At 47.6% G+C, this 142,367-nt stretch overlaps 2 protein-coding genes and 1 long non-coding RNA gene across 5 annotated transcripts; 2 read left to right on the top strand and 1 right to left on the bottom strand.

Moving 5' to 3' along the window:
• The first annotated feature begins 55,231 nt into the window (after positions 1 to 55,231).
• On the top strand, positions 55,232 to 61,180 carry LOC112980707 (uncharacterized). 3 transcript variants are annotated; one of them, XR_010387525.1, is made up of 3 exons: positions 55,232 to 56,843; positions 57,456 to 59,868; positions 59,962 to 61,180. It is a non-coding gene; the product is annotated as an uncharacterized LOC112980707 (long non-coding RNA). The 3 variants fall into 3 exon arrangements; XR_003258480.2 differs by having other exon boundaries at positions 57,545 to 61,180; XR_003258479.2 differs by having other exon boundaries at positions 57,456 to 61,180.
• A 13,074-nt stretch (positions 61,181 to 74,254) lies between these two features.
• GARS1 (glycyl-tRNA synthetase 1) lies at positions 74,255 to 103,875 on the top strand. Its single transcript, XM_064505691.1, has 17 exons — positions 74,255 to 74,630; positions 78,626 to 78,727; positions 81,839 to 81,941; positions 83,061 to 83,202; positions 84,481 to 84,569; positions 86,048 to 86,124; positions 88,141 to 88,286; positions 88,927 to 89,076; positions 90,692 to 90,854; positions 91,663 to 91,827; positions 94,518 to 94,626; positions 95,148 to 95,292; positions 97,361 to 97,446; positions 99,694 to 99,803; positions 101,165 to 101,258; positions 102,004 to 102,194; positions 103,530 to 103,875. The coding sequence occupies exons 1-17, from the start codon at positions 74,448 to 74,450 to the stop codon at positions 103,653 to 103,655; spliced, it is 2,181 nt and encodes a 726-aa protein (XP_064361761.1). The 5' UTR covers positions 74,255 to 74,447; the 3' UTR covers positions 103,656 to 103,875.
• Positions 103,876 to 112,454: 8,579 nt separating this feature from the next.
• LOC112981542 (zinc finger protein 268-like) lies at positions 112,455 to 137,914 on the bottom strand. The gene is made up of 4 exons (XM_064508061.1): positions 137,562 to 137,914; positions 136,095 to 136,209; positions 133,471 to 135,672; positions 112,455 to 116,894 (listed from the first exon to the last, which is right to left on the bottom strand). Exons 3-4 carry the CDS (start codon positions 135,350 to 135,352, stop codon positions 114,355 to 114,357), a joined length of 4,422 nt encoding a protein of 1,473 aa, XP_064364131.1. The 5' UTR covers positions 135,353 to 135,672; positions 136,095 to 136,209; positions 137,562 to 137,914; the 3' UTR covers positions 112,455 to 114,354.
• Positions 137,915 to 142,367: the final 4,453 nt, after the last annotated feature.

Here is a 142,367-nt window from a genome sequence, read left to right as displayed (position 1 = left end):
ATTTGTCCGTGCCACAGAAGCTCTCCAAATGCTTACAAATTGTAGAGCACACACCATGTGTGCTCTAAACAGACTGAGCAGAGGATCATATAAAGTAGCTATGCATATAAATTGAGAGTTTTAAGAGGGGAAGAAGGAAGGTTTTGTTTGTGTATTTTTATTACAGGATATAAACAGGCAAATAAATAATTTTCCATGTGGTCCATGCTTTAAGGCAGCCTAACTCCTTTCCCACCATGCCTTTCAGATCCCTATTCAAAGTCAGAGACAGTCAAGGGAGCAGTTATACATATATTATATTGCTCTGCAAAGAGCAAACAAGCTCATATTATTTGAAAATGAAGATGAGTAACAACATGGACATTCTAATCTCCCTAGTGCTACAGTGGTGTAGTGTCCTTGTATTTCTTGAACTAGGGTTTTTCTCACCAGCCTTTAGATGTCCATAGCATGGTTATCTTCAAAAGGAGATCATGCTAGTCTCCCTTTATGGAGAGGATGGGTCATTTCTACAGAATGAGTCATCTGATCTTGTCTGAACTATTTTAGACCATTAGTCAGATGAGCATCATTCTGTGTCTTCTGGGAGAAGCAATAGGGAAATGGACTAGCAGCATACTCAGACTCATGGGCTGAGACTAAGAGGCTTAGAGGAGAAGACACAAAAGTGACTCGGGACTGTAAATCTAAAGGCAGCAAGGTTCTTCACTCCTGGGTTCAGCACACCTAGATGGTGATAGATTTGTGCAAGAAGCCAGCTAGAACAGCAAGAGCTTTAAAGATGCTTTAAAGGCTGATGGGAATAGATACAAGATCTGAAAATGTGGTTGAGCAGACTTTTGTTAGACCGCTTGGTCTCCTCCTCCTGGGACTAGACCTCAGATTCAGTTTGCTAAATGCTGAAATCTCCATCTAAGGAAGTCTGTCTGGGATCCCCTTACAGACAGTAGAGATCCAGGCGTGGGTTGAATCTGTCACCACTGCAGGCTGGATTTGGACCATTTCAGCCCCAAACCAAACGTAAGATGTGATCACATCCGAGAACTATCTCCCATCCCGAACCAACTCAAGAAGAAAGAGATGCTTGGACATGTAGTGTTAAAGCTGTGAATGCAGAGTTTGGCTCAAGCTCAATGTTACTGTAAACTTGCCAATCACCTCCCTAGGGTGTCTCAGCAGTCAAGGAGCAACAATGTTCATGAAACCTAAACTTTCCTTATCAGAATTAAAGAAAACAAAGCCCTTTCCCTTCTGCCCCTGATCTGGGCTCTTTGCAGCTCAGAGATGCAAAATCAAAGACACGAAATAGATAGCAGTTTCCTCTGGAAAATCCAGGCTCATCAGGAGCAAACTTCTGGGCCTGGAGACAACTATTGTGTCGAAAGGAAACTTCTCTGAAATATAGAGAAGGGAAAAGTCTTGTTCACTCTTCAGTAGGTCACAAGGTACAATAAATGACCATATTATTGAATGCAAATATGTACTCTGGATCAGTTAAATGGCTGTTTGAGCTTGGTTAATCAGTTACAGGATGATATTGCTTGCTATTGTCTTTCCGTAGAATCACAGAATAGTTGGGGCTGGAAGGGACCTCTGAAGAGCAGCTAGTTCAACCCCCTGCTCAAGCAGGGTCAGCCAGAGCCCGTTGCCCAGGACCATGTCCAGCTGGGTTTTGAATATCTCCAAGGATGGTGACTCCACAACCTCTCCAGGCAACCTGTTCCAGTTCTCAACCGCCACCACAGTAAAAAAAGTGCTTTCTTGTGTTCAAGCGGAATTTCCTGTGTTTCAGTTTGTGCCCATTGCCTCTCGTCCTGTCACTGGGCACCACCGAGAAGAGTCTGGCCCCATCCTCTTTACGCCCTCCCCTTCAGATATCTATAAACACTGATAAGACCTCCCCCGAGCCTTCCCTTCTCCAGGCTAAGCAGTCACAGACTTCAAGAAAATAATGTTTTGGGGTTTTTTCACCCAGACCTGACTCATCTCTTTTTAGGAAAAGCACATAGTGTCTATGAAACATGGCATTGCCAAGCCTATTTTGTATGGATTCCCACTTTCATCACGTCCTTCGAAGAGAAGGGACAAGAGCCTGGCAGTATGGTGGATTGATCAGATATCTCATGAGATCTCTGAACAAAAGGTCAGAACTCTGTAGCCTCCTGCGTTTTAGCAGCTCCACAATTCAGCTTCCATCTAGATTCGGTAAATGATGTAATGGGACCCCAGAATCATAAAAATATGTAGGTTGGAAGGGACTGCTGGAGACCATCCAGTCCACTGTACTGCTCGAAGCAGGGCCAAATTCAACAGTTGCCCACATCCTTACACTTTTTCAGCCTGTTTTCAGAAATCAGGCCTGTGAGCGTGTTTGCTCTCATTTAGCAGGAACTGTGTAGAGGATGTTGTGTTGTCCAAGCCCTCTGCTATGAAGATCTTCACAGTAGGGTTTGTTGGGTGACTTTTCACTGCGAATTTCCTTATTGGTGGTCTAGATATCATCTGAAGCCCATGACTGTCTTTGACTTTAGTGGGAGCTATTACCTTTTTCTGTGTTAAGGTAGCTGATCTCCGTGCAGAATCAGCCCAAAGCTCTCATTCTCTGACTTGAAGTTGCTGGGATATACAAAAGAAGGCTAAACTACCTGGTGCACTGCAAGAAGATAATAAAAATCCAAATAATATTTTTAAAAAACATAAGCCAACACTCAAAGGACCTGTCTGGGTCCTGCTGGGTGCTTGTCACAGAGGCCAGAAGACGTTTTCTGCCAACAGACACTTTGGACATGTCCAGGCCTGTATTCATTCTCCATTTCCAGACAGAGCTGAGGGTGCGTGCTGTGGCAGGAATTATTTAGCTAGTGACAGGTCGACACCCTCAGCACCTGATTTTTGCTCAGAAAGAGAAAAACAACATTAGAGATTGAAAAATGTGGTTTATACTTAGAAGAACAGTAGCATGTAGTCCAGCAGACTTGCTTTCTTTTATGTTCCCAGTAAAAGTAGCAGGCAGGCTTCCAAAGCATTTCCTTTCTTTCCATATTCACCATGATTTGAGCTGGTGATCATCACTGCACGGATATTACCGAGAAGTGTGGCACTCACGGTCCATTTTCTCCTGCTGCCCAGCTGCCAAGAGAAGATCACATGCAGGTCGGCATGTGAGAAAACAGCTGGCCAACAGGATGCGGCACGAAAGATTTGCAACAGGTAGCTCATTTTTTCCAGGTAGCTAATGATGTGGTGGGTGACAATATTTGTGTTACTTGGAGGAAATAAACTGGAGGGGCTTATGGTATTAATCATACATTTTCTTGGAGCAACTGGAAGCGAAACCCTGAAAAGTTTGGGTCAGTCCTGAAGCTTTGCTAACTCTGTCTTCCCGACCCCAGGTGCCCATCAGGAAAGCTGGTGTCTCAGATCAGACTCTAGCCCCTACTTGGCACGGTGTATTCAAGGTCATACGGTGAGCTAGACCCATCTGGAAGAAATCTCGTTGCTGGTTCTCCTCTGCTGTAATTTGTCGATCTAGCAATCTCCTTGAGGAGAGAAACTGATCTCAGGTGTAATAAGCAACTGATTGGCTCTGAATGTACCAGTGCTACCCGGTGTTGCTGGATATATCCCAGTGCGCCATGGGTTTCGAAGAAATCCTTGGTACAGGCAACAACACAGTGGTTGGAACAAAGGATCGACAGCAAAACTGGTAACACGCCATAAATGTCCTTCTTCAACTTCTGAATTAAACACCCACTCAGCTGAAACATCTGAATGATGAATATCATCATCTGGGGAAGGGGTGGGGGTGGGGGGGAATCTAGGCAGCTTTATTTTTTCCAGTATTACAGAAAGTATTTCCTTCCTCCTGCAGATGTGCAGCTAGGCGCTGGAAACAGTTACCCATCAAGTTCAAGCAGCTGTACTCCTGTGTCACCAGGCAATGAAACTCCAGGCCCGAGCTGTCAGCTCCACTATTGAAATTAATGGGCCAGACTGTTTACGTTAGTGGAAATCATCCCACTTAAATATATATGTTATGCTGAATATACAGTGCAACTGTAAATTGGCAGCGTGGCGGGAAGGGGAATGGGTCTGGAGAAGGCAGGATGGAGAGAGAAAGGACAGGGTGTAAAAGGAGAAAATCTTGGAGAGGGAGAAAACATCCTTGGGGAAAATGTATTAATTCAATGAAAGAAGTGGAAGAAAAGCCAAGAACCAATCGGATAGCACTGGAATGAGAGAGATAAAGAGGAAGATAGTTATATAGAGAGATATACGGATGGATAGCTATGCAAGATGTGTGTAAGAGTAAACTTGGTGAGGGATCATATCAGCGTCCCAAACACCAGAGGTCACTTGGATCAAATATCTCCAAGGGTCACAGAAGTTTTCAGCGGTAACAGCGAACTTCAAGTCAGAGGGAAAAAAAACACAGTCTATGAAGGGAATGTGCTTTTTTTTTCTTTTCTTCCTTATTTGGTATTCAGGAAAAGCAGCATTTTTCTGCAGCATTTTAGGAGAGTAAATAATCAGGAACATGCTGCAGAAAGAGCTGGGAAAGGGCCAGAAAACATGGGTGTGAGGCAGGGGAATGGCCATATGCTGGCAAGGTTTCCTTCGCGCAGATGAGGGTTGATGAGGACTTCTCAGTCTGAGCTGGAGGAGATGAGGGGGCAACGGAGGGGTGGATCTGCAGTCTGGCTGAGCGGGGATGGCGCGGCTCCCAGGGAGCGTAGGAGATCCTGTCTCGGGACGAGGCGATGGACCAGATCCCCTCCCAGTCTTTCCTGACAGTGCTCCGAGTGTATCCGAGCTCAGGCAGCCAGAATGGGAATCACTCGCCACCATCAGAGGACCCCTGTCAAACTCTCCTTGCACGCTCTTGGTTTGTGCAGGTTCCCTGGCAGGGTGCCCGGGTGGGCTGTGGAGGAGCCTGTTGTAGTGGTTTTCTGAGACCTCCAAGGCCACGCTGGGCTGGGGGACAGCTCAAGTCTTGTCAGAAACACATGTCACTCCACCAGGAGTGAGAGGGGAGCTGGCAATTTCTTGCCGGCTTTGATGCATCAACTAGAGCCTTTTTTTCCCCCAAATATTGATAAAAACTCTCATTTTGAGGAAAAAGAAACAAGGAGAGAGGCAGAGACCTTACCCTGAGATCAGAAGCGCTGACTCTCAAAAGCAAGGTTAAAACCAGAGATAATCCAGAATTTGGTGGTGACTACATTGACAAGTGAAATGTCTTCTCTGCCAAGGAAAACAATGGTTTCATTCACCCCTCCCCCTTTTTTATTTTGCAATTGGAAATATGAAACTTCTGATCTGAAAAAAGAATGTGCAATAAATTACATTTTTGAACAGCTCTGTTTAAATTGTGCTCCTGTAGCAAAGCGACCCACTGAACCCTTCACTGGTCACTTCTCTGCAGCGAGCAGAGAGCAAGGGGCTGGGAGATGTCAGGTTTCTTTGCATGGTCCCACAATGCAGCCATACAGAGGAAACGAGAAATAATTCAGAACTTAAATGCTGCTGTGAAGAGAACATCAGTCTCATCTGAACGTGTAAACCTACAACTCCAGGAGTGTGTAAATGCAGTTCTTCGAGGGAGTTTGTGTTGTGACAGTTGTCCCTGCTTTGGCATGCTGCGAGCCATGAGAGGCGGACTTGGGAGAGAGAAGGGTGTGATCTGAACAGATCCCAGTATTCAACTGTCAAATATTAATGGGCCAAGAATGCTGCAGCTGTAAAATGTGGAAACAAAATAATTCTGTTTTGCAGAAGGACCTCATCAGAGATGACTCCACCAGCACACAATCCACCAATCCATCACTGCGCAGAATCCCACATGAGAAGGTGGGATAATGACTATAATTTTAATGTACTCCAAGATGTTTTAAATAAACTTGGTAAACTAAAAATACCCTGCTTTTCCATGAAGGCTCTGACTTTCTGAGGTAATGCTGCCCCAGAGCTGCTGACAGTTCGTGTGCCAGCTCCTTCTACTGCACCTCAGGGCTCCATAAACCATGTCACACTCTTCCGCCTCGCCTTGTGGAAAGCCTTTGCCTCTGCATTTTGCAGACCTTTCCTTCAGAAAAATCTCTGCTGTTTCTCTTGCAGTCCGGAGATCAGGCATGGAGCTACATATCCCGTGGCTGAGTAAGAGTTTCAGAAGGACCAGAGGAAGGAGACCAGGAAGTTAACAGACAGGGTGGAAAGCAAGGAGTCTGGGGCAGCTGAATGCTTCGGTGTGGTCGGAAGTGTCAGTGAAGCAAATAGTGTGTTTGTAGCACAGTACTGAACATTGAAAATAATGCTTTAAATTGCTTCCACGGACATGAAATCTGAAGATTTGGAAATATCTCCTGAGATTGATTGACTGGTTGATTGATTTGATTACATGTATTTGGTATTTGTGCATTAGGGCTTGATTCAGTTGTCTAAACATAGTTTCTTAGTACCAATTTAGATGCTATAGAGTATCTGGGCCCAGACTTCAGCTCTTGTTTCTGAAGAGTACACGCCTTCCCTAGGCTCTGTGTCGCTTTGCCAGCACCGTGGGATGTCTCAGATATACAAGGGCATCTCAGATGGCACAAGGCTCCTGTGCGTAGGCAACTGAATCCCACCCTCTGAGTCATGAAGGCTCGCAGAGATCATGTTTTCAAGGTTTTCTCTGCAGTCACTGGGACCAGAACTTCACCTTAAAAATAAATAACATCCAAAGCCAATATTCTTGGATAGACAATTAATTTTGTGGGGCTGGTTTGGAAATTATCTGAAAGCTGAGCTGCACCATAAGGTTGCAAATCTTGGCAGCTGTGACAAGAAGCAAACTGTACGTTTGGCCTAGAATTGCCTCTTCTACATGAACAGTGAAAAAGAACCTCATCTCCTTTCATTTATTTGCAGAGGTCTCCACAGGTCTCTTGCTGGTGTCCTCTCCTGCTGGAAGGGAGGAAACCTAAGATGAAACTGGCTGTTGCATTTGCACAAAAGCAAAATTCTTAGTTAGCCTATCATGACTACAGATAATAATCAGTGTGCCTGCAACAACACAGAAGTTCACTGGACCATTCCTATGGCTAACTCATTTAATATAACAAGGTGAAACCTGCTTCTTTCCTGAATTAGGATCTGGGTTGAGTTTTGACCAGCGCTAGGGAGGTTTCTGATTCTGGACTGCACTATTCTTTGCTCTTGAGCAAAGAATGGGAGCAAATGGATCAGACTGGACTGCCAGATTTTTGCATTCATTTGTAGGGTCTTCTGCATCAAACATGCAGGGCAAACTCACACAAAAGGAAACAAAGGATTGCACAAACTCCAGCTGATATGAAACTGATGACCTTAGATCTGCTCCTTGGTTGACCGCTGTGAAATTATTGTTGCAGACATAAGCATCATAAATTTTTGTGTCTGGATTTTTTCCTACGTCCTGTTTAATAATGTTTCTTGGCAATTTCTTAGTAGATACTTTTTAGCCCTGGCACAGTTCCTAGATTACTTGCAATTAACCACATTAATATTCATCTTTAAAAATAGCAAGGAGTAGGTATCCAGCCTCCCCAGCTGAACACCTTTGAATGTGGGGAGAGCCTGCAATCAAACAGAGCCTGGATCTGAACCACACAGGTGGGAGAGAAACTACCTGGTCTCTCAATGTCCTTTTTAGTCTGCGTTTCTGGGACCTCCTCACCTTTTTTTCTCCTTCCTGGTAAATTCATGCTCATCATTTCTAGTCTTTGCAGTGTTGGCTCATTTATATAGACACTTCTGCATTGAGATAAGGCATTTATCTTTAAATGAGTGCCACAACTTAGGCCACTTCAGTCCCAGGTAGAGTGACCTACATCTGACACATTTTACAGGGTGCTGCAATGTCAGTGTGCCTGTTGAGCTGGGTAGAAAAACCCAACAAGCAGTCCTTCTCCTTCCTCTGCTTGAGCTCTGTCAGCTTGAAGTGGAAATGACCTGGCTGTTAATTTAGTTTTGAGCTTCCCTGCCTGAGCCTCTCTCAGCCTCTCTGAAATGTGAAGGGAACATGCTGTTATCTTAAGACACAGAGGGCTGCTCAAGAAGAATAGACCCCTCTGGGAGGCACATTTTCATCTCTGCTGCTCTTCTTATTTCTCCCTCGGTGAAGAGAGCTAGCAAGAAGTGGTATAGGAAGAGACCTAGCAGTTAACGGAGCACAGACAGAGGAGAGGGCTGTATTCCCATACTTACACATCACCTTCCACGCTGAGTCCTCGATGTAATACTGAGCGATGCTTTTCCTCACGCTTGTTCCAGGGCAGTTTCCGGCACTGGGGAGATGGCTCTGGGCCATCACTCCACAGGATTTCTCACCCTGCGGCACTGCGGTGACTCCTGCTCCATTGAGAACGATATTGCTCAAATCGCTTCCTCCCAGAAGATTTGCACAGGTCTGAGCAGGGCCAGAAACCCAGGCCAGGACATGGCAAATGGAGGGCAACAAAATGGCTGTGTGCTGTGACCCCAAAGGCAGCTAGTGGGGCTGAACCACTGCAGGAGGAGCACTGAGCTCCACACCCTGCAAAGAGGTCCAAGGCCAGTGAAAAGGGGAGCTTGAGCACGTGACTAGAGGAACTGGGGCCTGGAGCAGAGATTCACGTATAATCAGCAAAGGAAAGCAACAGCCAGGGATAACGCTTCCCTCCAGGAGCCTTTAAGAGCCAGATCCCAAGGGGAGCCCTGCAGAACCAGGACTGGCCTTTGAGGAAAGCAGATCTTTTGACTTTAGGTCCATGGCAGCCAAGGTGCAACTGAGCTGAATATGAATGTAATCTACTGGCCCAGGCTTCAAGAACGAGCTTGTATAATACTAGGGGACAAGGTTGTGGGGGAAGGGGACACCTGATGTATATGTCTTGAAAGGTAAGACTAGTCCTGCTACCTCCTACCAAGCCGTCACACAGAAACAGCGGTCCCTCACACTCCTCCAGCTTGCAGAGAGTCCCTGGCTACCTGGATATCAGTGACTGCTTCTGGGGAAGACCAAAAGCAGCAACTGGGACTGGTACAGATGGAGCAAATTGCTCATGCAGGACAGGGCTTGGTGTGGGGCACAGCAGAGCCACTTCCAACACGGGGATGGCTTGTGCTCCCTTTCCTCTCCCCCAGGCAGACTATGACGGGGATATAAAGCAAAGCATGGAGGAAGGACCCCAAGGAGGTGGTGTAACAGCTGCTGCGATGACCTCTGACTGCAGTCCAGCTCTCCTTCACATGCTGACGTGGAGAGCTTCCCATCTCTTGCCTCGGCTTGTTTGATGTTTCCCTGCAGAAGCCTCATGGTGTGGTCGTCTTCTCTCTTTCAGGTGTTGTTCTCGTGGAGAGCAACTTGAGCCCTAGAGTTTCTGTGAGCTCTACCATAGGGGCTTACTCAGACAGCCACAGAGGAGGGATAGATGGGCTGTGCATTTGGGATCCCGTGGCGTGGACCTCCCTGGATGAGGCACTACAGCACTTTCGCAGCCTGAGAAACATGTCATGAAGCAAGACCTCATGGTCCACTGAGGCGACTTGGTAAGTCTGGCATCCTTTCTGCCATTTGATGCAATCTGGTGTGGTAGGGAGGTAGAGATGGGACGGCCCCTGTGGCATGAATAAATGGGCCCTGAACCTGGACATTCTCCATGTTATAGACAGGATGTAGTTCAACTCCTTTGTGAGAATAAATCAACAGAGCTCAGTGGCCCCATCAAAATAATAATGAGGGATGAATTTGGTGTCTAACATGAGATTAGAAAGCAGGAGTAGTGTGCAAATACTGAGGAGCTGGGTAAGCATAAAGGAATCGCAGCATCTCTCTGTGGCCTGGTTTTTGTGCCTATAAGACTGGGATTCTTGTACTCACTTGTTTCACTGGTATATGAAGTGACAGACATCTATCTCAGACCCTTGGATAAATGGATTATGTAGCAGTGCTACACACCGCAGAGTCTGTAAGTGAAATATTCCAATAATTCTAACAGCCCCAAGGATGGGAAGTGCTACCTGCTCTCACCATCCTCCCAATTAAACTTGATTCTGTGCAGGGCAGGCACCTTGTAGGAAACTGAAAGTCTAACCCAAGTCCTTAAGACTCAGCGAAGAGTGTCTGCCTGAATTTGATGGGCTTTGGTCATTCATTTTCCTGCAATAACAAGCAAAGTGCTGGCTACTGTTCAGGTGGTGTAGAGGATGCAATCTGCATGTGACTGTGGCCACCACATCATATCACCTGGGTCACCAGCTGGGAATCAGTGTAGGCCACTTCTGCCCTGCTCTGCATCCCAGCCACAGGTTTGTTTCACCTTTGGCCTGCAGAAACTGCCCAGTCAGGCTTTTACAATTGTGTCTTCTCCATCTGACTTCTTCAGCAGATGCTGGTTTCCTTCCTCCCTTCTAGTATTTTGTCTCATCCTTTTAACGTATTCAGGCATGACCATGGATCAGCTGGGAAAAGGAGGTGGTTGAACTCACGCTGTCTTGGGGAAATGGGTGGGTTCCCAGGCCCTGGGGGTGTCCTTACCCCCACCTATGACAAAGGGTGATGACAGCTGTCCCAGCATTTAAAAAAATGAATTATTTAGTCTTGAAAGCTTGACCCTTTTAGTCCTTGATCTTTTAAAATCAGCAGGAAGACTATGGTAGTATCTTACAATAGCGAGTGCTTGAGGCAATGCCTTCCACCAGACATTTGGAGGTTTTAATAATTTTTGGTGTTTCTCATAATTTCAGTTCATAAATCCAGGGCGGTTACAGTGATGATTCATGCAGGATGCATCCTGTTTCTTCTCTCCCACATCTCTTTGGCAAAAAGCTGCTACGGATTAGGAACTTTACCCTTCATTTTTTGAAATTGCTCTCCCACTATAGGCTTCAAATGAGAGTTGCTGTGCTATTTCACTGTGTGCTATTTCAGAGTGCTGGCTTATTTGATGTAGTCATCATCTGTATGAGAAGAGGTGTGTACATGAATCAATGGTATAGTTCAGCTTCATCTGCATTAGAAAAGCATAAAAATGAGTGAAATGCAATAGCTGAAACATGCTTTCTTAAGATGATATGCCAAATCAGCACTTCAGATGTATGCCAAGACACTTTTTAAGCAAGGGCTGCAGAATAAACAGGGTCCTACAATTTCACATTATGACTTCTACATTTTCATTTTCACCTCTGGTGAAAGGAGTGTGTCAAGGCCTGGGTGAGTTTTCTGAAAGTTGTACGCTATCATCTCTTTCATCTGCCTTTAAAAGAAAAAAGAAAAAGAATGTTTGGTTTTCTACATCCTTGGGTTTTTTTATTGCCCAACTCTAGGAAATGCAGATGCTTTTCAGCATAGACCCTGGAGGAAGGTTGCTCTTCTCTGTAAAAGAGGTGACAGAGCAAGCCATGAGCAACCATGTTAACAGAAAGCAGCTGGTCTAAAAGGCTTTAAGAAGTCCAGGGGTTCCTTCTCAGGGACCTGTTGTCTGCTCAGGATCTATCTGCTCACTGTGCATCTCACCAGGTGGGAGAGTAGAGCCACCCAACCCAAGTCCTCTTCTGCTGCAGTAGCTCTATTTGATCAATTAATAAAAAAAAGGATTAAAAAAAAATCCTCGAAGGAACAGATAGTCTTAGCTGTCAGACTTGCTTTCTTTGTTCTTCAGTAACAGTGAGGGAAAAAGAAAATATCCTTACATTTACATAGACTAATCCCATCACCTCTTGAGCCTCAGATGCCAGAAGCCTGACTGTGAACATAGCCTACATTTCACTGGGAGAAGGAACCGCAACATGCAAACACCTTGCTTACAGGAAAGGAGAGCACTAGGAACTGTTGGAACATGACTTACTTCATCCTAAAATCAATGTTTAAAATAGGTCAGATGAATCTCACTCTAGGGCTGCTGTTTTCTCACCATTGGCTGTAAAAGAAGCTTGGGGTGCAGCTGTAGGGAGCTACTGTGAAAATACTTAATGTTAGGTGAAACAAATCTCACTTGTCTGTCGGAGGGGTCTGAATACAGACGTTACTTCCCTCTATTGACTGTGCAGGGGGGCAATGTCCGACAGTCCTAAAGACAGGCCGCCGGGCTTAATCATTACTCTCTTGCTCTCCTAATCACCCAAGAAATATTGGAGATAGCAGAGACTCAATTCTGCATCTCTTTGCTCTCCAGACCATACTTTAATGGCTGGGCTTGTCTTTGTTCCTGGTGCTTTTAAGTTATGAGTCAATAGAAACATCCTTATTCCAGTTTTAGAAGTATTAGCTTCTATTTGGTATTAAAATCTTTAGTATTAGCATGTATTTCTGCTTATCATCACAAGCACAAAAGATAGTAGGTAGAAGAGGAAATGAGCAACCAGCTCTATTCAATATTAACAGTTTTGCAGCTCTGGAGGCACGCTCAAGCAAGTTTATCTCCCCCCAAAACTGGGAAGCTGAGTAAAAGCACTTGGTAGAAGAGTGACCCCAGGGAGGATGAGATACCTTCTACATAATTATCTCCAGTCAGGGTTTGGCTCTGCTGTAGTAGATATTAATCTTCCACTCCCACTGCCAAATGGCCACGTAACAGCCCTTGTGGTAAAATATGTGAATAGAAGGTAAAGGAATGCAATGTTCATCTTGTTTTGCGTGGTTCAGGATCAAATGCACCAAGTACCGGTAGCATATTTCACATCTCATAGAGCTATGCCTTATCGCAAGGCTATATCCTGTTGGCATCACAACATACCCAGCCTCACAGCCAAAACTCCTATCAAGCAATCTCTGCCCTGAGGATCTTGTAACTAAAAGGTGAATGGAAAAAAAAGCAAGGCATGCTGGGAGAGCTTTAGGCTTTGATTCAGTAAGGGCTGTGAGCATGCGTTTCATTTAAATGAGCCCTGAAATTCACTCCCATCAATAAATCTTAAGAATATTCTTATGAAAATAAGCCATGATTATTTCTTTCCCCCCCAAAAAAAGGACAATAAAATAGAACCAGCTCCAAAATTATGGAAATAATCACCATTAATTTATGGCCTCATCGACTGTGGGAGATACTATTGTTTTTTAAAGGCTGTTCATAATGCTGTTACCTACTGTGATCAATAACCACCTTGTAGTAAAGTCCCAAGGTGCTGGCAGAGGCAACCACAATATTCCCTGCAATTGCTACTCATGTTATATTTATGAGGGTGAGGTCACAAAAGCCAGCTGCAGGAGCAAATTCAGCCCTGGCCTAACCTGACACAGTATCTTTGGGAGATGCACATGCTTCCACCGAACCTGAAATTTTAAGTAATAAAAACCCACTTAGGAGAACGCATCCCCCTATCCCCCCTCCCACAGACTGCCAACTTACAGGGCACTTGGATGACCCTGGTTTTAGCATAGGTTTGCAATTTAGTATCAATGCCATCATTACAACTTTTATTTCAAGAGACTAATGACATCATATATTAGGCTGAGCTATTCCCTTTCAGAAGACCCTTAACCTTGGTCTTTGTATATGGGCTTATATAGGCCTTAGAGCCATAAAGTATGGGCAACTGTAGCTTCAATGAAATAAATTTAAGTGAATATGTTACTCTGCATTTGTGAGGTACAAGTAGCACTAAAAAAGATAGTAACCATGGTTTAGCTATCACTCTAACTCTTTATACTGTGATAATTGTATCCTTGAACCTGAGACAGCATGGTAATATGGAAGGGAAAGTGGCGTTAATCCAAGCCCCAATTCTGCATGGAAGTTAAAAAAGCACTACCTGTTTGGAGTCTTGTAAATCCAGTAGGGAATCAGAGTTCTAAAAGGAAAGAAGATGTGCAATAAATAATCACAGCTCATGGATGGATTACCATCACTTGCAGGGTGTAAATCAAAGCCTGATGCCCTTCCAAACGATGGGATCTGGTTCAATCCCACGTCGGTGGCTCAGCAGAGGAGCTTGCAGATGCAGCTCTAGGACTTGCGGTAAGAGTTCACCCAAGTGAGCTCCCGTCTGGTCTTCGAGCTGGTGGCTTCACAGGGCGGCTGTGGGAGGCACCTCCGTTTTGGGTACCAGGAGCAATACTGCCAATGCAAACAGTGCATTTCCCGTCTACCTGCCAGATCTTCCTCTTTTCGGGCTACCTGCTGGCAGCAGCCGGGTTGCAATGAAACGAGGAGGCAGAGAGCTTTCCCTCTCTCTCCCTTCCCCTGAAACATTAGGCTGTCACACAAAGGAGCTGGGAATCTCATGGGACTCATCCCTCTCCGGCAGAGGAAGATAAGGGCTTGTGCTGTCCTCGTGCCCTTTGGTGCCGTTCTGCTTTATGCCTGCACGAAATCTGTCCCCAGGGTTCGGAGCGAGAGTGGCCGTCGCCGCTATCCTGCTTGGCATGGGGTGTGTTTAAAGGTTGCCACGGTGACTGTGATGGCAGCGTTTAAAAATGGCACAGGCTGTCATTTAACGCCGGCTGGATAGGGATCGCAGGGAAGGTCACTCAGTGACCTGGCATGACCCGCTACGGATTCGCGGCCCTTTCGAGCAGAAATGTTTGGGGGTGATCAGGGAGGGGGGCTCCCACGTGTGCGTGTGAGCCGTGCATCCACGGGGAGTCACACCTTTGGGCTGAGGTTAGGAGGAATACCAGCCTAACCGAAACAACGCTCTTGAGGAACAAGGCACTTCATATTACAGCAGATAAACCTGCTTTAATTACACGTGTGTAGTAAGCAGGGGAGCAAGAACTGACGATAAAAAAGACGCAACAGCCCCAACAGAATTAGCTTAATTTCTCCTGTGCCCTTAATTATCTTGGAGGAGAAAGGGCTTGAGGGATATGAGATGCCTCTGGAGCGGAGGGGGAGGGAAGGCTTCGTTATCTGCTCGCAAGGCTCTCCCACCCTGCCCACATTCCCTGCCTCCCACACCCACGATCCCAGCGTTCCCCGAGCATGACGCCGGCACTGCCGTCGCTGCCATCCTCCGTGACGAGGGCCAGCTACAAACCACGTGTGAGGTTACCCGGGAGCACCGTGCTCAGAGAGATTTTGTTAATACAGCATGCCTCAAAAGCAGTTGGAGGTGATCAGTGTTGGAGGACGTTTTGGTAGCACCACAGCGAGCAGGGGGGCAGCCCTCTGCCCAGTGTCCACCCAAATAATAATAATAAATCTGCACTTTGATAGCTGTGCGTGCTTTGCACATCCATGTGCGCCTGCAAATCGCTCATTATTAGGGCATATTAATAAGCACGATGACCAGGTTGTGGCTACAAACAGATGAGAGAGGAACTCATTCGCGTGCCCCATCTGCGTGCATGGAGCAGGACGCAGCTGCCCTGGGGATGATGGGTTTTGTTACTGCTTTCTTCTTGTGTCAGCCAGACTATGCACATCGTGGGTCATGCTAGTGGCCTCTCAGCCTTCTGATAAAACTGCCCTGAATCTGGGAACCAGGAATCCACCTGCACTTCTCTATTTAATGTAGAGTTTGACCCTACCCACCTGTCCTCTTACCACTCCCCCTCTCCTCTGCTGCTAGGACCGTCTCCTCCTCCAGCTTCTCTGCAGTCCCTGGGAGCCTTTCTTTGCTCTGAGTCTGTGGAGACATCCCCAATCCTGCTGCAATTGCACCGAGTGAGGGCAGGCAGCCTCTGGATGCAAGACTTGGGGTGGCACAAAGCTGGGTTTGCCCCCAACTTGGGGCCTTCTCTGGCTCTTCCAGGCAGGAGGAAGACCTCATCACAAGACTGGTCTCTTAGGTATCTCTTCTAAGATCAATCTTCCACTGACTAGAAGGAAGGTGAAGTGTGCTAATAATGAAGTGGTGCCAGGGAGTGTTCCTGGCTGAATTCAATCAACTGTCATGTTAATTGTTAGGCCAGCAGGGCCAGGGACCATCCCCAGCAGGCGGTTTGGGAGGATCTGCTTAGCTGGGTGTAAGGACAAGAGCCATGTCATCAAAGAAAACCCAAAAGGTCAGAAAATGGTCCTAAGCACATGTAGCACTCATACAGATGTGTCCTAAATGACCTGCTAGGATGTTTTTTAGACAGCTCAAATTAGTTGAGGTGAATCCTGCTGTTAGCACTAATTGGTGATCATCCTGGAGTCTTTGCAGTTACATTGTACGGTACTGTCTACCCTACCTCTACTGTACCCACAGGCCACTCTACAATAGTTACCCCCCACCCCTCCTAGCTACAAGAGTGATGAACAAGCCACCTTGCCATCTCTTTAAAAGGTGTCTTTATTGGCATCCCCCAGCCCCTGGTTAGTTTATAGTAAAGGCTTCTTGAGTGGGAGATGCCAATTTTACCATCCCGATTAACCTGCGCAGTGCAACAACGTGATTTTGTAACAATTCCCATTCCAGACAAGTTACAAAAACCTGAAAAAGCCCCCCAGCATGGGTGGGAAGGTCGGCGGCGGGAGGAGTATCATTATCCGATTGCCAAGGCAGGGATTTCGAGATCGTTTTCTCCAAGACCACCCAGGAAATAAGTGGCAATACAAGATTAGAGTTTGGGCTCCCAGCTCCAGCTCCCAGCCCCAGGCTTAAACCACGAAACCAAAAACACTTCTGCAAACCTCATAGTCTTCTGTTAAAATAATTTGAAAAGATTAAGTGATGTTAAACTCTTAATCCTGCAGCCTTTTCTCAGGCCAAACTCCAGTTAAAATCAAATAAGCAAAGACTTTAACATTGGGCCATAAGGCAAACAAACTGCTGCAATCATTTTTTTTTTAGCCTACAATACTGCAAGAACAAGCAATTATCTTAAAGCTACAGCATTCTCAGGAAGAGAACTGTATATAAAACATGTTCGCTATGACTTCTTGGGCCAGCTTTGTGATTTTCCTTTTCGAATTTATGAGATACTAACGGAAGAGGAGATTTTTAACTATATCTGCTAGAAGACGGAATGACTTTCAATTTCCAAAGTAGATGTTTAAAAATAAGAAAATTTCATGTGAGATGATAAAGCTTTAACTTGGAGTGTCTATCCTGATTCTTTCTATGAGCATATCCCTCTAAAAGACTTACAGCTGGGCAAAGATAGATCTTTAACTAAAAATGTTGAAAAAAATTCTTACTAAAGGAAAGAATACAGCTTCTTTAATCACTGAATATTGTTTATTGCAAAATATTTGGGAATTGAGAGGAAAAGTTTTAAAGAAATACGCTTTTAGACTATAATAGAACAGCCATTATGAAATACATAAAATTTTGCTATTCAGAAGTGAAATTGTCTTAAAATGACTATCCGCAGGTTTTCAGCCAAAGCAGAAATGGGTAATTCAGTCCTGTGAAATATCACTGTCTTTCACTGGGTAGTTTATTGCAGAAGGAGATGCAGCCACTTCCAGCAAAGAGGAATATGTGAAATGCGATGGGACAGTTTGTTATAGCATATTTATGGAGCGAATCTTTTTTAGGACCTTCGCCGAGGCAAGAGTCCAAGTCAGTGTCCCGCAGAAGCCTGGATTCTCGTGCTGAAGCAACAAAACCTGCAGGCTCTCCAGCTGATGAACCATAAAGGGCTGGGCATGGTTCTTTACTTGTTTGCACCAGCGTAAATCAGGAGCGAGTCTGCTGACATCCGAGATATTACGCCTTTCTCCAGTCAGTGCTTAGAAGCAAAAAATAAGACCTCGCTACAGACCATAGCTGTGCTTTAGGCTTTGTGGGAATGTTTTAAAATATGTGCTTTAATGTACTGCAGCAGAACATCCTCTAAAAGGCCTTGACTGAAAAGAATTATTTTAATAATGGGGAAGAAAGATCGGAGTTTGAGTCAACAAAAAGACAGTCTGTATTGGGATTGTCAAGGGAAAATGGTTCTATTCAGCCTTATTCTTTGCTCACATAAATGACACAAAGGAGGAGTTGCTCAGGTGGAGTGGATAAGGTTATAGTGGTACTAAATCATTGGAAGAAAGTATCAGGCTTGAAATTTCATTCCTTCCAGCCTCAAAAAAAACCACAGCTTCCCATGGGCTAGGTTGTGCCTATATAAGACTTTCCTTCCTGCCTCCTCGTAATGATTTATGTTTGCTTGCAGGGTGTTATTTAGCCATAAGGTATCCCTTTGCGCTATGTGATCTCCAGACAGGGTGTGGTCCTGGTAAACAATGAGACAAATGAGAACTCGAGTGATGTAGGACCCTATTTTTGTCTATAGCCATTGGAATAAGGGTTGTGTCCATATGTCTGGGCATTTCTTGGGGGCTGGTAGCATGCAGGTTTCCAACTTCTCATGGCCAGCTGGGAACAGAGCCAGAAACTGCTGGTCCTGGGCGTCAGGACCGCTCCGTATGCGGAGGTTACTCTCCAGGCACTAGGCATATGCTACCTACATTGTCTGGGGTGAATAATAACAATAAAAAAAGGAAATATTCAAGTGTTTTTACTGATGAATTGAAACCATGCTTACTCACACATGATTGTTGCACATCATTGAAGTTTCTAAAGCAAATCCTTACCCCTCACTTGTAGGACCCATAGTCAGGCTCACAATACAGGGAGTAACATAGCTGAATCACAGATTCAAAAAGTGATTGGAAGAGATCTCTGGAGATCACTTGCTCCAGCCCCTGCTCAAAGCAGCACTAAAACAGGGGACAATTTTAAAGGTTACTCAGCGCCTTAACTGTGAAACTGTTCAGCTATTGAGGAAGGATACTGTCATTCCTGTACTTTATTATTCTTTTCTTTAAATCACCAGAGGATTAAAAAATCTCTTATCTTTTAATTAAGGATCAGTTTAGCTTCAGATTGCAGCATAATTTAATTTATTCAGAACATTCCTAGAGTTAATTGACATCAGCCCATATACAATGGCGTTTTCTGTCTTGGTGCGCTTCCAGCTCTCCATCACACAGTGGTTCGTGCAGTCCAGGCTGCACGGATGCATGAAAGAGAAGGCTGGTCGTGCCTTAAGGCTGCTTCTTGCACCCTGAAGCCACATTGACTTCAAAGGAATTCAGTGGTCTGGTGCAAGCTGAGACCCTTCACAAAATGACTTCCGCAGACCTGAGCGGAGAATGAAGACCGTCCACACACATCAGTCCCATGGCCCATCTAGCTCAGGTCCTGTGTCTGACAAGGGATCAAGGGTGGATGCCTCAAGAAGAGTATGAGAACAGCACAAACAGGGGTATTCCCTTGAATATGAGTCCTCAGTCTTATTTTGTGGTTCTCAGATTTCTATAAGTGCTGTTTCTGTATTTAATAACTCTTCATTTTTCTCTCCCATTAATTAGTCCAGTGCTATCTTGAACACATGTAAATTTTTTGCATCCATACTGTCAAGCAGCAAGGAGTTCCTCAATTTAATTTTGCTTTACAGTCAATGAGAGTGAAATTAGCCCCACAGGGAATGCGGGATGAGCCATGATAAAAAAACGAGGTCATCTGATAAAGGCAGTACAAGTTGCAGGTACAAAGACATTAAGGCATTTTACTGCATGTTCAGATGTGTGAGCTGAGCCCTGCATGGAGGTCACTTGTCAAAGGTTACACGATCACAGAGGTGGAAGAGTTAAATCTGTTAGCACAGGCTAGCAAGCAGGTCACTGCTTTCTATACCTCTGTCTTTAAAAAAGCTGCTGTTCTTCAGCTGTGTCTGCCTGGTAGGCCACCATGGCTTGGCACGGCATTTTCTGCAATACTGAACAGAAATCAACACTCAACAGCAGCTGGAAGCCTGGGACCCAGGACACAGCACAGGTGCTCAGTGCACAGATGGTGTGATCCCTGGATTTATGGTGGGAGCGTGGAAATCCAGTGCTGAAGAGGTACAAAGGGGGGTCATGAAGTCAGCTCTCACTCTTCAGCAGGTGCCAGATAATTGTCTTTTGTCCTAAGTGAATCCAAGTTCCTGTGCGATGTGCGGAGTGGTAGAAGAATACGGTGATATTATAGCCTGATTAATTCCCACCTGCTCCTAATATGTTTCGCATATAAATTATAGCATCTTTCGCATATAGCAAATTATAGAAAACCCTAAGTTTCAGCTCCAGATCTGAACATCAAGAGTGGGACACAGTTATCCCCTGCTATTGCCCCCCCCCCCCCCATTTCTCATATTGCTGAGTTGCCCTGGGGTATCTCTCTTGATCTCCATCTGTCCCTCCAGGATGTTGCAGATCTCCTGCAGGTCCTGCATCACATTGACATGGATGTTGCAGATCCCCAGTGGCATCTCAACAACGCAGCTATGCTTAAGCAGCAGATCTGAGCCTCTAAATCCTGGGAGAGGGTTAGCATGGGAGCAGCAGATGAAGTCAGCAGGACATAGCTGTCCTCTCTCCACTGAGACAACTGCTGGGTGCTTTGGCTCCACTGCCTAATTTGCTCATGTGGCATGCCCTGACTTGCCCAGGTGTGAGGCAAAAACATGCATTGTTACAGGCCCCTCTGTCAGTTTGACGGGGGAGTGAATTCCCTTTCCAACCTTGACCCTCTGAAAGCTCGTCCAGCCCGTGGAGGAACCTGAGCGTGCACCGTTCCCCACCTGATGCCGTGCAGGCTGTGGAGGCTGTTGTGGTAGCTCTAGCTGTGCATCGAGAACAAAACCATCCCATGACACTGTTGGCAATCTTGTCTTTTTTTCAGTTTGCATGACTTTGCACATCAAAGACAGGCTGTAAGGAGAGCACTGATCCAAGTCGGAGGGCTCAGTGATGGCTAATGATGGGACGATGTCATGGCAAGCCCAAGCAGACTGGCTTTACCACAAATCATTTCTCCAGTTCTGTTCCTGGCGTGGCTGCATAAGCTACTGGGCTGGCACAAGGAAAGGGGCAAGATCAGGCCAGGAGCAAATGGGCAGACTTTGGTGGGGATGTAGGCTAGTGCTGGTAATGGTTTATACCAGCTCTAAGTGCTTGCAAAGCTATGGCCCAATTTAAACCATTATATCATTAAGTATTTAATTAATGAAAATGAATAATTAATCATATATGTTCCTACAGTCCTAATGATAATATTGTTGCTAACAAACAATAATTAACAATGGATTGTATTTTGAGAGATAGTAATAGTGCTGATACTATTATGATTCTGAATACACTCTGGAGACAGTCGTGTGGGTTGATCTAACCTGAATATCTCCGAGGTGGGTTTGTTAGCCCAGCTCTGGTGGTAGAGCCCAGCAGGCAAACCTTTCCTACAGCACATCTGGGCTTTCTTTGCCTTCCTTGCCCCAGCATCACCAAGATCCTTCAAGGAACGTGGACTTGAGAGTGCTTCTGATTTGGGCAGAGCTCATGTTGGGAGCATGAGGTATTACCACAGCTTAGGAGTGAGAGAGTCGGAGCAATAGTGGAGATTTATCTCTGAGGGCTCCTGCAATTTATTCTGACACTGCCTGTTGTCTGGGCTCTGCCTGGAAATCCAGCCTCAGCAACTGGTTCCCTTTGCCCCCACCCTCGCTATGTCCACACGTGCTCCTCCAGTAGAGGTAAGGGAAACTTGCCAGCAGAAGCTGGAAAACCACCATTTCTTCCTTATCCACTGCTGGGCACCTCATGTCGGGCACTGCAGGAACACAGAAGATGTTGGTTTCTTCCCCAAGTGCCAGAGTATGGGAGTGGTGGGAGTGGGTGGGTTGTGACTTTTGACTTGTTTGCTACCTGCCATTTATACTTGCTTTGTGTGTTTGCTAATGCCAAGAGCTTCTGTCTGAGTTGAGACCTATGAGAACTGCTATAATGCAGGTAGGGATTAAATAATAATAATTGCAGTAGTGATGATGATGACAATGTTACCATGATATATATCAGGCACCCAGACTCTTGGTGAACTGCAGGATGAAGTGTGAGCTTTCTACACAGTCAGGAACAACTCAGAGAGTGTTTGGAAGATTCAGGAGGAAAAGCTGGTTTGACTTTTGGCGTTCTAAGGGAGGAAACTCTCAGGAAATATTTTCCTGGCTGTGGGAGTAGCTGGTGCGATGGGTAACACGTTTGCTGTACACACGTTCTCATCTCACTTTGCATCCTCAGGAATGCAAGGTTAGCAGGAAAATGCAGCTGGGAATCCACAATGAAAAATTCTGCCGACTCTTCAAAGAGCATCTCTGATCGCTTTCACAGGCACGTTCAGTTTTAGAGGCGATATTGCTGATGTGAGGAGCTATGGGTCTAAAAGCTGCAGGGCCACCCTCTGAATGGAGGGGCAATATGGGGCTCTAGAGAAGAAATGCTGAGCCTGCTGGGAGGGAAGAAGTATGTAGGTGTGGGGGTGCCAATGGTAAAGTGTATCACTGCTTCTGGGGGGCTGTCCCAACATCTTGGGGTGTTGCACAAGAACCTGAGTCGGTTCTTCTCTGATCAGCCCTGCTGTGGCAGCCATCCTGCCGAATCCATCCCTGCAATCCCTCGGAGATTGTAGAAACCCTCACAGGGGATGTTGAGACTCTCAGTGACTTGCGGTCTCCTATTTAATCTCTTTTTTCTGCTTCCTTTAATTCCTCTGGGGTTTCCTCCCTCTTCCACCGTTCAGTGGCCAAGGCCATTGCTGAGTACAGGAAGCAACGCAAGGACAGGAGAGGAGAAGACCCAGCCAACTGGCAAGATAAGCTGCTGGCAAGAGTATCTCCTCGATCCTGCTTCCACGTACACTGAAGCATTCGGTGCTCAGTTGTCTACAGAAATGAGTCTGTTCCCTGGGGCTACCCAGAGGAGATGGCTTCCTCTGCAAGGGCCCGGGGTGACCTAGCGAGTGGGACAGTGATGCAGACCCATGTCGCTGTGTTTAACTTACCAGCCTTCAGAGGAGCCGGCAATGGTCGAACAGAAGAGCGTGGAACTGGAAGGGACTTGCAGAGTCATTCAGGCTCCATGCTGGATTAGTAAGGGTTTTTTGGCCCCTTCTCCCTTCCCGGGAGGCTGTGCCATAACATCACTGCTCTGATAGTCGGAAACCTTCATGTAACTACTAGATCTCATTGACTCACTTTCAGTTCATTTGCTCTTAATTTTGCAGTGCTTAATCTCTCCTGTTTACCCCTGCGATGAATCTGCAGATGGCAGCTGTATCCCGTCTCAGCTCCCATTTCAGTAGACTAAGCAAGCTTGGGGTAGCTATCCTTATGGGGCAGAAGGTTCATGGATCAAAGACTTCGCCTCTACTTGCATCAAGCGATTTGCCCCAAGAACAGATTTGTCTTGATGTTATTAAACATAGATCATTAGAAGAAAAAACGATAGAATGGTCTTAGTCTTGGTGATGCCAAACACATGCACAGAAATATATGGGTTTTTTTTTTCTGAATTAATTGAAAAACAAGATCCATCATGATATCAAGGCTTATGGGAAAAAAGTGTGTTCTTTTTTTGCATGAGCAATCCTAATTGTGGACTGGTGCTAAAAGAGCTGCTGGAGGATGAGAGCTTTCAAAAGTTAATTGATTAGAGGAAAATCCCACCTTCTTAATAGTTTTTCAGCCTCATTTCATACTTTACAGCTATTACATAGTTATAAAGTAGCTGCTAGAAGTGCCCCTGCTTTACAGATGGGAAAACTATTTCTCATGAAAAGATCAAAGTCCCAGTTTCCATATCTGAGCACCTCTACTGATAAATCACATGCCAAGATACTGAAGTTCAGTGTCAGCTCTCTGCTCTCAGACCAAGAAGACCGTACAACAACTACTCAAAAGCGGAGAGCTTAATTTTAATTAACTATCGATTTTTTTTTAATTAGGGACATATTAAAAAATATTGGTCATTGATATGCTGTTCAGCTCTATTATTTAACCAACTTTTTGAAAAGAGATTACCCGTGGCTGTGGATCAGCTGGAGATCCTCACTCACAGAAACACTTCTTTACAAAAAGAAATCTGATGAAGTTACGCTCTCGTGCTGACCATGTATCACTGCTCGTGGGGCTGGTAATGCTAGTATAACCCTATTTACTGCTCCGTTGACAAACTAAAAGCTTTCCAAATGGGCAAGGATACATATATCTCTAAAGAAAATGAGAGACCTTCACTTTTGGGGAGACCCCCCAAAGATCTGACAACATTTTTTACACGTCTGTGCTACCGCATGGAGTAAATCCAACCCGGAGACCTCCAAGCTGAGCTGCTGACAAAACCAACAAAGCAGCAATGAAGTCAGTGAAAAGCAAGCAAGGATGACTGTCTCTGGAAGGAGAAAAAAGGCTTTTTTGAACTCCAAGGCTCCAAAAGACAGCTTTTGTGGCTTGGCTGTGGGGCAAGTCTAGGTTAGTCGTTGTAACTTGGCCCTATCATTTGTCATGATTTTATTCTGAGCCTCATACTTCTTGTGGTGCGGGGGAGTCAACGATGGCCCCTTGAAGTCAATGGAAATTTTGCCTTTAGCTTCCACGAAGGCCACAATTTAATTCTCAAATATTTTTTTATAAATCTCTAGCCTTAAGAGTCCTATAAGGATGTGAGAAACGCCTTTTTCCATTTTCAGCTAACAGGCTGCAAATGTGACCTCTGGATAGTCCAAGCACAGATGCTAATAAGAAGTTGCATTTATTTATTTAATATTTCAGTCTCTTTTGCACAAGGAGGTGGAGCAGACTGAGGACTGGCCCTTATTTTTGACTGTTCAAGGTCAGAAAAGCTACTGAGGAAAGTTTTTTTAACCTCTCTGCAGAGTGCTCTAATTTTCAGGGGATGTGAGATGGGATTCAGCTGGCTGGTTTAAGTCATTTAGATGTAGGTGTCTACAGTAGCAAGTGTCTATATGGGAGCTAGGGTCATGCATATCCCACACCTCGGTGTCTGGTGCCATTTGAGATGGTCAGGATGTTCCATCTGGCTTCCAGCTGGGTCCAGAAGGGCACAGGTCTCCTGTACGTCCCATGTAAGATCTGCCAGCCCCCTGTCTTGAACACTCTGGAGCTTCTCAAAGGCATTATCTGCTTGTGTTTAGGAACTGAATCACCCTCCTATGTCAAGGTCAACCTGTTCTTGAAACGCTCGCCGTGGCTGGTGGGGGCAATCCTCTGTCATGTGCCTGGCTGTGCCCATCCAGCCCATCTCGAGGTTGAATGTGAGCAACTAAGGAAACTCTGGGCCTTCCCTTTTCTATAAATGATTCACCAGGAGCGAGCAATGAAGGACACCCCTGGCTTCCCTCAGCTGAAGGGAAACCGAGAGCTGAGCAGTGGCCCTGACAGGGCTCCATGAGCCAGATGAGGACCACCTGCCATGGACAACAGGCGTTTCATCCCAAGTGATCTCAACCCACAGCTCAAGAGCTGCACCCTCTCTCCCCTGTGCTCCCCAGAAGGGGCTTGGGGAGCTCTTCAGTGCTCGTGTGGCCTCGGAGGGGCAGCAACAGGGTGACTGGAGAGGGGAAGGCGCGCACAGCAGTCCGGCCAGTCCTGGAAATCAGACGGGGCTAAGCACTGAGACAAAATAGCTGGGTCTAACCCAAAATAGACAGGGGATCTTTAACATGACCTGTCTGCCCCAGCTGCTGTCCTCCTAAAGCTTGGAGCACTTTGGTGGGACATGCCGCCAATTTGAGCACAAGAGATGTGGGGCCAAAGCCACTTGCAGCACTCAGGCCGTGAGAGAGGTGTCAAGTGCTGAAGAAAAGGGAGATAAAATCTCCATCCTCTTCAGGATGATCTGCTCAGCCCTTTCATTTGCCTGCCAGCTGTATAGCCTTCTCTTCCCTTCTTCGTCACATTCTCTCGCTCATAATTATTTCATCAAATCAGCTTCTTCTTCTCCTCCTTTTTTCTCCTGCAAGTCTCAAGCTGCTCAACTCCAGTCTGAGATAAATCTTTCTAAAATAACAGCTGCTTCTGCATCCCCCATGCCTGGATGGCTGTTTTTATCATGTTTGCTATTAAACATAGCTACGTATATAAAATATATATTATATATATTTAATGTGCCTTTCTTTTCCTCTCGTTGCTATTTCCTTTCCACTGTCTTGCTTTTTCTCCCTGTCTCACTCTTAATTTCCTATTTTTCTGGCTCCATTCAGCCATTTGTCACTGCTTGGGCGTTTTTTTTTTTTTCTTTTGTCGAGAGATGTTTTCTCCAGGAATGTTTCCCACCAACGCAAGCTGCCTGGCCCATTAACTTCCAGAGTTCAGCTGACAGCCTGAACTCCAAGTCCCACTGCCTTGTGATCCTGAGTGCTTTTGAGATGCTGGAACTGGTTGGTAAAACAACCCAGTCACATGCATGAGAGGAAAAAGAAATACTGTTTCATGGTAAAAAAAGATAATAAATTTTAAAGCTGTGCTTTGGTCTCTCTCTGTCTCTCTCTTTTCCTGCCTCTTGCATGATAATCTGATAAATGGTTGTTAAAGCTTGACTGTTTTTTAACTGGAGCTTTATTGAAAGATTTGCTGCTGCAGATTAATTTGTGTTAAATTCCTCGCAAACATGCAGAAGAGTCCAATCCATTGTAATTCGTGAAGACTGATCAGGTTCGTATCCATATTATTGGCACAGAGAAAGGCCATTGAAATCTTTGTTTAAGCACTAAACTGGTAATGTGAATTATCTGTATTTAAATTAGCAAGCTTGAATTTGAGAATTCATTAGGCTTTCCTGCTAATTGGGTCTTGCTAATGATGAGACAGCATCATTAAACTGACGTTGTCCCCGCCATCTTGTTAGCTGACAATTTAAGGGATTGTAAAAGGCAGCCAGCAGGGAGGCTGCATCACTCCAGAGGTTGTTAATGGGCTTTGGAGCTCGCTCTGCTCAGAGTCAGTGGTTTGATGCCAGCTCAACATGTGTCTACGTAGCAAAAATAATTGCCATGGTAGATGCCATGCAAAAGTGCTGCTAGAGGAAGACACACACGGGGCACGAGATGACGTTTTATTGGCCCTAAGTAACCTAGGAACACGGCTGCGGATGCATGGACGTCATCTCTGTGTTAATGATTTACACACAGACAAACCTGAGACCCTCCTGGAGCAAGAAGATGAAGGCTGAATGGGCTGGGTTAAGGGAATCTGTTGTTGTCCACGGCCTGGCTCACCACAGGAGTTAATTATTTAGCTCCACTGTCTTAGCCCCAAGGTAGGGGACATCGCGATTAATGTGCACAGTAGAGGCTTGTCGGAGTCGCAGGTTCAAGCCCCACAAATAGCCCAGATGGGCACAGCCTCATGCGCATGATGGATAACCCTGTCTCCTGTGGGGAAGCACTCTTTCGCGGCTAACACGGCCTCGGGGAGATCTGACCTCCCATTGTCCGTGCTCCAACGCCTGGGGACGGCTGACCGCTGCTCAGCCTGTTCTTAAGATGAAATGCTGCATTCCTGCTTTGTTAGCAGGGAGGATTGAGGCCGGAGCATGCTCTGGCTCTGTTTCCTATTGCTTTTGTAAGGGAAAAATAGGCTGTTTTTTTCAGCAGGAGTATTTTTTATGTTCGTACACTTGCTTGCATTTGACTATGGTTATCTCCTTTGACTGCTAGTTCTTCACAGACCTGGAGCACTCAAAACGCGGTTGCGGCTTGCATACAGCCTCCTCCGTACGCTCAGATTCCAACAGCTGAGGTAGTGGGAACACCAGTGGGCAAAGAAAGTAAATGGATTAGGTAGTTAAACCTCCACCTTGATGATTTAGCGATAATTACATATTGAAAAGCAAAACGAGCGGGTGTTTGCATAGCAACTGACATATAACTACACCCTAATTACAGTCCTGTCACAGGAGGAGACAGCCATTCAAAAAGCTTGCGTCCTACCTCTGTGTCTTCCCCTCCGTGCTCCATTCCCACGTTGTGGACCAGGGGACATGTGGCACCAGTGAACTGACAGGCGAGCCTGCCTCAGGGTGTAGGATGTGTGATGGGTTTTCAGAAGCACCTGGGCTGCCAGAGGACCTCCACAGGTGGGACAGGACACTCGAGGGGTGTCCCGTGAACTCACAGCTGGGGGAGGAGACCTGACTCCTGGCAGATCCCTCAGGAGATGGTTTGAAAAATGAGTAGATGAAGGTGCTCCTGGTGTAGGGCAGACCACATGCAAAGCTGTCCCTGCCAGCAGTGAGAGATCCAGGGAGAGCAGAGGTGCAGGCACCCCACATTTTAGTGCAGAAGGGCTCGGAGGGAGAGTGTGTGGTTGCCTGGGGTTTCTCTTTTTTGTTTGCGTTTCAGTGTGTCTGGGAAGCCAAAGAACCAGGGACAGGAAGGTGCAGGAGGAGGTGACTGAAAATCCGTAAGAGATGGACCAGAGCATGCTCCAGATTCACTAGGGAGTATGTACTGAAACCTGAAAAAAAGGGGAAGCTGGTGCTCTAGCAAAATCCATACAATAGAGTACAGCCTGGGGTGGCTTTATAAAAATTAATTACCACAGATTTTTACATGCATGCGTATGGCCCATTTAGAGCCAAACAATCATGTTACTGATATTTTTTTCTTCCACAAAATGATGCATCTTCTTCTCCTTTGAATTTTGCCAAATGATATGATTTGAAGCAGGAACACAGAAAGAAGCACCAAAGCATTTAAGCAACAGCCTTACATTGGCCTAAAAAGGATTAAGACCCAGTGGGGATAGGCAGGCAAATACCTCTCTCTATCAGCTCTGAACATAATCTTGACCATCCTGGAGAACTCATGACCAACATCAGGTGATAATCAAACCTCAGAGATTTTAGGGCCACAACCTTAGTAAGGCCAAAACAAGACACCATGAAGGGTCCTTGTTTTTCAGGGCAGATTCACAGCCCTTTGGAAATTCGGTCTCCTTAGGGACACATGGCCAAAATCTGCAGTCATATGTGAAAGTTTAGGCTCTGAGAGTGAGACTTGTCAGACTATAGATAGACGTAGACAGAGCAGACATCTAGTTTTCCAGAGTCCTTCGCAGTCTCTAGAGATTTAGGACGGGATTCAGCTGTGTGAGTCCCTCACAGGTGTCCAGCACCCTCTCAGACTACCCAGGTACCGGAGATGTCCACGTAGCGGGGTGATGCCACATCTGGGGAGGATCCACACAGGAACAGCAGCTGGAGGCAGGGGTACCTGAGACATTTCAGAGGGCAGCAGACAGTATTTGGGGGCAACTGGATGGGGCCCTAGTTGTGCAGGTATTGGAGTCCTGGGTGCAATTCATCCCATCCCAGCACAGATGTCTAAAATAGGGCAGATGAATCATGCCCTGAAAGTGGCTGTTTCTCTCTGCTGACTATAAAAGGAACCTGGGGTGACCGGCTCTGCTGGTAATGTCTGCATTGTGGATCTATGAAGTCGGGTGAGAGAAATCTCACATCTCCCACCACTTTGTCTCTTTTTCTTACCTGGAAGAGTCACCTTTCAAGATAACAGGATGTCCCAGGCTCCAGGGCCACTTAATCCTGTACTGAGCTGCTCAAATAAATGCCAGCAGTCTGCTGGGTAGAAATTCCCGCAGACTTGCTTGAAAAGTGAAAGTCAATTCTGAAGCAAGGCTATTTCACTTTAGTGCAGTGGACAAGAATTCAGCAGAAATTTCAGAGCTAAATTAAAGGGTTTTAGTGCAGCCAACAGGAAAATGAGTGATGCAATCAACCCACTCTTCCTGGTCTTGCTTATTTTGAGATTAAATTAAAACTATTGTATTCCATCCCGTCAGTTTACACTTCCCACAAATTCTTGTGCTGACTACATGGAGTTCCCTTGTAAGAATTATTGTGGGGGGAATGTGAGGAATTAGGGGTCTTATCTCTTCCCCACCCGAACTAATCCACTTCTGTGCCTTGCCAGGAGCAAGCAGCTCATCTGAAGGTCTTCCATCAAGTTGAAGCCCATGCAAATTGTTGATAAAAATGATGTGCTTAAATGTCATCATTAGGTTTCATTGTTATCAGCCTGCTAAGATTAGCAGCATCACTCATATTAAGATTTGCAAATGGAAGGAGACATCACTGAATTGGTTTCTCAAGTTTTCTATGCAACCATAAGGGTCAGAGTTTATACTGAGACAGTTTAAATTAAAGGTGGATAGTGGATTTCTTTTTTCTTTTCCCCTGTAGGAGGAAGGGGGTTGAAAGAAAAAGGAGAAGAAACTGCAGAAATAGCAACAGCCAAGGCCCGTTTGACCACGCAGGCTTGACGGCAGCATGGGTTGTGATGTATACACTTGTGCAGTAGGAAATGGACTGCAGCCATAACAGAGCAGCTGTCAGATGATAACTTGCAGTCATTTGCAATCTGTGCTGGAGGCAGACCAAAGGCCCGAGCCAATGCTTCAAGTTATCCAGGCCTTCCCTCTGGGTCTTAACTCCATTTTCTTTACATCCCATAGAATAAGTCTCTTCTGCTGCTCTACTGTAGCACAGCAGTGACATCCAGGGGCCATTTCATTTGCTGTTGAGATCAGCCTACCGATATCCAAGAGTGTATGTACCTGTGCCAAAACCCCACTGAAGTTGCTTGGAAAGATCCCCATTGATGTCAACAAGCTTTTGATCCATCTGTTTTACTCTATGTTTTTTAACAGTTAGCAAAAAAAGAGCTTTCGTGCCCAATTACCTTGGTTGCTACCTTTTTGGCTGAGTAATCTAAGAGAAGCCCCCCTCAGTCAGCCTTCTGCTCAATGCGCAAAATGACTGTGTGTGCTATGATTCACCCAGTCCCACCACGTCTCCCAAGAGCAATGACCTACAACACTGGTGCTTGCATTCACCTGGGACGGTGGTGATGGACTGGTTCCTGCATCTCCTGATGGCACCAGCACAGCCTCAAGCTTTGCACCAGACTCACACCAAAACCCAGCTCCACCGACTCCTCTAAGCAAGCAGCCAGCAAGCTGCTGAGTCAAAGGCAGTCAGACATGGTCTTAGTCACCTTGCTCCACGGTGAGCAGTTGATGCCCAATCCTGGCAAGCTCTAGTTGTGTTGGATGAGGGGTCATCTGGGCTTGGTGGGGGAAACCTGACCTCAGTACGACTGATTCTGCTGTGTGGCCTGACACTGAGCGCAGATCCTTCCCCACTCCTTGGACGGGTCTTTGGATGGGTGGAAAGCACCAAATAGTGACTAAGGACTGGACGCAAGTCATTTAACATGCTCTATGTGGAATGCAAATGTTTTTTACTGTAAATTAGTGCTTTGTCTAGCTCTCACCAAGAACCACCATTCTGGGAATGACTAGCAGTGATCATTACAGCCATTTATATGAATCCTGAGAACCTTCATTGCCATCTCTTAACCGCTGCTTCAAGTCTGTAACTTTTGTTTGAATAGAGAAAACAGTTTTAAAAGATGTCCAGTCTTGTTTTAAAGGCTACAGCCTATCAGAGAATCTACCATCTCTCTCAATATATTTGTTCAGTGATTAAATATTCTCAGTGGCACAGATCTCTCACCTGAATTTAATCTGGGTTTCTTGTGACTGCATCTCATTACACCTTTCCTTGATGTAGTTTCCAGCATTTGTACCTAGGTAGATGTTGGTAATCTAGAATTAAGTCACTTTGTTTTTTCTTGGAGGTATTTTTTCATTCTAAAGTAGGTTTTCAAAGCTTGAAATCATTCTGGCAGGATTTCTCCCGATCTCTTCTGTTTTTTTAACATCTTTTTTTGGACATGTGGACATCGGAACTAGACATAACTTTTCAGAAATGGTCTCACTAATGCTGTTTACAGAGATAATATCACTTCAGCACTCCCACTTCATCTTTGCCGGTCATGCAGCCAAGGATTACTCTAACCCTCTTGGCTAAGGCGTCACTGGGAGTTCATACTCAAGTGATTATCTACCAGGACCATTCAATTCTGTTTTGAGTCACTGGTTTCCAGGATGCATCCCCCCATTTTGTGGTGTGACCTACATTCCTTGTTCCAAAATGTCTGACTTTTCATTTGGCTGCATTAAAATAAGCTATTCATACATATCCTCTTCAGCAATCAGCACCTGCCTGCACAACTAGGCTGTATCCATTGTTACTTATCATGAATCTCGTTTTTATACTGCTTGCAAATTTTACCAGCTCTCTATTTTCTTGCCATTCATAAATAAGGGGCTGCTGCCTTGTGGTTATCTTAGCATTCACTAGCTATTTGCTCTTCACATTTTTCTTACTCCCACTTTCTCTCAGCTTACATTTCACCACCCTTGCTTTTTCTCCTTTTCGCTAACCTCATTGGGGTCTGCTTTTATTTTCTAAAGGCTACTCATTTGGCTTGAATCACTGGACACAATGGTAAATGTTTCCGTTCGAGGGCAGGTGAAATGAAAGAGATTCGCCGAGAACACGCCCTGCATGTTGCTGTTCTGTGAAGGCCTGGAAATGGACTATACAGCCCAATGCAATGATCATTTTGTATTCAGAATGAGGATCTGAAAATATTTCTCAAAAGAGAAGAAATGCCCAAAGCTACCGGAGGTGGTTCTCCAGAATCTTTTATTCTCAGCAAAAAGAAAAAGAAGTTTTACCATGGCTCAGTAACAGCTTTTTAAAACTATTTACCTGGTATACCAGAACACTGATAGATAGGTAGCAAAGGAAATGTGTGGCTACAGGCTTAACTACAGCATGGCGAGCCCTTGCTCCATGGCATCTCACCTTGCAGATGATTTTTGGTTTTCCCCAGGCTGGGCTCAAAGGCGGGCTGAAGAAATTAAAGGAGAAGGGGAGGTTTTTGCTTTTGTATCCTTTATCCATGGTTAGGATACTGGTCAAAGAGAAGGAGGAACTAGCAAAAATAGATAAGAAAATCTCTCTGTAAATAACAGGCAAGGTGCTCCCAGCGTGAATGGAGAAGGGAAAACAAGAAGTCTCTCACAAGGGCCTCACAAGAGCCTTGTTAAATGCACAAGTAGAGCCCAGGGTATAGGAGTTAAGGTTTTTGTCATGAAAAAGTTATTTGCGTGCTTCTATTTCATCCATTTATAGAACTCCTTCCCCACGGTACTGGAGAAGCTCATCATCTTTTAGTGGTTTTAAAATCATAATGTCTGTGCAAATTGCTCTTTTTCCCATTCTGCTGCTGGAGAATCGACCCAGGCCAAATTAAGTGCCTTGCCTGGCATCATACCGGCAGCCGATGGCAGGAAGATACATGATCAAAAGTTACTGCTGTAGCTGCTGCTCCATCCAGTCCCTTTGCCTGACGGACCCTCGAGCTGCTCGTGGCGGGGGCCTGGCTATTGCGGGGGTGAGATACTGCAGGTCCTCTCCTGATGGCATCACCCAACCAAACCTTCAAAAACGAATAGTCTTCTGTGTGAAACCAGCACTTGCTTGAATCTCCTATGCAAAGAATAAAAGCTTTTCAGAATAGCCAGCATGATTATTCATGACTACTTGTTTGCAGCAGTGCTTGTTTTCCATGACAGCACCGATGAGCTCACCTCAGTGAAGATTTATGTGGGAGCATCAACAGCTGAAGGTTTTGCACTGGCGAAGACATCGACCAGCATGGTCCGTCTGCCCCATGGGGGCACAGAGGGTGAGGGCTGGACCTGAAACCAGCACCCATCCCAGACCCATTTACTGGTAGAGATATAGGTGAAGGTTTGGGGGTCTCTGGTTCTCCTGAAGAAGCTCAGCCTGGTTTTTTGTGAGCAGTCACAGGTGATGGGTGGAAACGGTTGGTACCAAGTTTCCTTGAGGACAGATGCCCAAGGCTGCATGGGGAGTATGTGGCAGAGCTGGGGAGGGAGCGCAGATGATTTGTTGGAGCCAGAGGAGCATTTCACAGGAGGGACCCTGTCCTGTCCCCTTCCTTTCCCACCACCGCCTGCCTGCCCACCCGCCTCCCTCCATGTGCTCCAACTGCTGCGACTGGAATTTCCTGCCTGCTGAGACCTCGACTGTGCTGCCTTAACACCCACTGAAAGTCTCTTTTTTTTCCCCCTCGATTTTGTTTGTCTGTGGTTTTGCACAGGGAAAAACCGAAGCAGCCAGAGGTTTCCAGGAGACCATATTCTGCACCACCCATCAGAGAGCAGACAATAATATTTAGCCGCTTTGATCAGTTTATTGTTACAGTATATTTAGATGGCTAGCTGCAAATTCCCAAGCAGCGGCTGCAGCTGCGAGCAATGTGGTGTGTGTGGCAGAGCCCAAAAATAAAGGGAGGACTTGTCAGTGCAGCGTAGTGCCGGTCGGGCTGTCTGCCGCTGCTCCGCCAAGCAGCGTGATGTAAAACCCCTCCTTTAATTTGTTTTCCAGAAAATTCATTTTGAAAAGTGCTCTGCGAATTGCTTGGCAGCAGCTGGAGGAAATGGGCTCGTTAGGACGTCAGCTGTCAGACTCGGCAGCCCGCTCCGCCAAGCCCCGGCCGGCGGGATGGCGTGGGGCAGCGTGGAGGGCTGTCGGTCCCGCCGGGGACAAGTCCTGCCGGGCCGGGGCCACGGGGAGTTACTCTCGGTCAGGCCGTGATGAAAGCCCAAGCGCCTGGACCGTATTTATCTGCATGCTTGCACAGCGCCCAGCGCAGAGCAGTCTGCGCCTGTAGATGCTGCACTAAAGCGAATGATAAATAATAAGCCAAGAAGGAGTCAATGCACTTTAATCCACGTAAGTGAAAGGCTTCAGTTAACTGGGAAGGATGCTCCGGGCGGCTAAGCCCTGCTGCACTGGGTGCTTTCCCCAAAGTGTCACAGACGTTTGGGGAAAGTGGCCAGGCAAGACCGACAAGGAGAGGAAGAGGAAGTGCAAGGAGAGGGGATGAGGCAGAAATGGCTTCTCTGGGACTCGAGAGCTGGAAACAGGTGTCCTCACAAATTTTGTCTTTCTGCCCACGAGAAGCTGGAAAGTGCCTCCTTTTTCTTTCCCAAGCAATGCAGTGTCTCTCTCTCTTTTTTTTTTTTCATTACTATGGCAAACACAATCTTTTTCCTCCTTCTCTTGGAAGGCAGGGGAAGAGAGATTGCTTGTTCCCATAAAATCAGAGTTGTGAGGGACCTCAAAGGCCATCACATACACCCATGGCTTGAAACCAGACCAGATCAAAGAGATGTTGCTATGGAAGAAGTAACATTTAATTCTTGCTCTGAAAGACCTCCACAACATCCTGGCAATCTGCCCTAGTGACTGGACACACTTTCCATTATAAAGTAGTGCCTGATATGTAGCCTAGATTTCCCTTGGTGCAACATAACCCCTTACTTGTCCTGGCCTTCAGGACAAGGAGAACATATGGTTGCCTAGTGCCCTCGACAGCCTTCAGAAGTGCACCTTGGCCTGTGTTGTGCCTTGATCAGGATGGTGAAGTCAGACTGCATTTCTAGATAGTGAATAAATTATGAAGACTCCTTTCTTTCTGGAAAAAAAGGTTCATCCTTCTTTTCTTTACTTCCACCAACCCATACCTCTCACCAGAGCCCCTCAGGGGAGACCATTGCTGGAGACAAGGCCATTGTAAATCACCTCCCTAACTTCTGCCATGACTTCTGACTATTAGGCCAAACTTGGGCTTTGTGCAGCAAAAATAGGCATGCATGATAATCTTACTGGCTTTAGTGGAATTAACCGAGTGATTTACTTACACACATGCCTCGGTGCTTTCCTGGAGGAGGTCTTAGGCATCCATAGCCAGTCTTTGAGAGAAGCAGTCTCTTTGGTGAAGGCACTGGTACCGTTGTTCACCACTTTCCTTGCAGATCCCATAGTGCTCCCCCACCCTGTAAGCACCACCTCCCCAGGGGTGCAAGTCCACACTGGATCAGCCACATCTGGAAACTCTGGACTTCCTCTCCCTGTCTCTCCTTCAGCAGAGCGGGATGGGTAACACCTACATCTGGCAGAGGCTGTCACTCGTGCTCTCCCCAAAGTGGGGATAGAGGCTCCTCAGCTTCACAGCCTTCATCTGCCCTTCCTGGAGAAAGAGGACCAGCCAGAATTAGCCAGCCGGACTTTGTTCAGTGTGGTGGTTACTTCAGGTCCCAGTTTGAGGTGTTTAACATGCTCCTGAATATGAAGATATCTAATACAGGGTTTAGCTAAAGTTCCTGCTTTTTTTTCCAACTACTTCAAATAGTTTACTTGGAGATAATCCCACTACCTATTTCATTAAACCCTCCCTGCTCAGGAAGCTAAAGACAAAACTCAGGATCCCACTTAGGGGACCAGGCAGCTAAAACATCTTCCACTAAACCCTGTCCAAAGTGCTGTGAGCTCTTCAGCTCTCAGCTAAGAGGAGGCACCAGTCCAGAGAGCAGTGAATTTGATGAGAGACCGCCTGATGACTTCGCTGGCCTTTGAAGCATGGCAATTGCTGAGCGTTATGGCTTAATGCTGTAGGTGAGTGGAAGGGCAGTGCAAACTCCCTTGCTACCTTCCTGCGAGTCACCTACTCCATAACTCACTCGAGTCATTTCTTCCTGCAAAGAGGGGCGAGCTGAAGAATTTTGTTGGCCAAATTAGGGTTTTTTTTTGTCCTTTTGGAAAAAGAACAGCAGAGCAATTCTTTCCCCTTGCCTTCTCCTGTGCTGTACCAGTAGCTGCACTGAAGCTGATTGATTAGTTTAATAACAGGCAGTTGATATGCAGCCATAAAATTATGCACTTTTACTCATCAGCCTGATTGAACTCCTCTGCTGACTGTACAGGAGCAGAACGGCAGAGTTATAATAATGAGGGAAACAGCCGAGGGAAAAGCAAGTGCTGTGGTGTTATTGTTGTTGTTTTAAAGCTGAGGAAGAAAATGACTCCAGGGAGGAGCCTTTCCAAAATAAATACCAAAATACAGAGGGAAAATGTTAAGATGCAATTAGCGCTGGTGTAAGTGCCATTAAAAGTCTACTGGGGCTGGAGGCATCAGTAGAGCTTCTCTTACATACACCTGGCCTCTGCTGTGGTTTCAGGATGGTGGGGCCCGAGTGGGACAGGCCTCGTCGGATAGCCCCAGTCCCCACATCCTTGGAAAGAGTGAGAGGGGCTGAGCCCTTTGAAGGACGAGCCAACCATGATGAGAAGGCAGCAGGTATTCCCAGCTTGATTTCTTGCTGACTCTTGCCAAGGAGGGAAGGATAAGAGAGGATAGAGCTGGGAAGAACATGTCTAGGAAGTGTTGTCCCCTCCAACCCCATGCTAATGGCACACGTAGAGAGAAGATAGAGTGACAGAGGCCTGGGAAGCTGCTCCATGGGACTAATCACCTGGGCTCTTGCAGCCTGGCCCTCCCCGGGTTACACTGCGGGGCTGCTGGTTATGTTCTTACGGCGCTGAGCTCTGCTCTCTGCCTCCCTCCAGGTGGGCGCTGGCAGACCTGAAATCAGACTCTGTCCTGGAGGATGTCAATCACACACTCTGAGGCAGCCAAAGGGAACTGAAAGTTCCCATTCAGCCATGAATCAATATGCAGGAGCAGGCAGCGGGGAGGGCGAACGGGCAAGAGCTTTCTGATGAAAAGCCACCCTGCCCCCATCCGTGCATGGAGAATGGCATTTAAGACTTTATTTCCCCATAAAATATTTCCCAGTGCTGCTCAGCACTCAAGCATGGTTGCTTGGTTGACAGGCTCGGTGTTTGTCCTGCACACATTCATTTTATTTATAAGACTAATTTGTCTGCGAATAGGTCAGCCTGTTTCTTGTGGCTCTGATCCCTGTTGGTCTCACTGCTGTGAAACATTTTAATTGAATCTAGCCACACACTGCATCCCCAGCACAGATATCAGACAGAGCGCTTGCTGCCTTGCAGCTAGGTCTGGTGTCCTTCCAGAAGGCCCAATCCAAAGATACTAGAGTTTTTCCTGGGACCAGATTTCCCAGAGGGAGGGGACAGGAACAGGGTAGACAACAAGCACCGCTTGGAATTTACATCCTCCCAGACAAAAGTTTGACAGATTTAGCACAACTTTTCTTGCCCTTCCCATTGATTGCATGCTATCCAGGTTGTTCTGGAAGCAACTCTCTCCCTGCTTGCTCCAATGGGCTTTGGGTCAGGCCAAGCATGTCTTGCACAACGCTGTTGGCTGCACTGGTGCGTCTAAGGGTGCTGCTTCTCCAGTTACCCCCTTGCCTGGGGTTCTCGGGTGGATTTGCATCCTGGGCTCCTGCTGTGCCACCTCCTGGTTCCTCATCTCCCTCTGGACAGTAGTGACTGGGTTGCTGTCCGTGCATACTATCTTGTCCAGGTTCTCTCTCCAAGAACTATAGGTCAGGAAACTCCTTCACAGTTTCTGTCAGCCAAATGATGACTGAAGTATTCACCCTGTTTGGTTGAGATGAGTGACTCCTGAGGCCAGTGGGGTATAAATCAGTGTCATTATTAAATCAGACTCTTGAGCAGAATCCCCAAACAGGCTGTTTGTAAGTTGGTAGTCCCATGGCTTCCAACGCTCCTGTAAATAGTCACTCCTTCCTCAGCTAGCATGGACTAAACACTCCAGTTAAGTTTAAGCAAGGTTAAAACACCCAAATGTAGGTATCCACCTGGGAGCCAGGTGCCCCAGATCCTAGCGTAGTCCATGAGGAGCTAGCTGCTACAGTGAAGGGAGTCTAGAGAGCTATTCATCCAACCAAATAAGGGTGAGACAAATAGCTCTTCAGGTTGTTTTAATAGGGGATCCATTCAGCTGCCACAGGTAGGCATCTCGTACTTTTAGACACCATGAGGAGACATTTAGCAGACACAAGACCTGTGTCCTCAGGATCCCTGAGAGCAGCAGAGGATCAGCCCTCTATGCCTCTGCATGGGTCCCTGTGGTGACTACAGTGTTTCCCCACACTCATCCTCAGAGGTGGAGTTCTGCTGCTTGTCACAGATATCTGGTGTCACTTTAGGCACAGTCAGACACCTTTCCTGTCCTCCAGCTGTTGCAATCCTGTTTTCAGTGAGTCCATGAGATTTCTGTGAAACCGCAGCCGAAGTAACCTCCCAGTGAGAGGAAAGTTAGGGTTTCAAAAGCTGGAGCCATTGTCTAGCTATCTCTTTATGTTCAGGGAGTAATTTAACGAACTCCCTTCCCTCAAGGCAATGGCCATAATCCTCTGGTAGCTCCTGGCAGGTTTCCAGTGCCAGCTGCAGCATATGTCTCCCAGTCTCTTGCTATTTCTTGTAGTTAGCTGTAGAGCTGGTCCAGTTTCTGCTGAAACCAGTAGAAGTCTTTCTGTTTACAGCACAGAGATGGGTCAGATGTTGGGAAGAACATCCTCCCACAAGCTCAGGAAGCAGAGGAGTGAGGTCCTAGGTTACAGCCCTGGAAGACCTGGACCCTGCTTTCTCCCTCTGCTGGTGTGTGGCCTCCAGAGGAAGGATGCAAGAAGGGCAGAGAGTGAATATCAGTGTGAAAGGTCATTACTAAGGTTATTTAGTAATTATTATTCAATATTTATATATCTCTATAGCTTTCTTTGATATTTTACAGAGATAAATACATACTTCCTTCCCAGCAGCCTGCAGTCTTCGTTAGACTTAGCAAAGGAAGATGTGGAGTATGGACCTGAATTCGGAATAACATTGGTGCTAAAGCAATACCTTGTTCTGTTGCTAAGAATCAGGCCCATGCACGGCTTCTCATCCTCTGAGCTGTCACAGCCTGCAACGGAAGCGATACGCACACTGTGCTCTAGCAGTGACTTTGCTTCTATTCTTCTTCATCTAAAGTGAAAACAGACCCTGAAGATCACATACAACCTTCCCTTCTGAAAGTGAAAATGCTAGGAAAACATTATTTCTTTACACAACAAAGCTGGAAAACAACATTTCACTGCTTCTTCAGGCTTCCTTTCCTCTTCTTTTTTTCTGGGGAAAAAAAAAGTTAACAGGATGGAAAACTCCAGTATTGAGATTCATCATTAAAGTCTTAAATGGCAACAACCATTCCAAATAATTTGGAAAAAAAAAAAGTAAAACCATACAAAACTTCCCCCCTTCTTATTTTGAGTAGTTGCAAATAAGAGCCCTTTCCGAGGGAAAGGATGTTAAAAGGAGAAAACATAAGAGAAGGCAAAGGAAGAGGAAGGTAACATGGACAGAGGTTGCAACAACAAAAAGTATTCTGAATCAAAGGATGTTGCAAACAGATCATATATACTTGGAGATATTTTTAAACTATTTTTAAGTCAGGTAGCTCAGAGTAGAAGGAGAAAAATGTGTAGTTTGAGTTAGGAGTCTAGGAGAAGGAATAAATATTAGCCTTGAGGAGGAAGCTTCAAGGCAGAGGCAGTGAGGTCGGGAAAGCTGGCCCATTGAACAGGCTGGTGTGTGACATGGAAAGTCACAAACATCCTGAAACACCTTCTTCTAGGTACCCCAGAGAGGCCTCGGTGGAGTTTCTGGCCATGCTTCCCCCGTGCTGTCCTGACTGCTGACTGGACAGATGAGACAAGCAGCTGTGGGTATCTCCTGCCTTTTTAATCTCCCGGTTCCTCATTCACCTCCTTGCTCACTCGTTACTTAGGGTGGAGCCGTAGGTAGCCTACCCCTGTGTCTGCAGAGGTCTACAGTCGCTTCCTCGTCAACAGTTGGGAGGATGTGTCCATGGTCAGATGAACCATGCCCTGGAAGTACTTCTTTCTCCCCAGTGACTCTGAAGGATACTGAGGTGGTGTTTTTAGTTGAAGACATCTCCACTGCAGATGTCTGAAGTTAGCTGACGTGGATGTCATGCCCACACTCTTAAGGGCTGACTTTTAGCAACAGCCACTCAGTAAAGGCTCTGTTCCCCCCACATTTCTGGCTGAGCCATACACAGTGAGTTTTGAGTCTCCTTTAACTCTGACTAAAAGGAGCTTATCCTTTCTGCTTGAGCAGCAGGGATTCTTCTGGTTAGATGCCAGAATGACTCATGATATACCCTGTCTTGAAGTCACCCAGGTGCACAACATTTGACAGTAGACTGCAAGGTGTCAGGACCAGGGTCTGTCTGTACAGGTCTAGCTACAGCAGCCTTGGGCTGAAACCACAGATACAATTGTTAGTAGAAAGAACACCTACACATTAGTTCTTGCCAGCTGAGAGGGGAAACCTACCCAACAGCGCGCCCCTGGTGATGTCCTGCCTTGAGCAGAAGGCTGTATTAGATGGCCTCCTGAGGTCCCTTCCAATCTGATTTATCCTGTGATCCCAGGAGTACAAGCGAATTCACCAAGGCGGTTGTACGCATTACATTAAGGATCCTGAACAGGATGGAGCAAGCAAAGACCGCAATGATTTCAGCAGGGCCAGGGGTCCTACGGCAGGGTCTCGGTCCTCCTCACAGTGTTCGGCTTTTACACACAGTTCCATCAGAATTTGGTTTCTTTTCTGCAATGTCCCAGATTGACTCCACAGATTTTCCTCCCCTCCCCAGAGCATTACGATTCCCTTGGCTTGAGAAAAGGGGATTTTACAGCCAGCCAGGAGAGAAACAGATGCACAAGAGATTTCATCCCCGCTACACCTCTCTGAAGCACTTTGCCATTCTGGTTTCCTTCACACATGTAGCCCCTTACCCCCAGCCCTTTCCCAGAACGGCCTCTCCCCCTCCTTGGAGAGGAGAGGAGAGGAGAGGAGAGGAGAGGAGAGGAGAGGAGAGGAGAGGAGAGGAGAGGAGAGGAGAGGGAGAGGGAGAGGGAGAGGAGAGAGGGAGAGGAGAGAGGGAGAGGGAGAGGAGAGAGGGAGAGGAGAGAGGGAGAGGGAGAGGGAGAGGGAGAGGGAGAGGGAGAGGAAGGGAGAGGGAAGGGAAGGGAAGGGAGAGGGAGAGGGAGAGGGAGAGGGAAGGGAAGGGAAGGGAAGGGAAGGGAAGGGAAGGGAAGGGAAGGGAAGATTTGCCAATGATTTTAAAAGATATTATGCAAAAAGTAGAAGAAAAACATCCTGAAGCCAAATGTAGGTCTTAAATGTACTGCCTGTGTTTTTCTCTCTGCAGAGAAGCTCTGTGTGCCACTGCATACTTTAGGATGGTCACTGCCTTTGTTTTCTTCTGGCTGTGTGACCTCTCGGTCATCAAAAATGTCATAACAGCAGCAGAACCAGCGTGCAGAGCCTCCGGCTCCCCCGAAGCAGCCCCTTCCAGCCAGGGATACGCTCCGTCGGCTGAAGAGAAACTCTGCTTGAAACACCAGAGAGCAATCTGGAGTTAGAAACAACAGAGCAACTGGGGACAAGAGGGAGAGGAGGGTGCAAATTTGGGGACCTTGGTCCGACTGATCCTATCATGTCCCATTGCATATAACCCATCACATATTAGTATATCCAATACTAATGCTCCATGGACTGCAACAGCAGCCACGGTGGGCCAAAATGCCCAAAACTCCCCTCAGATATCAGCCTGTGCCATGCTTTCTCTGATTTCCTTGGAAAGAGAGGGTTTCTCTGTGTCCCTCTCCCTGTGATACTGTCACTGTGGGACCATGAGGCTGACATACTGCAAAAGCCTCCAACTGCACAAGCAACATGTGGCAGGGAGCAGGGTCTTTCCCAGATGGTGTTGCTTTATTTTGTAGTTGACATTTAGCTGTCACTGAGATGGGCACATTAAAAGCATGATAAGACAAATATTTGCCCAGCATCCAAAGCTGTAGATAAGTAAATTGCTCAGTGCTTCCAGCGTTTCTCACACAACATGAGTAGAGATGCACAAAGCCCAGAGCCAGGAAAATCCCTAGCTAGTCTGATCATTCACAGGCTATTAAAGATAACGAGTCACCCATCTGGGAGACCTATTTACTGGCCTAAAGGTCTGCTTCTCAGGTGGGCGACCTTGATTTGAAAGTAGGCATCTGTCCTTCAGAGTGTGTCCTAATCATTTGGCACCTTCCCTGTTAAACTGTGCCTCATTTCTACGGCAAATTCATCTGAGCCCTTCGCTCCTATTAGTTTTTTCTCCCCTAGATTAGGCAGCCCTGTGTCCCCTCCCCTTGCAAGCAATCCTATGCTGTAATCAAGTCCACTCCCAATTTTAGCTTGTGTTCGTTATGCCTCTCCCTGTGATGAATTAGCTCCAGCTCTCAGATTATTTTTGTGACTCACCATTCCCAGCTTCCCAGCATTATTTTTAACTGGAACTTTGCAGTACCTGTTTCGCTAGATCCCTGCATGGAATAACCTTATCTCTGCATCCTCTTATATTGACTTATCTCTCCATTTCCAACAAGAAAACAGTCCTTTCTGACCCTCCTCTCGGGTGAGTTCATGGCCTGCTGTTTGCCGCTTTATTTATTTATTCATTTATTGCGGAATCACTGCTCTCCCCATGACCAGATGGGACTGTCCTTTCTTTGAATGTCATTAGCTAGTAAACACTGATCCCAAGGCAAACATTAATTTTTAGTCCAGTGTTGAATTCATCCACATCCACCATACTGAGGTCCTAAACTGAGTGATTTCATTTTCAGTGCACGACATCGTGTTGTCAGAAATTACCAGCTGTGTTTTTAGAAATGCTAATGCTATTCTACTACTAGAGTGCAGGTTTCAGACTGAAACCTCTGTTAACCGTCTTTTCATTTCTGCATATTAAAGACTGGAGCTCTTCTCCACTTGAATTCAATGGCTCATAACAGATCCCCACCACCACACAGTCTTGGGTAATGATAGCACAAAGATGCAAAGGCATGAAAGACTCTCTGGCTCTGAACTATCAATAAATCTTGAATGGATAGTATTTTTTTTATTAATAGGTGTCCTCATTCCCTTTCCTCCCCTCCTTCTCCCTAAACATACAACGGTCCATTATTGTAACACCCCACTCTTGTGAATTCCTCGTTTGTTATTCCAGACTCATAGTAGTAGGATATAAACTACCAAACACGCTCATCTTATTCTTTGTCACATCAGTTCAATCTGCTCAGGTCATATAAAATCTGGCCTTGTTTTGCATTTGCCTACTGTAGTCCTGCCCATTTTGTTGTCAGTTTAAAACACTTTTGCTTGCATTCTCTAGTATCCAGCCAAAAAAAGTGTTAGCTTTCCAACCCTGGAGCTTTTGTCTTTCTTTGTCATCTGGCCATCTTTTTGTTCTCCCACAAAATGAAAACTTCCAGCTTCATGTCACAGAGGAGGCAGTTCACTTAAGTATTTTTTGCTTTCTTTCTCCATCTCAGGAAAATCTCCCAAAAGCCCTCATTAAACTTATTTTTTCCTCAGACTATCGGAGACTCTGAAGTCTTCTCTGATCTGCATAACTCCACGTGATGCTCCATCTGTTGTTGGCTTCCATGTATTTACTTACTAAGGGGAAATTTGAAAAAATGACTTCAAGATCTGGCCAATGTCACTGTCATTGCTCAAAACAAAGTCTGCTGTGGACTGAGCTCTGACTCTGATTTGCTCCAGACTGTTCTAGTTCAGTCCTAGGGATACTGACTGAGTGAGGGACCTGGGAAATGCTTCCTATGCAGCACTTCACCTAGCATGAAGCTATCTTAGCTCATGGCAGAACCAGGAATGTGGACCAGGAAGGGACAACATCGGCCAACCAGGCTTCCAAAGATAGCAGCAGTGAAATTATGGCTGTTTAGCTCAGAAGAGGTCCCCAGAGTATCTGTTCTGTACTTGCCATTTCACCAAGAGATGCAAAACCCTCCCAGCTCCTGGTAATAAAAGATGTTATTCAGAAGACTGCAAGTCATTAACTATTGTATGCCTCAGACGAACAACTGAGAGTGCAAGCATCACAACGTCCTAGGCCCTTGACATAGGAGTGAAAAAACTATCCCAAACGGTCCCTGCTTGTTTGCTCTGGGGAAATACCCTGTGACCTCCCAAAACCATGCCTACAAGCCCAAGAGCAGAATGACTGAAGGAATACGCTGAAGGCTGAACAGTGCCATTTGCTTGGTGATTGCAGGGCAGAGCAACGTGGGAAAGGACAGCACGGTGGATCCTCTCCTGAAGGACAGCCAGGCAGGAGCTGCTTTCCAGAACGGCCGACAGCCCCACCAATTTGAGCTCTGGAGCCAGTGGAGCTGAAGCCACTACGCACAAACCCGTTTTAACGGGAGGCAGTATCAACATAACCCAGACTCTGCATTCAGATGTAGACTGGACAGAAGGTGTGTCAGGGTTTATATATACATAATTCCCTCTCTGTTTCTGTCTCTGTATGGGAAAACATGATGCCAACAGCTGGGCCTGCAGGTCAAGTATATTTATACATATGTGTATATGTGTATGGCCAATGAGGTGTATTAAAAACAGTTTATTTCAGAAATAGCATCATTTTTCCTGGTGAAGGAGAATAGCTCCTCTTATTTTCTGTGCAACTTGTATTTTTGGGCTTAGCAAGGCAAAATGCCAAGGAACGACAGCATGTTTACCCAAGAGCAGCTAAAAGAGCTGTGTAGCAATCAAGGTATTGAGTGGGTAGGGCTGAAAATAGATCAGCCTGGAAAGACTTTGATCAAAAATGTTCAGCAGGGGACTGGATGGCCGTGAGCACTTGCGACAAACTACAGAGACTTTCACTCTTTGGAAATACATCCCTACTTTGCCTGAGCTAATTAGGTGCAATGCATTTGTGCAATGCATCCACGGTCCCTCTTGCTGACTCACTGGGCCATAGGTACTCCCAGCTGTGGGGGCTGAATTTGTCCTCTTTCATCCTTTGAGGCTGAACTTTCTAGGTCAACACGAGCAAGGTGCACAGTCTTTCTTTAGTTATTCCTAATCCTGAACCTTATCATGAAGTGATATCATCACTGGGAATACAGTGTTTGGGGAATGGGAAACTGTTGTTTCCCATGAAACATGAAATGAAAATGTGTAGCCTGACTGGGACATCAACAAGGCCACCATCTCAGTCTTTCTGGGACATTTTTCTGAGTCCAACCCTTGAAGCACTCCTGAGCTCTCACTAAGAAGAGCTCTAACCCTTCTCCAAGCTGATAAAGTTTTGCCCGTTCCTTTCTTGAGGAGCAGACAGGCTCTGCTCTCTGCCAAGCCCAACCTGCCTGTGTGATTACCAAGTTATTTGCCTAAGGCTTCATATATCTCACTTCTTATAAAACCTTGTGCCAGCTCTCCATTCTGGGCATGTCTACATTGCTGTTTTGGCCAAGGGTCTAGGTCTGGCATGTCTCTTGGCGTCCTGACAGTCATGACAGATTATATGAGAAGAAAGTATTCAGGTTTCTCTAGCGGGTCCAGGAAAGCTCTCACTGTGTGATAGAAGAGGCCTTCCAGGCCTCCCGGAAAATAGTCACACAGCCCAGGCTCTGGCTTTGAAGGTGTGGATATACAACAGATCTAGTCATAGGCCCTGGGCTCAGGTCCAGGCAAAACGAACAATATCGTCATGTCTTTGTAGCACTTTGTTTGGAACCGTTTCCGTTTCTTAATTGCCTTATTTTGTTGCAAATGGCTTAGGAGGTTTCACTACGAGGCTCTTTTTGCAATTGCTCAATTGCAGGGATTGGGATCAGGGAGACCAGGTGACCATGTAGGGCTGTGAGAGGTTTATCCACCTGATACGGTATTGCAGAACCAGGGTGTCTCCTCAAAACATCAGCTGTGGAGCTCATTACACACTTGGGCATTTACTGTTATCAAGGAAACCATGGTCAGCTCAGGCTGTACATTTTCAGGGCTGCCAGACTTGTAGCTCTGTAAACCATGAGGGGGAAAAAGCAAAAGTAACATCTAAGGCTTGTTTGAACATGGCCCTGCAGCTCCCCACTGGCTGCAGAGCACACCGAGTCCACTGCCGTTCTGGGTGATGCAGCTCAGATCTGTCCCCTCCAGCCCCGCGGATGTTTACGACTGTACCAGACCCCATAGGAAATGGCTTGAATATGGTCCAAGTGATTACCTGAGGTTTTCCAGCTCCCTGCATCACATCTGGCACAAGCAAGCCGAGAGTGGCAGAATTGCTGGCTCCAGGCCTCCTCCATGCCATAAATCCCAGGTCCTTTGATGGCCAGGGTAGAATTTTAGCACCATACAGGAGGTTTAGATACCCAATTGCTCTTTGAACATGATGGTACTGGCCATACAGTTCTCACAAATGTTGAAAAATCTCGACCTTGTTATCCACATCAGTCCTCTCCTGGATTAATTAACAGCACAAACCCTATTGATTCCTGTACAAACTGCTGCATGCCTACTACTTTAAAAAACTCATGGAAGGAGGGGAAACAAAATAAAAAAAGCTGTCAGAGCTTTTCATTTCAGAAAGAGGAAATCACAATGAAAATTAAAAAAAAAGTCAGACCTTTTCAGTGCCACTATTTTTGTCCTGGGCTTACAACACTGCTGGTTTCCTGCTCTCCAGTAAAGCTGAATAGATCTTCAAATGCACAAACTGTACAAGTGTCAGCAGCTTGCCGGATGACTTTTCTTCATCAGACAAACCTGCGGATGGCAGCAAGTTTGTGATAACTTGTAAGTGAGCCTACAGGTGCTGGTTCAACAGTCTTGGAAAGCAAAGGGTTGAAGTTTTGCAGAAAAAAAGATACTAATGAAATACATGATCTTCCAACTTCAATCTGAAGGTCCTCCCTGCCTGATGGAGGAGAGGGTAATGGGACTCTTTGGTCCAGCAGCAACTCTAGACAAGGATGTGTTCTCTCTCTTGCATGATTTAGCTAGAAGTGAATGTGAAAGAAAACATCAAACTTGGTATGGAGAACAAGCTTAGGTTTTTAGCTCATGCACAAATATTACAGGTTCCTGTGCAGTGGTAATACCATCCTTTCTCCTTCTGTGCCCTGTCACCAGGAGAAGGAGTTTGGAGGAATCCATCCTGCTCCATGGGACAACCATTTGCAATCTTGAAAAGATACTGAGTCCCATCTGAAAGGCAACAGAACTTGCTGATGTGATCTCTGTTAGTGTGGATGGCTTTTTATTTGGGGGCTGGCTGTAGTTTGAGAGTTACTGGTTTAGAGGAAGTGATTTAGGAAACTGAGGCAGAAATTTAGGAGAAACTGCATTACTCTGATTTTTTTGCGTGAACTTGGTTACTTACTATGGATCAGCTGACACACCTCAATTTGTTAAACCAGGGTAATGTGATCTTAAGTCTAAGTCTGTAGACACAACCATGGAAAGAGCATTTCCAGGTATAGCCTATTTATACTACACAATATTGTTTTTCAGTTTCCCGTGGATACTGTTTCTGAGGTCAGCCTTTCACTCTGTGAAAGAAACACATAGCCAACAAAAGCTGTTGAAGGCCAAGGTCTTTCAACACATCTTCAGTTCAGACCAACAATTGGGAAGGTGGTTAAAATGGATATTATGTGCTCCTTTTTACCTTGGCGACAGCAGGTCAGGATGCCTTGATGCTGATGTCAATGCCATTCTGTTCTAGAGGGCTCTTCTGCTGTGCTCAGCACTTCGCTACTTAATATTTTCCAGGAGTACTTTAGTGAACATCTGTCACTGTGTGGGTTCTCTCCCCAGAGGGAGAAGCGTATTCAGGGGAGTGTTTTATATATGCTGCTCTGTGTTTATCTTGGAGAGGGTAAGATCAAAGAAACATGCTGCGCACCTGGAGCAGGAGGTGGGGAAGTGTGTGGTGAGCCTCTGTTTCTGCAGGAGCTAATACCACCACCATAAGCTGGCCTGCAGGAATATTTTGTCACCCACAGAGAGGGACTCCCCCACACCTGTAGGAAACTCCGTGTGCTACAGGAGACTAGGGAATAACTCAGCGGCTGCACCCTCCGTTACACCAGCACCCTCCGTTACACCAGCACCCCCAAGGTTGAGACCAAGGCTCCTCGAGGAGCCCCATGAGAAGCTGCATGTTCAAGTCTGGCATGTCCAGGATGGGGAGTTGCACTGCACTGCCTGTTCCCAGAGGGAATCTCCTAAAATCAGGAAGATAGGACACCACCATCTAAGAGCTGCCTGAAAAGTTATTGCTCTGCCGTCCCTTTTGAGCACAGCAATAGCTTTGAAGGGCCAGGCAGTGTTGTGGGTTGCCTCTGGGGGGGCTGGCACTGAGCAGTGAAGATCAGTGGGCTGCGGAAGCCTGGTTCTCTCCTTTGGCAGGGCCAGATGAGCTGGCTGTGGTGTGGCCAGGTCCCTGTGAGCAGTACCACCATCCTCAAGCACCCAGCTGTCATGAGCCAGATGTCTGAGAAATAAAAGTAAAATATAACTCGGGGTTGTGTGTTATTTAACTTTTTTTGTGTGTGTGCCTTTTGGGTGCTCAAATGAACGCTTTTTTTTTTTTTTTTTTTTTTTTATAACACTAATATTGGTGCTCCCCTACTTGCTTGACTTCAAGATCTTTGGCTTTAAAATGGAGAAAACTCATGAAACTGGAGATAAAGTAGTGCTGTTTCAGTGCTGAAGGTACCTGCCAGCTTCCTAGCCCCAGTTTGTCCTACAATGGACCCAGCTGCTCTTCCCTGAAGACCTGGAGAGTTTACATCGAATCCACTCAGCTGATTGTCTCTTCTGATCCCCAGCAATGGGCACCAGCACATGGACCACGTTGCCAGGCCAAGATGTCTGTCTAATAGGAAGTTCCCTGCTTGTGGAAGGAACTTTTTGTGGCTCATGACTCTGGACAGAAAAAATGCATTTGAACTGCTTGTGCATTGAGGGACTGAGTCAGCAGACTGAAGAGGACTTACATAACGATCTCCATCTTTCCCACAGAGAAGATGAGAGATGGTTCATTTTAGCTTGTGATGGCAAAAAAGTAGCACTCCACTGCATGCCTGGAGCTCAGGGGCTTGATCCTGCTCACAGCAAAGATCTCCAAAGGTGCTTAGTATTTGGGAAGACTGCATTTATTCCTAGTAGTGTAGAGGCATGGAAAATCCCATGTGCCCAATAACCCGTGCAGAGGTAAGCACAGACATCAGGCAGCTCCATCCTTGTTTGTATTCAATGCACATTTAGAAGCATGCATAAAAACCACCATGACTGGATAACACTCTCTTGGAGACCACTTGTATTTCATATCACCTCAGCCTAGTGCCACAGCTAAAACTCCTTTGCAAACCTGGGAAAATTATTTGCAGGGCTATCGAAGCTCAAAGAACAGCTCCAGCCAGGGGCCCTTCTGCTCCTTGGGTTTTTCTGGCAGCTTTTATGTAATCAACGTAAGGATTGGGGTATTTTTCAGGGAAGAATTTTGGGGAGGAAAATCAGTGAATACTGCAAGGAGCAGTTTTGTGTCCTGCCACTAGCACCCATGCATCATAGCTGCATTTTCCCCTGAGTCCTTGTGCATACCTGTCTGAAAATTACCAGGAGCCCACTGAGCACATTTGATTACAGGGACAGTCAGGGGTGAGGCTAGTTTGGAAGCTGGTATAGATTACAAATCACGTAACTTTGGAGACTGCAGGCTTTTTACATGCACCCACTGTTCTGTACGTGAGGGCCTGGGGGACTGTTTGAGGACTAGCAAAAGCTGAGCTGCAGACTCACTCCAAAATCCCCCTGAAGAAAATGTCTCAATCCAGCTGGCTGTGGGTGTCTCTCCACTCTCAGGATCCTACTGAAGCGGCCTGATGCTGAGGTGCTGTTTGAAGCTTGACTGGTCCATCAGCAGGGAAGCTTGCAAAGCCAGACTGTCACAGCTGCATGTCCCCGGGGCTGTGGGTCAGCCGTGGTGCTGTGAGCATTACAGATCAGGACCTAATGGTAAAACGAGAGTCAGCGCGGGAATATGCCTTGCAATGTGGCCAGCTGACTTGCTCACAGCTAACTGTCAGTTTAGGGCTTCTGTCAGTTCCAGCTGTAAATTTGATGGTGGCTTCCACGTTTCATGGCTGCTGGTGTGTTGAGGTCAGCAAATACTGTACGAGCAGGGTGGGTTATGATTTAATGTAAGAAGGGCCTGGAATCTGTGGGGAGATGAAGAGTGATCCTAGCAAAGGCTGCTTGAGTGGCTATAGTGTGTGCGTGGGTTTGGATGCCTTCTCCTACAGCAAGCCCTGGCACAGAGGCCAGGACTCCTCTCTCCTGCCTTCCAGCTCCCATGGTAGGACTCTACCCCTGGGTTAGTCACTCCACACTCCCTTTGCAGACAGTGGAGACCCTTTCAGGGCACAACTCATCTCATCCTAAAGGAGTCAGCTGAAACGGGTCAAATGATTCCCATCATCCCATCTTGCAGGCTGCTCCCTCCAAGCATATTAAACTTTCTTCTCTAGCCATGTGTGAGACACCTGGCCCTGAGTCATGGGATGGAGGATGGGGTTCACATGAGAGGACCAGGGCTGCTCTGCTTGGCCCTAGCCAGGCCAGGCAGGAGGCATCAGGGAACTGGAAGGTCACCATGACCCAGTGCCACAAAGGAGTCACATGCAAGCCTGGTCATAGGGTGGAACGCAATTCGCTCTGTGAATGCTACGCTCAGTGTCATTTCCATCCCTCATTTGGAAGCACCCCAACTTTGTGGATTTTGTGTTTTCTGATATGTTTCTGCAGCACTTGGCACAGCATTTGTATTGACAAAGCGTTAGATTCCCTGCTAATGCCATACTTGCCTGTTCTCCTCTTCATGTTTTGCCCTAAGTGATGGGAAAACCCCAAGTGACTTCTTTCAGAACTACTAGTGAAATTTATTGCTCCCTCTGATTCCAACAGAGAGACCAGGGATGGAAGAAGGCATTTGTACAGCCCTTCCATGCACTTACATCCATTAAACCTGCAAGTGCAATACTTGCAGCTCTCTCACATGTGTTTTCTGTTTGTTTGTTTTTTGTCACAATGCCTTTTCTTCTGTAATAGGCATCTGGCTACATTCCAGGCTGCTCCTCTCGAGTGGTTCCAGCTCATGTAGGGGTGAAAGTAAGCCATAGCCCTGCTTTGCATTTCTTTTATATGAAGCTAGAAGGAGGGATGTGAAGACCTAGAACAATCTCTGGGGTCTTCTGTGATCTGTGAGGCTGCTCTGGGGTTGCTCTGCAGCTAGGCATCCTCCTCACTATGTCACTAGCAGCATCTCTCCTCCCTTCTTTATTTCCAGCCTCCAGGCCAGGGTTATGTCCGTCTTACACTACCCCTGCACCAGTGAAAACTTTCGTTATAGCTCCTGTGCAGTCCATACATTGTCTATCAGAGCCAGAGCAGGAAGAAACGTCCACTGTCTCCTCATCTGATGCATATCTCTCCAGGTTAAGAGTCAACAATTAAAATCATGTCTTTTATTCATGTTCACTTTCTAGCTCCATCCACATCTCCATGTGGGTATAGAAGCACAGAAAATTGTGGGTCTGCCGCAGGCTGTCAGAGCTGATGTACCCCAGGTATTCATCACCACTACAGGAGAATGCTGGCTTTTTAACATGTAGCCCAGTAGTCCCTGGCATTTTTGGCAAGGAAATTGGCAGATATGATCATGCTATTTCTCTCCTGGCCTCCCCTCTACCACCTGTGGGCCAGGAAATCAGTTCCAACCACTTCTGAGGTAGCTTTGCAGTCCTGGTGACCTCAAGTCTACAGAGTTTGTGAAGCTAGCCAGTCAGATGCGGGGGGAAGAGAGAGAGAGAAAGGAGACCTTATCATTTTATTTGACATGAGAGAATCTACCCAGGGGTTCAGCCTTGAGTCTTGCATCCAGGGAAGACCAGCTTACTTAGGATCACTTGTTCCTTTAAACACCAGCCATACGGATTCAAGAGAAGCAAGAGGATCTGTTAACCTACCCTACTGTCTCCAGTCACTGCACCATGTCAGGCTGGTTTGAGCTGGGGATAAGGCCTAGAGAAGAGCATCTCTGCTCCCATGGTACAGCAAAACTACACTGATATTCCTGGCATGGTTCTGCCCTTGTTCATGCCTTCGTGCTTCTCCCTCTGGGCTCTTGCTAGTTATCACGGAGGGCGCCAAAGAGGCCTGTTGTGATCCTGCTCATTTCCCTGCCTGAAACCTGGTGTTTGGCTGTGTAATCAGGAAAAGGTAGGTCCCCCCCACACCCATTTCCTGCGCTTTGATGCCCACACTTTTGCTGCAAACAGGTCTGAGCATTGCTACAGCTCCACAGTTCTTGCTCTAGCCGACAGCTGTCTGAGCACTGGAGATGCTGAGCTTGCCATTTGGCATCATCAGCTGATGACATGAACTCCTTGATCTGCCCCGTGTCTGGCTGCTCTCCTTGGGACCCCTCTGGGGCTGCAGCTACTTGCTGGAAAGGTGTTTTATCTGCAGTCATCTCAGTGCTTGCTGGAGGAAGCTCAGCCTTTACAACTAAGGCTGTCACTGGCAAATAGTTTCCTTGGTCTCCCACATGTGTCCACACCTCGTTTGTCATCTCTTGTCATCTCTGCATACTTCACAGCAACCTGGTCCTTGCTTTCTCCAACCCAGGAGGGTGCTGGTTGACCACAGCAGTTTCCAGGTGCTGATGCAACAGGAATGGCAACTAACAGCGCCGTTCTGCCAGCACTTGGGGTTGAACCGGGTCACCAGCAGCATCCCTGCGGGATAAACACGAATAGCAGTCATGCTGCTGCATGGACAAGACAACTGAAACACGAGGAGCCACGGGCAGGAATCTGAAGCCTGCTGACTACAGCTCTCGGAAACGCTGTGTGCACATGCGCGTGTGTAGATGTTGGTGGGCACATGAGCTGTTTCACAACCGAGCCCTGTCCACAACACATCAGGCTTCAAGATGTGTTTTGTTTTGATGTGGGTCGGCTCATCCATCCAGGCTAGAGCATGGTTAGGTGCAGAGCTAGGCTGCAAGTGCTGAGGGGCACGGGAAGGAGCAGTCATGGGTAAACAGTAAGCGTTTAACCTAGATCATCTGCTGCTGCTGGATTAATTTCTAACCTGTGCTTTCAGCTGGCCAACAGGAACTTGTTAGGCTGAATTTATATCTCTAGTTTCAGGTTACAGCCTGGCCCTTTAAAATAAATCAACACTGACTTTCAGTTACTTTAAAATGCTGGGCTGAAGATTAGAGACAGAGAAAAAAACAAATTTTCTCTGATCACTTGTCAAGGTCCTGAGAAGGAGGCAGCCCTAAGCTACAGACGGCTAGAGAGCAGCAAGAGACCTCCTTGAGAGCAAAGGAAGGGATGGAGAGCCACAGGGCAAGGAACCAGCCGAAGGAGGCTTGGACCTGTGCGTGAAGGAGCTCTCCTTCTGCTTGATCTTGGCTCTGGACCAACTTTCTGTGCACTCTTTGCGAAGAAACAAGTTTGAATCATTGTCTCTCTTGTTTTCTCTTGTATACCATCCTATAGCAAACCTGAACACTTGGAAGCGCTGCGGAGGAAGGGGGATTTTGAGAATTTTTTTAATCTGATTCTCTTGCGACCTGGGCTGGCAGTCTCAAGGGATAGCTTCAGGTAACGTCTGACCTAGGCTCCAGACTCATCTGCATGTGGGTTTGGGTGTGTTTAAGCTAAGTTAAACCTGCCAGTCATTTAAAGTTTGCTTATATATACTCACACCAAGGAGAGCTCAGCTGGTTGGACTGACTGTTACAAAGCCTCTTTCTAGGAAAAAAGCTTTGCGCAACAAAAGGGAAAATAGGTCATTGTCAAGGTTTAGGGCATCTGCAAAAGAAAGTAAACAAGTGATGTGATGTTGCTGGGCGAAATGGGAGGGCAGCTCAGCGCAGGTCCTGGGCATGCTTTGCACTGTGCAGGGTCTACCCTGTGCTTGGTACAAGGCCATACCTGCAAGAAGGCTCAGCTCTTCCTGGGAGGAAAGTCAGCCTCGTGTTTAGGGCAATGCGGTTCAGATTTTTACCCTGCTTGGATTATCTCTGTGATCTCAGGTAAATCATTTAATCCCAGTGCCCGTCTGGATAATGGGAGAAATCATGGCCCCTTAGCACCCAGCACTTTGTAGAAGCTCTTTGGGGCAGAGATTGCATCACGGCACGATGCGTCTAGAGCAAAGGGGCCCAGGTGTGCCCCACAGCCCACTGGCTCTGCTGCAGGGCTGCTGAGAAGAGCAGGAAGAGGAGGCAGGGGACGGAGTAGTTTGCTGGCATAGGCAGAAGGCTGAAAGACCAGGTCTTGCAAGCCTGAGGTCAGTGGGTTTCATTGACCGGGACACATCATGCTGGAGCATTCCCTGGCCATTTCCCCCAGGGACCCACAGGACCTACAGGCCTGGTAACCCACAGATTCGGCACGTTCACGGGCAGCCTAAGGGTCTGCACCGACTCCTGGAGACCCTTTCCAGAGCATCTCCTGTCACCTTCACGCTCCGGATGGCTGCACCACTGGACTGTACCAGCCACAGCCAGGACACACCCAGGAGTGAGTCTGTCCCAGAGAGAGTAACATGTAAAAAGAAACAAAAACAAAACAAAAAATAACAACCACCAACCAACTGAAAAAGCACCAGAGGTCATGAAAAATGCCCTCAGACATTTGGCAGCAAAATCCTTGGGGAAACTCAGCTTTCTCCCCGGATGATATTAAAACACCAGCATGTTACCATCCCACCACCCAGCTCCTCATCTCTCCTTTCTCCCCAGAGGGCCGATGGGGAGAGGGACCAGGAGGAGGTGGGTGCAGCAGACGGCAAGGAGGGACCGCTCACGCCGGCACGCGTGTGCAGGGAGGACGGGCCGCGCGCCTGTGCGCTGGCTTGCTGGGGAAGGAGAGGAACACGCTGTTCTTGCAGCGAGCGCTGTGGTTTCATCCTCCGCGGGAGGGGCTGGGCTGCGCCTGGAAGGAGCTGCAGAGCCGCGGGGGCCGCGCGCGGGCTACTCTTACTATAAAGCACATCTGCCAGCCGCCTGGCTCTCCCGTCCGCCAGCGAGTACATCTTGTTTGTGTTTTTCTGCGAGCACACTCCCAGCGGGTTATGTCAGAGGTGAGGAATGCGGGCCACCCTGTGTCATGAGATCAGACTCACATTTTTAGGCCGAACGCTCTACCGTATTTTCTGGGAAGCAGCACGCACTCGGCACGCGGGGCCGCGGAGGGGTGGGAGATGCCCCTTCGCCGCGCTCCCTTTTTTCCACCCCTTGCTCCAGCGAATGGGGCTCGTATGCTGGAACAAGCTCTCCTTCTGTTCCTCGCAAGGAGCGCGGAAGGAAACGCAGTGAATTAACGCGAATGAAAAGAGAGCAGTGAGCGGTTCTCAGGCGCGATGCCAAATGCCTGGGAAACGCTTATGGAGAGCCAGCGGAGAGCTGCTTCCCGGCGCTGGGAAGGCATCAGCACCCTGAAACGGCCCATGAGGGAAACTCATCCAAGCACCGGTACCCACAAGATACCACCATCCCAGGGGTGGAGAACATCAGGACAGGCAGTGACCCATCAAGAGCCATCAGGGAGGCTGGGAAAGCTGGGCTTGGAGCTCCTTATGCGAAGTCTCGGTCTGACCGAAAGCACTGCACCCAGTCAGTGACTTCCCCCCAGTTTTACTGCTGGGAACCAACCCTTATATCCAGCCTTCCTAAAATTTCATGACTCCGCTCTGCAGGAGTCCTTCTGCTCAAGGAAAACTGGTGCAAAATAACACTGCTGGTCTCTTACAGGCTCGCTGCGTTGCCCTTTTCCAGGTTTTGTTGTTTAAGACCTGATGCCTGATTCTCAGCTCCGTTTCCCACTTAGGGCAGAAGTGGAGCAGAGGGGAGCTGGTTTGATCTCAGCACTGTGGCACAGGAAACCCACTGAGGTGGAAGGGAGGACTCCAACAGTGCTCGAAACCTGCTTGGACTCTGGTAGAGTGAAAAGCTCTCATTATCTGTTCTGATGTGGAGTTTGTTTCCTTTTTTTTTCTTAACTGCAATAGTAGCAGTTATTCTGAGATTGAAAAGAGAAAAGCTTCTATCGATCACGTCCAGACTGAACACCACTCTTTTTTTGTTCTGTTTTGCCTTATGGCGGGGTTGACATGACTGTGTTTTGTTCTGTGTCAGAAGGAAAACAAACTCTGAAATACCAAATTCTTTCACACAATGGACTTTCCTTTCTCTAAATATCCCTGCGAGATGGGCCTCTTACAGCTCTCTCCTCTTCCCAGAAAAAGAGAACAAATACTAGGAAATCTGGAGAGATGAACTGCACTGAGTTTGGCTGCTGCGGAGGAGCGCGGAGACCAGCCCCACGTTAGTCACCGGCTCCACTTCCGGCTGATCCCCACCCGGAGGGGGTAGGTGGACCTTCGGCAAGCACTGATGGTCTCCGTGATGGTGGTAGCTTTCTGCTGTGCACCTCAGACTCCTTTCTGTGTCTCTGCAAGTCGTGATAGGGGATAGTTTCAGGTTCGCCTCTCTCATCCCAGCCCCTCCGTCACTTAATGCCCTGTTTATCATGTCACATCCACGGGCAGGCCCTGGCCCTCTGCCCAGATTCCTCCTGTGACTCTACCTCGAAGCTCTGCTGTCACAAGAGTCTCTTTGGGGAATTTCCCGTTTTGTGGCAAATCTTGCTTTTGGGTCCCCTCTGTACTTGTGGCTAGGAGGACCAAGAGGAGACGGAGCAGAGAGGTGAACCAGGTGCTTAGAGGAGCGGAGGAGTAGGCTGAAAGGCCGGCAAACAGCATGCCTAGCAAGTCAGCGGGACCTCTCAGGAGACCCTAGACCCTGCACTGGGCAAGGGGGTGGAGGTCCCACCACCGCGTGAGGGTGGTGTGTTGATAGGAAGGGGGTGGTGGCTGGCTCACAAAAACAAGGAGAGTTATGCTATTGCATGGGATCTCTGAGAATATGGGGTGGTTTAGCTACCTTCTTTTTCTTACCCCTTTGCCTTCCTTTCCTTTCAGAAAGTTATGCTTCGATAAGATTCTCTGTTTTATCATATGAGGTGGAGGAAGTCACCGGATTGTCTGAGACTGGATTTCATTTTTCCTAGATTTGGAGAGGAAAGAAAAGAAGGCTTGAGACAGCATTTAGCAACAGACCTGGACACTGAACTAGGGCCTTATGACTGCCAGACGATGCCTGAAGAAGAGGTTGATAGCCCATCTCTGCTGATCCAGAAGCCTTCCACTATAAACGACATAAAGAAAAGATCTTGGCTTTCATTCCACCTTTCAGGTGCCCAGCATGCTTAGAGGAACAGAAATTATCATTAGCAATGATAAAGTACATTTATGCTTGATATAAGTTCAGCTGAACTACTGTGAACTCATTCATTTTTGTTATGCTCTTTCAATTTGGGGGAAATACACTGACATTGCTTAGCAACCTTTAATCATTTTGGCAGAGAATAGTAATCCAGGAAGGTTGAAGTTTATGTCCGTTACTCTGCCCCAGATGGTTACTTGATCTCCCAAATAATAAGTATCTGGCCTTGGCCATTTGCCTCTAATCAGCATTATTTTCCGAATTGCAAATGAATGTCTTGAAGTGCGTATTTCTTGTCTTTAATGTTACCATCTTGGATCATTATTCATTCTGTAGTGTGACAGTGCAAACTTGCACCATGATATCTCAGGCAGATCCAAGAATATAATGCACTAATATTTCCGTGTCTGACCCAGGCAGACATTTTCTGGTTTCATTAGGCAGTGCTCAGCAGTGAGATGTACTGTCCCTGCCAAAGCAGATACTGTAGGTTCTTTATTTCCTGATTGTCACTTTTTCTATGACTGCTTCAAACAGATACAAGCAGCGTAGAAAGAACAGTGCTTCCCCTGTCAGGGATAGGACTGAAAAGACAGGAAAAGACTAAAAGAAGAATGCAGTGAAAGGCACCACCAAACCCAGGGGCTTGATTCTCACCTCTCTTAAAACAGTATAAATAAGCTATGAGATCTGACTTAGACTCTGTATCTCTAAAGCTAGTAGAACCAGAAATACGTATTTTAGACCAATTACACTGTAGAATATACATGAGATATTCAAAACACCTAAGGGCATCATCAGACAGTGCATTAATTCAAATTTTAGGGCCAGATCTAAATACTAGGGCCACAAGAACCAGATCTTTAACCTAGTATAATGTGTCTCTGTTGGATCATTTTTGTTTAAAAGATTTTCCACCACAGAATCTCTGTGCTGCTCTGTTAACCTACCTGCTGGGATGTCCTGCAGCCAGCCCAGATGCATTCCCACCAAGCCCTCTGCCTGTGTTTCTGCTCTCTGTACTCTGAGTCTTTAGATGTCTCTGTCATTTCCTATCAGCTGGCTTGTGTTTTGCCTGTTCTGCTGGATACTAACCTACTGCCAATTTTTCCATGCTTTTCGTAACCACCATACATGATTGGTTGTTCTCTCTGCTCAGATTCACGGTAAAGTTGCCCTTGCCCATACTCTTTCCTATGAAACTCACTGGATGATCATCCTATGCACTCTGACTCTTAAGCAATCGGACTCACCTGCACAGAAAAACAATGAGGTAGAGCTGGAAAGTCCAAGCAGGAGGCCTAGGCCAGCCTCTGTGGAGCAAGAGGACAAGACTTGCAAGGAGATTTTGTTCCTTGATATCTGCAAGTTTCCCATAGGAATCAGCAGAGATACCTGGCTTGATTGGATTCAGCTAGCTGTCCCTCCTGGCACCCTCTCCACTTCGTTACTGGTCAAACCTGCTGGCTAGGAATGAGGTTGCTATTTCACCTCTACCCATATCCTCCAGGGCAGATCTAGAGACCTGGTGGAGCATGGGGCCATGGTTAGTCTACCTGAAGGCCAAGGACATTAGGGGGTATCCTGGTACCACTGGGGTGTTTTGCCGCTACTACAGAGAGGCGTCTTGAGCACTGTTCTAGGATAGATGTATCACTGCAGAGTATGGCCAGGGATTCCCTGAAACATCACTGTATTCAGGGGATCAGGTATCCCACAGCTCTGTGAGCAAGCAGTTTGTCAGGCCTCAAAGTTAATCCTTCCTGGTTCCACAGGGCAGTGAGAGAGCTACAGGGGCTCTTGGTGGTTTTGGTTCTCCTCCATTGTGACTCATTCCTCCAGTCCTCCTTGCTCTTACAAGCATCTTGCAGGGCAAAAAAGGAAAAAAAAAAAGATCCTGGTACAGAAAAGACAGTCATCATAACGCTTCATCTTCCTTTACGCTAGGAATCAGAAGACATCTGGGAGATGATGGTGCTGGTGAATTGTTGCATAAGCCAGTGCACAAAGTTTTCAGGCAGCAACTGCTGCATGGTGATCTAAACAGCTTCAACAGGCTCTTTGCCAGGCATATCCTGTCCAGCTTGTGCTGGACTGACTGGCAGTGAGGTGAGTCTGTGGTTGCCAACTTCAAATGACCAAGACTAGCCTCGTTTCAGTGCTCAGTGGCTGATTCATGTTTTGGTCTTCTGCCTCGCCCAGTCTAGGGTTAGCTCAGCACACGTCTCCCTCAGCACCACCTTCCTGCCTGCAAGTCTCTCCCTCCTCTAGCCCAAACCTCTGCCACAAGTCCTCTCTGTTCTCCTGGACCGGACACCATGCAAGGCAAGAGCCAGCAGTTTGTCAGCTTTGATTTGTCATCATCTAGGAAAAGCTCTGGCCAGTTCTGCCAGTTGTACTTTCTCTTGCGCTGCCATTCCCGATAGCCATTCCCGATCCAAAGAATCAACGTTTATCTCCATCACCCTGGCTCCTGGGGAAAGGCCACTTCTGGGGTCACTGTTCCTATACGGCACTGCTGAAGATGGCATCCACAAAGGGAAGCGGTGGAAATGGTGCTGTGCCCTGGCAGCGCAGTGGCTGCCTGGCAGTCGCTTCTTGTTTTTTTTGAGGCTTTTGCTAAGGCAATGGCTGACCTCAGAAACATCAGCCTGTCCTCAAAGGAAATGCCTTCCACCATGCAAGAGCACTCGTGTCCTGGAGCACCAGGGAATGCTGCAGTGCTGGATGTGATGGCTTGTAGCATGAGTAGACTGCTGGTCACCATGAACATGACAGCAAGTACTCTTGATTTAGCACAAAAGCCTGGCCATGGGATTATGAGAACACATCAGACCTCTGCAAGCTTTGTACCACCATGAAATGCTCAAGTTTGATCTCAATGACTTACCTGACTATGGCGTGAGTTAAGGATCGAAACTTGGTTTCCTATAGGACTCGGACCCCCAAATGATGTGTGTGTATGTGGTCCCTTTCCTCAAACAACTACAGAGTGAAGACAAATGGGTTTTCTCTCCAACAGATGGGCTTCAGACAGGTGCTGTTAGAGGCTCAGGGATGGAAAATCAAAGAAAATGCTCTGATGTGGCCTGTCACCAGTTTAAAGAAAAAAGAGCAAGTGAGATGTGGCTTTCTTATTCTACCTTGCTATTGAGATGCACTAGCAGTGCCATAACACAAGTATTTATCAACTTGTCCTCTCTACTGTGGTGGGTCAGAAAAGCATTTTTACCTTGTCTTAAAGACAGGAGACTGGGATATGTCTTAAAGACAGGCGACTGGGATAAGTCCTTTGGGACAACAACGATCTGTTTACGTAGCACAGGTCCCAGAAGAAGCAGAGCTGTGTTATAATGGCATTCTGTAAAACAACAGAAAACAAAAGCTTTTCTTTCTCCCTAAATAAATCAGTTCTGTGTTTTCTTTGTGGTTCACTTTTAAAGGCTTGCTCGATTTAAGGAGGATGTGGTCATACTCATTGGAAACTCCAGATGCTACAAGAGATAAACACAAATCTGCATTAAATTCACATTTTTGATGAGTTATATCTCAACGTTTTCATTCTATTTTTCTCACAAAGTGATGGCAGCCTGCTACAGCTATCATGTTCCTTGGAGAACATTTGCCCAATACTTTTGATGTCTCCTCCTCGATTTCTTCCACAGGATCCAAAGTCTTTTTTTTTTATTTATTGATGTTGCTGTAGCCAAGGAGAGAAATCAACACAGTAATGAATTATAGACTGTGCTGTAGGACATTTCATTAGTATTGTTTTTAGTGTGAACAAGCTCCAGATCATTAAAGATGAGTTCAGGTTACAGCATTCACTTCTGGCTTCTGAACTGTCCTAAGTGGTGGGGAGTGCCTGGACTGCGTATTTTCTCTCGGGTCATTAGGATGGTGAGATTCTTCAGCAAAATGTGGTTCTGTGTGCAGGTTTGAGTTCTGAAGGAACCTAGTTCATAACAGTCCAGCCTCGTTTATAACAATAGAGCCTATCCACTCAGAAAGCTTTCACTAGACATTTAAAAAATCTTAAAATCAATATGAGGAAAAGATCAATTTTTGTTGCACGCTGTTTGTCAGTGCTAGGCACTGGCTTTCTGCAGACTGGTCCAACCCTTCACCTGCAGGACATTTCCATCCAGCCCACCAGCTTTCCTGCTGTGGGCTGAAGGAGCTGAGGGCTGCTCTTAAGACAGAAAGTGAAGCCAGTCAGTCACTCCTTGGACTGGCAGTAACCAACAAGACACTGCTGCATGATCTCTGAGGGACACATTCTCAAACTGCCACCTAGTCACCAGCAAAGAGAAGGCTGGACCATTGTGGTTCATACCACGACCTTTCCCTCAACATTTTCTTCCAACATTTCCATTTGTTGTAACAGCTGGGGAAACACAGTTGAGGACAGGAAGAGAGAATTCCTCTGAGCAGAATTAAAACACCCCATCTGTTTGCACCATTGCTGGCCCCTGTGCTTCACCTCCCTCATCTCTGCAGAGAGAATAAAGCCACTTGCTTCCTTTGTGTGATATCTTGAGATCTGCAGGTGGAAAGAGCTCTAGGAGAGCTGGGTGATTCAGCTGCCTGTAGCATGACCTACATTCTCTTCAACATAGAGGAGCTTGGGGAATTCTACTGGAAAAGCCCCATATCATCAGGAAATGAATATACAGCTCCACTACCACTAGCATAGAGACACACCAAAAAATGGCATCTTCTGGATGCCAAGGAATAGCATCTTCTTTCTGTGTAGCTTACCTTTGACCCCTAGCCTGGATTCTCTGCTTCTCCAGAAAGCCCTTCTAAGCCTGCGATCAAGATGCTGGCAAGAGCTGCACAAGCTAGATCCTATGAGAAATCCCGATATTGGATTGGGATATTGGGCTGACCTCACACCCACCTTTCCCACCGTGTACGGACTAAGGCACTTGGACACTGTTCAGGTTCAGCTGCTGGGTTGCATGCAAGTTCACCAAGTGCCTGGTTGTGCTGCAGCTCTGAGCAGATACCAACACCTTCGCTTCAAACATTAGCTGAATCCCTATATACTGGGAGCTTCCTTCCCCGAATGGCTGTGGGGGGCATGTGCCATGCGACATTACCCGCTCCTTCTCTTCTCGCTCTGAGATGTGCGTAACACCCCCCAGTTTTCCTAGTGTATGGGGCAGGATCCACCAAACTATTTGGGCAGTTTTGTGTGCTGCGCTGACTCCTGGCCATCGCAGGAGTGGGCAGAAACATTCAAACGGTAGCAGAGAGCTTTGGTTTTGATGCCCTAACAGGGAGAGTGCATGCAGCACCCAGGCCTGTGGAAGTGCATTTCTGAGAGGGGAGGTGATCACAGCATTGACCACTGGAGCAGCTGCCCTAGAAGCGGTGAACAGCCGTCACCCAGAGCTGGAGACAGCAGCACTAACAAAGCCTCTCCTCCAGCCAAGCCAGGCTTAAAAGAGAGGCAGTACTAATGAGTTGACCATCATGCCCATCCCTCCCTAAGCATCCTGTTGAGCTGCAGAAGATTAAATGCATGACAGGAACATAACACGCGCTGCCTCTGCAAAGGTTAACACTAGCATCTTCAATTCCTCTGCAGAAGAGCAACTCCGAATGTCATCTAGGAAAAAAAAAACAAAAAACAAAAAAACAGAGTCTTGCTTTCTCCTTGAACATGAAAACTCTTTGATTCACTTCAAGCAAAACCAAATGAAACTGCTGAACTTCAGTAGTCTTGTGAAGATGATGTACAGTGCTGTGGTAAAGTACTGAACAGGAAGGTGTCCCCAATCTCACAGCCACCCTTGGACACGATTAGAGGAGTAACTTAGACTTTTCCCTCTGAATGCTCCATTTATTATAAATAACCACCATCTTTAATCATAACATTGCCAGCGGAAAGCCTCGCAGGAATGCTGTTGTCATCTGTAAGCACTGGAGCCTGGGAAGGAGAGCAGGGTGGGAGGTGTTTAGTTATTCGCTGGGCTCTTTCATGAGGGCTGCATTCAGATCTACCTGCGTGCGTGAAGCACAGCTATTTGGAAAGTCTGGGCAGCCTCCAGCAAGCTCCTCTTTGGGTATTTCAGAACTATAGCACAGCACATTCTCCTGAAGATATTCAAAACACATGTGAATGCACTCTTGCCTAACCTTGGAGTTTATAGCTCATACAGCTAGTTAAAAAGTCGAGAGAATTAGGCATAAGTGCACATTGGGCCTGGAAGATGCCTTGGATTGGGCTTTGAAGATTTAAGGTACACCCTGTTTTTGATTTTCAACTCCTATGGGAAATGTTTCCTCTTCTGTCTAAGCAAAGCCATATTTTTCAGCCAGGCATTTGACCTGAAGAATGAAGCCAATTATTGTGTGACTCACAAGGTAAAATCGACACAAAAAGCCTTGGGAACACAGCCTGATTCAATTGCCCTGTAAAATGCCACTATGGCACAAGCAGGTATGGAGCAGTATTTTTACCATCTGGGAGGAAAAGAGGCACGGACCCTTTTGGGAAGTGAAATGAAACCAGTGCTTATCTCTAACAGCTTCAGATATGGCTCTGAAGATAAAATTGCAGCATATTTTCTCTTTAAATCCTTCTGTGGGGATAATGGTTATTCACTAGTTCTGTGGCTCCTGACAGGATCAGGACCTCTAATGTACTAAGCACTGCTGTACTGCACACACGATGGCCTGCACTTGTCAACTCAGTACCTGGGGAAGTGTAGGGTGACTCCGGTGGCATTGATGAAACCTATAGAAAAGCTACTTGGGGTGGAGAGAAATGCTTTAGATCCCAGCTGGTTTGAATTTTCAGTGCAGTTGTAAAAAATCAAACGATCGCTTAGCATGCAGTCAATGGATTTAGGAAAGCTTTTTTTAACCAAAACTGACTGTGGGCTTCTCTAACACTCACGGTCAGAGATGTCACCTCCAATGCATGTGGTGGCTGTCCTCTGTTCTGCCAGAGTCACTGCAGTCCTTGGAGGTGGCCTGGAGGGAAAGCTCGTTCTGCGCTGACTCAGTACGGTGGGGCGTCGTGCGAGAGCCTGGAAATCTCTGTGGTCTTGAAGTCCCCCTAACCGGACTCAGGACCCACTTGCAGTGGTGAAGGCACTGACTGACGTACAACGGCCTGTGCTGTCCTGAAATGAAAACATTGATCTGCTCTAAGTGCTCAGGAAAGGTGCCAGATTATCAGATGCCGTTGTCTCTTTGTTCGCAACCCAGTGAGAGTGAAGACTGCCCCGGTACAAGCTTTCCACGTATACGTTGACCCCGATGGTCTGAGCTCTGGATCAGACATTGTACCACCCACCTGGGGCCTAGCGCTTATTATGGACTGACCTTTTCCTGGAGACCAAGGGACTGCAAAGACAACCCTTGTATGCCGTGCTAGAGGCTATGTTCATGGAGCAGAAGGGTAGCAGTTAAACAGCTCTCCATAACCCACGAGATCTTGTACTTTTCCACCAAACTGCAATGCAGATTCCAGTCTGCTGCATGGGCCACCACAGAGCCAGAAAATATTAAATAAGCTGCAGTCTGAACCAAGCAGTGCCATGTTGACTCTGGTGTCCTTGAGGTGCCATCCCCTGCTGCTAGCTCTCTAAAATGCTTTGTCCTCTCTGTTTTCAAGCTGAGCTGCCCTTTCTGACCAGATCTTCAAGGCTAGGAACAAGCCAGCTGGGATCAGATGTCGAGGCAGAAGAAACCATGACCAGGGAGGCATGAGGTGTACAATCCAATAGACAACAATAATTGGCTCATACTGTTTGGGTCTATTATGTATTGAAGCTGTCGGGTGTAGAAGTGGAGTGTAAGAACATCACAGATGCAGAGATGTCACCATTTTCTGAGCACTGTGTGAAGGGTAAAGCTACCGCCCCGCTGAGGGAGTCTATTAAACTTTTCCATGTGGTTGCCTTGAGCTGCGTTATGCTGGAGCAGCAAGACGTTCATTAAGCAGCCCCCGGCACTCAAATCAGCGGTGCCCAGAGAGGAAGTCCAAAGAAATGGTTTCTCGGAGGAGCACGTACGAGCACCCACTTGAAGGACAACGGCTCCTTTCCAGGCTCCAGCTGGAGAGCCACAGCTGCTTTGCCAATTTGGGAAGCTCGAGATGGAAAGGTTATAAACAGCTGAAAGGTGACGGTGCAGACAAAGCAGGATGAGTCGCAGGGTCTGCCCGTGAGCTTCTCGGTGGGCTCTGACGGTGAAGGTGACCCGGGGATCCCTCTGTGGAGCACTTCAGTGGGCTTAAACACCTCCCTGTGAGGTGTTTGAACACCTCGTTGGTGCAATTACACTTTCCCTGAAACCTCTTTTTTCTAGGTGAGGATACGTGCTGTTGGATAGGCAGGTGGTATTGGCTTGGTCACTGCTGTCCGGAAAGGAAGGGAGCACCAGTTTTTTGTGGTTGTCACAGTGCTGCTGGGTGAGAGAGGACACTGCTCAGCTCCACCGGTTCACGTGAGATGAGGCCAAAGCTGCATTGGCCTGTGGGGCTGTAACAGCTGGCATGCGAGAGATTTCTACAGGGCATGATTTATCCTCGTGCTTCATACCTAAAGGAGCAACTGGGCAGGCCTTGCTTCAATCCCCGCTCTTGCAATTATCCTTGGGCATCGTTCCTACCTGGTGCACACCTGAAGGGGCACTTCATCTTTTCTGGCTAAAGGAATTTGTCTTAACTAAAGCGTTTCAATTAAAAGTCAGATCTGAATCGCTGGAAAGTGCCAGAGACAAGAGTCATTAATACTGGAATGCAAGTTTTAAATTATTTTTAATATGCTCTGCAAGGCATCCATAAAAGGCCCTTAATCAATATGCATTTGAATTCCCTGCATTAGGGCTTGCAGAATTTAAATTCATGACAGAGGAGGGCTCGGGAAACCAACCAGCACTTCTATCAGAAACTTCTATCTTGCACAGTCAAACCTGGGAGACTGCCTGGGTCCAAGCTACAGACCCTATTGACTGTAGGTCGTGTGACTGAAGGAATCAGACTTCTTTTGTGCCAAAATGAACTAATGGTCTCAGCTCAGTTCCTCGAAAATGGGTACTGGGGGATAAATTGACACTGGGGGAAGCCTTTGAGTCTCCGATAGTGATGGAAACCAGCATTTTTCTTGGCCATCGCAGCCAGTATAAAATATTCATTGGCACCCCTGGCTATTTAAGTGTTGCCTGAGCATCCTCAGGCAAGGAGAGCAGAGAGGCTGAAGCAGGACCGAGCCACTGCTGCCAGCTCTCCCAGTGGGCAGCGAGGGCAGGGGAGATCCGTCAGCTCAAAGTGGGAGCGCGGAGGAGCGCGAACTTTCCCGAGTCGAGAGGCGACAAGGGCCCCAGTGCAAGAAAGCAGTTATGTGAGTGCAGGGGGATATACGATTTGAAATAAAGTCTGTGGCTGGATCAGGGCCAGGGGTGCAGAAAAGAAATTTCCGGCAAAGAGAAACCTCTAGGAAGAACCAAACCCTAGAGGAAGCTCAGGGTGAGGTTTTTGCTTCCTATTTAACTCTAAAAAAAGCCCTGTCCTAGGAGGGGGCGTTTCAGCAATACTCAGCGTGTCCTGTGTTAGCGACGGGATGGAAAGCATGGCTATGGGGCAGTGTGAGGAGCCACATCCTCAGACAGACCCAAAACAGACACATGTGGGTCGTGCCTTGCCTCCTGATGCAGGGAACGGCACCACTGCCTGAGACTCGATGGGAGATGACACCAGAGGCCAGAGAGGCCTCTGAAGAAGCAGCCCTGTGCAGGAGCACCCTTCTCTCCTTCTTTGCCACCCCAAAGCCTGTCCCTAGTCCCCTGGATCAGCCCAGTTGGGTATATCTAGGGCAGGGGATAACAAAGGTAATGTGCTTTGATGCCCTATATTACATCTCCATGGGCCTCGAGGCGTCCTTCTCCACCCTTCAGCCCACCAACCCTCCTGCGGTTCCCTTCTCAGGGGCGCCTGCCTCTCTGGACGTGACTCCCCCACGGTTTGGAGACATCACCCCAGGGCTTGCTCCTCACGGGACCCCGGGGACCTTGGCCAGGTCCGGGCGAGTGGCCCTGCAGGACTCTCCGTGGCTTGGCACGGCCCAGGGATGGACAAACATCACCCTTCGAATGGGTCCTAGGATGGAGGAAGCACTGAAAGGAGCAGGGACAGTCGCCTCAGCGAACTTTAAGAAATTAAATTGGGGCCTGGGCACAGATCTGAGCACTGTCCCATGATCGTTTGCAGACATTGACATGATCCATAGCATGCTTATGGATGGGGCCAAATTTCTCCCCAGGGAAATGCCCAGATATGGCTTGGGGGGCTGTTCCCCAGGGGCAGGTTGGATGCAGCCACCCCACTCCAGCTCTGCAGAGCAAAGCCAGGTCAGGCCATCTGCCCCACAGGCGTCGTGCCCCAGGCCCTGCTTAATTTGCTGCTGGCCTAAAAATCCTCCAGCGCTGACCCCAGGAAATCTTCTTGAACCTCGTGTGCCCATCACCGTGGCTTTGATTGTGTTCAGAGGGATGAATCTGTCTGACTTTGCTGCCTCTGAGCCTTGAAATGAGAAGCTAGGGAAAAGCAGGCAGCACCAGGACTTTCTGAGAGAGAGAGAGAGGGAGGGAGAAAAAAAAGAAAACAAACCCAAAAACGGAGGCGGGAGGGAAGGAAAAGGGAGGATTTTGTCTCGGGGAAAGGTAGCATGGGGGCGGCGAAGCCTCGAAGGAGCGTCGTCTCCGCTGGAGTTGCGAAAGGGCTTTCTGCTTGGGTTTCGGTGCCCCTCGGTTTTGCAAGGCATCCCGGCACGGAAACGCTGGCCCACGCTGCGCCTTCCAAAAAAACCAGCAGGAATGCTGGAAAACGAAGAGGCCCCGTTGCGGGGAAGGGCCGGAGGGAAGGGAAGAGCGCAGCGTCCGCGAGGGAGGAAAACAGGCGGCGGGGAAGGAGGCCGCCTGCCATCTAGCGGCATCCGAGCCGGGGCCCGTCCTGGCCGCCGTTACATAATCCGGGCGGATTAAAAAAAAAAATCAAAAAGCCAAGCCGAGCCCAAGGACAGCAACACCCAAGACCCCAACATCACCGTTTTCGGGGCCGATCCCACCTGCCCATGGGCACGCCAGGGGATCGGTTCCTATTTTGGGGCGTTTCGGAGGATTTTTCCCGGTTCCCCCCTCCGCGCCGAACGGCAGGGCCCTCTCCGTTGGCTTTTCTCCCGAGATGAGGAGCACGTACTGTACAACCGCCAGAAAAATGCGCTGAGCCGTAAGCGCAGCGGAGCAGAAATGTACTTGGCAATGTTTGCTAACCTACAGTTCAGGCTGAACGGAGAGGTTGTGTATTCCCGAGTGTTTCTCCTCTTTTTTTTTTTTTTCCCCTCTCCCACACTGACTCCTTTCCCCCTCCTTCCACCTCCGTTTCGTTCCAGCTCACTTGGCCACTAGAGGATTTTTCCTCCTTTTCCCTCCCGTAAAAGCAGTTCCCTCCCCTGTCAGCGCACGGCTTTCTCCTCCTCTCCATCCCTTCCCATCGCCTGCAGCCCGGCTCGGTGCTGCCTCTCTCCTGCCTCTCGTTTCGTGGCCTTCCAGCTCCCATCCTGCTGGTAACCCTTCTTTCGCACCCATGATTGCAACCGAGCTGGGGACCCAGAAAAATGGAGCAGGGACCCTCTATGTCCTCAACCCTGCTGCCTTTCCTCAAGCCTTCATGGAAAATCCTGCCCTTCTCCCAGCCGAAATGCTCTCCTCCATCACCCTCTCCGCATCCCGTGGCTTAGGCACTGCTTCTCTCCTCCTCCGCCTGGATGTCTCCCACCTCCATGGCAGCGTTCACCTTCAAATGGAGGGATAGGGACAGAGGGGTCAAGGGGCCCCATCCTGGCCCTACCAATATCAATGCCAAAATCGCTGCTGGCTGGGGGAGGCACAGCCTTGCTCCCGAATCTGCTGGCAGGAAAAAGGGGCTGGCAAACAGGGAGAGACGTTCAGGTAGAGGTGAGGACACCTTCATGGCCAAACCTTTCCTCCCGCACCTGAACCTTGTGGCCAGAGCAGTGCAGAGCCCCTCCATGGGACGTCACGGGGAGAAAGCGATGCCTTGCCTTGAGGAGGTGCTGGGCAAACGTGTGGCAGCCCGGGTACGGCATTTCTGTCCCTAACCCCACCAGCAGCCCCTGGGGGGACCTGGACCAGCATCCCTGGCAGGCCTGTGTCCTACAGGGACTGGGACAAGAAGTGCGTGGAGGATGGTAGTGGCATGGAGGAAGTCTGGATGGAGATTTCAACCCCTGTTGTGTCAGGGAACGTTGAGACCCTGTGAGGTCCCATTGCCCCGCAATGTCCCTTTGCAGAGGGCTTTAGAGGAGAGACCCAACTCAGATGTTCTCAGTCTCCCTACTCAAAGTTGTCCATCAAATGCAAAGAGGAACCCAATTTCCTTAGGGACATCTAAAGAGAGGCAAAGCTGGGTCTCGGAGGGAGTGAAGGCAAATGTGCAGACGTGAGCTGTTACCTCACCCAGACGCCAGGGCAGATGATGTGCCTGGGAGTGCTGGTGCTGGATGTTCACCTGCCTGCTCCCGCAGCCCGTGGCCACACCGTCACCCCGCGGAGAGGCCAGTCCTGCTGCCGGCTTCCAGTGTTGCCTCCCCGCCACCCAGGGAGGCATTTGTCAGGATGTAAAGCCTTGATTTTAGCGCAGGTATTATTCTTGATGGGTCTGGCCTAGATGCCTAGAAATATTTAACATTTCCCACCAAAATCAGCTGGGAGCTGGGGCCCAACCGACCCAGGTAACCCTGGTTCTGACCCACTTCTGCCATCCCTGACTGTTCAGAGTGCATTTTGCTTGCAGCCCTGGGCTCGCTAAAAATGCTGCCCAGTTCTCCGCCTTTCCTGCACCATCTCACGAGAATCCAGCAATTTGCCTTGGGACCAGACACCCCTGAAGCGCACTCTTACCGCCTTTGGCAAGTCCGTAGGAAAGTTCACCGTCTTCTAACCTTGCACAGGAAGCGTGTCCAGCCTCTCTTTCTTTATTTTTTTCTTTTTTTTGTTGTTGTTGTTCCTTTATCTAAGAAAACAACATGACTGTAAAAGTTCAAGCTGACTCTACAGTTAAATCATCGTGAAAACCTGGAGTAGTCAAATGTGTCATTAAGGATTTATTTACAAGGCCAAGTCTTACTGCTCGATCTTGCTACGAGGGCGCTTTCAGCCAGCCACGTGACTTGCCAGACGCTTTTAAAGTCCTTCAAGGACCACTTTTGCCAGGCTGCCTTGCAATAAGCTCAGAGAAGTAGGAAGCCAAATCTCCTGCGTTGTGTCCTCCTTCCCTCAGCCTCAGCTGATGTGAAGCCTGCGTTGACCTTGCAAAGCGGAGACCAGATTTTGCTCCCCCTTAGCCTCAGGGGATGCAGCCCGTGTTTTTTGCTTTGGGGGAAGTGCTACAGCCATCAGCTGGATGGAGATTTGGGGAAAAGGCCTCTGTGGCCCTTGGGGCGGGGGCTGTGCTGTGCCAGCTGGACTCGGCGCCGGGAACCAGTCCCGGCTCATTTCATTTACAGGAGGAGATGTTGCCACACGATTGTGGGCATGTCTCCCTGGCTGGGGTCAGCCCTGGGCATGAGAAAAGGTTATCAAGGGAGATTCAGGAAGGCAAAACCTGTTGCACTTGGTGTACATCTTTGTCGGGAAGGTCTTCTCGAGCTCTGGGAGTGCGATTGATAGGTGATGCCTCCAACCCAGGCTCTTTGGTGCTTCGTCATGACTGTCGCGACCTGCCTGGTCCCAGTGAAGCCCAACTGCTCCAGCGGGTCACGAGGGGACATTTGATCCCTGCCGTATGTGTTAGTTGAGGCCCCAGCTACGGGAGTCTGGCACTTTGCGGGGGCAAACCTGACTGCCGCCCGCCCAGCACCGGAGGGGAGCCCGGTAGGTTATTAGGGCTAATTGCACTATCTTCATATCGCAGATCCCCGCGACGGGCTAGAAGGGGGCTGCGGAGTCCTGAAGCTCTTAACAGCACTCGATCAATTAAAAAAAAATTAAAAAAAGAGGAAATGAACAGGCAGAAACCCAGCATTAACCTTGCGCGAGAGCGGTTTCCAAGTAGGTACGCCAGGGAAATAAAAACAGCAATTTGCAACTAAATAAAAATAACAATTAAGCATTTGAAATACAAATGCACCATTCAGAAGCAGCGGATAAATATTCAGACACATTCGTTAGGAGGTTGAGGCTGTCTCTCAAACAGGCAGACAGGTACAAAGCACCAGGCTGAATACTCCAATTAATGCAAAATCGCATCACGCTCTGCTCCTGCCTCGACCGAGGGATGGAGGGAAGGTGCGATGCCGATGAGGACGGAAGGGATGGGAAACCATGGGTGGGAAGTGCGGGTTTTTTAATTGGCATTTAATTCGCAGGCAGCAAGAGCGGTGCGGCGGCAGCGATGCCTCGGGCCCCGCACGCGCTCCCCCGGCACCGTTCGGGAGCGGAGGGGCTGAGGATCAGGCAAAAGCAAAACACCGTCGAGTACCAAAGCGACAAAGCTATCGGAGCTCAAATACCGTGGCAGAGCAAAAAAATAACACGGCCCCGGGCTTTTCGTGCCGCGGGGGCAGTGAGCATTGCCCCAAGGGCAGCGGTATCACGCTGGGGGCAGCGGGCATTGCCCCGGGGGCAGCGGGTATCACACCGGGGACAGTAGGCGTTGCCCCGGCTGCAGTGGGCATTGCCCGGTGCCTGTGCACCCGGGGGCAGCAGGTCCCACCCCAGATGCAATGGGCATCGCCCAGGGCCCGTGCACCGGGTGCAGTGAGCATTGCTGAGGACCCATGCGCTGGGTGCAGCAGGTCCCAGCCTGGGGACCGCGGGCATTGCCCAGGGCCGTGCACCGGGGGCAGCAGGCATTGCCCAGGGCCGTGCACTGGCTGCAGCAGGTCCTAGCCCACAGGCATTGCCCCGGGGGCAGTGGGCATTGCCCAGGCCCATGCACTGGTGGCAGCGGGCATTGCCCAGGGTCATGCATCGGCCGCAACAGGTCCCAGCCTGGGGACAGCAGGCATTGCCCAGGGCTATGCACCAGCTGCAGCAGGTCCCAGCCTGGGGACCGCAGGCATTGCCCAGGGCCGTGCACCGGGGGCAGCGGGCATTGCCCAGGGCCATGCACTGGCCGCAACAGGTCCCAGCCTGCGGGCACTGCCTGGGGGGCAGTGGGCATTGCTCAGGGCTGTGCACCCAGGAGGAGTGGGCATTGCCCCGAGGACAGCAGGCATTGCCCAGGGCCATGCACCAGGAGTAGCAGGCATTGCCCAGCGCTGTGCACCGGCAGCAACGGGCATTGCCCCAGGGCAGCGGGCATTGCCCAGGTCTGTGCACCAAGAGCAGCAGGCATTGCCCTGGGAGCAGCGGGCATTGCCCAGGGCTGTGCACCGGGAGCAGCGGGCATTGCCCCGGCAGCAGCAGGCATTGCCCAGGGCCGTGTACCCGGGGGCAGCGGGCATTGCCCAGGACCGTGCACTGGCTGCAGCAGGTCCTAGCCCACAGGCATTGCCCCGGGGGCAGTGGGCATTGCCCAGGGCTGTGCACCAGCTGCAGCAGGTCCCAGCTTGCGGGCACTGCCTGGGGGGCAGTGGGCATTGCTCAGGGCTGTGCACCCAGGAGGAGCGGGCATTGCCCAGGGCTGTGCACCGGGAGCAGCGGGCATTGCCCCGGCAGCAGCAGGCATTGCCCAGGGCCGTGTACCGGGAGCAGCGGGCATTGCCCAGGGCCGTGCACCCGGGGACAGCGGGCATTGCCCAGGGCCGTGCATCAGGAGTAGCAGGCATTGCCCAAGGCCGTGCACCGGCAGCAGCAGGCATTGCCCCGGTAGCAGCGGGCATTGCCCAGGGCTGTGCACCGGCAGCAGCGGGCATTGCCCCGGCAGCAGCAGGCATTGCCCAGGGCTGTGCACCGGGAGCAGCAGTCACTGCCCAGGGCCGTGTACCGGGAGCAGCGGGCATTGCCCCGGCAGCAGCAGGCATTGCCCAGGGCCGTGCACCCGGGGACAGCGGGCATTGCCCAGGGCTGTGCACCGGCAGCAGCGGGCATTGCCCCGGCAGCAGCAGGCATTGCCCAGGGCCGTGTACCGGGAGCAGCGGGCATTGCCCAGGGCCGTGCACCCGGGGACAGCGGGCATTGCCCAGGGCTGTGCACCGGGAGCAGCGGGCATTGCCCCGGCAGCAGCAGGCATTGCCCAGGGCCGTGCACCGGGAGCAGCGGGCATTGCCCAGGGCCGTGCACCCGGGGACAGCGGGCACTGCCCAGTACCGCGCACCGGCGGCAGCAGCTCCCGCCGCGGCAGCGGGCGGCTCCCCGGGGCACGCGCAACCCACGGAGGGGGCGGGGCTCGCGCCGCCGCACGGGCACGCGCAGCCCGGGCGCGCGCGCCGCGGAGCCGGGACTGGGGGGGGGGGGGAGCGTGAGCGCGTCCTCGCGCGCTCCCTGGCGGCCGCGCTGCGCAGCACCGCGCCGCTCGCGCCGTGCCGAATCTGCGGCGGGGCGGGCGGCGCTGTTGCTGTTGCTGCTGCTGCCGGCGCCGCCGCCGCTGCTGCCGGCGCCGCCGCCGCGGCTCGTGCGGAAAGTGCGGCGGCGGGGCGCGGGCCGGCTTTACGCCGGGCGGGATTTCATCATGCGGGGGGGGGCAGGGCGGCGCGCCGCGCCTCTCCATGCCGCTGCCGCCCCGTAGCGCCCTGCCCGCCCTGCTGCGCCGCCTGCGCCGCCTCGCCCGCCCGCCCGCCGCCCCGCTCCGCTCCCGGCCCGCCGCGGCCGCCGCCCCGGCACCCGCCGCCATGGACGGCCCGCAAGCCGAGGCGCTGCTCGCGCCGCTCCGGCAGGCGGTGCGGCACCAGGTAACCCGGCCCGGCGCGGCTGGGGGGGACCCGGCTGGAGGGGGGCGGGCTGAGGGGGGGGGGTGTCCGGGCTGGGGGGGGTGTCCGGGCTGGGGGGGTCCCGCTGAGGGAGACCCGGCTGGGGGCGTGGGGTCCTTGCTGGGGGGGTGGCCCGGCTGAGGAGGGTCTTGCTGAGGAAGACCCTGCTGAAGGGGTGTGCCAGGCTGAGAAGGCCTGGCTGAGGGGGGTCCCGCTGAGGAGGAGGGGGGGTCCTCCTGGGGGGGGTCCTGGTTGAGAGGGGCTTCTTGCTGAGGGAGCTGGGACACCCTCCTCCCGCTGAGTGACCCGGCTGGCGGGCTCTGGCTGTGTGGCAGCCCCCCTTCCTCCAGCCATCTGCCCCCGCAGCGTGCAGGTACCCCGGCTTGGATCTGTGGGGACGTGTCCCCAAAGGGAGCCCGCAGTGGTCCCCCCCGCTCCACAGGGCCCCCCCTGCATGTGCAGGAGGTGCTGTGTGGATCTGTCGCCCTGGAGATGCGCTGAAGTGTCTCCTCTCTGCCCCGTAGAGCCCTGCTTGTGGCCCTATAGCTCCAGTGTGTGGGGCACTGCCATGTCCTATGGGCTTGAGCCCCTAGGGATGGATGTGTGTCCCCCCACACGCCCCGGACTGTCCGTAGCAGTGTCCTTCTGGCCCCTAGTAAAGGGTCCCTGTGGGTTTGCCCTGCGTTTCTTCCCCCTGGGGAGGTGGGTCTGCGTGTGTCTCCTCTCCGGGGTGGGTTTTGCTCTGCCCAGAGCACTGGGTTGGCGTGTGGAGTACGTGGGTGGCTCCATGTGCGAGTTCCCCTGCAGGATTGTCCCTCTCCCTCCCCACAGAGGTGGTGTGTGGAGGTACCTTGCAGAACTGGATCTATGTGTCAGTGTATCTGGGCTCACCTCCCTGCTTCTCAGCTGGGTTTAATGTGTCCTCCTTTCCTAGCTAGGGCTCACTTTGTCATGCTTTTATGGCCCCAGAGCCGGCTCTTCATATTTTCTTTATGAAACACTGTATAGGTTTCCTCATCTGATAGAGTCACATCATGACTTCGCTTTAGAGCTCAGTTTGTTTTAGGTTTTGCAGGTAAAGAATAACCTCTTATAATTGCGCATTTGCCTGGTACAGTAAGGAAGACTCATTTCTTGGTGCATTTTCCATTTCATCATTCTTATATGTCTAAAACGTAGGTGTCTCCTATTAGCTGGGGCTATACAGCTTTCTCTTTTTGTCTCATTTACAGGTGAAGCTATTATCTTTAGTTTCCTTCTTAGCTGAGAAGGATTTAATTCTTTCTCGATTTCATAGGTGAATCTAGATCTCGGTACCCTTGCTGTGTATGTGTAAGGCTATGAGGCCTTTTACAGCACTTGGAATTTCCCCTTCCTCCCTGCTTTAACAGCAAGATCTATGTCTGTGGGTTCCCCACATGCCTCCTTTACGTAGCTGAATCTGTAGTCTTATGCTTAGCTGCACACATAGCTACGTGTGTGTCCCATATATTGGTAGATTCGTGCATGTGTTTTCCCATTAAATGAGTGGATTTATGGCCCTCTAATTATACTAGCACTTCAATGAGTTTTTATTATGAATCACTGTGCAGCATAATACCTTGGCAGGGGTGTTCCTTGTAAATAAAATGATGATGTCTAGAACTAGCCAATTTATTTATTTTAAAATTCCATAGCATGGATCTTGTAATCTGCCTTTTAAATATAAATACACCTCTCCTCTCTAGCTGGCTGTGGGATTGGAACAGAAGTATGGGGTGCCAAGGAAAGGTTGGTGGGTGAATATGTGTAGCTGGAACCATGAATACCACGTTGTAATGTACAGCTTACAATAGTAATTCAGTGAGGTGTTTATGCAGGAGGAAAGGGATAGTGTAAGGAAGAATGGGGTAGCTGGTATCTTTTAATACAGCAGACCTTGTCTGTCAGCCCTTGGAGAAGTGTAGAAGCAGCTTAGTTAAACCTAAGGGAACCTTAATCTATGGAGAGGGAAGTGAGCGGTGTATCTTTCTGCAGCAGTGCCTGATGCAATAGGCTGCCGTGATCCAGGGGTGGATCCCTCTGCTTCACTGTTCTGTGGGACAAAGCTGCAGCAAAATTTGCCACATCGAGTGCTGCTGTGCACTCCTCCTCTGGGCTGGGCTCAAGCTTGTAGCTTTAATTAGATTGAGTCCTGTCAGCAAACATAATTGTTTGCTTCAGTTGTGTTTTTTTTTCTCTTGTGTATGTCTGAATACTGTTTTACTTATAGGTCAGGACAAAGAGTTGCTGTACGCTGCTTTTAGATGCTCAGCAAAGAGCAGGGTGATAGCTCTGTTGAGTCAGCGGTAGTTGCTTTGCAGCTGCCTTGATGTTTTTTCCACTGCCGACCCCCTAGCTCAACAAAGGCAATTTGGACTTATTACTTTAAAAGAAAAAAAAAATCAGATCCCTCCCTCTGCCACGTTTCCCAGGAATGGCAGTTCAAGTCCTCAGCTCTAGAGTGAAACTTTGACGTTTTGATGGAACTAGTTAACAGGAAGGAAACAGCAGATTTGTTCTCTTCTTGTAGCCGACAGGATTCTTATTTTTTCTTCTTTTTTTGGTTAATGTTTGTTTTAATGCAGTCACTTTTGACTCTTCTTCCATTTATTAGTAAAATTAGCCTTTGAATCTCTGAGTCTCTGAAACATTTGAAACTAGCTTTTGTGATTGGATTGTTGAATGGCAACCTGTGTACTCCCTTTTCTTTTGGGTGCTTAGTGCCTGTAATATTAATGTACAAAACCCCCAGAATTTCTGAAGAAGCTGGTGTTGTAGAAATAATCAGTGTTGTAGTTTGTTTGAGTTGGGGTGTTTTTTCTTCTTTTTGTTCAATGGGGAAATGCTAGATACAAGAAAGATGCTGAATTTAGAACATCTGATTCTTAGAACATCCCTTGTGGGAACGCATTAACATCTCTCTGCTTTTTCTTCCTGGGGCTACTCCTTTGTCCTCAGTAATTCAGGATGGTCCTTGATTTTGGCTGAAGAAGAGTGAATGGAAGGGGAGATTGTTAATTAATGTATCTCCAAGGCCAAGCAAGTCATAACTGCTGAGAAACGTGTTCTGAAAACCATGCTGTTGGGTACTTAGGGATTAATCATGTCACAGACTTGTTTACCTGTCCCAGTTCCCTGGGACAAAAGTCCTAACTGGACAAAGAGACCTTTGTGGTGCCTTTACAAGGTGATGGTGGATTGCCTAAAGTCAAGACCTCAGTGAAAGGTCTCCAAAGGCTTTTGCTGCTCTGAAATATTTGGGCTTTTTTTTTTTTTTTTGTATTCTTTTTCAAAAGATGCTGGACAGGTCTTAATAACAGTAATAGTATTTACAGGTAATGCCATGTCTTCTTTGCATAGACATAGGCTAAAAAGTTGAGCTTTTATAAGAGTTTCTTCTAAAAAGTTGTGTACTTCGTGGTCAATTTTGACCAAGTTTGACAGAGGAATAGAGATCTAAAATGGTCATGAATTGTGAAGAGAAGGAAGGGGGTAGATAAAAGAAGTCTTATTAATATGCCTGCTGAGAAAGAGGGCACAAAGCCCTTATTAACCATCTGAGAATCCACTTAAGAGTGCATCCTCAAAGAAAAGTAGGATTTGTGGAAATCCACTGTCATCGACTTCACTGGTGGTGGTGCATACAAGGGCATATTTGCATCCTGAGATTTAATAATTGGTTAGGGATTTAACAATTGGTTTTGCGTGGGGAGAGTTGCTTCTTAATTTCTCGAGCGACATCCAGTTCTGCTGACTCTCAAAAGCAAAAGCGAACCTCACTTCTACTGTGTGAGACAGCCTCTTGAGACCTGGGTTGGGTAGGGAGGGCGGAGGGGGCATGGAGAGGCAGGACAAATACTCCTTTTGGATTGCCAGGGGAGCTGAAAGGAGGATAATTCTTTTCTGTGGCATTCAAAAAAAGAATCTACATCATGTGTTTTGTCTCTTTCTTCCAGGGAGAACTAGTAAGGAAGCTGAAGGAAGAGAAGGCCCCCCAGGTGGATATAGACAGAGCTGTAGCAGAGCTCAAAGCTCGGAAGAGGGTCCTAGAAGCCAAGGTGAGTCTCGAAACTAAATTTGAGTTCCACGGTTTTGTCCAAAAAGCCTTGGAATCTCTAACTAGTACTTTTTTACAGTGTTGTTTCAGGCTAAACAGTTGTAACCAGGGTAGAGTGTTCAAATTCACTTTTCAAATAATTTACAAGGGTGAACAAGTGATCAAGGGTGAGCAAGACATTAGACAGCATTACATCAGCAATAAATAAAGCAATAAACAGGAATTCAAGTTATTAAAAGTCAAAGTTGAAATTCAGTGTATGTGTCACCCATCTCTGTTTACTGTGTAGATCTTTTCTGTGCATATTGAGAGAAATGCAAAATGCTGTTTGCTGTAGTGAGGTTCATGTTCAGATTCTTCATAGGACATTTGAATTCCCAAACTCGCAGTGAACATGTTTGTTTAGAAACTGATTTCAATGCTACTGTTTAAACAATGTTTTGGAAGCATTTCAAATGGCCTAAAGTTTGTTTCAACCTTCTGGAGAGGGATGTTTTTAAATTCTGCTCCCCCCTTTTTTTTAAATGCAGTTGTGCCTGAAATAACATTCTACAAATGAAAATGTGGAATTTCAAGTTTATTTTGTCTCTAGATCAATAAACAAGTAAAAATACACTTCCTTACCCTGTAGGCTTCCATCCCCTTCTCTCCACCCCCAGACTGAAACTATGAGAATCTCTTGAAGCATAAAAACTGTCAGGTCTGCAGATTCACGTAGGAAAGTGCTAGGTTCTTTATAGTCCATAGGGAAATGATTATAATTGTGCTTCAGCGGTTATCTTCAGAAAAAAGTAAAATAAAGCAGGTATTACACCAGTGCTTGGAACTTCCTTAACACTATGAGTACTTGAGTTGAAACCAGTTCACCCTATTCGGCCTTCAGAGTCATCTGGGGAGAACAGTTAGCGTTCTCTGAGGACTAGCATTATGATTAGCTGCTTGCATACATCTAGCCCGAGTAAGAAGATGTCATTTTTACTTACTCACTATTCGGCACAGAACTACACTTTGAAACCTGTGCTTTATTCATGGCGAAGTCCTTCTGCAATAAATTGTGTCCAAATTCTTTCCCAGTTCTGTTTCCCATCCCTCAGAAACTTGACATAGAGAGAAGCAGTGAGGCAGGTTAAGAGTCTTGGTGTTCCTTTGAGCCCCACCTTTCTGTTGGAGGAGTGCCTGAAGGATGCAGCGTAGAGGCATTGCGTGCCAGTTACACAATTTGTGTGGGCTGTATCCCTGTTAGTGGAAGAATGACCTTGCAAAAGCAGCATCTGCTCTTGTGAGTGCGGCACTCCAGTATAATCATTCCTTCCTGACAGTGTTTCCAGCAATGCATCACTGTTGCTTGCAACTTCTGCAGAATGCAGCATTGCGAATGCTCATTAGCTTTAGCTAGCAGCCACCGACCGATACACTTTTCAAGCCCTATGATTCCCAGTTAAACATAGCTGAGTAGCTCTGATCCTGAAGCCTTGGACAGTGCAGTGGTTTTGTGTTTAAGATTCCTTGTCTTTATGTCCTCAAACCGTATCTGTTCTTAAGTCAGTAGATAAGTTGTCTCCTGTACTGGGTCTTTCCCCTCTTGAAGGCTACCTCAGGCTTTCCTGTCTTTTATTTATGAAAATAGATAGAAGAGACTGTCCCTTGGACTTCTGCAACAGTCAGTTTATTAACAGTTCTCTGCAGGTAGAAGAAGAGTTCTAGGAGTTTCCTCACCCTTTTCAGTTCCTCCTGCACTACTGGCCATTTCTTCTTTCCAGTTCAAAATTGGACAGTGTCACTGTCACCCTCCTGTCCGTCTCTTGGCAATAACTATCCTTTCTGTTAAGAAACCCTGATGACTGTGAAATGTGATCTTTGGGCAGTATGTCAAACGGATTCCCTTTCTATGTTTAAAGGTGCTGTTTTGGTTCTTGCTGTCATTTATGCTCGCTCTCTCTTTCTTTTGTTCTTTGTCTCTCATGTAGACTTACCTGTTGGCCTATCCTAGTGGAAGCTGAAGAGGTTCAGTGCTTCTAAAAAGCCGGCCGTGTTTATTTGTATGCTGCTCTAGATGCTTAAAAAAAACCCAATATTGGTCATACAATACTTTTAGTTACCAAAGGCTGTTCAAAATGATAGTATTAGCCACTTCTGAGTTCACTTGTTGAACTTACTGGCTTAACCCTGTTTCAATTGTTAAAGTGTCTTGGTTGAAGAAAATCTTCTTTCAAGTCTTTTAGCTTCACTAACGGGGTTGGTTGCAGAAGTCCAAATCAAGTAAATAGTCCCTCAGATACCGAGTCTGGAGTCAGAAACAGTTGTTCTCTCTGTGTCGCTTTTGTTGGATATGTACCAACAATTAACTGAAAACTAATGGTAAAATAATGTTGTGTTTTTTTTAAACATTATTATCTGTGCCTTCCTGTGGTAAACCAGTAGATGTGTATCTGTAATTGCTCTGCCTAACAGGATTTTGGATAAAATAGCAGTGAGCCTGCTGTAAAACACTTTCTTAGAATTCAGTCAGTGCATTTAGGCATTCTGTAACTGTAACTTTTCTCAGACCGTAGGGTAGTCACACGTTTGTACAAGACGGCATTTTGTAAATAGGTATTCTTTGTACAAGTAGCTAAATACGTACCTTTGGCAGAGAACAAGAAAGATGCTAGTCATAATCTTGATAACCAAATTAAAAAGTTTCTGAAACGAAGGATTGAACAGATGCAAACATACCAGAATTTAGATGTCTGTAGTCTGCCGTGGTCACTTTCAGCTCCCTTTATAGTCAGAAGACAGAAATAGATCAGAAGAATTGCTTTGGAAATTGCTATTTCTCCCCAATGATTGTAAAGAGAGCTGACGATGACTAGCTCGGACTTAGGTGTCTGAAAGTTAGAGCAGATGAGATTACCTCCAGCGTCTAAAGTGCTGCATTCAGACGATCATGTTCATAATTGAGCACGTGAATCTCAGTGTGACCATCGCTCTTTGGAAAATGAACATGTTGGCAGGATAACTTTCCTTCAAAATGGTCTTTACAGACTTTTGACTCATAATGGTGAATGGGAAGGGTTTGTCCTGCTGCCAGAAACTGAAACTCTTGATCGTTTTTGGTTTGCTTGACTTACAGGAGCTAGCCTTACAGCCCAAAGATGACATTGTGGACAGAATTAAAATGGAGGACACCCTGAAGAGGAGGTTTTTCTATGATCAAGCCTTTTCAATTTATGGAGGTACAGATTTAAAGAAATTTAAATTTTAATCCCCTTAGGATGATGTTCTGGTCTTTCTAGCTGTGTTTGAAATGCTCTATCCTCTGGATGTTGTATTAATGCAATGTGGAAAGACTTTTTAAAAGTTGGCTTTAAAATTGCTCCTGCTTGAGTCTGTAAGTCTCTCAAAAGTTTCCTCTCCCTTAAAAGGGGAAAGCGTAGGGGGTGGGGTGGGGGCTCAAATTTTGCCTTTTGCTTTCTGAATGCAAATGAATGGAGTTAAGTTCTGAGCATTACATTGTAGCAGGTAGTTGCTTTGCAGGGGAATAGAGTATTTTTTCATTAAGGGGATGATCAGCTTACTTATACCTATCCACCATCTCTATCTGAGCTTTATTCAACAAGATAACTTTGCTCAAAACTACTGCAAACTTCGGAACCTGTTACCTTAATCAACTTTGTCACTGAACTTCACTGAACAGGTGGACAAATGTGGCTGGTAAACTTCTTCAGACAGCTGATTTGAGCCTCCTCAGGAGGTAGCACAGTGCTATGGTTACTGCTTTTTCACCTATGATACTAAAATACATATTTTGGTTTGTTGTATTAGCTTCTTTTTTCTTTTTCATTTTTGTACCTAAACTGGTATTGGCAGACACATTTTATTGATGACAATGCATACTCCAGAGGGATATTTTATTATAACCTCTTCTGTATTCAGATTCCTCCTTCAAGCAGGATTCTGCAATGAAACTGGTCACAAAATATAATCCACTGGAGAAGGGAGCGTGACTTGTGCAGTTGTAGAACGCATGGATTTATCACTTTCAGCTTTTGCCACTACCTGACGCTCCAGCGTACTGTGCAGCAGAACTGTACTAAATAATGTAGGGTAGTGTCCATCTAGATGCTTCATAGTGTTTACTTTCAGCCTTTATGGCATGGGTCTTTATATAAAAAACACTCTATAGAGAGCCACACTCTGTATTCTGTTTAGCACAAAGCAGTTCATGCTCAGAAAATGACCTCAGACTTAAACCAAATGATGGGAACATTGAGATGGAAGGGTATTTCCTCCAAATGGTGCATGTTCGTATAATTGCTCGCCTACCATATTTTTGTTTCTCTTTTTCCCTGCAGGTGTCAGCGGTCTGTATGACTTTGGGCCTGTTGGATGTGCTTTGAAGAACAACATCATCCAGGCCTGGAGACAGCACTTTATACAGGAGGAGCAAATCCTGGAGATTGACTGTACGATGCTCACGCCAGAGCCAGTTCTGAAGTAAATATGGGTCTTTCTTTCTGCAGTGTGTCATTTCTGGTCATAGTTGTTTTTTACAGTCTTCTGTAAAATTACCCACTGGGAACTTGAGAGTAGGTCACCCAATTTCATACCCTGTTGTAGTGCAAAATAATTAGATGTCAGTACACAGGTCAGTGTGAGAAGCCGTTGTTCCCATAAGTCAGTGGGATTGATGTGTCTGAGTGTCTAGAGTCTCCTAGCAGTCCCATTAGGTAGGAAAATGCCATTATCCCCTTTTTTAACAGATGAATAAAACCAGAAAAAAGATTCGTTGACCTGCCTAAATCGAGGACACCTGGGTCATGCTTTATGCCAGTGACCAGGCTCTTTGACCATACTTCCCTTCTCTGTGGAAGGATGGCAATATGCAATGTGTCAGTTGAAGTCTGAATGCAAGTAATGCTACTGTAGCCCTGGGGATTGAAGTCCTCCTTTTATCTGCATCTCAAATAGAGAGGCTAAGCGACAAGGCCCTTCTGCCTGCCAAGCCCTGTCAGTTTGTCTCAGCCCTGACCTGGATGGACCATCTTGAAGGAGGAGAGCATAGTTCAGGCTCTGGAGCCATTCGTCTCCTCATATCTCTGCTAGCACTACTAAAAAGTTTGCCAAACAAGTCACAGAATCACAGAACAGTTGGGGTTGGAAGGAACCTCTAGAGATCATCTGGTCTAACCTCACTGCTCAAGCAGGGTCAGTCAAAGCAGGCTGCCCAGGACCATGTCCAATCAGGTTTTCAGCATCTCCAAGAATGGAAACTCCACAGCCTCTCTGGGCAATCTGTTCCAGTGCTCAACCACCCTCACAGTGAAGAAGCTTGAGCATGTCAGGAGCTTTGGGAATGAAAGTCTGAGTGGGGTCAACTCCATTACTTTGTATGGGTCATGGCACAACCATCAGAAGCTTTTATGGGTCACTGATGCAAAATAGTGAGAGTCTGTCCCCCTGAACTACTATGTACTCCTCACAAATGCGTCCGTGTCTTATTTCAATCACAGTGCAGTGTCTGAAGACGGTAAGTGTCATCTTACTGAAACATTTCAAAATTGAGTGATAGTGATACCTCCTCACGGATTGCATTATTTCTGTGGGATGTTACTACTTAGTGTGGATCTGTACCCGAAGCAAGAGTGCGCCTGCAGTTTGGGTGTGTGGTGTGAAGGGTATCTCTTCAAAATTGGTTTGTGTGGTGGGCTCACACAGCACTCTGGGCTGTCCAGTAGCAGCTTTCATGCTCCTTTTTTATGTTGTCTTTTCTAGGACTTCTGGCCATGTAGACAAGTTTGCTGACTTCATGGTGAAAGATGTGAAAAATGGGGAATGTTTTCGTGCCGATCATCTCTTAAAAGGTGTGGGTTTTGTTTCAAGGCTGAGATGGGTTTGGAGATGTCCCATTGTTGGTGCAAGCAAGGGAACAGAGTATCTTTCTCAAGGAAGGAATAGGCCAGTTGGTGTAGCTTATCTATCATGTTCATATTTGTAGTTCATTAATCATGACTTCTTTTCTATGCCAAAGACTCCTTAAGTTCTCAGTCTCACCAAAATGCTCTGTTAATGTCTTAAATGAGGTAAAGGATTTATAGGAATAACATAGTTGAGTCTCTTTTTACAAGAAGTCCTGTGTCTTCAGGCCATAAGAGATTACTGTGTTGTATAATTCCCTCTTTGCTACTATGTTGTAGAGTTTTTCCTTGTATTTCGGTTGTTTTTTGTTCAGAACAGAGAAATGATTTACTGTTTCAGTAGCTTTTTGTTTAGAACAGAAAAGTGATTTACTGAAGATATAAGGAGACAGACCATGTTTTCCCTATGCAAGGATCCAATATAGGGCAGCTACTAACCTTGGTGTATACCCTGGAACTCAGTTGGTTTTTGGGAATGCTGAGTAGACTTTAGATGTTTCTTAGGTTTGCAAAGTCCACACACTTCTTTCTGGTTCTATTTAAAATTTGTTTAAAGAAGGAAAATCACAGCAAGGAATCCTAGGAATAAGAAACCTGTTTGAAACCTTTTCCATGTTCACCAGCTCCACTGTGAAAAGGATTGTTCCAGTCATGCTGCCTAGATTTTTAGCATTTTCCTTGGAAATAAAGTATGTAGAACAATCTGTGTTGGCATGAAACTGTTTTTGTAATATCCAATTTGAATTTTCCTTTTATTAAAAGACAAACTCATTTAGCCTCCCCCCGCTTTGCACACTGAACAGCATCATACCAAGCCTTTCTATGCCGCCTCCTCTGCAGCCCCATCACCAGCAGACAGCCACCTGCTGTTACTGCTACTAAAAAGTTGAACTGCTTTGTTCAAATGGGAGTGGGAAGTCTTGGCCTCACTGTCCATCTTTGTATCCCATGGAGGATGTTGTGCTTTAAAGTGAAAAGGCAGTCTAGCCCTACTGTACCAAGTCAATACGGCCTGTGAGTGCATTTGGATAAATTAGCTTTGCCGGTTCAGATTAGAGCTTGTTTTTAATTTCTAGTCTGCTTAGAAAGAAAATAATGAGCAAGAGACTACAAAGCCATTGCTTGAGTTTTCTGGAATGAGTTTTCTCTCAGGAAGAAACTAGATAAGGACCTGTTGTTTTCCCTGTGACAGAGTGGTACAGCAAACTGGTGCAGCTCCTCATTTGTAAATCATCATTTCCCCAGTAACATGAGTGGGATTATGCTGATAGACACCAGAAAATCAACTGACCTACTGAAAATGCTGTCTTTCAGGGGCATATGCTTATGTTACTGCTGGATAATCCTCCTGGTTCATCTGGCTTAGGCTGGGGTCAGTGATGGGATCACAGTATAAACTGACTGTGCACTTTTCTTGCTCACAGCTCACCTGCAAAAGCTTATGTCTGACAAGAAGTGCACAGCAGAGAAAAAGGCAGAAATGGAAAATGTTCTAACACAGGTATGTGCTTACTTGGGAACATGACTTCTTGAAAAATGTGTGTGCCGCAGGAGAAGTGTAAAACACTGAGTCCAGTAGCAAAATCTTCTCTGTGTCTCTAGGGATGGAGCACAATAGTTGCTTAACTGGGCACTTCCCATGTTTATTGCTGACTTCCTAGATACTAGGAGCTTGGAGAACCTATAGATACTAGGAGCTTGGAGAACCTGTAATAGTCCTATAAGATTAGTTGTAAAAGCTCTGAACTGTCCTCTCTGTGTACCCTCCTCCTTAATCTAGTTATCAGGGTCCCATTTTCCTGAAGGTCAGTATTCGATGGGGATAAGAGGGATCAAGCCATTGTAAAAGCTGGTGGTATTGCTGGTCTTTGCTCAAATGTCCGTACCTCAGAGATGCACGTAGGGCTGTATGTGCTCCTGAATACTGGAAACTTCACGTAGGGCTGTATGTGCTCCTAAATACTGGAAACTTACTGGTTAACCACATCTCCCTTCTGCTATTTGGAGGGATGTGAGTCTCTTGAATGTTGGATTGGTAGGGCTGAAGCTCTGTCCTTGGAGTTGATGTGCTCTACTCCGCTCCACAGCCTGGCAAAAAGTCTAATTCCTCTGAATCCCCTCTTTACCTTTCCAAAGGAACAGAGAGGTGAGTCTTGGCAGGGTTTTTCTGAACCACCTTAGCATTGAATCGCTATGTTTTAAAGTTGACTTGGTTTTGAAGCACTTGAGACATGTTCCTCTGTCTCTTAACACCCTGTACAAACTTGTCTTTTTTTACTGTGAGAATAGTCAGGGCTTAAGGCTAACATTCCTGAGCTGCAGTACAGGCATTTGCCTTCTGTTTGTTATTTGTTTTTTTACTTTGTTTTTAATGTTCGTTCTCATGACTTCTAGGATAACTGCTTTCAGAGCAATACATAAAGCGGATGGTTCCTTCCAGAAAGAGCAACATTTTTTTCCCCAGTGTATTGCATCACTGAGCAGCTGTCATGAGCTTTTCCACACTGCAGTACTGAACTTTGACCATCTGTCAGGGGAATCCCTCTATTAATAGATTCTTTTTATCTCCTGTTCTGAGGCTTTTCTGATATCTGAAAGGATCATGACAATTAGATCTAGAAGCAGCTCATTTAATCATGAACTTAAGTGTTAAATCATGGCGGTACTATCTAGTATAGCTTTTTTCTGGTACTTAAATTTAGAATTTACATTTAAATGTACATGTGCAAAATACTGGTGTATATAAATACACAAAATAGTTCTATAAATTGCTGCTCTTGTGCAGCTAGTTTGCGGTTAGATTTCTAGATCTCTTACTGATCTCTCTAGATCTCTCATCTTCCAGAGAAAGGAGAAGGTGGTGTCCTGGAAGGGGTTGATGTCATCCCACTTGTGAAAGTTTTTATCAGATTGTTTTCAGAGAAAATGGAAATGCTTTCACCAAGAACCTCTCTGCTGCAGATCAGTTCTATTTGAGAAATATGCAGAGCAGCTCTAAAGAGAACATCTGACGTGTGGCTTGGAGTATACCGTGCTTCATGCAGCAGAAGGAAGAGGAACAAATGCAGACAAAGCACTGCAGAAATTTTAGCTGACTTTCCTCTTTCTCAGTGCTGCAGCTTTTTTCTTCCCAACGCACTTCTCCCTGTGTTTTAGTGAAACTGTTCATAAGCTATTTGTGGCTGGTGATACAGTCCCAATGATTTTTTTCTGCTTCACACCCACTTTCATGCTCAATGCTTGCAGTTCTGTCAGGTCTTCAGGCTTTGGAAGACTCTGCAATATGGCTGAGTCATAGAGCCACATTGCTAAAAAGGGGTTGCAGATTTTCAAAATGTATGCTTCCATCATCGGTTCAAATTTTAGCTTGCTTAAAAAATTAGATTAACAGGAAATAGTATTTTTGGGGTGATGCTGCAGACTTCTGGATCATGCTCAGTAAAAGATGAAGACAGCATAATTTGTTCCTGTTATCTTGTCTAATAATTAAACTAATCCTCCTGTGTTTTGATATTAGTTGGACAACTATGGCCAGCAAGAACTTGCAGACCTCTTTGTGAACTACAACGTGAAATCGCCTATCACTGGGAATGACCTGTCCCCTCCTGTTTCTTTCAATTTGATGTTCAAGACCTCCATTGGACCTGGAGGAAATATGCCTGGGTGGGTACAAATCTCATTCTGCTCACACTCTCCCTTTTTCAGAGATCTCTCAGAATTAAAAATGAGGTCTCAATAGGACCGAAATACACAATTTTCTCTTGAACAGCCTTATCCCTGCCTTTCACTCCCAGTCTAGCATTCTTTGTACTCTTGGTGAAAGGTAGGGAGAACAAGGGAGTTGTAAGGGCCTTAGACTAAAATCGCTTCACAGCCCCATGATATAACAGTAGGGGTGTATTCATGGTTTGCTTGTGAAGTCCATATATGCAAGCAGCCTGGCGCAGCCCAGGCCAGAGCAGGAAAGGCAAAGGGGGTACATGTCTGACTTCCTTGACGTCACTGGCCATTGCATTTCACTCAAATACCTTTCCCCATTCTCCAAACGCAGACGGGTTGTACAGTTTGCTTTTGGAAATATCCTGTGGGGTGCTGTGTTTGGGCTGCAGCTGTTTTTTTTGTTTTTCTTTTTTTGTTTTTCTAAGCACTGTTGCTTTGATGTTTTGCTTCTGGAGTTAAAAGACTCAAGACAAAAAGAGGTAGCTTTAAGTTTTGTAGCAACATTGTATATTTTCTTCTCACTGCTTTCCCCACCCATTTGCCTTCCTGATTTTTTTTGTTCCCTTCCCCCTCCTCCTTTTAGCTATCTGAGGCCAGAAACTGCACAGGGAATATTCCTCAACTTCAAACGTCTTCTGGAATTCAACCAAGGCAAACTGCCTTTTGCTGCTGCCCAGATTGGAAATTCCTTCAGAAATGAGATCTCGCCCCGCTCTGGCCTCATCAGAGTCAGGTACTGCAAATTTGCTCTTTCAGCAGAACCTCTGGCAAGTGATTGGTTATACCTTGCAATGGGTAGCACCTCCCTTTTGTTCCAGTATTTGTATATGATTGTTTCTCTTCAGTGCAGTTCTCCCAGACATTTCTTATGTGTTTTAAAGTGCTCCTGATAACGTGCTTAGTGAGCCTCAGGCTTCACAGGCAAAGAATTCATTTAGTTAAGATTTTCACTGTAGAGTTCTGCCTAAAGCTCGCAGAGGAGACACAGGGTCTCTGAAATAGCTGTATTGTTAGAAATAGGTTAAAACCTAGATTAAACACAATTTTGCTAACAAAACTTGGCTTCCACTATAAACTAAACAAATCAAATTGAGGGTAGCACTGTTTTCTCTACAGGGCACACAGCTTTGCTTGTTTGATTACATTCATGCTACTTACTTTCAGACTGGAATCTGGAATCAAAACATGATTGACCTTGCAGCAGTATTTCCTTGTTTCAGTTCTGCAGATTCTGCAGTGCTGCAGCTTATTACAAAGAGGAAGTAAAGAGATAACCTGGCTTGAGACACGTGTATTTGTGTCCCAATATCAGTCAAGCAGGAAGGCTCAGGGTTATTACTGAGAATTATTTTTGAAGCTATCTCAGGGTAAAAGTGATTATTGCACTTTAAGGATAATCTCTATATTTAAACTGAATCATTATGAGCAGATGTCTCGCCCTGTCTAATTTGGAACGAGAGCTCCCCTGCGCAGTGGGGGGGTTCTGTTGTACACGCAGACAGTGTGTGTTGTGAATGTGGTAACTGATTAATAGGGTGCCATAAATGTCACTGAGAGGCACTGGTATTGCTGTCACTAAGGGAGCTCTTTGGAATTTTCTCAGTCTTCCTGTTCTCTCTTGCATATCTGGAAATGAACAGGTTTTGTCATTGAAATACGTTTCCAGTCAAATGTAAATTATATGCTTGTGGCACATTTATAGGAGAGTGTGCTATTATGCTTTCATAACAAATTATATCCTGATGGCTGTTACTTAAAGTTAATGATTATATAGAAGTTTTTTTTTAAAGATTTTTGATAACAGTATAGTTCAACGTAAATTGGTTTCAAGTGTGAAGGCTAAGACTCAATGTATGAGTATAGATTTATTAAAGACAAGTTCATAAAACAGAATGTATACCATTTCTGGATATAGATGTGTGATTATCTCTAAGAAATTATCACATCGCCTGACCATTTTAGATACCTCTGCTATAAGTTCAGGCTACTGAATTCATTCCTATAGTTGACACTATAGGAAACCTGTGCTTCTAATAAGGGGACCACAATAGACTGGAAGACTTGAACATTTCCAAAGGTGGTATTCTCTGCTCTGACTCACAGCAGTGATATACAAGACCAGATAAATGAACTAGAAAGTCTTATTAGGATTCTGAAGATGAAAATAAATCCAGCGTTAAGATTAGCACATGTTCCGGTTCATGTTCCTGTTCATGTTACTCTGGATTTGCTTATGTTTTTTAAATGGCTGGCTTGCTTGTGAGAGGCGAAAGCGCAATCATTTATTAATGGGGTTGTGGCTGACTCATAAATTATTTCATACACATGGCTGTATGTGTTCCCCTTAGGGAATTCACCATGGCAGAAATCGAGCACTTTGTGGATCCTAGTGAGAAAAATCACCCAAAGTTTCAGAATGTGGCAGATCTCAACATCCTCCTGTACTCTTCCAAGGCACAGGTCAGCGGGCAGTCTGCCCATATAATGCGGCTGGGAGATGCTGTCCAACAGGTAATGTTCCTCTTGCAAGCATGTGGAGCTTGATCTTTTGAATATTGTTCTCAAAACTAAATTATGCACTGTTATGTCAGTGCAAGCTGGGGTTTGCTCCCAGATTTCGGAGTCAGTGCCCTCTGGTGAATCAGTGTGACTGAGACCCAAGCCAGGTCCTTGTTATCAGTGAGAAGAGTCTGCAGATAGTGCTGGGTTAGCAGTCAGAAGTTAAGCTTCACACTTATCTTATGGGAAAGGAATGGTAAATCTAACATCTGCTAAAAGGTCAGCAGTGACTGGGAATCTAATGCTCTGCTGCTTACCCCCATCAGTACATAGTTTGTGCCTTGGGGTTTCAGTTCCTGATTCTCCATGCATTCAAACGATGAAAGAATATGTTTGCTGGTGGGGGAGGAGAAAGAAAAAAGAGGCATTGTGTAGAGATTGCAAACTGTAGGGAAGAGCTGTTGTGGGGCCCTGAGCCATAACTGAAATTGCTTTTGCGCCATTTTGATACTAATGACAGCACTGTTGGGTACAGCAGGGCAACTTCAAGTAGAAGATATTTAGGGACAGTTAGTGATGAGTCCCAGAGTCGTAATAACTTACTGTTTTGTTCAGATGGAGATGCTGACAGCAGCTCTAGGTTGATTTGAGAAGATGTAATAGTGGGTTTCATGGAGGGCATGGTAGTTTATCACAGACAGCTGCAAGAAGTTCTGTCTGTACTGTGCCAGGTCATCTGCAGAGCTATGACACATCATGGCTTTGCTCCCATGGAAAGTAATGTCTGTGTGGTTTTTCTTCCCTCTTGTTCTCCTTCTAGGGTGTGATCAATAACTCCGTTCTCGGTTACTTCATTGGCAGAATCTACCTCTTCCTTACAAAGGTTGGTGTGTCCCCAGACAAACTGCGCTTCCGACAGCACATGGAGAATGAGATGGCTCATTATGCCTGTGACTGCTGGGATGCAGAGTCCAAAACATCGTATGTAAGTGGCAAAGCGAAGCAACAAATAACACTTCCTGTCAGATCTGTTGATAGTGCAGGAAAGGATCTGCTATATTTCCTGTTTTTTTTATAACTAGTGTAGGTGATGCTGATGTTTCTGTCCAGCCCCATGCTGGTATGAACAAGCTGCGATGGATTTATTCTGAATTAATGAGGACTCTAAGGAGACACTTCAGCTCCCTGCAGTGGACTTTTACCAAGCTTGTGAACTGTTCGTGCTTGTTCATAGGCTTCACATTAGTTGAATTTCATCTAGAATTAAAGGAAGGCAAGTCCTCTTGCCTTCTAATAACTATAACCCCTGTAGCAGCAGGGGGGAGGATCTGGTTTGCTGGAGGGTAGCTTCGTTTCTGCTAGAATGCTAGCTCTTCCTTTCTTGCTTCAGAGCCATAAGAAATGTGGGTTCACTCCTGCCTGCTCAGTCAGCTGTTGCTGGAGAAGGATTTTCCCAGAATATGTATCTGCCTGCTGAGTCATTAAGACCTTTCCAGTTCAGGCCTTGTTGGGTGCCCTGTTTTTATCTTCTCTTGTTGGATGGATTTTGAAGAATGTGTTTTTTCTTTCAGGTGAACCAGCAGAAGGTAGTTAGGGGCAAGGCAGACTCTTAGACTAATTTTAGATTCTTTTCGAGAGCTTTCAGCCTCTTCAGTAAGTCTCAGCCAAGTTTGTATCAGTTGAGATGATAGTTTCAAAAGAAATGTCTCAGAAGGCATGGTAGCTAGCCTTACTGATCGTGAACAGAGGAAGTCATTGCACTCCACAAGAATATGGGAGCTAATTTTTTGGCTTGAGTCAGAGGGTTTGTTTTTTTTTAAAAAAAAAAAAAAAGTGGTGAAGGGGATTCGCTCATGTATTCACTCATAATTCATTCATGTAGAGTGAAGCACATGTTCTTCTGCTTGACTAGCCTTTTGAAGAGGCTTGGGATATACCCAGACTTCAGAAAATATCTGAAGAACTCCATACAATCTAATTCCAGTAAAAGACTGAAAGATTGAAGGGATTCTGCTCAGGTCTGTGGGGTTAGACAGAAACATTGCAGATATCTTTGTGTGCGTAGATCCCGTATGAGGTCCCTTTCAAAGTCAGTAAAGCCGAACTGGGAGTGTGCTTAACCCAAAGGTGTCTGCATAGAGCACACGTTGAGGCTTCAGATAGTTCAGGCAGCCTTATTAATGGGCAGGAGGAATTTTCTGTGACCCAGGGGTAAGGAGGTTGTGTGTGGTTGAAACATCTGCTATCTGTCGGGCTTCTTTTTTTCTTTTTTTCTTTCTTTTTCTTTTCTTTTAAGGAGCTGAAGCAGGCTTAGCTCTCTAATGATGTTCCATTACAGCTAGTTAGAGGAATAGCGGCTGGTAAAGTTCTACCAAACGTAAGATTTAAAAAAGAAAAAAAAATCCTGCAGCTTGGATAAGTGATTTGTCTTCATATAGAAAAGCCCTGTAGAAATGAATGAGGGAATGGCTTCCTCTGAAAATAGATAGCTAACTTCCATATGCTCATAGCTTCTTCTCCCAGCCAGCTGTTTGGGAGCCAGCCCAAAATAGGCGAGCCATCTGTGGGCTGCACCATGTAAATACGATTAATAAACTTTGCAAGCCTTGTCATGGATCAGTACAGCACTTGTAGAGCAGTCTGTCTGATAACCTACCCCAGAAGCAGAGACAGCAATCCCAAGGGCCTGACAAAACCACCCTGTGAGCTAGGTTCAGTCTTTGGTTTGTCACTTAACTCTGATCAAAAATGTTTATACCAACCTGCAGCACTCAGCAGTAAGGAGCTAACCACTCTTAACAGTTTTAAATCCATTCTATAAAGTTACTATATTCTCTTTTATTCTGTGTTTTTTGAGAAATAACTCTAGTACCCTATTAGTTAAAAATTTCTCAGGACATTCTGAAACAGCACGATTTTTCAAACGTAGGGATCTTTTCTGTTCGCATACCCTTCCTGATACCCTGTTGTATCACTGCAATCTGGAATACCATATAAACAGGTTCTGGCTGCCTGTATATCTGTGCTGCTGTGACACAATGAGTAGAGAGAGCATCTGATGTGCCTTTTTTTCTATAGGGTTGCATTTTAGAAAATCCAGATGGTGGCTGCATTTGTAACACGTGTTGGAAGGCTTCATTGGTGATTTGTGCCTGAATGGTGTTTTGAGATTCTTCCTCGCCGTATATGCTGACGTGCTGAAAGAAGTGTTTCCCTTGCACGTTATCTGCGTCTTGTTTATTAGCTTGTAAGCCAGGCTTTTGGCCGTTCTGATGCGGCTGGTTGTCAGCTGTCTCTTCCATGCTTGTGTAGAGATGGAGCCCTGAAGGCATGATGTCTTCGTGTACCTACACTATGTGAGTGATAGGACTGTGCTGCGGCCCCAGCCCCAAGCTATTGGCACAGCGCTATGTTTTGCCAAGTCATGTGGAAAACCTGCCCCTGAACACAGGCACTGGTTAGATAACTGATTGTTTCCTCTGGAAACAAATGAAATCATTCAAATGAAGGAGCAACTAGTGAGTGAGGGCTGCTTATTGTAACAGAGCTAATTATGTAGAAAAAATAGTCATGGGAGCAGGGAGGGTGGAGGGCTTAGGACTAGATAAACATATTTGATGGTTAAGTGGACAAAATTAAGCGATTTGGTGAAGGCTTCCACTTTTGTTTTTTCAGGGTTGGATTGAGATCGTTGGCTGTGCTGATCGTTCCTGCTATGACCTCTCCTGCCATGCCCGAGCCACCAAAGTTCCTCTTGTAGCTGAGAAGCCTCTCAAAGAACCTATATCCTTTCAAAATAAACCAAATTCAGTGAAATGTGATTTGTTATTGAGATGTCCTGAAGGGCTGTGCAGCTCTATCTAAAGCTAAGTCTGTACATTTGAACAGGAAAACCTTGAGTTACACATCAGCATGACTTTTGGGGGGAACCTGCAAAGAATGCAGCCTGTGGGTAAAGTAAAGCATAAGGAGAAGTGCCGTCCCGCTTGGTTTTCTGCCTTAATGCTGTGCTCTTTTTTGACTGTGGAGCATAGTTTAAATATGACTCTGGAGTTACTACACCAGGTTACTCCATGTCATTCCGTGATTCTGCTGCTAGCTGTACCTAAAAAATATGCTTTCAGAATCTGTGACTGTCTGTCCTTCAGTACTTTTTGTTCTTTCTTCCCTCCTCTTGGAGGGAAGTTCCTTAAACCAGAAGTAGCAGAGGGGATGTTCTTTATGTTGGGTAGCGGTTAGCTTTGACGTAGCAAAAGAAGCAGGCCATGCACTCTGTGATCTGAAACTCCTTAACAGCCTCATACAAAACAGTCAGCATTGTTCAGTTTGAGGCAAATAAGGGAGCCATTGGCAAAGCTTATAAGAAGGATGCAAAAGTGGTGATGGAATACCTTTCCATGTGTGATGAGTGTTACGTCACTGAGATGGAGCAGCTGCTGAATGAGAAAGGGTGAGCTGGCTGCGTGTGCCTGGTGGCCTTCTCTGTCACTTCTGACAAGGTTCCCAAAGTGCTGCTTGGTTAATCTGAGCCTCCTGAAACCACCGTCCTCATGACAGTAGGCTGCATGGATCATCTGCAATGTTTTAATGCTGTCCCTTCCACCAAGTCATTGCTGGTCATCCATCAACATACAGTTAGGTGCAAACATCAGATATGCGTCCATAGTATTCATATGCGTTTTTATTTGCATGTGAACAAAGTTCTGCATTTCTTGGCAAGCTGGTTTTAGTGCAGTTAATCCACAGAAGACACAGACTTCAATGAAATGGTGTTTTCAGTGAAGAAAGTGTTCACCAGTTTCCCAAATCTGGTTTGAGAGTCGGCCAGGGCTAGCAGATGGTTTCGAAGTTATATTTCAGAACAAAATGAATAGGTCTGTGAGTGATGGAATTTAAGAACAAGTTATATAGGAACCAGAGCTTGTGTGTATATTCTCCAGTGTTTAGTGATAGGCTTTAGCACTCGTTACAGTTTTTCCTTCATCAAGGCGCCAGTTTGTGCATCATTCCGCTACCTGTCTGCCTGTACTCGTGTCCTGGAAATGACTCATGTTCAGTATTAGCTGGGTCACCAATCAGTTATGACTACTTCATATTTTAAAAGGTTAATTCGTACAAGCAGAAACTGAATTCAGGGCTATGGAAGCTGAATAGCACAACATGACTTGGAGATGATGGACAGAAAGGTATTTAATTAGGTGTGCAGGCTGAGGAACTAGGATTCCTTCCCAGCCTAATTAAGCAAAGATCCCTAAGTTTAGCTAGGCTCTTTGCAAAAAAAGTTATTGTGCTGCTTGAAATGGTACAAGATGTAAGGGCAATGAATACGTTGTATAAAGGTAACACTTCTTTTTCCTGATCTAAGATCTATTGCTTTTACATCTGTGTGGATGTAAAAGTGCAGAAAAAACAGTAGTATTCAAAATAGGGAGGGAAACTATTGCAGGGTATGGTGACCGTGCACAAATCAAAACTGGAGGAAAGTGAACCTCATTCTTCCACAATTCCACAGAAATGATTCAATAGATGAGTTTTAATCAGCATGCCAGGTTTGAATTGATAGTGGACTGCATATGATAATTATCGTTTAAATTCAGCGTTTTGTTATACCTGTGTTCATAGCAAAGCCTTTATAAACTTCAGTCCATTTCATATGGGGTCCATACGTGGGTGCTTTTCCTGACCACATAATTTCTTGTATTACACTCACCTAAATGCTCAAATGAGGAAGGTACCGTTGCTGATTTAGCTGAGTGCATGTGTTCACAGTATCAGTGTGTTAGACCTGCCTTTTGTGATAAAGTTTGTGTAAATCCGTTATGCAAAGAACTTGGATTTATGCTACAGCAGCAATTTTCTGTTAGGACTCTTAATAATAGACATTCGCTTCCCGTAAGCGGGATAGGTCAATACAGCTTTAATTCTCTTAAGTAAGGCGAATGTGCCAGTTGTAGGTTAATAAAGGAGCAAGAGATAGAAGTTAGAGGATGATAAATAATATCAAAAGCTCTAGAAATAAGCAAAAAAAAAAAAAAAGACTGCATCCCCACTCATTTAGAAAATGTGTTGATATATTTATTCTCCCCTCTCTTTGGAACCTGCCAAAATATAGTGTATTTTCCGACAACTCAGTTTTCATAAGAAGTCTGTGCGTTGGATGAGATATACAGTCTGCAGCAAATGCCTGTTTCATGTGCTTTGTTTTTTTTGTTTTTTCTTTTGGCATATATACTTCATCCTGAGACTCTTTCTTTTCCTAATTGAGTTTGCTTCAGGCCGTTAACCACATCTAAGCTCACTGTGATTATGAAAATTGTTACTTTTAATTTGTATATAGTAATTTTATTATTAATGTAAACTACTTTTAATGGGTATGCCACATGTTTCTTCCTTTGATCTTTGAGGTTTGCCCTGTCTTCTATCATCCCACTCTTAAAGTCAACAATTGATGCAATTTATGAAATGGAATATGTTTGTTTATTGCTGTAGCTTTTAAATCACTTCTTTTTCCTTTGCAGGGAATTTACTGTTGAAACTGAAGGGAAAACTTTTAAATTAACAAAGGACATGGTTACTGTGAAGAGATTTCAGAAAACATTGCATGGTAAATTCCTATCCTTTTTGTTGCTTGATCATCAAAGATAAGAGGCAGGTCAGGATGCAGTTTGAATGTGGACTTAGTTACATTGTACTGTTACTATTGTACTGTGGCACAGGAAAAATGCCAAATGTTATTTCCTTGAAATTCAGCGATGTAGCGAACTAGAAAGCTTTTGCACAGCAGTTGGATTTCAGTGACTATCGATGTAGGCCTGCCTGCCTGCTTCTTGCCTAGTCTGTTCAGTAACCGCTTTAACAGACTCTGGGCTCCTTAGTATTCATTCTGCTTCAGTTGCATATTCTGAGATTTGTAAGGTCCCACGTGGTGCTAAGAACCAGCTGCTGCGGGTGATGGAGAAGCTGGGGAGGGTGCACCAGTTTTGGAAGCTTGATTTTTCAAGCCCATTGCAATGCAGCAAACGAGTTGTGGCAGAGCCTGTTGCTGGGGCAGATCTCTGTACTCAAGCTCCCATTTTGACCCTGCTGCGTGGAGCCAGGGCTTCCGGCATCGGCCAGCTCGCCGGGCTGCTGTGCTGAGCAGACTCTTTAAGCTGGCAAGTCCAGTCAGTTCCTCTGGTGTTCGATAATCACATCAATCAGTGACTGCCGGTGCTCCCTGCCACGGAGCTTTTGCCCTGATTTGGGAAATGGGACTTGAAGGTGGTTTTTCCAAAGTGCACAAATTATAATTCCTCAAAGAAGTCTTGTCTTTCCAGTGAGCTCTGTAAGAGTCTCATCCCAGGTCATTTGGGAAATCTTTGTCAGAGCTAGAGACCAGAGTAGATTTTCCCCCAGTTCATACTGTAACTAGTGGATCATCCTGCCCTAGGCTGCGAACATGATATGAGTTGCTCCATCCCTCCCTAGCACATACAGATTGTATTTGTTCTTGCAGCTGTGTCATTGAAGTGTCCAGGTGTCTTTCAGTCAGCACATGCTAAGTCTGTGTCAGGCTTTGCCTCCTGACAGCTTCAGAGAAGGACTCAGAGTTGTAACTGGTATTGATTGTACCGTTGTAGGTGGCTAGCAAGCAGAACCCCAGTTGCTGGTTTTACTTTAAATTTGTACAGGTGAGCAGTATGGCTGCTCGCTCCACCAGGAGGCAAAGCTTATGGATTCCTTCTCTCTTGTCCCTTTGCATTGAAAGATCCGTGGCCCTGACTTAGCGGTGCAAAGTAAAAGTGGAACAGAGCTTGTGGAAGAAACAGTTGTTTGTTGTTCTGAAAGGACTGGTATAGCAGTGCTCACCTAGTTTACTGCTCTGTGTTCTCCATTTCAGTTTTTTAAACTAGTTTTTGAAAACATGTCAGCGCAGAGATAAGACTATTGCTTTGGAAACAAAGTCACACCCCAAATTAGGTGCTTAATTGAGGAGGACAGTAGGCACATAGAATGGCAGGCAAGTCAGGGTGCAGTGCTAGAGAGTTGGATTCCCCTCCCTTGATTTTCAGAAGCAGCTGATGCCTGTAATTGTTGCTCCTCCAGTTGTTATGTGAGCTTTTTCTAAAAAGCTGCACTGTCTTCTGAGCAGGGCAGCTGTCAACTGTGCTCCTGTCATGCTAGGAGGGGGAGAAGGAGGAAAAAGCCTCTTTGACAGATTTGTGGCAAAGACTGTAGAGAGTGATGGGTATATAATAATGTAGCACATCGCATCTTCTGAGAGCTTTGCAAACTAACTAGCTGATCCTCATTCTTCCCCCCTCTCGTGGTATATTGAGGGGGTGGAGATGGGGAGGGGAACAGTGTTGCAGCAGGTAGCTGAATGACTCGCTCGAGAACGCGGAGGAGTCTTGGGTGGGATTTGGGTTGGGTCTGAAGCTCTGTGCTTCTCTGCTCACAGTGCTGGACACAGGGGCTGCGTCTGTGCGTTAAACTGAAGCAGGCCAGGGCTTGAGCATTACCCTGCGATCATCTAGGCCGTTTAGCTGTTAGCTAAATGTGGATGAGGCCTCCCTGTTCTGAACTGGAGGAGGATCTGTGTGGATGCAAGTTGTACTGTGCTGTTTGCTCTCAGGGCCAGGGAAGGGGCCCTGGCTTGTTATTTACAGCCTCGATATAGTCTGTACATGGATTAAGTCCAGAACTCTTCTTCAAATATTTGTATTTAGAGCAGAAATGTTTTAACCTTTTTTTTTCATGTGCTCTGCTACATTAAATCCAGACCTTCTGAGCAGAAGAAAAACTTTCGTAAGCAGAATTTTTTTTTATATAAATTCTTCTTTACCATGATGTGCGCTCTCTTGTGTTTCAGTGGAAGAAATCATCCCGAATGTAATTGAACCCTCATTTGGTATTGGGAGGATCATGTACACAGTGTTCGAACACACATTCCAAATCCGAGAAGGAGATGAGCAGAGAACGGTGAGCTTTCCTGTGGCTGGGCCTCAGCTTAAAACCAGCTGCAAACATTTGCCTTTCCCTAACATCCAGAGGACAGGCTAAAATAAGACCACACAATACACAGTAGAGATGGGAAAACACAGGCGGGCTGTTGAACTGCTGTTCTTGCCAACGTACGTGTCAGTTATACACGTGCGCTGAGAGCATGCTGGGGTTGTGTGCACATGAGACACTTACTGTATTGCTTGCAAAGGGGCAGGAAATTTCTTCTTCACACTTGGTGGTGGCCTGTCACTTGAAGAAAGGCAGTTCTTCAGTGTTTTATTTCCTCTCTCTGCGGCTTGTCCTGAAGCCATAGTCCTGTGCAGCCAAATGAGCTGTTTCCAGAGTGCCCTCCTCCTCCCCCATTCAATCTTCTCTCATTCTGGACACCCCTAAAACCTTGGCCTGAAGCTCCACTGTAGCAGGAGTTGGAGGGAAATGTATGTTAAGTCTAGACCACCAGGCTGATCCGCGCAGGGCCCCTCTGAACCATTGCTGGTGGGTGGCCCGTGGGAAGCTGGCTGTGAAATTCATGCTGGTTCCTGTTCATTGTTCCTGGCTGCTGGATTGTGTTTACAGAAACTGAAAATAATATTGCTCCCTCATATCTACGGTTGCCACAGAGTGTGATACAGTTATGAGTGGGGTGACAGGATTCAAGAGCTCACAGCTGGATACATTTGACTTTTAATCACAAACTGCTAGCATATAGAACTGTGAGCTCTCTCTCCTAGTACCCATTTACTTTGTGTGGAGCCTGGGCTGCTCTATACTGTGGTACACCTAATTTGCATTACTTCTATACCCTTATAGGTCTTGCTGATTGTAAGGGCCAGGAAAAAATGTTTTCCACTTTTGGCGCTTCTTTGTTTTCTGTGGGTGCATCTGGTGGCAGGGTTTTGAAGGCCTTTCTGAACTGCATAAACTCCCTGTGTATGCTAGGTCCCTGTTGGAATCAAGCAGGGGACGGCAGTACAATTGTAAGAACTCCTCCCTTTAAACTTTATAAAATCTCTTAGAAAGTTCCATCTACCCTTCATTTTCCTGTTACTCAAATGAAGCTCACTTTTCCAGGAAGGGCTCTGGCAGACCTCTCTGTTGGTAGGAGGTAACGTTTGGCTGGCAGGAGTGAAGGGGGTGTGGAGTACAGCTGGAGTAAATGAATCTTGTTCCAGCAGTGAGAGGTGTTACCGCTGGAGCCCTGTGTGCTAATGGTTTACAGGTGGTCAGCTACTCCACTGGTGCAGTCACCCTGCCTCCAACCTCAGTCAGAGCTTGTTTTAACCTAAGAATCTGTCCTGTTAAAATTGAATTTATTTGTATTCTTTTTTTTTCTTTAGTTCTTCAGCTTCCCAGCTGTTGTAGCACCATTCAAGTGCTCTGTTCTTCCTCTGAGCCAGAATCAGGAATTCATGCCTTTTGTCAAGGAATTATGTAAGTGAGAAAACAATATAGTGGGTTCTATGGGAATGTGCACTGGAAAGTGTCTTCCTCAGTGCTATAGGAAGAGACCAGCATTGGGATCACATGACTCTTGTGAAAAGGAGAAGCACCAAACTAAAACAGTTGAGTTAGTTGAAATCGGTCAGTTTTGCGTATGTATGAAACTCTTCAGCCTAGACACAAAAAACCCCAACTCCTTGCTCTTCCCTGTGTTTGCAGTGTAAGAGCTATTTTTTACCTTCATTTCAAAAAGAAACTTTCCCTTCAGCCTGAGAGAGGCTGTCAGAAGCAATATTTCATTTATTAATTTTTTGAAGGGTTTAGCTCCCTCAGTTCCCTTAGCTCTTGCTGGTCACCTAATTATTTGAATCAGTCCAAGACCTGCTGAGCCTCCAAATGTTCTATCAAAATTCCTGATAATAACCATCTATAAGTGAATACATAAAGGACAGGAACATTGACTACATGTCAGACAGCGACCTTTGCTGCCTACAGTTGGTTCTGCCTGGGATCTTGTTTCTCTGTGGCAAGTGTTTCCAAGTTAAAGCAGAGTGTTGTGGGACTGTAATGACAGATGTGATGATGACCTTGCAGTTAAAGGCTGGAGGAGCATCAAGCCTGAGTCTGGGAAGAGCTGTGCCAGTGCTGTGAGGATGTGGGAGGCCTCTGTTGGGATCGTGCTGCCTCCGAAGTTTGTAATGAGTCCTGATGATTCTCCCCTCCCCGCTTTTTGCAGCCGAAGCACTCACCAGGAACGGCATCTCTCACAAGGTGGATGATTCCTCTGGGTCCATCGGCCGGCGTTATGCCAGGACTGACGAGGTCGGCGTGGCCTTCGGGATCACGATCGACTTTGACACTGTTAACCGAACACCTCACACTGCCACCCTTAGAGACCGCGACTCCATGCGCCAGATCCGAGCCGAGGTAAAGAGCAGGCAGATGGGTCTCGCTGCTGACAGTGCCAAGCCTGTTCCCTAGGGGTTGGTGAGGGGAAAGCCTCAGCTGCTCTGTCTGACCCAGGAACAGTTCCGGTCTCTGTGAGAGCTGCCCTTAGTTGTCATGGGCAATTCAGCTATTCCCAGAAATCCACAGGGAAGAGATACTGGTCAAACAGAAGATGCTGGCCCTGCTGCTGAAGTGAGAAGAGACTTTAATTTCCCTAGGATGCAGAGGTGTTGAAACCCATTCCTTGAGTTGATTGCACTGCTTTTAGAATGCCACTTTTCCAGTGAACATTGCTGAGTAAATGGAGTTGCTTGGCTGTGCCTGGCGGGTGCCTGCAGATTCAGAAGAACTGTGGCTGCTACAGTCTGGCTGACAGAGCACAGGACAAACAACTCTTCCAAGCTTGCTTCTTGCCAGTGTTGCCCACGTACCCATGAAGTTTGGGAACCATTGTCCTAAAGCAGTGCTTGTCCTAAGTACACCCTGCTAGGACAGCCGTAGTGCAGAGACTCAAATGGCAGGTTGCCCTGTGGAGGTCTCATTCCCTGTGAGCAAAACCTGCTCAGAGCAGTGGACATGCATGTCTGTCATGCCCTTCCCTGGCCCCCACCAGGAACCCGTTTTGGTTCCTGTAGAAGCAGGAGTTGGTGCTCATCTGTGAGGCTGGGTTGTTCTAGCTCTTCTCTGTACAGAAGCACTTGTACTGTTTGGGGCTTCTGAGTTGGTTGTGGGATCAGTTCAGTGTAACAGGCAGAACCAGTTCCTGGGTGGACCCCTCAGTCTGTGTATCACCTGGATGACCTTGTCCTACAATAACAGAGACAAAACTGTCTTCCCTGATTTTCTGTGAATTTCCTGGTTTCTCTAGTTGATCCTTCCCACCATGACAGTACACTATTAGTAGCAAAGAAAAAGCAATTGGCAGCTCCTTCTGTGCTAATCTTACAGTAAAGAGGGCCTGGCTAAATCCTGGCTTGCAGCATCTTTTGGATGTGTGTGTGTTTTCCTTCCCTTGCAAAAATGTAACATAACATTATGAGGGACCAACCTAGCTGTGCTCCATCACAGTGATGATTGCATTTTTGTGGTGGGTCACCCCTGAATAACTGAGCAGCCTCTGCTGAGATGATACAGACTGTTTTAGGATGTCCAATTAGTTAATGCTTTTTCTTCCCAAAAATGATCTTGCAGAAAAATATGATCTTGTCACCTGATCTGTTGCTGCTGTAAAAATTACCCATGTTCCCTAAGTATCCACCAGAACAACTTGATTTTGGCCTCTTGTTACATATGTCTTTGTGACTTTGTCTGCAGATCTCTGAACTTCCTGCCATCATTCGTGACCTGGCAAACGGTTACCTAACTTGGGCTGACGTTGAGGCAAAGTATCCACAATTTGAGGGACAAGAGACTGGCAAAAAGGACACAATAGAGGAATAAAGAAAAGGACCTGAAGTAAAACCCCATCAAATGTCTACTTTTTACTGTTCATGTTAATATGAAATAAACTTATCATGTATTATTCAAAGCTGCATTGTTTGTGCACACCGGGACTATTTGTTTTTTGTTTTTTTCTCAATTGCTGCCCGAATTGAACTTTAAAAACTGAAATAATTGCAGTCCAAGTTAAAGGTGTTATGAATAAAAATGCCATTATATATGCCTGCTTCTCTGTGTTGGTGCAGCCTTGTACTTTCTCCAGAAACATCTTTTCTCCTGCTGGCTGTGACTGTGGGTGTTACTGGTTATAACAGCCCCTCAAGAGGGCAGAACCTATGACCCGGGTTCAGACTTGACCTTGGACTCTTGTACATGATAGTACTGGTTGTTTGGCCTCATGTTCATGAAGGGATGATTAAGGTATTATTCCTCCTCTCACCATTGCTTAGTGGCTCAATCACCTACTTTAAGACATAGGTTTAGTGCTTTCTTTTGCCTGCTGGTATTTAATTCCTGTTTCTACAGTATTAGGAGTATTTGCATGCAGGAGAAGGGAGAGAGGGTGGAAAGTCCTGTTCCAGCTCTCGCTCTTGTTTGTCATGGTTGGTTTGCTTGGCTGAGGGAGCAAGCAGCTTTGAGTATGGAGAGGAGGAGCCCTGGCAGCGTCATTTTTTTTTTCCAGTAAATGTCTCCTGGCAGCCAGGACTGAACCCAGAGAAAGCCCTAAACAGGAGGGAAAGGAGCCAGGTATGCTTTGCCTTCCCTGGGCACCGGAGAAATTCAAACCTGTGTGCTGTCGGAGTGCCCTACTGCAGGGACAGTGGCTGGAGGTGGGAATGGCACCTTTGTGTCATTTCTTCTCAGCCTGCTCAGAGGTCCACAAGCCCTTGGAGAGGGCTCTGATACTGTCATTGCAGGATTTTCCATCCCTGGGCACGAAAGCTGTGTTTCAGAGGCTAGGGAAGCACCTTGCTCTTGGAGTTGTTGACAAAAAGTAGTTGGGAGCATGGTTTAGTGCTGCTGGAGCAAGAGAGGTGCTTCTGAACTGCCTGATTCCCTGCTGCCGTCACTGGTAATTGTATTTGAACCAGTTGCTTTGGGGAACCTCTTGGTGTAGCATGTGAGGGAACAGCAGCTCTTGCTAGGCAGCAAGGTATCTTTAGCCATCCACAGCAGAGAGAAACCTCACAAGACATGGGCTTTACAAAAGAATATAGATTATAGAATCAGGGCATAACATGAAGATATCAGCTTTCATTCAGGTTTAAGACAGTTCCTTGAAGGTAAGCAAGAAAACATGAACCCTGAGCAGCATGCAGGCCAATAAAAAGGACAGGTATTTATTTCAAAGGTCATGACATTTGGGCTGCTGTTGTGATTTGGTTGTTAAGTCAGTGTTTGGCTGTTAAAATCTGGTTCTTTGAATCTTGAGGACTGGATATTACGGTACAACCAACACTGGGCCCCCCATGCTGAGTGCTGTATGTACACCTAAACCCCGTCCTCTCCCCTGATACTTGAGCTTGCGTCTGATGTATTAGGAGCCCATTCATAGCCTTTGCCTTGCTCTGTGACTTGTGTGCTGGATGGTGCTGACTGGAGGTCCCTTACTGTCCATCGTGTCCTGGGCTGGGACAGCAGGCATGGTGCTGCTTCAAGCAACCTTCTGCCATGACCTCTGCTTCCCATGTGCTTGCAGGCCAGCTCCCAGGGGTGATTCCTACAGGGCTACTGCCTACAGGGCAGTAATTTACATTACTTTTTGCCTGAGCACAGAGCTATTGCTGCATGATTGCAGGGGGAGCCAAGCTGGAAATTGTTCCGTTTAATGAAGTCTTCAAGACATTTGCAAGAGTTGTTTTCTTTAAAATGTGACTGGAGACAATGCTGTACCATGAAATCAGATGCTAACCTAGGAGCTTATGGCTAAAATATCACTAATAAAAAGTTCCTCTGCATTGCAGGGTATTAGGTATGAAGAAAATCCCACGCTTTTGAGAAGGTCTGATCAGATAGCCTTATAACATCCCCTAATTCACGGAGTGGAGAAGAAAAGTTGATGTTTGCACGGAAAGTGTTCATCACAGCTAAATTCTGACCTTGGTAGCATAGTTGTACATTGCAATTCACCTGTGTGAACTTGCTGGTTGTTCCCTGATAAGTAAATCCGAGGACTGATGTTGGCTTCGGCCCTGGTGTATAAGAGATGCCGCTCCTGGCACTGTCAGCTGCAGGTGCATAAGCCTATTCAGAGCAGCTTTAGCTGTTAGACCCTTGCATAAGCTGGCCTGAGATTCAACAAGCAAAGGCTTTTAAAAAAGGAATACCAAAGAGGATGCTTGAAAACAGACTGATCTATGTGACAGGAAACTGCTTTCTCTGCACTAGCTGCGGCTACCTTCTCCAGCCTGGCAGGCAAACAGTAACTAGTGAATGTTTCTGAGTAATTCCCTTTAGTTTTATTTAAACTTCTGCAGGAGTAGATGGTTCAGGGACATTGGAGAGGGAGGGCCAGACAGGCACTGAGTGAAGGGGGTGATTCACCTAATGGATCCATCCCCCTAATTCGGTTTCCTTCATTTTGTTTGCTGGGCTTGTTTGCACAAATTCGCGCTGGTGGTAATGGGAGGCATTCAGACATGGCCAGGCAGAGCAGCAGAGATGGAGGGCAGCCCTTCATCTTATTTAGCCAAGAAGCACTGCTTTATATGGAACTGCCACTGCTTTCAAATGTCCTTTTCTTACCTCCTTCCCTCCCCAAACATCCTTGAGTTTGGCAGTTTTATGGTTCTGTCAAGTGCTTAAAAGGGTCTAATGGAAAGAGGAGGTTGACCTCAAGTGGGGTGAACACGCCAGGGTGTTTCTTTGGCCATGGGCAGATCCTGTCCTCACCGCACATTTCCATGCTTGTTGGATCCTTGTGCTTTTGTGTCTCCCACCATGCTGTTGTCTCAGGTACCTTCGAAGTGATGGTGGAAGTCATTGACATGGATCTGTGCTAGGATGCTTTTTTAGCCTCAGTTTCCCCTGTGCTGGGGTTAAGAAGAGTTAGCATCTTTGGCAAATGCTCCAAGATGCACAGAGCTAAATGTAACTAATGAAGCCTAGTTATTACTTGGAGGGAAACACGGACTAGAAAACCCGAGCTCAGACCGAGTCACTCCCATACATTCCCGCTGCCCACCATTGCCTTTCGAGCAGAGGTTGCAGTCTGGGGTCAGTTCCCCTTTGTCCCCTGTTGCTTACCATCCTTCCAGCTTTCTTGAAAAAGGTAGTTAACCCTCACACACACCCCTAATTAAATTTTTGCATTGCTCCCCTTTCAGCAGGAGAGAGATGGGAAGTGCTGGGGGAATTGTTGGGGTCAGTCCTGGGCAGACAAGGGTTTTTCCTGGCTGTGGTGCTTTGAAGGCCACCAGTCTTCACACTTCATGAGCCACGTCCTGCTCCATTCAAAGTAGTGTCCAAACTTCAGCCCATAGCCCACAGTGTCAGCATGGCGTATAGACTCACACACCTTCTCAGACACGGGAGGAAGAAATCCACTACACTTACCGACAAATCCTTTTGCCATCAGACCTAAATCCCACTTTGTCTTTCCTATTGCCAGCAGCCCCATGGCAATTGATGCCCTATCACAAGCATCAGAAGTTAATAATCACTGCCAGCAAATGTGGCAGCACAATTTCCTCAATGCAAGAACAGATGCGAGTTTGGAGGCATGACTGGGAAACCAGAAAGTAATTAGACAGCAAACTGCGTCTTGACTTCTCTCCTTGTCTTCAAAGGGGAGTGTTTAACCATTCAGGTAAGCCCCATGTGTGGTTTGTAGTTATAAATCTTGTCTAAGAAGAAAACAAGCCCTGGAATCAGCCACACTATTAAATTAGTTCAAGTGGAGACCTGACCAGTGCTAGCCACAAGTCAGGTGTTCCTGCCATTTCAGAGAGCTGGGCAAAGGATGAGAACATCTCTGGAGGAGATGAAATCTGGAGCTCTACCAGACAGATGCCAACTGTGCAGTCCTGGAGGCAAGCAGACAGCTGCCCCGGGCCCTGCACATTACCTGGAGGAAGCAGGGCTTCTCATTGCCCTTCCTGAGCTCATAGCCTGCGTCGTTATGAGATGTAGCCCGCTAAACACGTGTGGTCTTGCCCTGACTAATGTGTACGTGATTCACCAAAAAGATGCTCACTCACCTGATTCACCAAAAAGATGCTCACTCACCTGTGTCTCAAGAATTTAAGCAAACAAATAAAAAAGCTGGGACATGTCTGAGGACGTGTTTAAGTAAGACTTTCATGGCTGTTTTCACTGGGATCGTCCTGCTGCTCTGGCAGTGCAGAGTAGCTATTCGACAGGCTAAACTGGTTTTTTGGCTGATTCCTGGTCGCTGGGAGCTGCACCCATCTGCCAGCAGGTGCCAGATAACCAGGTGCTATGGCTTTGACCGGCACTCGATCATCCAGCAATCCACAGACTGCTTTGACAGGGTTTACAAAAAAAATACAGTTTGGAAGAGCCTGTCTGTTGCCACCCCTAAATCCACCCTGCGAGGGCTCTGCTCTTTGCCCCCTCAGCGTTTGGGGCCTGGCCGGCCAACGCGAGGTGGAACGCTGCTGCGCGGGTGCACCCGTCGGCACGGCAGCACCCGCCTCCCAGAAGAGGGTGCTGTCAGGCAGAGAATAGCAAGCGCTCGGAAATTCAGACGCTGAAACTGTGTGGTTTATTTTTAACTCTTGGACGTTTTTCAGCTGTGATACAGCCCTCGATCTGCAGCACGGCATTGCTCTAATGCTCTTTATTAATTCAATGGCTGAAAACGCTATTCCCACCCAGATTTTAATTTAAGTGAGACAGCTGTCCCAAGAATGTCTTAGAAACGTAATTCATCTTCAGGGTTGAGCATAGGCTGGGGAGTAAGTCTGAAGTTTCCCCAGTGAGCTCATGAACAGCTTGGAGTGGGGGGGGACCATCTGATTAAACGCAACGTTTGCAACAAGGATAGTTGTAGCCTCCTGGGCAGCCTCTAATTGGCAGCCTCTGGGGCACGATTTGTCTCCGTCTTAAGTGGACGTTGTAAACAGGCACCACCAAGCAGCCTGTTTCTGCCCACTGGCAGAGGGGGCCGCCGGGGAGAGGAGTTCAGCCGTCCGTGTTGACACGGCGGATGGAGGTCAACCTTGCCTAGCCTGTTTATTGCAAAAATCCCCAAATGAGACAGGCTGATAAAGAAGGCTGAGCACGAAGGGCTTGTCCTAACAAGGAGAGATCCAACAGATGTACTTTGGAAATTCAGCTTAAACCTTTTTGATTCATATCTTTGCTGTGACCTACATTTCACCTTCTGTGCCGGCTCGGAAGAGTTAAGTATTTATAAGCAAGGGCTGCTGAATCTCAATCTAGCTGTGCATCACTCTGCTGCACTCATTTCCATGTTCATATCCCAGCCGATCGTGCCGCGCTCTGCTTTCTGCTGTAATCTGCAGATATCTCCCCTGCAAGTGGATGGGAGAACATTGCTCATTCATTTCACAAAGCCATGAAAAATGAAAAGCACTGGCAAATCCAATTGGTCCTTTCTGAGTGAGCGTCTTGTGGGCTTTAGCTCCAGATTTATGTGCCACTAAAGGTCATTCCCACTTTTAGGAAGTACACCAAGGAGGTGAGTAGAAGATAACAGCTCACTTTCTCTGCTAATACAAGAATAAGGGAATGTTAAATAAAACTGGCAGGTGAGACGTTCAATATAACCTACAAATGGAAAGTATTCAGAGGAGAGATCACTGTATATTTGTGCTGTTCTTCTCTTTCTTATGCATCTCCTGATGGCCACTGTCTGATTTGTGAAATACCCAGGAGCGTTGGGAGACAAAGGAAGAACCAAAGTCATGATCAGTTTTCCATTTTCCCAGCATTTAGCACAAAGATTGACCCATATAAGCTAAAGACATCTATGCCCACTTTTAATTGATGCAGTCGTAAGAGAAGCATTTAAGACAATTCATTTGTAATCAGGTTAAACAAGGGCTGCTTCTGTGTTCGGACCCGGCTTCTAAGTCTTCATTTATAAAAGGAAAGAAAAATGCAGCTGCTTTGGGATAGTTTTACTGAATCACTCTGCATAAGAAGATTGAGGAATCGTCAGCTCCTGTTTCCAAAAAGCCAAGGAAAAGAAAGCTTATCATGTATTCTCTGTTTCGCTTTTCACCTCAGGAACAGAGCAAAGCTTTGCTTTTTCTTCAAGGGCCTCACGTTCGTAAAAGGGTATTTACATGGTTCAGTGTCGTAGCACTGAACAGGAGCCAGAGAACAAGGATCCCTGAACCTTTCAGAGGTAAATAATTTTATATTTCTGAGCTTCAGTTTCCTCCAGTATTAGGTGTGTATACCAATATTTTGCGGAAAGTGCCTTTATGGGTCCCTAAAACCAAGTGGTAAGGCTGAATTCAGCATCTGCTGGATATATACCCTTCCACTAACCCAGCAGGGTCTGGCTGAGGCCTTGCTACTCTTTGCGTTCGTCTAACAGGCAATTCCGAACTGCATCGTTTTCAGAGGACGGAGATGTGAGCAGCAGGCTGGTTTCCCCTTTGTCATCTGTCTCCCCTCTGATGAGAAACCCTTCAGTAATTTTCCAAATCCTGCAAACCCATCTGCAAAAATACAACAATGAAAAGAAAAGCTCATCGATTGAATTTTCTGCCTCTTGTGGGAGATCAGATATGAGATAATAAATAATATATTATATCCTCCAGGCAAAGCCCTGCTGGTCACTAATACCTAAGATTAGTTGTACTAATCCAGTGTGATCAAGAAGAGATGACTGTCTACTTGGCACTATTTTGGTCTCTCGTTTATGAAACTCCATCTCCATGTTTGAAAGAAAAGTCTTTACATAACCGTAATCACTCAGATAAGAAGAGGACTAAACTGTCCCAAAACATTTTATCTTCTGCACAGATGCTGCCTATGAATTTTGACTTGATTAAATAACACGGCAATGTAATATTTTGCTCTGAATAACAAACGTTCCTCTGTAGGAGGGAAGGAGCAAGCCTGCTCTCTTGACTGGCTATTTGGTGCAGAACAAGAATGGGGATCGATGGAGGTGGAGGTCAAACAATCCAGACGGTCACCTGGTTGGTGAGGGGCACTCCAAAAATGACTTGGAGACTTCAGGCTGAAACAACCTATTGTGTCACCAAGTGGCCTGTAACATAGATCTAGTTCAGAGACATGCAGCCCACGTGCCATCACAAACAGCAGAGCATTTCCCAGCACCTCATTAGCTAAATTAAGATCTGTGGCAAGCCATAGGAAGGGAACAGGAGAGCCTGGCGACCAGTGTCTTAGGTCATTGCATGAGAGAGAATTTGTTAAATAAACATTCAGCATCTTTTCCATCACATCCACCTACTGCTTCTTAAAAAAGGGTCACCTTGTAACATAGCCAGAATACAGTCATGTCCCAGCAAACACAACACTGGGCTGGCACGGAGAAGTGCAGTTTTAGGATGCTTATGGTGCAACATGTGAATTCAACCTGATCTAACACATTCCTAGGAGTCCTTGCATTGCACCAGTCCCTGGAGAGCTTCTTACAGCATTACTGAAATGCTAACAAAAAAGGCCTTTCTCTTTTTCCTGTCCTGCTGTTCCTTCCCCATTGATGATCATCTGCTTCTAAAACCACGGTCATTTGCAAAAGTAACAATCCAAGGAGAAGAGAACCAGGACGCACCAGATACTTGGAAACAGAGACAAAGTTTTTTCATCTGTCATAGCTCTCGCTGTTACAACTAATACTGAGTTTTTCAGGATGATTTACACCATGATAAGTAAGAACAGACTTGAATGCAAAGATGCTACTTCAAGCACTTGATGCCCCTGTGTAGACAACTGAGCTGAGCACTGGATCATCACCGACTGTCACAGGAGCTCAGCCACTGAGCTCAGAAGTGCACACCTAAATGCTGGTGTTTTAATGTGCAAGCTGAATCCCAGATGCGGTGCTTCCCAGTGCTGCTGTGATAACCAGGCTCGACACTCGCAGGACACTTCTGCAGTGAGTGCATCCCATAGTTTCTTCTTTTGTTCTTTTTATTAGAAAAATTGAGGCAAATCATCTGCAAAACACAGGAAATATAGGAAAAGAAATCTGGGAGGAAGAGGTGGATCTCATACTGGAAGATCCTATACAGGAAAAGTATGCTGGCATGTGATTTAAAAAAGGACAAGGAAAAATTGCAAAATGTCATTTATTTTGCTTTGTAAAAAAGGAACCTATAGAAGAATGGCAAATGAGAACATTGGATCATATGTTAAGATTTTAAAGTGAGTGTGCGCACTTCTGGCTAGTTCCTCCATCTCCTGCGTGGACACCATCTGTCTGGCAATAAATACAAACAGAGTTTTAAGAAAATACACATGGGAAATTAACATCTCCCTTTGTGTGGATTAGACTGGCCTTTCCACAAACATGCCCTATCCAAAACAGCTCATTCCCCCAGGAAGCCAATTGCTGGGGCCATTATTGGACAGATGGGACCTGGGTCATGGTGGGAGCCAAGGCACCTTGAGGCACCACTTGCCTTGTGTGGCATTAGATAGGGCAAGAAAAACTGCCGCTATCAGCAGGGTTTGGCATTGCTGCCTTCTGGTGTCCCCACAGCTGTGGCTCTTTCCCCGAATGGACTGGCTTGTGTGGACTAACAACCATGAGAACCGAAGGTGGGTGTCTCCTCTGAGCCTGTCTGCCCTGGCTCCCCTCTGCAACCAGTGGGGATCAAACCAGTACAGTCAGTCCAGCTAGGACTCTCATCCCAGAGCGGATGTCTAAACTAGGGCAGATAAATCACTCTCTCCAAGTCCCTATTTCTCTTCTTTGATTTAAAACAGAGACTGGGGTGACTGGCTCAGATGTTTACATCTATTCTGTAAATGGATTTAGGCCTTTAATTTTGTTTACCTACCCATTTGGCTCATCAGGTTACTGCACGGGGTTTGCAGACAGACCAGCCCAGCTTTTGCAAGCTAACAGTGGCATATTGAGACCTCTTTCAGCTCCTGTCATCACTTCATGGCAACAGAGCTCTTTGCCGTGGTTAATGGAAGGATATTAATTAAATGGAAGAGGCCTTTAGTAGCAGGAGCTATGGTGGGGGATGCAGCACAGGGCTCACAATGAATCCAGCACGAATAATCACTCCAGAGGAATGGTTTTAAATCCCGATCCTGCCAATTCCTGGGTAATTTTAAGGGTGTGAGGTGGCTTCCTGAGCTCCAAAGGCATGTGCAAATCAGCAGCTATGTACATGTGGGTGCCATGCTGCACCTCGGCGTGGCCTCAAAGGCAAAGCCCGGGTGCTAAGGAGGGAGCATTTTGGAGGAGCATGGGGAGCGGGAGGATGGGTGGCACTGCTCGCTGCATGGGCACAACAACCCCCCAGGGGAGGCTGTGAGCTCATTGGGAAAGAGCAATTAAACACACCATTTGCTGGTGCCACACTATGGTCAAGGCTGTAAAGGTGAGACGATATGGTCTCCTTTTCACTCCCTACCTCAGTGCACTGACTGGCAGATGCTGCGGCAGGACTGTGGGATGCCCAGAGCTGGTGGTACCCATGGGTGATGTTACCATGTCCTGCAGCTGCTGAGGAGCTGAACTGGCTTGCATTGGATTTCTCTGGCATTTCGCCAGGTTTAGGAGCCACATAGTGTCACGGCAACCAAGAATACTTGACCAGTGTAAGAAACAGGTCCGAGACCTCACAAACCGTGCCTCTAAAACCATGGCTGTGCTACAAATGTCCTCAGTTTTGTACAAACGTGCCCTGGGATTACCACTTACAATCAAGCCATGCATGAGTTTATTTTAAAGCAGGTTCCTTGGGAACAACAACAGTTTGAAATAAACCCTGCGTTGGCTTTGAGCCCGTGCTTACTCTGAGGCTCTAGGTCTGCAAACTGGCCCATGTTGGGTGGGCGTTTGCGCCCCATGAGTAGCGTTAAATGACTTCAGTGTGACTTCCCCAGGTGCCAGGACGGTCCCCATCCCTGAGTCCATTGGTAGTGATATCCTCCTGTATAGCTCGATCCAATTCTCCCATGGCAGTGGACCTCCACGCTGCCCTGCAGTGAGCACGTGCCCACAGGATGGTTGGGTGACTGCTGTTTCATGGTGCCGGTGTCTGCGGCTGGAGGCCTAGGTACAACACTGATCTGCTCCAGTTCCTGCCAGGAAGTTGGAGATGGCAAGTGTCTCAGTATTCGGTGTCTTGTTTTTTAACGCTCCAGTTCTTGGAGTCAGGCAAATATATCCGAAATCACAGATTTCATTTTCTTGCTTTAAAAAATGAGCTTTTCAGCCCTCCTGTTAGCCAAACAATAATAAAAAAAAATAGAAAAAACACCCCTGAAAAAGTGACTCTTAAAAATCAAAAAAGAAGCCAAAACACCTATGTATTCCCCCCCCCCATACCCAATTCTCACATTTTTAAGCCAGTTTTGACTGAGGCTTTATTCAGGGTTTCTCTGAATGCTGCAGTCCAGATCCTAGCAGGTGTTTTCATTCCTGACCCCCACCGAATGCTGTGAGATGTCCTGGCTGCTCCCAGGGAAGCATGGGAACATGGGCTGAGGGGGGATGCAGCATCCCTGTCCCCAAAGGAGCAGGTGCAAACACGGATTCGCTCCATCAGGGTACCTGCAGGACCTCATAGTCATCAGCATCAACCTCTGTCTTCACCACAATGACAGGGCCACTGTGGCCACCCACAGGCTCCAGTGCCATGTGGCCAGTTGTCAGGTCCTCAAGGGGCTCTTCTCCCTCACCAGGTGGGCTTCGCTTCTTGAGGTGGTTCCTCTGGTGCCTCTTGAAGTGGCCGATGGTGGTGTAGCTTTGCCCACAGTCAGAGCAGATGAATGGGCCCCTGCGGGTGTGGGTGAGCTGGTGCTTCATGAGGTTGGCCTTCTGCGAGAAGCTTTTTCCGCACTGGGGGCACTGGAAGGGTGCCTCTCCCGTGTGGACCCGCTGGTGGGTGACCAGGATCTCCTTCCTCTTGAAGCCCTTCCCGCACGTGGTGCACTTGAAGGGTCGGTCCTCAGCATGAGAGGGCTGGTGGAGCCGGAGCTGGGCCCGGTCGGGGAAGACCTGGCCGCACTTGCCACAGCGGTTGGGCTCGTACTTGGTGTGGACCCGCTGGTGGCTGACGAGGGCGATCTCCTTGCGGAAGCCCCTCCCGCAGACGGCACAGGGGAAGGGCCACTCCTCACCCGGGGGTCCAGGCGCTGGCGGGGGCCGGTGCTCCCGCGTGTGGACCCGCTGGTGGGCGGCGAGGGCCACTTTCTGGGTGAAGGCCCGGCCGCAGGCGGCGCAGGGGAAGGGCCGCTCGCCGGTGTGGGTGCGGCGGTGGACGGCAAGGCGGGACTTGTCGCTGAAGGCCTTGGGGCAGTCGGCGCAGGGGAAGGGCCGCTCGCCGGTGTGGGTGCAGAGGTGGACGGCCAGCTGGGCCTTCTGGGCAAAGCCCTTCCCGCACTCACCGCAGGCGAAGGGCTGCTCGCTGCCGGGGAGCCGCCGTCGGGGCCCGGCCGGGCTCTGCCGCCCCTCGCCCTCGCCACCGGCCTCTTCCCGGCCCCGCTCGTGGACGCGGCGGTGCTTGGCCAGGGCGACCTTCTGGCGGAAACCCTTTCCGCAGGCGGCGCAGGGGAAGGGGCGCTCGCCGGTGTGGGTGCGGCGGTGGACGGCAAGGCGGGACTTGTCGCCGAAGCGCTTGCCGCAGTCGCCGCAGGGGTAGGGCCGCTCGCCGGTGTGGACGCGCTGGTGGGCGACCAGCTGGGCGTGCTGGGCGAAGGTCTTGCCGCACTGCCCGCACCCATAGGGCTTCTCCCCGGTGTGGGTGCGCTGGTGCTTCACCAGCTCCGCCCGCCGGGCAAAGCCCTTGCCGCAGCACCCGCAGCGGTGGCCCCGGCCCTCCGTGTGGGCCCGCTGGTGGTTGGCCAGGTTGCCTTTCTTGGCGAAGGTCTTGCCGCACTGCCCGCAGGCGTGGGTGGCCCCGAGGGGCTTGCTGCCCCCGCTGGCAGCCCCTGGTGCCCGCTCGTGGACGCGTCGGTGGGCCGTGAGCCCGACCTTCTGGCTGAAGCGCTTCCCGCAGGCGGTGCAGGTGTGGGGGGCCTGGCGGGGGTGGCGGCTCTGGCGATGCCGCAGCATCTCCCCCTTGGTGCCGAAGCGGTCCCCGCAGGCCCCACAGACGTGGGCCGCGGGCCGCTCGTGGGTCCGCTGGTGGCGGGCGAGGTGGATCTTCTGGCGAAAGCGTCTTCCGCACGTGGCGCAGGCGTAGGGCTCCTCCCCGGTGTGGATCCTCTGGTGGGTCACCAGCACCGACTTCTTCTTGAACTCCTTCCCGCAGGCTCCGCAGCGGAAGATCTTCTCCCCTGCCGGTGTGGTTTCAGCCACGATGACCCTGGTGGCATCCCGCCGGCCTCCCTCGGTGCTGTGGACCCGCTGGTGCTTGATGAGGGTGATCTTCTGCCGGAAGCCGCGGCTGCACACCCCGCACTTGAAGGGGCGGTCACCTGTGTGGATGCGGTGGTGGGCCACCAGCTGCGACTTGTCCACAAAGCTCTTCTGGCAGCTGCCGCACTGGTAGGGCTTCTCGCCCGTGTGGATCCGGCGGTGCACGATGAGCTGCGACTTCTGGGTGAAGCTCTTCCCACAGTCCAGACACTTGTACGGTCGCTCCCCGGTGTGGATCCTCTGGTGCTCCTTGAGCTGCGATTTGGTGATGAACCTCTTGCTGCATTCGGTGCAAGGGAACGGCCTCTCGCCCATATGAGTACGGAGGTGCTTGGAAAGGTCCACTTTCATCTTGAAGCTCTTTTTGCACTCATTGCAGGCGTGGGGCTTCTCCTTCCTCTCAGGATCCCTCTGTGCCCTCTGATCTCCCTGGCCTTCCCCACTGACCTCCTCTCTGGCTCCGATGGCCTCTAGGTCCTGCAGCTCCCTGACTGGTTCAGTGTTTCTCTCCTTCTCATACCCTTCAGCCTCCATGTCCTCCTTGTGGGACTTCTGGTGGGCTGCTAGGATAACCTTGTGGTTAAAACTGCCCCCACAAATCGTAGAAGCATATAACTTCTCCTGGGGCTGGCTGAGATGATCCTCTACCTCCAAGAGCTCCAGAGTCATCGTGGCCGGCTGCTCCATCATGCCAGTCCTCAGAGGCTGTGGCCCAGGTGGTGTTCATTAGAAAACCGCTTACTGAGGGCATTTCTGGCCATTGCCTCCAGCTTTCCCTGCCTGCTGGGGCTCCTTGGAGCTGGTGACTGTGGGGAAGCACCAGTGCTAGTTTTCATTACTCTCTTTCAAATGAAAGTCCGTGTTTCTTTTCATGAGGTCTGAACCTGTAAAGAAAGCAAGCCAGAGGATGTTGTCAAGGCCAACAGGAAAAGAAAAATCAAGCCACACATGTGGTAAGGTGTCATGCAAAGAAGAAAATTATAAATAACATTATAAATAAAAGCCTAGCAAAGCTTGGTTAATTACAATAAAACTAAAGGCCATGAGACTGTAAAATCTATTAAGGGATAGAAGGAGTTTGCTGGAATTGCCTGGCACAGGCTGGAATTTCTTGACATCTCTGAGTCCTCATTACAAGAAATTGCTGTTTTGGCGGCTGTTCCTGCAGCGCTGATCTCTGAACAGGACATGACACCGCTTTAGCACCGCTCATTTTCTGCAACGGGGTGGTGAAGGCTGAGGACACACGATCACCAGCATTCCTAGAGGTAAGCACAGCTCTGCGAGGGGCACCTCCAGACCCATCTCCGGAGTGGATGAGAGGCAGTGCTGCACTGCTGTCTAACAGCCTGTGCCCAGGCTACACCAGCATGTCCCCAGAGGTGTGCAAAGCCCAGCGCTGAGCCAGGACGGCACCAGCAGCCCCGGGCCGAGATGGAGCCAGACACATCCCTCGCTGAGACCAGCTGCTACAGTCAGCTACGTCTCCTTCGGTGTGAGGGCAGAGAGGGGGCCTCCCCCAGCTCCACAAGGGGAAACTTTGGGAGAAGCAAACAGCTGCTTGTCTCTGGGACCCATCATGTCATGCTCCACGGCCCTCAGGCAGCAATGAAATCTCACAGCTGTGAAACCAAACTGTCCAAGCATGGTCTGAGGCTCGTCTGGCTGTGCCTCCCTCTCGGGGTTTACATCCCTTGGTGGGTGCCTATGCATTTCTTGAGAGACTTTTTGCCCTGTCCAAACAGGTTGGACTCCACCCGGGTCTCTGCACTGTGTTGCCACCTTGCTGTTGAGCTCCTCTCTTGGCCCCTCTGAATCACTCTGCAGAGGGGTCTTGTCCTCTGCCCTTCGCACAGAGGCAAAGGGGAAATAAGCCACTCAGGGGTGTCACATCTGCCTCAGCAAGGGGACAGCAACATCTGGGTCACATCTGCAGCCAGACCAGATGGAGGGAGAAGCGAAACCCAGTGCAACACTGGGGCAGACCCCAGAGCGTGTGCAAGGTTGCTGGGGCTGGAAGCTGGGAGGATGTCTGGAGGGACAGAGACTTCCTATCAGCATCCGGGAGGACAGCAAGGAGCCAACACTTTCTCCCCCTTCCCCTCGCCCTGTCATGGCTTGCCAAAAGTCCAGCTTTGCCCTAGTGCAGGGTTGAATTTGTGAGCTTTTGTGCCTGACCCATGAAGGACACAACAACACCACCACCAGCATTAGTGTCCCACCCTTGCGAAAAGCCCAGGGCACTGACACTTGAGCGAGAGAACAGCCCCATTTGCCATGGATTTTCCTCTTAGGTGAACCAAAGAGGGGAACACGGGAATCCCAGCACTTACGACCCCACGTCATAAGTGGGGACAGCTCGTGAGAAGGGGTGTCTGCTGGTGGCCTGGGCCAGCCTGTCTCAAAATCCTGGCCTCCCTCTGCCCCTTGACTCCTGAGTACCCTGAAGTGACAAGAGGTCCTGAGAAGTGCCTGCTCTGTCCCTCAGCTGGGCAAAGAGCGCCCTGATCCAGCTACCCTGCCTGGCTGCCAGGACATTTGCAACACCTCTAGCAACCTGCCAGGCAGCCCAGCACTGCACTCCCAGCACTGCCTGGCTAACGCACCGGGAGCAATGATGGATGCAGAGTGTGTTGTTCCCTCAAGGACCTTCAATTAGACCGAGGAATGGAAGCTGCTTCACTTTCTGTGAAGACCAGGAATCCCAAGACACTTTTCCGAGCCCAGAGATGGCCCCAGGCAAACTTCTCTCCCGGCTGTTTTGTGGGCTTGACCGTTTTTCCTTTCCACCCCAGAGGTGGCCGCATTTCAGCCAAGCAGCCTGAATGTCATTTGTGAAACACACTGATGTGAGCACCCCTTCTCAGCACCGCAGCTGCTGCTCGCTGCCTTGCATCAGGAATAACCCCCATACACATGCGCAAGCAAACACACAGGCACATGCATGCGCTCGCTCCTCCTTGCAAGGCAGAGGCTAGAGTAATTAACTCATTCCTGCCTGTGCCTCCATCACTCCTGCAGACACTTGCCGAGCAGGACAGATGTCCCAAAAGCATTGTGTTTAGGGCAGTTTTTCAAGGAAGAACACCCCTTTCTGTGCTTGCACTGCTGTTCCTATTCCCCGCATTTAACAAAGCCTAATTTCGTGCCAGTGCTTCGTGCTCCTGCGCCAAGCAGGGTCAGCTATACCTCTAACTTCGCAGGTCATCTCCAGCCAGGGGAGCAAGCAAAATCTATCAGGCAGGATTCAGCCTGAGAAAGACAAGCAAGGAGATTTATCCAGCCAGGAAAGGTTGCTCCCCCAAAGCCAACTTTTGCAAACACTCCTGGTTACACAACAGTGACCCAAACTTCCAGCCATTTCCTGCAGGATACATGCAAATGCCATGGAGGAGTTCAGCCCTGAGCCTCCCCATGCTGGCCCCGGACATCCCAGCTCAGTCATGTACTGACCTGTCTCCCATCTCCCTCAGCAACTGCAGCTCTGAAACTGTCCAAGTGTCATTGGCCAAATTTTCTTGTTTCTACCCACTTTGAGCTCATCTTCTTCTTCCACTTACTTCTCTAATGTCCGCTTGGTGCTGACTCACAGGAAGTCTGTGTCAGTGATGTAAAAGCTACCGGGGGAGGAGAGACAGAGAAAGAGAACCTGGATCAAGGAGGGAAGGGGCTTAGGAGTGGGAAATAGCAGCCCCAAAACCTCCCAGGCATCGGTGCAGGGATCCCCGCCGACGTTACATCCCTGCAGGTACCTCTGCTTGGCCGCCCAGCTCCCGGTCCTGGCGCACGCTGCCTGGGCTGCAGGCTCCTGGGAGCTGTAGTCCTGTGCAGGGATGCTGCTCACCCTTTCACTTTGGAGATCGCCTTGTTCTGGTGGCAGCGTGTCGTTTTAGGGAACTGTGGTGCTCACACTACAGCGGGCTGGAAATAGCTTTTGATTTACATTAGTTCTCTTTTTTGTTGCTATTCTTAGGTGGCTGAACTGCACCGCTTTGCATGAGAAGTCCCCACTAAAAGGGTATCTCTGAGCCCTCAGTGCGTGTCCTTTCACTCTCTGCTTGTGCCAGCCCCATCAGAGCTGTGTGAGCAGGGAAAACGATCATATCCATATCCATATCTATGGCCCTTTTTGTGTGTGGATCTCAAAGCACTTGTAAATGGGAAGTGAAGTGAGATGACTTGAAAGGGGGCATTTGGTGGGAGGGAGGGGAGGGTGGAGGGGTCTCCAGTCAGTTAGACCAAGGAACTTGTTTCCTCAAAGTAGCTATGAATTTTATTGAGAGTGTCCAGCTCCTGGGAGGTCTGGACTGCTTGTTGTTGGATGTTTCGTAGCAGCTAGCGGGCTGATTAGATTGGGTCGTAGCTATGACCACGAGCACTGATGCCTGCAGGGGCCCACAGTAAATGTTTGCCCCTGCTAGTATGGGTTGTGCAGCAGGTCCCAGAGCATTTGGTGGCTGCTGGACATTGCTAATCTGGGGCAATGGACGCAAGCCAGGCCAGTGCCCTCAGGGCCGGAGAATGGTGCTCGCTTTGTTTGATTTACTCATATGGACACAGCCAAGTGGCTTGGCTGTTTGTCACTAGCGCCTTTCAGAAGGCACCTCAGGTAGTAGAGTTAAAGTGTTTTGGGGGATGCACTTCCAGAATTAGACTGCTTTTTTAAAAAATACATTTTTTTAATGGAAAATTATTGTAAAAAAGGAGTTCACCATGTGTTAGTGGTTGCATGTTTTGTGCTCTTGGTGGTTTCTTATTTTGAGTATGTGCTCTCAGAGGTCACTTAGAAACCAAACTGACATCTTCTGACGTTATTCGGATGAAATGAGTCCACAACTGTTTCAAAGCATGACATGGGGGAGCAGAAGGGAAGGATGACAGTGTGTGCCTGATGCAGATTGCATGTGGGATTTTATGTGAGCCAAAGTTTTTCCTCAGTTTCCCCATCTCTAAAACTAGCCTAAAATGCCATAACTTTCTTATTTCTGACCTTTACAGTGACTTAATATCCTCAGAAAGAAAAAGTTATCATTGTCCCATTCTTGAAAATGTGGAAAAATCAGCTCTAGTTTTTCTCGACTCTTTAGGTAGGAAATTGGACCCTCTTCATCACCCTACGTCATATGCCTGGCTCACAGCTGACTTTGTGAGTGACCATGAATATGAATAACACATTCTCTTCGTTTCTATTCTTCCAGTTACAAAACAAAAAAAGATAGATAGACAAAAACAGGGCAAAGTAAATGATTTTATGTTCTCTTTTTTTTTTTAGTTAAGGAGGTAAGGTGAAATGGGCCGATTAAAACCCTTGGCTAGTCAAAAGGGAAGCCTCGGACAAAGGAGAACCAAAAGTCTCTGATGTCTGTGACCTAATGCCTTGGCCAGCTGATCACCTCTCTGGTCCTCAGGAGTGTGACCTCCAGTCACTTGGCTGACAAGTATTCCTGGCAAGGACAAAGTTTGGAGACATGATCTCTCGCTGTGTGAGCAGATGAGGCTTCATGCTGCTGTCGTACTAGTTCAGCAGCTAGGTGCCTTGGAGAGGTGGGGTTCTGCTCCCTGCCAACTCCCGCCACCGTCTGTGCACGCGCTCCCTCGAATGCGACCAAGAGACTGTGGTAGCAGGATGAGTCATTTAGCTGGATGACTTGGTGGAAAGCACCCTAAAAAAAATCCTTTAAGAGCTTTTCCATCTGAATGTTCTTCCCCCTCTCTCCCACCTCAGACTCTTAAGATATGCTCTCATTTCTTTTGCTGTATATGACACCAGACCATTTTTGCTTGCTGGCATGGTGAGGTGCAGAGGCAGAGAAAAGCAGTAATTACCCAAGCCAGAGCAAGATGCTTTCATGAGAACAGCAGCTTCGCCTGCCTTTGTGTGGCTTTTCTGTGAGCCCAGATGTACAGGCCACTGACAGCCAAAACAAGGACAGATGTTTGAGTTAGTGGTGGGTGTAAACTGATCCTCGTATCAGAGCACAGACTTTTTTGCTTAATCAAGTCTAAATAACCAGGGGTAGATCAGAGCTTTTTAGTCTTCTGGGCGCCCAGACTATTGGCTTGAATTAGATCCAAGAAAACCCCAGGATTTTCAAAGAGTTTTTTCTGGATACAGTCAGATTTCTCGTGCTTTTTACCAAGCAAATGTTACAGATGGTCTGGACCAGGTGAAGACATCCTAGGATGGGATAGGATGGAAGAGCAAAGGAAGAGTTAAGGGCTACCTACCACATAACTACTTGGCAAGGACATGGCTACATTGCTGGGGGGGACGCAAGGGCTGGGGACATTGGAGCTGGCTTTGATCTGGAAAGAGCTTTCTTCCAGTCAACTTTGTCACTGGATAAAAGGTACAGATCAAGATGCTCTTATTCTTTATTACAAGTGCAAGAAAAACAAAATATAACAGCAGAAATACAGATAGGCCTGACTGATTCTGCTGGATCCTGGACAAGGGTAGGGTTTTTTTGTTACTCTTCGTCAGTACAAATTGCTGCTCTCCATGCTCAATACTGTGCAGGTCTAGATGGCCAGCCTGGTCCCTGCTTTACATGGCAAAGGGGTTATTCCGTCTGCCTGGTCACCTGGGGTTTGCCCAAAAATGCAGAGAAAGGCACGTCCGGAGGGTCAGTCACTCTTTTCGTTCAGAAGTGCCCCATGGTAGTGCTTGTCTCCATCCGTGGACTGGAAGAGGCCCAAGGATTATGATGCTCCAAGCTGGAGAGCCAAGGCTGAGCCTTTGGGTCCCCCTGTGGTCCGTGGAGAGGGATGCGCTTCTCCAGAAACTGATTCAGAGTTAAAACCTTAGTGGGATTCTCTGGATCACCTCTAAAAGAGCTTTTTCTCTCTCTTTTGGCAGCAGAAGGAGGGAGGGATTTAGGAAATCTGGAAGCATGGTTCAAGATCTGAAGGGAGGCAGGGTGGACACCCACCATTGTACTGTTTTTTTACCACTCCAAGACTGTGGCTGCCAATGGGGACCTTGTGTGGCCTATATGCCTGCATTCACCCTGGCCACCCACACAGTGACCATGGAGAGGAGAAGGCATGCTCTCTTGCAGAGATGAGCAGCCTGGGCCACCATTTAGGGCAGGTTTTTAGCCCACTCTTATAAAGGGACCTGCACTACCTGGTACACCACAATGAAGGCCTCATAAGGCCCATCCTCGGCATGGATCTCCCTGACCCAGGGACAGCGAGTCCTCAGCCTTGCTCGTCATCTTTCTTGCAAGAGATACCTTCGGTCTCCCTCGATCCTATTGTGTCTCTCTTGGCACTGAGGCCTCTGGCGGGCTGTGAGTCCTCCCGTTGTGTCTCCTTCCACTCCTGTGGATGCCTCTGGACCTTCCTTGGTGGGCCATGAGGCTGTTCTTCAAGAAGAAATTCCCACATATACCACACTGGTATGCTTGGGTGTCTTCAGGGATGAATAGAAGGTAGCTTCTCACCACACTCAGGTTTTTCTCCTCTCTTTCACACCTGCCCAACTGGCTTTGGTAGTGGAGTGTCCTTCATGTGCTCTCCTCCTTCTTCCCACATGGGGTGTACTGATGTGGGTGGGGTCTGGAGGGTTTGGAGGCTACATGGCCATGTTCTTGGCTCCTGGCTTTTCACAGGAGAGTAGGCTGATATGTAGAGCTGGGTGCTTTGCTGCCAAGAAATGAGTTGCTACCTGTGTTTCCAGCCAGCATTTATTTATTCTTGTCTTTATTCAGCTTCACAGAGATTTAATTAGTGGGGAGGCTGCTCTCACTTCCCCTTCCTCATTTCAATTCCTGATGAGGTTTTCATTTTTAGCATTCTCTTCATGATGCTTCCACTTTTTTTTTCAGACCACCACACTGTAACTTGCTGGTCAAGGCTTGAAATAGAGTTGGACACAGTGCCAAAGCTGGAGAAAAAGCATATTCAGAGCTGTCTTTTTTGGAGGAAGTTCTGGAACTGACCCAGCTAGAATGAAGAGGAGGAACTGGGCCTTGCTGTGGACAGTGTTAAACAGAGCTAGGCATCAGGACTCCTGGATTCAGCTCTGGACTCTGGCATCGAGTTATCGTGTGGCTTCCAGAGGGTCATCTATCCTCTCTGTCCCTGTCTCTGCTTCATTTTGCTTAAAAGTTACCATACTTTTGCCAATTTAAAAGGGTTTTTTAGGGGGAGGGGGAGAGAGCGCTTGTGTTGCTGCCTCTTTCAGTTCTGACCTCTCCTCTGGTCACAGACAACCATGGGAACGCAGCATTCTTGGTCGCATCCACTGTCCTTTTTCTCTTGCTCTTACACTCTCAGGAACATGCACATTAGTATTTCCATTCAAAGCACTTGTCAGCCTTATTCATTCATCCATTTTAATTCAGCACTTAGGAAATCTCAAGAGTCCTTTTTTTCAGGTAGACCTGTATGAATATGTGGTCGTGTCTGATCTACTGTCCAAACCAAGAGTTTGTTCCAGGTAAACTTTAAAAAAATTTTTTTCTACTTCTTTCTCTGGAAAACAAACAAAAAGCCTAAGAACTCTTTTTAATATCTTTTACTTTCACCTCAGAATGAAGCATTTTGTTTTAGGATAGGTTTGACTCCTTCTAATGCAAAGATTAACCAAGAAAAACTCCTCCAAACCTGAAAAATTTGATGTTTGCATTCATTTTTAAAGTAAAAAGATTTTGAAACTTCAGAAATAATTTTGCCGGCTTTACAATTATTTTTCCTCTTTTTCTCTTTCCTCTTAGCTGGAAAAATTCACAAATTTGTAATGACATGAAAAATAACTTTCAGAGCCCCAAAGGCTGCCTGATATATACAGATGTATAATGGCACCATTACATGCTCGCCGCTCGATATTCTGCAGCAGACTAGCGCTAAACCCTTTGAAGCGTCTTGCTGAGGGCAGCAGGATGCTTTCTCTGTTTAAACTCCAGCATCTGGCTGACCACGCTGGGGTGCAACGTTAGCAGAAGACCTTCATAGCCTTCTGCCACTCACTGTGCTGGATACTTGGCAATAAATTTGAGAAAAGAAGGCAACAGAGAGAAGTCAAAGTTAGGCAGTACATTAACAGCTGCACTGCTCTGAGCCCCCAGCAGCAGCAAGCAATTTGGTGAACAGAAATGGTCCTTCTTATGCTGAGCTGAAGATGGATAGGACATGGAGATGGGTGGATATTTGCATGGAGATGTCAAAATGAAAAGTGTAGTCCTTTGCTACAGACTTTGTCAGCTATTTAACAAGCACGTCTTTAGGAGGTAAAAGAAGTCCCATTATGATGGGCAAATAATCACAAGGCATCCTTGTTATTTTAGCTGCAGGGAACACAGTAGTGCTTAGTTTAAGAAACAAAATGGATGCACACAAAGAGTATTTGATGCAGATTTGGAAATGTCCCCTGGAAACATTGCTAGGAATATGGTCCTGGGGTGGCCGTGGTCCCCAAGAGCCTCTCGTCCCTGGGACCATAAGACTGGAGCATCCCACAGGGACCCAGCATGGGAGGGGGCAGCCCATCACATCATTGAGAAGGGGCTGGTGCTCTCCGTGCCCTACTGGGAGTCGCAGTTGGGCTTGGAGAGCAATGGATGAGCCTCTGTGGGTCTCACATGGAATTAGAATTCCCCCTCTCCTGTTCCCCTGGGCTTTAACAGAGTCAAGCTACAGGGAACATTTATAGATGGGAGTGATTTGTACCATAAACCACTTTATTGGCAGGAGGGAAGTCCCAGAGAGATCATCTGTGCCCCAGCTGTGCCTCTAAGATACTGCTCCCTGCAGTTAGGAACACTGATCTATGACCTGTTTTTCCATCTTTCGCACTACACCGAAAAGGTTCTTTTGTGTGTATGTGGAGCTACTTGGTTTTGGGTGGTCCATCCAAGGAAATTCATGACAAGCTCTTTGACTTCTGACGGCACTTCAGTACTTAGTGGGGAACAGAAGCAGGCATGCCAGGGGCTGTTTACAGGGTTTTTCAGTTTAAGATCAGCTTCGCTTAAATGAGTTGAAACAAAAGGAATTAAACTTTAGAAGAAAAAGCAACAAAACCAAACAGTGCTGATTCACTGCGCAGATCCCCTAAGCTGGAGAGAGGGGGGAGTGCTTACCACTTACTGGGACTGGTCACAGCCTGCTCCCACTCTCCCCACTGGAGGAGCTGGATGGCTGTGGGACTTAAGGTGGTTCTTGTATTCCTGGCTGTGTGCCGTTCTGGGAGGAGAGGGTGATCCCCAGCAAGGCACATGCACAACCCCCCTGAGGAACTTCAGTCTTGTGAGGGAGACCCCCCAGCTGGTTGGGCTGGACCCCACTGCAGTAGCCTCTAAGGGATCATTTTGTAGCAATGCGCAGGGAATGAGATCTTCTGATTTATCCTTCCATCCTCTACTTCAGCTCTTGTGCACAGATGCTACAGAGATACTTACAGGTGCTTTTGGTAACACCATGATATCTGTGTACCTGCCTAGTCTCCCCCTCTCTCTCTCTCTCCTGCTGTCTACTTCTGATGGCACCACTAACCATGTGCCAGTGTCACGATGCAGTGAGGGCCACCTGCTCCCTAAGGGATGGGGAGCTGGGAGCTGAGGGAGACTCCAGCAGAGGCCGTGCCCTCACCCATGGGGTGCTGTCCTGCAGGAGCTGAACACGGTGGGCAGAGCCAGACACCAGTAACAGGGTCTATCAACTGCCCCAGACATGGCAAGTGATGAAGCAGGTCCAGAGTCCAACCAGGGAGTCCAGTAGCAAGCAAAAGGAGGCAGGGCCAATGACAGGGCTGGAAACAAGGCTGCAACGTAGGTACGAGGAGTTCATCCAGGAGACAAGCTACCTAGAGCATAGATCCAAGATCCATCCAGGAAGCAGAGGCTGGAGACCAGCACACCTACAGCACAGCTCAGGCCAGGGCTGAGCTGAAATGAGGCCCCAGGGTCCATCGACAGGATGTGGGGGGGGGGGGGGGGGGCACAAGTGAGGTTGGTGAGGGCCATTAAGGCCTCTGAGTGCCCTCAGGGCAGATAGTCAGCCCAGAAAAAGAGCACCTGCATGAGACCAACCCTCAGCCTCTCCGCTACACTGGAGATGGAGATGCTTCAAAGAGAGGAGCAAGAGCCCAAGAAGAAGCAACATTTCCTCATGCACAAGCTCATTCCTCTCTCACTTCCCCTCCCCACTGCCCCATGCTTAGAGCTTGTCTTGAAACATGAGAGTTCCTACCCTTTCCAATGGTTATTTTGAAGTCTCCAGACCATAAATGAACACTCTTGTCTGCAGTTTTCCAGTCTTTCTCACTCCCTTTGAACCTCCTGGCTTGAGTGTAGCTGCCTGAAGACTCTTCCTGACCATCACAGTTCTGGAAGGAGCATTCACGGGCTTCCCTAGCCACCCCAAGGCAGCTCACCTGGGATGCCAACACCATGGTGGGACAGTCCATGCTGCCACTTCGCTGATCAAAGCTATCAGAAGAAGAACACGACTTGCATCTAGTCCTGTCCCCCTTTGGTCCCTCTGCTGCAATGCACATGAAGGAGATGTCTGAAGCTCCAGTTTCACAGTTTCTAGATGCTACTGCTGTACACCAGGTGAAATGAACTGTCACTCATGGATTGGGTCAACTGATGGAGGGGATACTTTAAGATCAGTCACTAGCTGGGCCTTAAAGGAGAAAAACCCTAGAGTGGGTGTGAATAGCAGTCATGGCTTAGCACGACTCTGAAAAGAGCAAATAGTTACCAGCTACATTACCCAGCATAGGACTTTATTATCAGCAACTTCAGGCTACATTAAATTAATTTAATGCAAATAGGCTAAGCTGTGAGTAAGTGAGATTTAATCCAGACCTAACACATTCTTACAGGGGAGGCCAGGTTCTCCTGCTGTTTCGCTAGTTCAGTGTCATTCCTGCATGTTGTTAGAGCTGATGTTCAGTGAACTTCTGCTGTTCAGTCAGAGGCTTTACAGGCACCCTTTACTTCACCTTTCCTCCTCCTCTCTGCAGTCTTCAATCTGTCTCAGGCTAGTTAATGTTTTAATTAAATTATACTAAATGCAGCTACCACATTCTTTGTTACACATACTTTTTCACTTCTTTGCCTGACCACTCTGATGGAGCAGTTTTGGGGCCTGCAACACTAGCTGAATAACAGTGCGTCCCATTGACCAGTCAAAGTGGACTGAAGTTCATTTGTGCAGTAAAAGACTCTTAGCAAAAGACCGTCTGCGTCCTAAGCCAACACATTGAGCAGTCATTAGGAAAACTGTCATTCAAGGCTGCTTAGCTTGTAGTTTACAAAGATCAACATTTAGCTTAAGTCAAAGTCCATTTCCCCCCAAACTGAGCTCAGATCAAGGCTGTTCCCAGCTTTCCTGCAGGGACTGGTCTTTTGCTTCGCAGGCATGTCCAAAGGTGAGTGCATTTCAGCACCGGTACAGTGGTGGTTATTCTTGCGTGACTTCAAAATGTTGTTACACCCTAGCAGAAGATGCCTTCTATGCTCAGACCCTCTCTGTTCAGTTACTTGGAGGACAACATATACACAGAAATGGGAACGGTTTGTATCTTATAGGAGAAAAATTCCACTTGCAAAGCATTTTATCTTTTTTTTTTTCAGATGATGCAAATGAGAAAACCTGTGACTTGGCAGGGAAGGAACTCCAGATCTCTGCTTCCTACTTCTCCCTTTAGTTTGCTGACTCCAGCCTGCTCTGCCACCTCGGAGGAAGTCGTTATCTTTGAAACAGCAGCTCCCCAGGGAAGAGGCAGACAGAAGTGAAAGAGACAGAAATCAGCTTGGGGCAGAGAAAGGAGCAAGCAGCAGGTCTCTGCAGTGCCCACCTCGGAGTGGCAGTCCTTTCACAGGGGATAGCAATGGGTTGTAATTGTCTCCTGTCTGATTAGTGTAGAGAGACAGGCCAGCACTTTCCACAGCACCCAGCCCCATCTCAGGGGCCACTCTTCTTTGCTATTTCCAGGCTAACACTGGAAAAAGCATAAATCTTTCTATGACCTGGTTCAGAAAAACATATAGGTGGAACTAATCAGGAGCATATTGTACCTGTTCCTTCAATGAAGACCTCTCACATTTCCTTTGTTCCAGCATGTGAAACCCCTTTTGAGGCAGGGGACTGTGGTCAGGAGGTGGAGGCAGTGGCTGGGCCATGTTTACTTGGCAGTTCAGCTTGATCACCCATCACTCACCGGGACCCTTGCTGGTGGTATCCTGTAGCACCACACCGCTCCTGAGTGGGATGAGAGGTGGTAAGACGGTGGTAGGAGGTAAATACTCATTCCCCATGGAAGCTGCTAGCTGAAACTGAGCAGAGAAAGGGGCTGTGGGAGTATGTGATGCTGTGTGTCCTGTTGCTGGCTCTTACCTCACCCAGTTTTCACCCTGGTCTTTTCCTGTGCTTCATTCCCCATCTGTGGGGACATCAAACTCCCTTCAGCCTGGGATTCTCGAATAAGTTCTCGTGGGAACCGTCATGTTCTCAAAGGGCAAGTAAACATCCCAGGGCACTTATGTCCAAGCAGATGTTTGCTCTGGCCCCAGGCACCCTGTCATTCCCACCATACCATAACATGCTGAGCACCAATCAGCTCCATGCTTCCCACCACCAGCACAAAATACAGACTCCTGCACAAGTGCTCCATGACAGAGACTGTCTCCATCTCTCCTTCAGACAGGCCATCCTGAATGCTTGAACCAGAAATGATGTTAAGATGATATACAGAGATAGTCGATGACTCAAAGATGATCCAAAAAGTCCCACAGCCAAATTCCTCCTGAAATCCGCAGAAACAATCTGCATGTCTACAAACAGGACAGAAATAGGATAACAGGGCCTACCTGACCCACTGTGCAACACTGGAAAGTTTCCCTTTAGAAGTCATCAGAGCTTGGAGCTCTCTCCATTAACACCACTTTTACTTTGATTTAACTTCACTGGCTTCAGCCTGCCCACACTAAATTTGCTGTAGAGCTCTGAAAACAAAATCAGACCTTCTGGGCATCATTTTCACTTGCTGACTTAGGCTTCTAAGAGAATGCTTATAGATGTGGTGTTCGGTATGAAATCCATGCAGTAGAGAATAAGGCAATGATTTAGATTATCATCAGGGAGCCATTTTAATGGGTTTAGAGAGAAGAGGATGAAGGTTATTTTGCTACAAGGGAGCATGAGGATTTGGCATTGTTCAATTCCCATAAAATACATCTTGCCTCGGGCAGCTGGGTCATTACCATCAACATGACCGTCATGAGCAGACACTAGCCTTGGCAGCCTGATCCGCCTGTGAGTCATGTCTTTGGAGGGGTCCTTGAAGAAGCCACAGTATGACATCCCACTGCCTGGCAGATTGTGGCAGTACTGGAGGGAGCATGTTAATAGGAAGAACCTCTTTCCACTTCTAGCACTGTGCTCCTAAAGGTGGGACACCAAGGGTGGAGATCAGCTTGCAGATGGACACCTCCGTTTAAGGTCAGTTCAGTTTCCTACACCATGGTGTCTAGTGTCATTTGAGATACCCTAACGTGTCCAGCCTGGCCTCCAGTTGCGCATCCAGGAAGGTCAAGGTCTCCCATAAGGCCTGTGTCAATATCTGCCAGCCTTGTGCAGATACCTTAGGGCACTTTGCGTGGTACCTATGTGTGGGCCACTGAATGGAGCCCCACAATCTATATGTGGGAGTCTTAGCTCCTAGCCAGGTCAGTGGAGAGCTGGTCAATACAGTCAGCAAAGCTGGGAGGGCTCTTCACCAACCAGATGCATCTGGTTGGTGCATCTGTTATGCAGCTCATTCTGACATTGTTCATCTGTTGCATTCTGGGTAGAAATTAGTGAGGTTCTCTCAGTGATAACTGAGGAAAGAAAAAAAAAAACAGAAAAGAGGCTTTGCTTTTGTTCTTTAAATACTTACTTTATTGACGAGATATTACTATCAGCCCTGATTTTCTCCAGAAGCTGGGATACCCACACAGACCATAGTCAAAGGTGCAACATCCAATGATGTCCAGGAAAGCTACTGACATTAACTCACTGTCCTGTCTATGTGAGAGGAAACAATAGTACAACTGGCAAACCTCCAATACCACTGCCTTTTGCTGGTAAAAATCTCAATGACTAATGCTAGGCTAATGCAAAGGAAACGAATCCCTTCCATCTGGTGATTACATTCTGCCCACTGAAGGGCTCTGCTGTACCTCTGCCCCTCAGCAAGCCCAGCAGAGGGTTGTCTGGGCTCAGCCATATTTTTCCAGAGGAACACAGTTTACCAACCTTGCGGTGAAGCACCTAACCACGATACTGCCCGGACCCATTCTTCTAACAAGGATATCCCTTGGCACTCCCCTACCACGTCCTAAAGATGTTGTTTTCCCTTGTACGTCTGCCTTCTCCTCCCCAGAAATGAGTGTCTGCCTGGTCAGAGGGATCTGACAGGGGTTTTGATATCAACCAGTTTGGCTAAGGTTCATAGGTGAGGGCTTGGATAGACAATGGGCAGAGGTAGGCTCCTTCAGAGGCTGAGTCAGAGCTTGCTTTGACATTTGAAATCACCTCCTGGGGCTGCCTGCTGCATAGTGACTATTCGGAAAGCCAAGGGAGTCTAAACACTAAAATTGTTGTGCTTTTAGGCTTTAGCAGTTGTACTCAGTGTTAGGCTTGAATCACCACAGCAAAACAGCTCAACACAATTGAGCCCAAGCTGTTGGTAAAGGCAAAGCTCAAGTATAATTTTTCCTGTTCCCTCCCTTCCCTTCTTGCCTCAGTTTCCCTATCTGGAGAGGAAACTGGCCTGCTCCAGCGAAGGCAGTGCAAAAAACCCAGCAGTTTGGGTCTGCAGTGTCACAGCAGGTAGTTGCCCAAAGTCGTGCTACATGACTTTCAGATGCCTCCAAGAGGATGCCATGCCCTGGGAGAAGTAGGCAGTGTGGCTACTCCCGGTAGGCCATGGGGGATGGGGATGGGGTTTCCTTTCCTGTAAAGAACCAGAGTGGCTCTACCAGAGAGGTGGAGCCACTGTTTCACCGTTCAATGTTTCGCCCCTTGCCTCTGGGACCCCACCTATTACAGGAAGATGCTGAACCCTAATATGAGCCTTTGCCCTGCAGTGTCCTGATGGTTATGTAGCAATGTCACAGAGAAATCCTTGAGAGTGACTCAGGGGATCCTGGACTCCCGCCACAGCTCTGCTTCCCCAGGGACTTTCAAGACATAAAGATCTCTCTTACCAGGGAACACTCAAACAAAATCATTAGCAGTGAGCAATAAAAAACACCGAACTGTCCATGCTTTTGAGAAGCTGCACAGTTCCCTTCACACCAGCAAGAGAAGGGGAAAACATCCCAGCAGGGAAACAGTTTCCAGTCTTCTAGTCCATAAAGTCCAAAGCCCTTTTCAGCTATTTCTGTTGATTGTTTTGAATTCCATAAATAATGTCCAATAAAGTCAAAATCCTACCAAGAGCTTCACAGTAAAAGGCAATTAAAGCAGGTTGTTAAGAATCAGCACCAGTGTTAACTCATTACCCCGAGCTGGTGAGGTGAGTGATGACTCTGGGACTTGTGGTAGCAAAGGCAGTCCCTGAGACATCGGAGATGTAAAAACATTTGATACTAAGAAAAGAAATTCTCATTTGCACCCAGACAGTAGGGCTGTGGGGGTACAAGGCAGAATACAATCTGCTGGCTTCTTGGCTAGCTTTGGAAAACAGTCACTAATTTTGCATAACTTACCTCTAGGGACTTGACTTAAGTCAATTTGAGAGCCTGGTTTGCAGCATCCAAGGCTTCAAACCCTGGTCCCACTGGCTGGCAGCTATTTCTTCCAAATCTGTATCACCAGGTTGACTAGCAATTCAGATCCATCAACCTAGTGGGGTCAAGGTGTGAATCAGAGCTACAGGACGGGGAAGAAGAGAGCAGGCCCTTACTTTAAACCCTTGCCTAGATGGGATAGGTTCTCTTCAGCTTTCTCAGAAACACTGATATAATCATAATAAATACTTCCCAGGCCTCTCAGCTACATTTTGCCCAAACAAGACAATTTTGGTAACCACACCTTCTGCGTGCTTTAGAGAGACAGGCATCCTGTTACCAGGATCCCTCCATCTCCAAATGCTCTGCTGTGAACCAGAGGTACCCTGCAGCTGGTCTGCAGAAAAAAGCAGCAGATGACTGGTTTCCATCAGTGCTCTGCCCCTCTACCTCACTCAGGTTAAATCCCACCAGAGGTTCTGCATACATGAGGCCAGCAGAGTTTGTCCCCATCCCCATTCTCAAAAGGACTCTCCCCCAGGTGCGGGGACTAGGACGGATCAGCTCTTGTCCTCGCTTTTCACAGGGACCAGCACTCTCTGCTCGTTGTGGTGGGGACTGCTACTGCTCCTTGTGGCCTCCCCCCGTTTCATGTGTGGGACAGTTCCTTCCCGTATGTGGATTTTCTGATGCCTTCTCAGGTACTTCTTCAGCCGATACCGTTTCCCACACACCCCGCACTTGTAGGCCCCACCTCGGGAGTGGAGCAGCTGGTGTTTAATGAGCTGCCGCTTCTGGGGGAAGCATTTCCCACACTTGGTGCATTTGCAAGGTCCCATACGAATGTGGATTGTTTGGTGCCGGAAGAGATTGGCCTTCTGGTTGAAGGTCTTCTCGCACTCAGGGCACTGGTAGGGCTCCTCCTTGGTATGGATCCTCTGATGCCGAACCAGATTCGATCGCTGAGTGAAGCTCTTCCCACACTCAGTGCATTTAAAGGGCTCACTCATGTGGGCTCTCTGGTGCCGGACCAGTTTCCGGTTCATGCGGAAGCTCTCCCCGCACTCGCTGCACTTGTATGGCCCCTCACTTGTGTGGATCTTCCGGTGTCTGGTCAGGTTGGATTTCTGATTGAAACTCTTCCCGCACTCAGGACAGGGGAATATCCGTTCAGCTTTGGGAACTGCCTTTGCTGAGGGATCTTTCTTGGACTTGGATTTCTCTCGGTTTTCCAGCAGCCCTTCTTTGGCGGGCTGATGGCATTTCTTCTGCTTCCTCTTCGGGCTCTGGCTTTCCTGGTGGTCAGCCTCCACACCGGCTTCCTCTTTAATCTGGATCCTCCGAATGGCACTGCGGTTTGTCTTCTGCCCATAATGGATCCCATACTGAATGCTTTCCTGTGGTTCTTCCTTCACCTGGACCACTCTGTTGCCAACAGTGGGGACTTCCCCCACATGCTGCACATCAGCATCTCCTTCCTTTTTAACCTGGCTTCCACATAAAGCCATCAATGAGATCTTTGGGTCAAAGAGCTTTCCATAGCCCAGGTTTTCTGGTGGCTCTTCTTTGATGCAGAGTTTTTGGCAGGCTATTGCAGTAATATTTACTTCACCGTCAATGGCTCGTTCCAATTCTTCCTTCATCTGGATTTTCCAAGAAGGGCTCTTTGTATCAGATAGGTTTCTAGGTAGACTACACCCCTGAGATCCATCTCCATCACAGGAAATGTTGTCCAACACATTCTCCTTCAGTGTGAAGGCCAAGTCAGGCTCTTCTTTAATCTGGATGATCCGGAGAGACATGCTGTTGATGTGTCCCTCAAGTGGCTTTTGCTTGGCGTGGTTCCTCTGGTGGACGTTGAAATACCGCTTGGTACTCAAACTCTTCCCGCACTCGGTACAAATGAAGGGCCCTCCGCGGAGGTGTATCTTCTGGTGGGCCAGCAGCGTGGCACTTTGCCCAAAGCACCTGCTGCAATCAGGGCATTTGAAGGGCTTCTCTCGCTTATGGATCTCCCTGTGTGCGGTGAGTGTCCCCTTTTTCACAAAGCTCTTCCCACACTCAGTGCAGGCAAACGGTCTCTTCTCTCTGTGGGTCCTCATGTGGATGTTGAAGTATATCTTCGTGCTCAGGCTCTTCCCGCAGTGGGCACAAAGGTAGGGCCCACCCTTGGTGTGTGTCTTCTGGTGGGCGGCCAGGCATATCTCCAGGCGGAAGCAGCGCCCGCACTCCCCGCAGCAGAAGGGCCTCTCTCCCGTGTGGATGCTCTGGTGGGTTGTGAGGTGGCCCCGGGTCGTGAAGCGCCTCCCACACTCCCCGCAAGTGAAGAGCTCCTCTGCTGTGTGGATCTTCTGGTGTCTCTTCAGGTTTCCCTTCTTGCTGAAGGATTTACCACATTCCAGACATGAGTGTGTCTTCAACACCATGCGCTTAACCAGGTCCTTCATGACAGCAGTGCCTGGGCCTAGCAGTGTGTGATAGGGCTGCCAAGCAGCCAGCAGGTATGAAAAAGCCACAGTGTTATGGGGATGGACTGTCTAGGAGGATATAAAAACCATCAGCACTCACACATCAAAGTGCACTTTAATGGATGCACTTTGTTCCCCATAGGGAAAGGGTGGTGCTGCTCTACTCCAGGTCTGGTCTTCCTCATTTCTCAGTCACCTTTTATCTCAGCTGCAGGCATAATGTTTATAACTCCATCTCCTGCTTCCTCTAACCTCCCGGAGAGGCTTCCCAGGCATTCATGGAAACTCGAATTGTTGGACTGCAAAAAACAAAGAGCAAATTAAGGCATTATTTCTTCTCCACCAACACCATGCACTGTGTGAACACAACAGGTGGCACCTTGGCTGCTACGTGAGAGACTGAACCTGAGACTTTTGAAGCCACAGTCTAAGCTGGACTCCAACAGAGAGAGCTGGAACAAACTAATTTCCTCTGGCTACAGGGAGAATCTGTAATGTACTCAGACCAGCAAGGACCCTGAGGTTTTGGCTGTATTATTGCTCCTTTGGTAACTGACCTTCAGCATAACTCTATATGTTTTTACAGCCCTTCTACTGAGAAGATTTATAAATTAACAAGCTAATTAGTTAATGTGCTTTGCAATAACTGTTGCAACAAGTCCCGTTTCTGAAAAGTGACTGTGGAGCAGCCAAAATTCTCCAAACCTAGAAGAAAACCAACCTGAACAGGGAAAGGCATGTCAGCACTGTCCTCATTTCGCAGCTGGAGAACTGAGGCATGGGAAGCTTAAGTGACTCTATCCTGGTCACAGGAGGTTGAATCAATAGTCTGGGACCTATATTTTCCATTAGAAAAGCATTGTGTCACATTAGACAAGTGAGCCGCACAAACACCACCTCCTATCAAGACTGTGAATTCCCCTGAGGAAGGAGCCTGAAAGACTGAGAGGAGAAAGATATGGATGTTCCAGGTGCCTATCAACACAGGATATACACAGCTGGGGAGGCTGTCATGGCTGGAGAGGCTGCTGCCAAAATCACCAGTTATGGGACAAGCTGTCAGCAGGGACAGGGGTTGCCAGTGAGATCAGGCACTGGGGTCTGGGCTGTGGGGGACACTGTGGCTGAGAAGCTGAGTCCCTGGGAAGCCTGGTGCCAAGGTATAGGGAGTTGGGAAGATGGGGATGTGCCTGGCTCAGGGGCGAGAGACGTGGTTCTTGATGGGAGAGGTGATTCGGAAACCTGTAAGGAAGAAGCTGTATATCTAAATAATGCTGTGAGTTTGCAGATAACAAGAGTCAGAGTGGAAAATGAAGATACAGGCAGGGAAAGCTATTTCAGACTCGGTCACACCTCTTGTGTTCTCCCTTCAGCTAACCCATCTGGATTCCCATAGAAGCCAGTAAGAGCCATGATCGAAGTACAACGGTGCTTCTGTCCCAGCTGAATTCACCACACTGTTACAGAAAAGAACACAGAGGAAAAGTCTACCTGCAAAGCTTTACTGCGTCAGGAAAGATGAAACACATATGCTTGGAGGAGGATCTGGGTCTAGTGTTTGCTAGCCGAGGGGAGACCCTGTGGAGTATCGAGACCACCTCCCAGGGGACAGATAGCTAACACCAGCAATGGGTTTTAATACAACAGACAAAACCTCAACATCAGCCGGGCTCAAAAGAAAAGTTCAAAGGCATGTTTTTGCTGAGGAAGGGAATTAACCCTCTGAGCAGGTTGCGGAGGTAGCCTCCCTGCCACCAAGGATCCTTCTGCCAAGTCTGGCTGCTTTTCCGAGCGACACGCTCAGACGCAGGTGGGCAGGCTGGAGACAGGCTCGTCGCGAATGTGTCACGGCCTGTCCCTGCACACTGGATGCTCAGACCCACCCCTTGGAGGCAACAACTTGCTGGCCGGCAAATTCACAGCAGCGCTTCAATTGCCTCTGAGTTTTGACAAAAGGAACAAATATTTGAATTCAGATCACTGTAAAAGAAGAAATTCCTGCCTACTTTCTTCCTTTATTTTTTAGCATCCCGATCTTACAGATTCAATTCCTGCTGTTACTTCCAACTCTGCAATCCCCCAGACTCAGGGTTTGACTCAAGGGTCAGAGTCAAATCTCAGGGAGTTGCTGCTTCTTTATTTCAGCTACCTGGACAAATAGACAAGAGGTCGGCGGAAAGCATCTTACCTGAGTGAGCCATTAATCTCTGGCAGGCATGTCTTTCCTCCTGGGGAGTCAGCAGCACTACAGTGTTTGCGACTTGGCTGCAAGTTGTGCTGCAGCGGCAGCCGAGCTGACCTAAAGGAAGTCTGTGGCCAGAGCAGTGAGAGCTACCGGAGGAAGGGTGAAGCTAAACAAAGACAAAGAGCAAAGGTTGAACGAGCAGGGGGAGGATAGAGAAGATGCTCGTGATTTGCACCACTGAGATGGATTTTCATGCGGCCGCGATGGTGTTAGCGGGCTCGCGGGGAGGGTGAGGAAGGGAAATTCTCCCCGATGTGCCTTTCTTCTGCACCGCTACATTTGTGGGAAGCTGGAAGGGTCCCAGGTTCGCACTGCCTTCTGGGAATTGTAGTTCTCCTGAGAAGTCTTGGTCCCCGATCCTGCCCTTGCTGCCCCGGGTGCCAATGGGACAGGATCAGGCCATTTTTGTCTGGTCCCTACTGAGGGCACTGGCTTTTTGCTGCAGGAAGGAAAAAAGCCTGCAGTGCTGCAATCACCCTTCTTTCCTCCTGGGCTGTGCATGTCTGGGACTTTCTTTGGGAAGCATCACCAATGGAAAGGTGTATGTCAGGGAACACAGGAGTATTTCTGTGTCCACAGCAGCCTGCAATCCCCTGGTGGGTGGCAGCAACCAACACTGCTGTTCAGGTAGCAACAAAGCAGCTCAGTGAAAGTACAAAGAGGTTGTGCAGATTTTACAAGGGTGGACACTGAGGCGTGTGGTGTAAATTTGGTGAAGTGATGAGCACCATCTGGGAGAGGCTGAACCTCAGCAGGACATCACAGAAAGTGGTCAGACTTTCCTGAATCTGAATCTGAGGAATGAGGCTTAGAAACCCACAAGGAAGCTCGGTTCCAGGCTATTTCTCTGGTAGGGTTTTAGGAGCATGTGCACGAGGGAAAGCGACTCCAGCATGACGGTTCCCCGGGGCACAGGCTGTCCCACATCTCTGGGATTGGACCTATTGTCCAACCACTCAGCCAGCACCTCCAAGCCTGTCATAAATGTGGCCCAAGGATAAACCTGGTAGATTTACAGGCAGGGGTTGTCAAAAAAAAAAAAAAAAAAGAAGGGCTCATCGCCATAGGAGTGCCTGGGTAGTAGCTACTTGTAGCCTGCAACAAGAGGTCACCTGCACTGTGGTACAGCCTGGTCACTTACCCCCATCACCGTTGCAGCTGGCTCTGGGGCAGAGGCCAGGCTGTTTGCAGGGCTGGCTGCAAACACTCGCTCTCTAACCCTGGATCCAGTGTGCAGAGCAATGCAAAGATGAGATGTCCACCTAGGGAAGGGGAGATATCTGGGCATTTCCCTCTGGCTTTGCTAGCTCATTTTTCAAGTTGGCTTGGCAATGAAGTTCAGGTTCCTGAGGTAATTAGGCAGCAGTCGCAGATGAAACTGCTCTGCTGCCATCACTCACTGCCTATCCTGGGTCCCCCAGTGGTTCCCCGGCCACAGAGTCTTGACAGCCCATTTGATTAACAAACGACGTGAAAAAACAGGGCCAGACCCTCAGCACTACATAAAACCTTCACTTCTTTGGGGTAACCAAACTGTGAGCTGCCTGTGGTAACTAAGGACCTGGCTTGTTCTCTGGCAAGGAGATGACATAATGAAACATTGGCCCAGCCTCCAATGGTTTGCAGACCAGAGACTTTTTGGCCTTGGTATTCACTCTGTATGCATGGTCTTCCATAAAACTGTCCAGTCTCTCTTTGAACCCATAAAATCTTTAATGTTCACAGTGAAAATCTTTAATATCCACAGTGAGGCATTCCATAGTTTAATTAAACATCAATAAAGCAACCCTTATTGCATTTGTTTTGAAGTTGATACCTGCTGACTTTCCTTGATGCCCCATGAGTTCTGTAGCTGAGTGTAAAGGCATGAACCAGACTGTCCATTTTTCTTAGCTAGAAGCTTGTTTAAAATTGGCAGCAACAAGCTGAGCCTCCAGGTCAATTCCCCACACCCCTGCACAGTGTTGTCCATGACCCAGGCCACCTATTCCTCTGGCCCTTACCAGTGTCCTGCGACACTGCCACCAAGTCTGAAAGGAGTCTGTGCACATTGGGAAAGTGAAGCTGGCTTGGTGACGGTTGTACAGTCCGCTGCAGTGACTCTGATGCTGTAATGTACCACTAGATGCCAGTGAAAGCTCTTAACAGCCTGCTTGCACTTAGAGAACCAGAACCACAATTTGATGTGTTTTATTATACTTTTTAGAAGTTAATCCTTCACTTTTGATCTATCAAAAGCCTGCTTGTATCTGGGATTTTGGTAGTATGTATAAATATGTGTGTGAATGTGTTTGTGCGCATCATTTCTTTCTGTTTCTCTATGTATATATGCTTTTTTGACCTTTTCTGTATTCTTCAGAAGACAACTTCTTCCCAGAGCTTCTTCTGAAACCAGAAACCCCATGTTCCTTCCTTCATCCCCCTTCCATCAAGCACACCAGCTCCCTGCATCCTTCACTTGCCAAGTCCTCTGTCCACCACATCAGGTACTGCTGCCCTGACCTGGACAGTTGGTCCAAGAAACGTACTGGTGGTGGCATGGCAGCTCCAAGCCCTGTCCTGCTCTGGCAGATGTTGCTCACACCAGCAGCTGCAAACCAACTCCAGGGCTGAGCCTCTGTCCCCTTTGCACATGCCACAGGGCAGAAAGCTGCAGGTTGGATGTTGGTTATTTAGGCCTGGGATAGAGCACTGTAGGAGGCTGCAGGTGATCAAAAGTCAAGGTGTGGGTCCTCAGTTATCTAGCTGCAGAAGGAAGACTATTATTTCTTGTGGGGTAGAGCTTTCTCTTCAGTGGTAGGTGAAGATGCTGAACCCATTTGCCTGATGGGGCAAAGACGTCACAACTCCATGTGCCCAGGTCCAGCCCATAGCAAGGCTGAGGGTGTATTCCCAGTAGGCACCACACAAACACACATGTGCAAGATATGGACATATATACACAGCACCACGCAGACAAACACAAACACACAAACACAAGCAACAATGGCGTTATTCCATTCCCCTCTCTGGCTGATCAAGAGGAAGGTCTTTTAGTGGGATGTAGAAACACATACGTACAACATGGACCTTCCAGCAGCTGGACTGAGACATGCAGTCCACCCTGCAGCTGCCCATGGATCCCAGGTCTCCCCAGCTGCTGGCACCTGGGCATACAAACCCCAAAGCCCATAGTCCCCCTCCAGTGGCTGGTACAGATCCCCTTGCACACAAACTCATGCACTTGCACTCACCCCAGCTGCTGGCAGCAGACACATGGGCCCTCTTGCCTGCAGTCCCACTCCGGTTGGTGGCACTGGGCTTCACTCACTCCGGTCTCCCCAGTTGCTGGCACGTGGGCCCCTACAGCCCCTGGCCTGACTCCGGTTTCTGGCACTCAGGTTCTGCACACACACACGCATGCACGCAGAATAGAGAGCCCCTCATCTAGCAAAACAGTTAGAAAGGAGTTGAATAAGAAGACAGGACAGACTGTGCTGATCAGCCACAGAGCATGGCCAGACAAGTGTGCTGATCAGCCCTGTTTACACGCAACTGGCCCCTTTTTATTCTGTTAATCTCTCTAGTTTCCCATGTTTGTTCTTTCCCTAATCACCCAGATCCCTCCCTCTTTCTGCCTTTGGCTCCTCACCTGAACATCCCCAAATAAACCTTGTGCAACCCCCAAATGCTCTTCCCCTGCATCCCACACTGTGTCCCATTCCCCCAGGCAGTGATGCCCTCAGTCCAAAAGGAGCTTCAGAGAGCTGCCCCTGTTGGTTCACCTTGCTGGGTCTCACACCTGGACCATGGGGCTGATGCTGCCCTGGGACAGCCCCGGAGGAGCCAGACGGTGTGTCTGTTCCTCTGAGGAGGTAATTTGGGTCCTCCCCTTCCACTGTGCCTCTGCTCTCTTCTGTGCTTGTGGCGATGAGCCCTGCCTGGGCTGATGGCTCTCCTGTGGCAGGCATGGGAGCAGCCAGGCAGGGCGTTATCTGGGTTCCCCCACCTGCCACTGTTCCTCTGGGCTCCTTCATGTTTGTGGAGACATATATTGTCACATGATCTAACATTCACGTTAGGATAAGGAGAGATGAAATACGACAGCGACCCACCCCAGCTGGTGGGCAGGTCTCTAGGGGTGATGCCATTGCTTTAGATAAATCACAAAGGAGGGACTGAGGGAGGCTGAAGGGACAAAAGTTGCGCTGCTGGGCACAGAGCAGGGGGGATGATCACAGAGCAAAAGTGAGTTCGTGCAGAGATCCAGCTTGTGTATGTTTGGCATTTAGTGGGAAGGTGAAATGAATGAAACTTGTAGACCCTCATGTAGGAAGGAAACCCTACTGGGGCTCTGAAACCCTGTCAGGGTATTGAAACCATACTGGGTACTGAAATCATGGGGAAAGAGTAGGAAATGAGTAAAACCCATATGGCTGTATGCCAAGAGGTGTGTGGCTCTATGCTGCACTTTCCTGTTGTAGAAAATGGCATAGGACTGAAACGACCTCACATTTTAGCTTTTAGTGCCTTGGTTTCTGCAGGTCCTTTGCAGACCCTAAGCTGTCCCATGTTACCTACTGCTGTTTGCACAAGGTCTAAACCTTCAAGCAGCCCCATGCTTTTACACAAGCCCTTTCTTTGACCTGGTGAGTCAAAGTTCAAGTGGATCAGACTATCCAATGGTCACTTGGAGTGAATGCAAAACTCAGCACCTATCCAGTCTTGTATGTTGGGGCACAGCCACCCTCCCGCTGCAGGATCACCAGG

The sequence above is a fragment of the Dromaius novaehollandiae genome, chromosome 2, assembly GCF_036370855.1.
Source record: "Dromaius novaehollandiae isolate bDroNov1 chromosome 2, bDroNov1.hap1, whole genome shotgun sequence".
Lineage (NCBI taxonomy): Eukaryota > Metazoa > Chordata > Aves > Casuariiformes > Dromaiidae > Dromaius > Dromaius novaehollandiae.
Note: the sequence above shows the minus strand (reverse complement) of the source record. Positions and strands in the feature narration are given on the sequence as shown.

Bases quoted from the DNA above. Each gene is read 5' to 3' on its own strand.
- GARS1 (XM_064505691.1), top strand. From the start codon at position 74,448: ATGCCGCTGCCGCCCCGTAGCGCCCTGCCCGCCCTGCTGCGCCGCCTG. The intron at 83,203-84,480 runs GTAAATATGGGT...TGTCTTTTCTAG, and splicing joins ACGCCAGAGCCAGTTCTGAA to GACTTCTGGCCATGTAGACA. The intron at 91,828-94,517 runs GTAAGTGGCAAA...TTGTTTTTTCAG, and splicing joins CAGAGTCCAAAACATCGTAT to GGTTGGATTGAGATCGTTGG.
- LOC112981542 (XM_064508061.1), bottom strand. From the start codon at position 135,352: ATGAAGGACCTGGTTAAGCGCATGGTGTTGAAGACACACTCATGTCTG. The intron at 116,895-133,470 runs GCTGATCCGTCC...TTTTCTAATGAA, and splicing joins TGTGAAAAGCGAGGACAAGA to CACCACCTGGGCCACAGCCT.